The sequence below is a fragment of the Sinohyriopsis cumingii genome, chromosome 10 (genome assembly GCF_028554795.1).
Source record: "Sinohyriopsis cumingii isolate HCF-2022 chromosome 10, ASM2855479v2, whole genome shotgun sequence".
Classification (NCBI taxonomy): Eukaryota; Metazoa; Mollusca; class Bivalvia; order Unionida; family Unionidae; genus Sinohyriopsis; species Sinohyriopsis cumingii.
In genome coordinates, this window is record NC_142970.1 from 35105919 (window position 1) to 35250097 (window position 144179).

A 144179-nucleotide genomic window follows, 5' to 3' on the forward strand; every position below is an offset into this window, starting at 1 on the left:
CAGTAAGATAGTAATATATCAGACAAAGGAAATCCAGCCAAAGCAGCCCGCCACGCAGCCATTTTGGATCATACCACCTCGTATAAAAGCTAAGTACTTTAGTACAAGGTAGGAAAATTACTAAGCCTGCGGGCAATTAAAACTCTATGCTGTTTACATCTCACTATAATATATTTTACCTTACTTGTACTAAATTCCGTATCTACTCAATTTGCCGCCTATTCTCTTAAACAGTCTCTAAGAAACATACTAGAACCGACTGGATTGAACCCACACATGATACAAGCACCAAATATCATTGTGTGATTTTCAATCATAGAGAATAAATTCGACAAATTACACAACTAACCACTACCTTTTTCTTATAATAACAACTCTAGCTGTTAGCACTGTTCCCGAAAACAGGCACTAGGAAACACACTGATACCACGCCTGGTCAGAATCTCACAAATTACAAGCACAAGCTAACCGCTGTGAGATTTTCCGATTCACGGAACGTAACAGAATCTCATCTCTCATTGTTTCTTCATAACCACAACCACTATTAACAACAATAAGTAACCTAAACCTTATTCAAAACCAAAGTAGGAATGTCTCAATCAATCACAAACAAACTTAACTTTAACACTAGAAAACAAATTCTGAGAAACAATAGGCTTGAAAAGGAAATGAAATCACATAAACCTCCCACCCCTATGACACCAAACCCGCAAATAATCACGGGGAAATTGGATCTCAGTGAAAACTCCAAGCACCTTGAACTTTGCGAGAAGAATCTCAACTTCTCATCCACTCCTGAAAGGAAAGATTTAACAACACCGCATCTAACCACCCCTGAGAGAAATGAACTAATTAAAATATCAGCAGCCGACTTAAGTATCAACTCAACTGTAAGTTTCAAAAACTTACTAGATCCATCGGCAAACAAGGACCTGGATGATACAATACCTATAGAAACACCAATATCGCCACTCCAAAAACAAGACCAGCCACCCACCCCCAAATACATGGTCATTGCACAATCCCCGGAAAAAAAAACATATAGCCATGATAATAAGAAACCCACCGAAAATAGGGCCCAACTCGTGTAACAAAGGAAAAACTACACCCAAAATGGGGCCCATGGTAACGATAACTCCACCCATTCATATCAGTAACAACAAACCGAAATATCATAACAGTCAGACCCCTGGACCATCAAAACCCTTAACTGAAGAACAATTACTCAGCAGCCGAAACAAAACACAAGCTAACCCAACCACTAAATCAAAACCTAACAGTCAGACCCCTGGACCATCAAAACCCTTAACTGAAGAACAATTACTCAGCAGCCGAAACAAAACACAAGCTAACCCAACCACTAAATCAAAACCTAACGTGTGGGATGGCAAGGGTAAAGGGAAGGGACCCATGTTTACCAAGAACAAACCTGCCCCCCAAAATAATTCAAACTCACACCCCCACAAAGAACCAAAGAAACAGGCCAAATTTTCATACCACCCCATAGAACACACACTTTATATCAGTAGCAACTCCAATAAACTGATAAACTTAACTGTTAACAGTCTCACAAAGGCCCTCCTTAGGGTTCATCAAGGACAATTCAAAATATTTAGGCCAAACACAAGGTACATAATAGTACACTGCAGCACTCGCAGTCAAATGGCCAAATTCCTAGAAATTGAAATTATTAACAACATTAGGGTTAACGTCGAAAGACACAAACAAATAGGGACAAAGAACATAATAACCAAAACACACAATAGCAACCAGACCCTCATGGCAATAAACAATAACACACGAACAAATGCCTTAGCCACATACTCCCGCACGAACACCCCCACATTTAAAGCAGTTCTAAAACTCACAGGACAAAATAAAGGGATAAACAATGAAACCCTCACTGCCAAACTCAAAGACAGTGGTACCCCCATAAATAGGGCGTATAAACTCAAAAATCATTTAGGACAGGAAACCAATACAGCGATACTAGAATCAAATTCTCCACTCTCAACCATGATAAGACTAGATCACTCTGGGGCACGCCACCGCCTTGAGACATACATAAACAAACCCAGGTTCTGCAGCAACTGCCAACACTGGGGACATTTCTCTAACAGATGTAGATATACCCAACTATGCTACAAATGTGGGGGAAACCACAAAGATGTATGTTGTAGAACCACACCCAAATGTACCAACTGCAGGGGCCCGCACCTACCTAAATCCCACGAATGCCCCAACACTATCAAGGAATATCAAACCATAGATATCATGAACAACAAGCAAATCCCGTATCATGCGGCGAAAAAACTAACCCCCAGTAATAAAAATTACCACATCATGACCCCAAACAAACCAGCAACTGAAGCAACCACAGCCCAAACACCCAACCTACCAAGGTCAAACAAGGTCAAACAAGATCAAACAAGATTAAATAAACAAGATACATTCTTAATCAAATCCCACAAAGACTCACAACTCCACCCCGAAGAATCAGATAACACTAACACCAAAAACAAATCACTGTCAAACCCGACAATAGAAAAGTTACTCACAGAGATCAAAGCCGAACTTATCAACAACCACCACTACATCGTGGATAAAATAACACAGATAATAAGCATAATAAGCAAAATCGAATCAAATTTGAAGTTAACATAATAACCCTCAACACAAAAGAATCAATAAATGACCACCCCAGTAATGGATTATACAACAAACCGGAACATTATAATATGGCAATGGAATGCTAGAGGCTTAATAAGTAATATCAGTGAACTCAAAGCCAAATTACAAAGCTTAGAACACAAACCAGATATTATATGCATTCAAGAAACAAAAATAACAAGTAGAACCAAACAAATACCCAAACTCCCAGGATATGCCCCAGGTCACTTCAAAAATCGAACCACGGGACAAGGAGGTGGGGGTTTAGCCATCTATATAGCAGATAACATCCCGAATGTAACAACAATAACCATAACACCAACCCCAGGTAGCAACGAAGCATTCGAAATTCAGTCCCTCATAATTCATACAGGCAAGGGTCAAATACAAATATTCAATATTTATGACCCGGGGGAACATCAGGCACAGCTAACTTAATTACTTACAAACAAATAAATGATCACAAACGAGTAAATCAGATCGTCATCTGTGGAGATTTCAATGCCCATAACGAGCTATGGGGGGCGGTGTGACGGACAAAAGAGGCAAATTGATTGAAGAATGGACCGCAGAATCTAACTTAGCCATTTTAAATGACGGTACAAAAACACGCCTTAACCCAGAAAACGGTCTCATGTCCGCCATCGACCTCACCATTTGCTCGCCATCAATAACCCAGGTGGCGGACTGGAGAGTGGATCAAACTGACCCCTTGGGCAGTGACCACTTTCCAGTAATAGTCACCCTGCAGATGACGGTCCAATACAACTCGCTAAAAAGAACCCCTAGATGGATATATTCAAAAGCAGATTGGACCTCATTTAATGAAACACTAAACAAAATAGACACCAAAAACATAGAAAATGATAATATTAATAAATATTACGAAGACCTGATTGATACCATACTAAAGGCAGCCACCACCAACATACCCAAAACCAGTGGTAACCCACATAAACAAGGAGTCCCATGGTGGAATGATGAATGCAAACAAGCCATCACTGATAAGAAAAAAGCCCTCAATAAATTCAAACGCACTAAAAACTCTATTGATTTTACTATATATAAACAAAAGGAGAAAAACCTTAAAAACATAATTAAACAGGCAAAGGAATCAACTTGGCATAATTACTGCACGAATATCAATATCACAACTAGTACCAAACAAGTCTGGGATAAGATTAGATCAATTAGAGGAAAGACAACTAACACCACTCCAAAAATAGCTGGAGCCATTACTAATAAAGAAAAGGCTGACCGACTAGCTCAACATTTCTCAGATATGAGTAGCAACACCAACCACACCCCAGCATTTCAATTACATAGGGACAAAGTAGAAAGAACCCATAGTAATCTCTTTAAAGACCTCGGTCCCAAAGTCTCGAACCTAAATAAAGACATTACAACTTACGAATGGGACCTAGCATTGAAAACCAAAAACGAAACTAGCCCAGGGGAAGATCAAATAGGATACACAATATACAAAAATATCCCAAATAACATTAAACAAACAATTATTAAATTACTAAACCAAATATGGACCTCAGGCAAACTACCCGATAAATGGAAACGCGCAATAGTAATTCCAATACCCAAGCAAGGAAAAGACCCTAACGATATTAGCTCCTACAGACCCATTTCCCTAACAAACAACATTTGTAAGATCATGGAAACCATAGTCACCAACCGACTCAAACACCACCTAGAGAGCAATAATTTAATCTCCGATAATCAATGCGGATTTAGAAACAAAAGATCCACCACGGATCAACTAATACGATTAGAAACCGCAATTAAATTGGCGTTCAACTCCAAACGCAAAGCTGATAGGAATTTAATTGCAGTATTTATTGACCTCGAAAAGGCATTCGACCTTGTATGGACCAAAGGCTTATTAGCCAAACTCAACCACTACGCCATCACAGGTCGAATGTTTAAATTCATTGAAAACTTCCTCGCTGACCGTAAAATATCAACCAGAGTCGGCGACACCTACTCTGAACCACACACACTTGAAAACGGTACACCACAAGGGAGCGTACTCAGCCCAACCCTTTTCAACATCATGATTAATGACTTGGACACCAACTTAACATCAAAACTAATTGAACTCTCACAATTTGCTGATGATAGTGGATTATGGAGAGCAGGAAACCCTTCCAACCACAAAGTAATCAGCGATATTCAAACAAGTTTAAACAAAATAGGGAAATGGGCTGATAAATGGGGTTTCAAAATATCCCATGAAAAAACCATAGCAGTATTATTCACCACCAAACGTAAATTACAAAATCAGTTTCCCAAACTCACCATCCAAAATCAAGAAATTAAATTCGTAAATGTAGCACGATTTTTAGGAATGCATTATGACTCCAAGCTAAACTGGGGACACCACATAAACGAACTAGTCAAAAGGTGTAATAAAGACCTTAACCTCCTTACAACCCTTAAAGGAACCACCTGGGGATCCAATCAAGAAACCTTACTAGCTTTATATAAATCGTTAATTAGATCTAAACTAGATTACGGATGCCAAATTTACAACTCGGCACCGCAAAATAACCTCAAAAAACTAGATAGCATACAAAGAAAGGCCCTAATTATTTGCACTGGTGCACTACCATCCACATCACTAGTGGAACTTCAAATCTTAACTGGAGAACTGCCGCTCCACCTTAGAAGACAAGAACTCACCCTCAGATATGCAGCCAGGCTAACAACACACCCCGACACACACCCCACCCGGCTAGCTATAAATAAATGCAACATACCTTTTAGAACTAAATTATCACAAAACATACCAGCAGGGAAATTAGTCCATCAATTAGTTGAACAACTTCCTATAGACAAACTCCAAGCAGAAATTGCAAATCACTATGACAAAGAACCATGGATAAATATCAACCCCACAGTTAACACCCTCATTACGAAATATGGCAATAAAAATGAACAGGAACTCAAACTAAACACAATCTGTACAGAAGAAATCAACTCAAAATATTGCAACTACATTAAGATTTACACTGATGGATCCAAAATTACAGAACCACCCAGAACAGCAGCAGCTTACGTAATCCCCGAACTTAACATTAAAGTAGGAAGAAGACTACCTAACCTCTGCTCTATATACACAGCTGAATTCTGGGCCATACTTGAAGCACTCAAATGGATCAAAGAGAACAAAATACCCCAAGCGGTAATAATAAGTGACTCGCTAAGCGTCATAAACTCAATACTTAATAACAACACCAAATCAAGAGAAAACTATCTTAGGCAAACCAATTTATTGTTAAAAATACTGAACAATAATAACTTACAAGTAGAATTTATGTGGATACCATCCCATATTAACATACCAGGTAACGATATGGCAGATATAACAGCTAAACAAAAACTAAACGAAACCACTCACATCAACCTAGATTATAGCATATGCGAACTCAATAGCATATCTAAAACCCTCATTGATAATAAATGGCAGGAATTATGGAACACAAGCACTCAAGGCAGGAAACTAAAAACCATCATTAAAGAAGTATGTAGAAATAGGAAACCACCCAAAACAAAAGGCAGTGAACAAAAATTCATAAATAGAATACTCACGGGCAAAACCAAGCTGGCTAACAGCTTCGGACAGTACATAGGACCACAACCACATAACCCTAACTGCTACCACTGCAGGGTCCCAGAAGACATAGAGCATATTTTTAACAACTGCCATACACTTGAAAAAGAAAGGGCTAAGTTTAAAGTTAAACAGCATAAAATTGGATCCCCTACAACATACCCAGAATTCTTGATGAACACAAACCCCAATATTAATCTAACATTCAAAAATATCATAAGTTTTATACACGAATCCAATCTACTCAAAAAAATCTAAGAAAGTAAATCAAAGACCAGTTAAAAATATAACAAATCACTGTTTGGGAATTATGACGGCCGGCTCGGTCTCGTGGGTTCACAGACTGACACAGCCGTTCATAGCCCGAATAATAAAAACCAGTTAAGGACGAATATTACAAAATCACTGTTTGGGAATTATGACGGCCTGCTAGGTCTCGTAGGTTCACAAACTGACACAGCCGTTCATACCCCGAATAATAAAAACCAATTAAGGCCACAAAAAATTAAAATAGGAAAATAGGAATTAATTAAAACAGGACTCCATAATAACATACCAACAACCATAAAAACAAGTTTTCATTCCAAACCAATAAGATAGGGAATCAAAATAAATAAGGAATTGATGAATAAAAAAAAAAAAGAAAACAAAAAAAAAAAAAAAAAAAAATACTCCTAACCGTCTCTATGTCTCTTAAACAACATCTGGCTGAACTTTTAAATCAAGCTTCCACAGCTATTTCTACTAACATACTCAGCCAAATCCAGGCAATGTTGGCAGACGACACTGAAGAATTTGAAACTTCCACGCTGGCAGCGGCCCTGGAAGTATCATCATCCAGCGGCGATGAAGCTGATGAACCTGCACCACCTAAACAGAGTGGAAAAAAGGAAGGCTCTGTCTACCGGAATATCGGACTGGGAAAGGCAATTGATGATATCAAAAAAGCGGGCCACTTCGTCAATGCCACAAGACCGGGTGTCCTAATGTGACCTCATCGCTGCCGACCAATCCTGGCGGGAGTCACATACTGCTTGGTTTGACACCTGGGGCATTTCAATCCAACTAAGAAACACGAGTGTGTGGTGTGACTATTCCCACTCATGTCTATTAGCCTTTCAGTCAGGTTGTTAAGGACTAGTTAGTCCTACACCTGAGTGGCTAAATTAAAAAGTACTCTTTGAGTACATAAAAGCCTGGGGGATGAGGCTCCTTTTCCTTCCCCCAGGAGTAATTAAAAATCACGCAGTGCGTGAATAAAAAAGTGGTACATGTTCAAAAGAACGAAAACCACTATAATCCAACTAACTAACTAACGTTTTGGGTCTTAGGGGATGTTTTCCTTCACGTCCGCGCTTTAACTATATAACTAACAATGTTAGCCATTAGAACCCATTCCACGGAATAAAGACAAGGAAAATGGTGGTAGCAACAGAGTTACTGAATCATTTGATAGGTATTTATTATTGGATAGTAGATGTTACGTTTGTCATGGAAAAGATAGAGAAAGAATTTAAGTTAGAAAAGTGTCTTGACTGTGTTAATAGTCTGAAGGAAGCAAAAGAGATAGTAAAAGGAATGATGGAAGAAGAGGAAAAGAGATTGAGAGGATTGATTGACCTGTCTTATGTAAGAGTGGGAAGTTTGAAGGAAGCACTTGAAAATGTCATCGAAGTCAGGTGCTTCTTAGAAAAGATATTGAATTGGCCGGAGTGGCGATACGTAAAATAGCGGTTGGACCAGCTGACAAAAACGGAAGAAGTAATGAGGAAAGTGATGACGGAAGAGGTAAAGAACATCAAAGAAAAGTGGACTAAGGAAAGAAAAGAAGAAGAAAAAAGAAAGAGAAAAGAAAGCTTTGAGAAACTAAACAATAACTGGATAGGAATACAGGAGAAATTCCGAGCGATAGGTCATCTTGACTGGATGCCTGAGTCAGAAATAAAGAAGAAGACAGGAATACTGGCAAAAGTTAGAAGATGGCTAAAGAAGTGGAGGAAATAAAAGAAGATGATGATGATGATGAAACCAAAGGCCCTTTTCAGGGCCCCTTCATAGGCCTCGAAAAGACCTTGACTTTCATTGCCTACCCCATTTTAAAAAAAAATACAGACCCACCCTGTTAAATTTCCCTTGACGCTATACAGGCCCACCCTGTTCAATTTCCCTTGACGCTATACAGGCCCACAATTTATTCCCCGTGTTAAATTCCCCTTGACTCTCAACAGTCCCATTCCCATGTTAAATTTCCCTTGACTCTGAACAGTCCCATTCCCCATGTTAAATTCCCCTTGACCCTCAACAATCCTATTCCCCATGTTAAATTCCCATAGACCCTATATTCCATATCCTGTGCTCCCCATGTTAAATTTACATAGACCCCATATCGTCCCAGGGTGGTTTTTAATGGTAAGTCCCCTAGACCCTGAATCGTCCCTATTCACTACTGATATAGTCAGTGCACTGAAGGCATTCGGTTCTTCCCATCGAGAGCACTTCGCACGTGCGGCATAGGATGAACCGAACTCACTATTTCGAAATACAACACAATATACATAAATCACCCTCTGGTATCGTTTCACAACAGCAAAAAAAAAAAAAAAAAAAAACGAAACCCGAATACATGTATTTAATAAATAAAAGAATTTATACAGTTCCGTGACAAAATTGTTATCAAGAAAACATCTTAAAAAATTGATTAACATTTAAATACGATCAAAAGTGATATGGAACTATTTTAAATAACATACATACATACATACATACTACCATGCATGAATATATAAAACCCATATTATCCCAAGTATTAGTAAGGGTACGAGTGCTCACGCTTACATGCATAAACATAACATTGCTACAACTATACTATCACACACCAACGAAAGACATAATGGTGGTGATTTAAGTTTATGTTGAAGATTAACACAAAACGATATAAACAAAGGTGAACACGTTGTTTTGGTAATAATAAGTAGTACCTCTGTTTCTAGAAAGCTGCAAGATAAATAAGTTGCCTTTAGTTGCTGTTATGGGTCTTGAGTTATAGATATCCATAACAACTGCCTCTACAGCAAGGGCATAGCTTGAACTAAGTTAGGCTCATTTGCTCTAGACCGATAAATCAGCCCCAAACTGAGTATGATACTGTCAGTTTAGTATCATAACAAGTTTGGGTTGATTTATCGGCTTAATTTGTCTCTACTTCCCAGTCCTCACTTAGTGTGATTTCGGGTTTTCGGCTCTCTTCGCAGCAGTTTTATTGTTGACACAACTCTTGAATGTGATCCTCCTCTTGTCGTTGGGGCTCTGTCTTTATGTCTCAAGTAATTCTATTTATTTTCTACTTCATTTTTAAGACATCTATGATTTGCTTGGCCATCCAAAATGACAGCATGTCCCGCTTGATGTGTCGTCCAATAGGGATAGAGTTGCAACTTCTTAACCATGTCTGGGAGACACGTCTCCCTCTCTAGGTATATCAAGGCTTTAGTGAGTCTTCGACTTATGCTCCGGTCCATTTTTTCATGGACGAATCGACGATAAATGGCAACACTGACTGACTTGAATTTAGGTATATTTCGGCCATGTACGAACGATTAACGTTAGTGCTGCGTAATACTTAATTACTAGGTCAAATGGGCGACAAGTGCCCGTTGGACGCTTTAAAGTATGCAATGCATGGTATTTAATTGACATGTCTGGAAACAGGAAATTGAGAACTGCTCGAGTCCTCAAATTTATGTGGATTTATATCGAAACGTCACAGACGTACTATCGATCAATTCAAACCAAGTTATCCAATCAGAGCTATCCCAACATCCAACTGTGTTTAGGCCCAACGCCACATATTGTAATTGAGCTCTCGCTCACTAGCTATGAATATTCGAACTTCTTTTACTGTTAGAATATAGTGTACACAGTGCCCATGAACTTTTATGAAATTAGAATTAAAACACGACTTTGCAATGTCAACCGGATACACTGAAGATTCGATTAAGATAGCAGAATTGAGTGCAGGGTCATGTTCGTGTATATAAATTCTAGAATCGCGCTTGCTGGCCAATGCGATCTGCCGTACAAACTCGTACGCACCCATGGAATAGTCCAGGAATATTCCAAGTACCTGCTCCACCGCCCTCTGACGAAACCACTAACGAGTTATTTGCGGTGAAGCCCCCAGACGCTCGCAATCGAAAATAAACCGACTACGATAAACGCGCAACGACACCAGTGCGATCTCGAGTGGACTCAATTACCCTAAGTTGATTAGCAACGGAACGACTACATGCAATTCTGATTTTATTGAGGAGACTGTAATCGTCAAGATTGATTATCGGGATTGTATTTGCAACGCAGCATTGATTTCATGTTTAAACATGAAAAGTTTCAATCGCCCCAGAACTCATAATCCGGGTTATATACATCTTCAATGCATTTAATGAGCTCGTGCATTAACAAGCGAAACGTCCTTAGGTCCATGATGTTCCTGGGGAGCAATAGTTGGCAAATCGATACGATCTCTTTGATGCCTTCTAGTGCGTTGCAATCTGATTAAAATCAGATCTCCACTTTCTTGTGTGAATCTCTTCAGGTAGGACAGTGAAGAATTGATTTTAATCAGACTGGGTACGTTGTTGCCCGCACGAACTGATTTCCAACCTGTCCGCGAGTCCATGGCCTGCAGTCGCGCAGTACCCGATACCTTTACCGGCATAATATCTTTCCTTCTAAAAGAATTGTCTCTCGAAACGGATTTTTAAAATTTTAAATACGATAGTGAAATTCCTTCCACTTTTTCTCGAAAACCTTTAGTACTTATCCCGATATACCCATTTAAGCCAATTTTGCCAGCTGCTGCATCGTCAGTAATGTTGCAATATAGTTTCCTCACATAGACTCTCCAGTGGCGAGGAAAAACAACGTTACATTTTATAAAATACTCCATCTTATTGTGACCTAGACTGAACATCTTTTCGAATCGCTGTCTTCACAGCACCCCCCCCCACACACACACACCAATTTCAGAAAAGGTCTTTCAGAAAATGTGCCATCTTCCACGGATTCATCACCATCTTTGAAATGATGAAACCTCGTAAATGTTGTACGATATGTATGAATACGTAGATATATGAAAGAGAATTGATCCATAAACTTTATTAATGTCGGCCCTGTTGTCAGTGAAAGAGAATACCTTAAGAACGCTCGGATTTTACAGCTTGGTCCTTTCTCAATAGCAGAAATATTTATCCATGTGCGACATCATTACATCACTAATTGACCATTGTTAAGACACAATATATAGCACTTTATTAAACAATTAATCTTGAATTTATTTTATGGTAGTGCTTAAATAATCATGCAAAATGGCTGGCCAATGCACGCTTAAGCTAATTTCCCACCCAATCTGTGTTTAAAATACAATGCATAAATGTCAGTTTACATCAATATGATGTACAGTATTTACAATATATTAGTTTAATAATGTCTGGCCGACAAAATCCTAACCATATCGTTTGCATGAGTGCTGATTTTAAACATACAATGACAAAAGCAAACATTGTAAAACATACTATGCACACAATTACGGTATACAATATTCCTTCACCATGAGTAAGCAGCTCAAGCCAAGAAAAACAAAGTACATCTTAGCATTAGACATTATTATTTTGTGAGAAATAGAACTTGGGAAGTGTTTTTATAAGATGGTCCTAATATTTGGAGATCTTTATTTTTCCCTCACACTTTGATATATCACAGGTACGTAAGATTTAGCTAGCCTACGTTCTACTTCTCAAAATTAGCAACTGCAGAGTAGCCTTTCTTTTAAAATCTTCAACGGAGAAAGCACATTTCTTGTGTTTTTTAAAAAAATGGTTACTTCCGCATTGAATGCCCGGCAAGCATGTTGCAGTTTCTTGCAGATAAATCGGTATAAGCATGAAATTCGACCATCAGTATTGAATGAAACAAAGTTTTTTATGCTCCATAATGTACAAGTAGCAATTTTTGCGCACGTTGTATATGAAGTTGTGCACTGTTCGTGTATGTCATATGTTTTCGATGATCGTCTATCGGAAATTTTAAATACTTGATTAAGGTACATGATATAAATTTGGCTATTACGTCATATACTTTGACCCTGCTTAACATAAGCACATAAAAAGTTAAAGACTGTCAACCTAGACCACTTTATGCTAATTACAAATGGTAAACATACGTACTAAACTTGCATTAAAGTAAAAGTTACACGATCGGATAAGCATGCGGTACCGACTATTTTAGTCATACAGCGTAAGACATCGAACCTGATATTTATGTTTTGGGGTCCCAGTTTTACTGCCTAAATAACGGCGCTGTGTAGCTTGTTCCGAGGTCGACTAACATCGGAACGAGAAGTCAAATTTTCAGGAATATATCGCTCACTTCGCAGCGCATATCGACGCGTTATGTAAATTAAAGTCGTATTACTTTAGTCGGACTTTACTTACTCAGATTTCATTTTTCTAATAAATTCAAATTCTGGCAGAATAAAATGGACGTGTTGGAGTCAGGTTTTGTGAAATTTGAGTCGGGGCTTGTGATTTTTGTTGTTGTCATCAGCCCTGGGCCTGTGTCTAAAAAGAATTTTCTTTGAGCACTGGCTCACACACAGCAGAATCCATTTAAGCAAACTTAAAACAACGAAGCCAGCTAACTGTACTGACAGTATCAAAGGTTGAAATTAGCAACTACATTGTCTTGCTCTGCTTAAGTCAGTTCACTAATAATTTTGACAGTGGAAGAAATTTTAAAATGAGTGATGGGAGGGATGGGAGGCACATAAACTCAGGAGGAAAAACCCTCCCATGTGAGAGATTCACACATATGGGATAACCAGGACCAGTGATCTAGTATAAACCAGACTAAATGTTATACAGTATGATGTGAAAACAAAAGCAACAAAATATTGTGTAATTCCCAGTGCAGATAATAATTAGACTAAGATGAACCAGTTTTGTTTCTGACTGCCATTGTAAATCCTTAGTGATCAATAGTTTAAATCCAGAAGTTTAATGATGATGTAGCAGCTACATTGAGAGACATGAGGTTCAACCAACTCTGGGGTTTGGGTATGTAACTACGTTCTACAGTCATGTCAGTTTTATCACTGTTTTATAAATGTAATAAATAGACATGAAAAAGTATATTTTATATGTACATAGTGTCACAAATTGGGAACATCACACAGCACATTCAGAAATGGAAATGGCATAATTCAGTGCAGAAACCTATTTAACAGAGGCAAGAAGCCTTTTTGTACTGATAAAGAATTTCAACCTTAGAGGTAATAGCATTAGTATACAATGCTTTGTTTTTAAAAAATGTTGAATATTGGGAACAGTAAAATAAACCAAAGCATTAAAGAATTGTTTTTATTTTAAACTTAAGAAAATTAAAAATTTATGTAAATGTCATTCTTCATTCAGATCCTTGGATATCTCATGCAAATGACTCCAGATGTTAGTAGAATGCAGTTTTCTTATGTTGTTGTTTTTCATGGCAGCTTGCTTGAGTGTTTGAATCATTTTTGTAAATGTATCACATGTGTCTATACATAAGAACTTAATGTGTATACTTGTATTTGATGTTTACTCACTGAAAGTTCTGTTTTTGGTGGGGTTGGGGTGGGATGTTTATGTTCATTCTTGTAATCTATCCCAGGTAATCTACCAGTATATAAAAAGTAAATGATTATACTTGTATAATGACATCTACTCAATAAAAGTTGATAAACATGAGAGAGAGTTCATGTTCCTCTGAAAGACAAAATAAATCCCCAAATCTTGGTACTTTTTTTCAAAATATGGTTATGCTAACATGCAAGTGTGTGAAACATTGCATAAGGATTTGCAGTATGATGGATTAAGACTGCTGAGTAATATGTATCAAAGAGAGGACATGCAGTTAATATTTTGATCCAAATGATCATTAGGCACTGACAGTCAATTAAAAGGTGTCATAACCTCCTTGTTTATTAAGATCTAACTTATGTGACTTCACTTGAACTTTGAGAGCTCTCACACTACATGGTTGATGATCACTTTGTACAAATAGATAAAGAATAAGACAATTTGCCAACAAGATAGCTTGGACTCAGCTGCTGAAATTTTCATGTGTCCAAAAATGAGAAATATTCATACTTTTACATGGATTTCATCATTGCAGAAAATATTGTGACACATGAAATGACTGACACTAAATCTAGCATTTCTTTTTAGCTTAAGAAAATGTTTAAAATGTTGTAGTTTATTTTTGGATTTTAAGACCTTTTTGTCATAAGATACTAAAGAATATTGTCTTTTTGCCAGCTCCAGTACTGAATCTTTTTTACTTCCAAACTTTTCATTTCCTGCCAGTATTTGAACTCATTATACATATCAAGCAATGAATATCTTGTATTTGTATAACAAGCAATGGATATCTTGTATTTGTATAACAAGCAATGGATATCTTGTACAGTGTGACCCCACTATAGTATGCTCCGTTATAACGTGAATTCGGATATAACATGGTTGCTGCCTGGCTCCTGAAATTTTATATACATATATTTTTCTTGTACATGAAAAACATTTCTTTCTGAAAAGTCAAAAAAATTTTTTAAAAAGTTTAATATCATTTTGGGGAAGAGATTGGACATGAATAATACAAGATCTTAGAGTGGCTCTTGAAATTTAATATGTATTTTTTTTTGTACACGAAAAAAGTTCTTCTTAAAAGTACAAAAAATAAAGTGTTAAATGTTTATTCTAGGATCATGTAGGGCTTTGTCAATGTCGCAAACTGCGATTTTATTTTCCTTATTGGTGGCAAAATATACCATCTGGCAATTTTTTTATTGGCAACATTGTTGGCTGTTTAAGCTTGTATAAACAACCATTGGTTTGGAGTGGAGAAATTCAGAGGCCCCATGAAATGAAGCCACAAACCTGACATAAAATGCACTGAAATTTATATATTGTTACATAAACAGTTTCTTTGTCCATGTTGACAAACCATCTTAACAGTGCATTGTTATATCATAATCTGCTTATGTTGACATCGAGCATGAGTACTGTATGTTGTGAGATGTCTGCTTTTTTTGTTGTTGACATTTCTGGTAGCAGAGATCATCTGGATGAGGCATTATCTCGTAATCAATCTTTTGTCAAATTTTCAGTAGCTCACTAGTAATTAACATATTTACATTGACATTTGTGTGTGGATGGTAATTAAAATTCCTCTTCTTTTCACTCAGAATTAAATCCTTAAGAACACCCACATTTTCTGTAGTAATCCTTGTCATAAGACCAGAACACCTTTTTTTATATCGTCCGTTGACCCTTTGTTAAATTGAGTGGAAGGCAGCATCACTCCACAACCACATAAAAAAAATTCTTACTTGTTGGTTTATTCAATAGGCAGAGAAGAACTGTAACTGTGATCGACCAAACAACGGCCAATTCCTTTTTTAAAATTGTACCCAGGTAAAATAGTTTGCTGAAATTTCAAAGAAAACATTACCTTTGAAGCACTGACTGTTATGAAAACGTACTAAGCAAATGAGAAAAAAAATCACTCTCAATTATGCAATACAATTATCTGATATTGCCACCATAATAAGAAATGTTTGAGCTAGACACACAACCCACCCTGGAAGAGCTCGGAAAAGCCATCAATTGCCTTGCCTGTGGGAAGGCTCCTGGAAGCGACAGCATTCCGCCTGAAGTACTCAAGAGTGGGAAACCAGCACTGCTCCAGTACCCTACGCATACTCCTCTGCCTCTGTTGGGAACAGGGATACATCCCACAGGACATGCATGACGCCAACATTGTCACTTTGTACAAGAACAAAGGAGACCGTAGCGACTGCAACAACTACCAAGGCATCTCCCTCCTCAGCATCATCGGAAAGGCTTTCACCCGTGTTGCCTTGGTGCACTTGCAGACCCTAGCCTCCTGCGTCTACCCAGAGTCCCAGTGTGGATTTTGAGCTGGCAGGTCAACTGTAGACATGATCTTTTTTCTCACTATGCCAGCTGCAATAGAAGTGTCGTGAGCAGCATATGTCCCTCTACATTGCCTTCATAGTCCTGACGAAGGTGTTTGACCTGGTCAGTTGGAGTGGACTCTTCAGACTCCTGCAGAAGATCAGCTGCCCCCCACGTCTGCTTGCTGTCCTCATGACGTTCCACAAGAACATGCACAGCACAGTGTGCTTCAATGGCGCAACATCGGAAGCCTTCCCAGTCATCAGTGGAGTCAAACAAGGCTGTGTCCTTGCACCGACGCTCTTTGCCATCTTCTTCTGCATACTTCTCCAGTATGCCTTTAAGGACTGCAGCAAGGGAGTGTACATCCATACCAGGACTGACGGCAAACTGTTCAACATTGTCCATCTCTGTGCTAAGACTAAAGTCACAGAGGTATCATCCGTGAATTGCTCTTCGCCGACGATGCAGCCTTGACATCACACACGGAAGATGGACTTCAGCAGCTGGTATGCTGCCTCTCCCACGCTTGTAAGGAATTTGGACTGACCATCAGTTTGAAGAAAGCAAACGTCATGGTGCAGGACACAGACTCACCTCCCTCTATCACCATCGATGGGTACAACTTCAAAGTTGTTGAGAACTTCACATACCTCTGGCTCAACATCTCCAGCTCACTCTCCATGGATTCTGAGGTGAATGTCAGGATTGCCAAGGCAGCAGCAGTGGCAGACTTAATCAGAGGGTCTGGAACAAACCCAACCTCACTGAGAAGACCAAACTGCATGTCTACCAAGCCTGCATGCTGAGCTCACTCGTCTACAACAGTGAAACATGGACCACCTATGCAAGACACGAGAGGAAACTCAGCAGCTTCCACCTGAAATGTCTACAACGCATTCTGCACATCTAGTGGCAGGACAAAGTACCCAACACAGATGTTCTAGAACATGCCAACATGAACAGCATGTTCTCCATTCTCAGTGACAAGTGCCTTTGCTGGCTCGGCCATGTCAAGAGAATGGATCCAGGCCACATTCCCAAGGACCTGTTATATGGGGAGGTAGCAGAAGGTGCACGACTGACTGGATGACCACGTCTGTGCTACAAAGATGTTTGCAAGAAGGACATGAAGATGGCCAACATCACTGTCAATGACTGGGAGAGCTGTGCTAACAACTGTTCCACCTAGTGTCTAGCTGTCAGGCAGCGAGTTTAACGAGAAAGACAGAAAAATAAAACAAGCTGAAAAGAGAGCTAGAAAGAAGGATGCAGACTTAACTAGAGTGTGGAGCTACACCATCGCCTCCTGTAGATGGACGGAAGCCAAGTAATAAGAAATGAGCATTTGTTTGGTTCTCTAAAGCTGGCCTTTAGTGGTGACTTCAATAACGCATGTATATTTCTTCAAGGAAAGCCGACTACAATCTTCAATAAAAGCAAATAAGTCAGTACCAAACCTAAATAAAAGCAATGGAATATGATAGATTTTTTTCATTTTCCAACTTGACTGGAACACGTTTACTGTGCCGTGAAAGTTTCCTTTTTGCAGAAAAAAGTTTGTGGTTAGGAATAATACCAACGGTGTCTTAGAATACAAACTAACTTTTACCAACTTGGGACATGCTGAAAAGTAAATGTGCTTCATCATTCGTTACGTGATTGTGCTATGTTTATCCACTGAGCTCAGACCTATATGACCTGTGACAAAATTATTTAATATTTTAATTCTGTGGACTTTTTTCGATGGAATTATTTGTGGATTCAATGTATGTGATGAAATTCACCGGTGAGTACACGGTAGTGATTCATGCTATACATAAGACATGTATATAAAGCTGGAGATGAATGATGATAAAACTGAGGCCATTCTGATCACAACACAAAGACTTTCTCATTCACATCCTTTACCTCAAACAATAAATATCAGTAACACCAACATTAAATTCACACAGTCAATACAAAACCTAGATGTCACTCTGGACAGTAATCTCACATTGTACCAACATGTCATGCACATATGTAAGGCTGCATATCTTGAGCTGAGATGCATCAGGTCCATTCACAAATATCTTTCAGTTGATGCCACTAAAACACTTGTATGTTTATAAGTATTTTCAAGACTGGACTATTGTAATTCAGTTCTGTCTGGTTCATCTCAATATCTACTTCAAAAAGTTCAAAACAAAGCTGCTTGGATCATACTTAGAGTACCACGATCAGTGCATACCTCCATGCTGCTCTGTACCCTACACTGACTATCATTGTATATGTTTTTTTAAAAATGTTATAGGTGTTGTCTGATGTTGTAAAGTGCTTAGAGCTTCTAAAGATTAGGCACTATACAAAGTCCTCCTTATTAATATTATTATATAAACTATTATTATATAAACATATGCACATATATTGGTTCTCTGAATAAAGTAAAATATTATATATGCCTTATCTGTTTTCACTACATTTGTTATTTCCCATTTAATATGCATCGATTTAAGATAGTAGCTGTGCTAATGAAGCACATATTTTACCGCCTGCAATTATTACACCCCCCCCCTGCAATTTGTTGGGGTACATGCATCATTTTCTTCAGCTAACTGACCTGGTTGCTTGCAACATGGTTCAGTTTATAACACGGTTGGGTTCTATGGCTCCCAACTACCGTGTTGTAGCGGGTTCACACTGTATTTGTATAACAAGCAATGGATATCTTGTATTTGTATAACAAGCAATGGATATCTTGTATTTGTATAACAAGCAATGGATATCTTGTATTTGTATAACAAGCAATGGATATCTTGTATTTGTATAACAAGCAATGGATATCTTGTATTTGTATAACAAGCAATGGATATCTTGTATTTGTATAACAAGCAATGGATATCTTGTATTTGTGTAACAAGCAATGGATATCTTGTATTGTATAACAAGCAATGGATACCTTGTATTTGTATAACAAGCAATGGATATCTTGTATTTGTATAACAAGCAATGGATATCTTGTATTTGTATAACAAGCAATGGATATATTGTATTTGCTTTAAATATGTATTATTAATGCACTTAGAGATCAAACTTTCCTAGCAACTATTGCATTCTGAGATGTTGTCATATAGGTCTTCTAATGTTAAGTTTGTAATGGCACATATAATTGTCAGAGGTCTCTAATGTTAACTTTGTAATAGCACATATAATTGTCAGAGGTCTTCTAATGTTAAGTTTGTAATGGCACATATAATTGTCAGAGGTCTTGTAATGTTAAGTTTGTAATAGCACATATAATTGTCAGAAGTCTTCTAACGTTAACTTTGTAATAGCACATACAATTGTCATATAGGTCTTCTATTGTTAACTTTGTAATAGCACAGATAATTGTCATATAGGTCTTCTAATGTTAACTTTGTAATAGCACAGATAATTGTCAGAGGTCTTCTTGATCTAAATAAAAAAAAATTTCATCTGTAAAATCTATACAGCTCTAAAAGATTGAAGTGTGATATTATCATGTACATCAGTATTTTGACCCCCATTAGTCTTGTTAGAAGCTAGTGGTGTACTAACTGGTGGGTATAGTAGGTTTGAAACATCAGCTGAGAGCTACCAGTGTCTTTACAAACCTAAGTGAGCTCATTGATCTTGATTGGCAAATGGGGCTGAAATATACAAGACTGTTCTGAATCTCAAAGGTGCAATGTATCTTTCAGTACAAAAAAAATGTTGTGTATGTGGCAGATGATGAAACTTGCTAGCATGCTTAAGCTGCATTCATTGGGAACTTAATTTCTTTATTGAGGGGATGTCTGTGTTAAAACACCAGTATACTATCTATTAACCCACATGAAATTAATGTTGTATGCTCCTGCAGAAAATCAGTTATTCTTAGCTTTGTTGTAATCAACCTAATTTCTAGATAAGACTATCATTCATATGTATTGGGATCAACATCAACCATGTTTCCTTTTAGGAGAGACTTTACATCAGTTCCGTGGATGTGTTCCATATATTTATGGTAATTAAATATAGTTGTGGGTTCCATTTGACCGCATTTATACGGTTCCCTCATATAAAGCTAGTGACATGTGGCTTACATACAGCAGTACTGCATCTCACATTACAAGTATTCATGAAGGTCTAGAGTAAAGTAATGGGAATTAAAACTGACTGCCACACTACCGGTAATAATTAAGGTCTATTGTAAAGTAATGGGGAAAAACATGCATTTGGATGTAGACTTAACCATATATAAGGATGGGTCAGTAATTACAAATAGAGAGAGAGGTATGAGGTTGGAGCCGATGACTTGGGTGATCATACATGCAGACAGTTACTGTATAGAATTACTTGTCTACCATCAGTAACCTTTTTGTTTCAGTTGTTACTGCACCCACCCCAAGGACACTCTCAGTCCTCCAGGAAGACTGCGTCGTTACCTGATGGATAAACTAATGAACTATGTAGAGAGGTACGAAGGGTTCCTGGAACACAAGTCACCTAAAGTCTTCAGGGTGTACAAGACATTTACAGTTGGTGAGTTATGAGAAGTGTATAGACACTGTAAGGATAACATTCGTTTGGGACTCGTATTTATAACAACTTTAGAATGAAATCCAGAAATCAGACAAGATGGTCCATGCTGAGCTTTCATTGAAGCAACTAAATACCTATCCCTAATGTAGTCACTGGACAGGCAAAGTGTGTAATAAATCAGCATAAACTTAAGGCATTCTTACAAAATTTAATGGAAAAATTCTTGTCATATTATAATTCCCAGGACACGGAAATAGATTTGAAAAGGTTTTAAGTGGATTCTTTGGGAATTGTTTTAAGTGAATTCCTTGGAATAGTGTTTTAAGTGAGTTCTTTGCAAAATTGTTAAACATTCTACAGTAAAACTTACTGAAAGTGACTCCATTATATCCCAGTCCTCTTTGCAGACTGTGTCGCTGGTTCCAGTAAGGTTATTCTAATATCATTCAGATCTTGTACACTTATGTAATATGTCCAAAATGTTGATTCCATGCAGTTTAGGGAAGTTTTACTGCAGCATTAACTTGGCAAGTATGCATTTATTATTTTGTGTGAGTTAAGATTTTGATATTAGCCCAACTGTGCAAGATTTTGTTTGATGTTTTTCAACTTCTGCAAACACCTTGCACATAAAATGAACCTTACTGCATACACCTTACACATAATGAAAATCTACTGCATACACCTTGCATGTAATGGCATCTATTGCATACACCTTACACACAATGACATCTATTGCATACACCTTGCATGTAATGACTTCTACTGCAGACACCTTGCACACAATGACATCTACTGCGGACACCTTGCACACAATGACATTACTGCATACACCTTGCACATAATGGCATCTACTGCAGACATGCATGTAATGACATCTGTTGCATACACCTTGCACACAATGACATCTATTGCATACACCTTGCACATGATGGCATCTACTGCATACACCTTGCACACAATGACATCTACTGCATACACCTTGCACACAATGACTTCTACTGCATACACCTTGCATGTAATGACTTCTACTGCATACACCTTGCACATAATGGCATCTACTGCAGACATGCATGTAATGACATCTATTGCTTACATCTTGCACACAATGACATCTACTGCAGCTACATTGCACCCAATGACACCTACTGCTTACACCTTGCATGTAATGACATCTACTGCATACATCTTGCACACAATGACTTCTACTGCATACACCTTGCATATAATGACATCTACTACATACACCTTGTACACAATGACATCTACTGCAGACAGCTTGCACACATTGACAACTACTGCAGATACCTTGCACACAATGACATCTACTGCAGATACATTGCACACAATGACATTTACTGCATACATGCATGTAATGACACCTACTGCGTACACCTTGCACACAATGACATCTATTGCATACACCTTGCATGTAATGGCATCTATTGCATACACCTTGCACACAATGACATCTATTGCATACACCTTGCATGTAATGACTTCTACTGCATACACCTTGCACATGATGGCATCTACTGCAGACATGCATGTAACAACATCTGTTGCATAAACCTGCATATAATGGCATCTACTGCAGACAAGCATTTTATGACAATTATTGCATACACCTTGCACACAATGACATCTACTACATGCACCTTGCATGTAATGACTTCTACTGCATACACCTTGCACACAATGACATCTACTGCAGACACCTTGCACACAATGACATTACTTAATACACCTTGCACATAATTGCATCTACTGCAGACATGCATGTAATGACATCTATTGCATACATCTTGCACACAATGACATCTACTGCATAAATGCATGTAATGACATCTACTGCATACACCTTGCACATAATGGTATCTTCTGCATACACCTTGCACATAATGAATCTTATGGAATACACTTTGCACATAATAGCAGCTACTACATACACTTTGCATGTAATGATTTCTACTGCATACACCTTGCACACAATGACATCTACTGCATACATGCATGTAATGACATCTACTGCATACTCCTTGCACATAATGAATCTTATGGAATACACCTTGGTCATAATAGCATCTACTACATACACCTTGCATGTAACGACTTCTACTGCGTACACCTTGCATACAATGACATCTACTGCATACATCTTGCACACAATGACATCTACTGCAGATACCTTGCACACAATGACATCTCCTGCAGATACATTGCACACAATGACACCTACTGCATACACCTTGCATGTAATGACTTCTACTGCATACACCTTGCACATAATGGCATCTACTGCATACATCTTGCACACAATGACATCTACTGCAGACGCCTTGCACACAATGACATCTCCTGCAGATACATTGCACACAATGACATCTACTGCATACACCTTGCATGTAATGACACCTACTGCATACACCTTGCATGTAATGATACCTACTGCAGACACCTTGCACACAATGACATCTACTGCTTACACCTTGCACATAATGGCATCTACTGCATGCACCTTGCATGTATTGACTTCTATTGCATACACCTTGCACACAGTGACAGCTATTACATACACCTTGCATGTAATGACTTCTACTGCATACACGTTGCACTACACTACTAAGATCTTGGAAAGTTCCAGCTGCAAAGAGCTCTTTGAGATTACTAACAAGCTAATGTCAAGGAACAAATCTACACCACTTCCAACTACCTTCTCTCCAGTCGACCTTCCGGACATGTTTGCAGATTTCTTCCATGACAAAGTACAAACCATTAGAGATAAGCTTGACACCACAATTTCAATTGACTTGTCACCATACAATTGGGATACAGAATTTGAGCAGCAACCATTAGCAGCATTTGAACCTGTCTCTATGGATTTTGTATATACAATCCTGATGAAGAGTGCACCAAAGTCATGTGAACTTGATCCAATTCCAACATCACTGCTGCTTGAGTGCTTAGATCCAGTATTGCCTTCACTAACTGATGTTATTAATACCTCTTTCTCATCCAGGGAATTCCCATCATTTTTCAAAACTGCCATTGTAAAGCCTCTGCTGAAGAAACCAACACTAGACCATAATGATTTAAAGAACTACTGCCCAGGTTCTAATCTCCCATTCATATCAAAAATCTTAGAAAAGGTTGTTCTATCCCAGCTTGTATCTCATCTAAATTCGAACAGTCTTTTTAGCAATGTACAATCTTCATATCGCCCTTGCCACAGTACTGAAACTACTCTTCTAAAAGTAGTTAATGGCATTCTGTCTGCGTTGGATAGCAGAAAGATTACAGACCTCACCCTCCTTGATTTGTCTGCAGCATTTGACACAATAGACCATGATATATTACTTCACCATCTCCAGCATATTTGGCATTCATGATACAGCCTTACTGTGGTTCAAGTCCTACTTGGTCAACAGGACACAAATTGTATCTGCAAATGGAATACACTCCAGCCCAGTTGATCTATTTTGTGGTGTTCCACAGGGGTCTGTTCTTGGACCTGTTCTCTTCATTCTTTACACTCATTTGCTCTCAAGTGTCATAGATCATCATCCAGTGTCTCACCAATTGTACGCTGATGACACCCAAATACACAAATCTAGCCACCCAACTGAAGTTGATGCTACCATCCAGGGTGTAGAGAGGTGCATTTCTGATGTGAAATCATGGATGACATGTAACAAGCTGCAGATGAATGATAATAAAACTGAGGCCATTCTGATCACAACACAAAGACTTTCTCATTCACATCCTTTACCTCAAACAATAAATATCAGCAACACCAACATTAAATTCACACAATCAGTACAAAACCTAGGTGTTACTCTGGACGGTACTCTCACATTGCACCAACATATCATGAACATATGCAAGGCTGCATATCTTGAGCTGAGATGCATCAGCTCAGTTCACAAATATCTTTCAGTTGATGCCACTAAAACACTTGTGTGTTCATTAGTACTTTCAAGACTGGACTATTGTAACTCAATTCTGTCTGGTTCATCGCAATATCTGCTCCAGAAACTTCAAAAAGTTCAAAACACAGCTGCTCGGATCATACTTAGAGTACCACGATTAGAGCACTCCTTCCCGCTGCTCTGTACCCTACACTGGCTATCCATTCGATCCAGAATCAAACACAAAATTTGTTCTCTGTGCTGCGTTTCACTGTCGGACTCTAGTCCAACATACCTATCTGACCTCATGCATGTGTGCACACCAGCAAGATACTTACGCTCCTCTTCTGACAATCGTATACTCATTATTCCCACTATGAAAACAAAGTCATATGGACAGCATTCTTTTGCATACCAGGGCCCAGCAACGTGGAATGAATTGCCCACTGAACTTAGACACAAAGACACAGTGATTCCATTCAAGAGGGCTCTCAAAACTCACTTTTTTCAACTGCAAGAACAAACTTAAAGACCTAATAATGTTTCCTACCTTAAATATTCTCAGCATGTTTTTTTTATAATATTTTCTGATTTCATGGTGTTTGTTTTTGTAATCATATCATTGTATGTTTTTTATCTTATAGGTGTTGTCTAATGTTGTAAAGCGCTTTGAGCTTCTAAAGATTAGGCGCTATACAAAGTCCTCATTATTATTATTATTATTATTATTATTATTATAATGGCATCTACTGCATACCCCTTGCATGTAATGACGTCTACTGCATACACTTTGCACATAATGGCATCTGCTGGATACAAGAATGATGGTATTCCAATGCAAATTTATGCATGGTTTAGTCACATTTTGGATTGACCCACCCTGTTGGTTGTTTAAATTTTGAAATTATTTTCCCATGGGTTGTTTCAATTACAAAATTACTTCCCTGTTGGTTGTTTATGTTACAATTTATTTCCCCATTGGTTGTTTATATTACAAATTATTTCCTCATTGGTTGTTTAAATTACAAATTATTTCCATTTGTAAATTTGTATTGTGTCTTTTGAGCACTTTGATCATTTGAATGTAAGAAAAATAAAAACTGGGTTGACATACTTATGTCTTCTCCTAACAGGTGTAAAAGACCTCTTGATGGACATACACAGATATTCCAACATCAGCTCTGAGATATGGAGAGGCAAGGAACTGCGCAGTTTTTCTTGGAAGGATTTAGAACTCTATTTAATGGTAGTATATGTGACCTTTTAGGGTTAATTCATTTAAGATTATGAAAGCTGAAAATCTTTTTTTTACCCTTAAAATTAAACTTGCTACTGTAATTTTATTTCCAAGAATCAATTAGTCCCAAACTCCAGCTATGTGCAAAGAGCAGTCAGTTACTGTTTATTCCAGATTCCAGTGGGCTGTTGGCCAAAGTTAACCTGAGCAACATGTGAACCAGTATGTAACAACACATTATGCCTGGATTGTCCAAACTGATGCATGCTGCAATCCTGAGACACCTAGACAGTTTCTACTATACATTGTATATAAATTCAGTGGGTAAAAACTCAAAGGTGTTGTGTATCCAGTTTTTGTGAAATTTTTACTATCAATGAAAAAATGTATTTTAAATAGAGTATTCAAAGTTTCACATGAAATGCATCATTAATTTCATAGAAAATGCTGTTATGATGAACGGTTGTGGTTATTTCAGTTCATGTGATTCCTAAACTACAGCTATGATGTTTAGACTCCCATTTCACTATTGATTTTATTACAGTGACTTGAAACCTCCAGGACTTGCATATATATTGATTTCTGGCAGAGACTTGAAACCTCCAGGACTTGCATATATTTTGATATTTTTACAGTTGCTTGTAACCTCCCAAACTTGCATACATTTTGATTTTTTAACAGTGACTTGAAACCTCCCAGACTTGCATATATAGTGATTTTTGACAGTGACTTGAAACTTCAAGGACTTGCATTCATATTGATTTTTTTGACAGTGACTTGAAACCTCCTGGACTTGCATTCATATTGATTTTTTTACAGTGATTTGAAACCTACCAGGTTTACATATATATTGATTTTTGACAGTGACTTGAAACCTTCTGCACTTGCATTCATGTTGATTTTTTCACAGTGACTTGAAACCTCCCAGACTTGCATACATACTGGTTGCCTTTTTTTATAGTGACTTGAAACCTCCCAGACATACATTCATATTGAGAGACCCTGGAAATGTTACTGATTAGTTGCAGTGTATCTAAATTATTTCGTTCTGGAAAGAAATTATTCTTGTCGATAATGTTTTTTTTTTTCACTATAGAAGAAATATATTTGGCTTTAAAATACTTAGCATTTCACTCTCTCACACTTGTTTGTATTTTTTTATTATTCAGGGTATACAGTATTGCCTTCCCGCTCCAGTGGCCTAGTGGTTAGAGCATCTGCCACAGATGCGGGAGGTCATGGGTTTGATCACCCTGCTGAGTCATACTAAAGACTTATAAAAATGATACTAACAGCTGCCTTGCTAGGCGCTCAACATTAAGAGGTTAGTGTTAGGACTGGTCGGCCTTGTGTCATGTTAATGTGACTGGGTGGATATCATGTGCTACATGTCTGCGGCATGTTGCCCCAGTGCTAGACATCACTATTAACTGCCACACCACAGACATCGTAGTGATATGACTGAATTTATTTTAAAGCTATGTTAAAAATCCAAAACACACACACAGTATTTTCTTCAGGATGGATGATCTTGTAATCCCCACTAAGTTTAAATCCCAGTATTAGAAGTAATGATCATACAATCCCACTATCTTTAATTAATTCCCTTTAACACAAAATATGCTAATGCAATCCCCATTAAATTTAATTAATCCCCCTTTATCAGAAGTGAGTGTGTGAAAATTGTATACAGTCCAGATGCCATGAATATGATGAAATCTGTAATGTTCATTACTATTTATATAGCATTTCAATTCCCAATCAACCAGTCTGATCATGTAGCATTTCAATTCCCAATCAACCAGTCTGATCATGTAGCATTTCAATTCCCAATCAACCAGTCTGATCTTGTAGCATTTCAATTCTCAATCAACCAGTCTGATCATGTAGCATTTCAATTCCCAATCAACCAGTCTAATCATGTAACATTTCAATTCCCAATCAGCCAGTCTGATCATGTAGCATTTCAATTCCCAATCAACCAGCATAATCCGGCTGTTATGAAGTGACTTTTTATTATTGAACATAAAAACGCTTTCACTGAATATCTAGTCATTGAAAGTATTCTAACAACTATACCTGGCAAGCTTGTACTGTAATGGACATTCAGTTTCCAGGATTCAGTGTTTAATGCCTCTGTTATTACATGCAGTTCTAATGCATATAGTCAAGTGCCATTGTCATTACATACAATCACTGCTTCTCTGCCAGTAATAAGTTAACTGTAGATTGTATCTTTATTTATTGAAAGTTACGTATCACTTGTTTGTTGAAACATTTATAAGGGGTCTATTCCTTAGATACTGTTTTCATGTAAAAGTGTAAGATCTTACTCTCTCCTTGAAAATTATTTCTTACTAATATGCCTGCTTGGGAATTTTCCCAGTTTGAAAATCCTGGAGAAATCACTGGCATAGAATATCTTGGTGGCACAAATCCAATCAGATTCTGTCCCAGCACCCTATCAAGTCAAATCCTATATCATCCTTTCCCAGCACTCTGTCAAGTCAAATCCTATATCACCCTTTCCCAGCACTCTATCAAGTCAAATCCTATATCATCCTTTCCCAGCACTCTATCAAGTCAAATCCTATATCATCCTTTCCCAGCTCTTTATTCATTCATCTGCTTGAACTAGAATATTTTGTGGTAAATATTTGAAGAGAAAATTGGTATTCAATTATTCATTTGTTTACAAATTGAGGTTACAGCATTTTTGCAACTGAAACAAGAAACAAACTATTCAAAACAACACCTGCTAAATCACCTGAAATGTTACCTTGGACTCATAAAGTAATTTTCATGTCAAATATTTTCATAATATCTTCATTTCTTATCATTATAGTCTTGAAAAGATAGCATCTGATTCAGCAAGTTGATGAAGAATATGGTATAGAATAGGGTCATGTCAGTAGACAAAACTACATATTGCATTTTCTTCCAAACAGGTGGAAAGAACACATTTGATTTGGCATAGGAACGTCGAGTAAGTTAGGCTGATACTATGTTCCTATGCCATATCAAACAAGCTCTTTCCCCTGATTGTGAACTGGTTTTGTATTTATTACATATCCCCTTTCTTATTCAAATTTTCTTTTACAACAATTTTAAAATTAACAGAAATGAAGTAGGCATTTCGCATTTTTTTGAAAGATAGTGTACAACTCTCAACATGTTCATGTACTTAACTGTGAGTAAGCATATGTAAACTGTGCATCATTGGCCTGTTGGAATTTCTAATATGAATTAGCTCTTTAGCTTTGAAGTTTAAAAAGTGCTGCACAGAATAGTTGAATGGATTTAATCTGCAGTCACATGCAAATGAATATTTTCCTTACTACTCAGATAGAACATAGCTATTGGACCTTACACTCTACTTACTGTATACACACTCAAATTTAAGGGTAAATTTCTACAAACTAGCAGTAATAATCAAGTTTATTCAGAAAGTTCATTCATTTACAGTATATTCAAACTCTCTGTTATGTTTTCAGTGAATACAAGAAATTATTGATGCATTGAAATTAAAGTGATAATTTAAGTATAAAGTTAAGAAATCAAAGATTCAGCATCTTTCTGACTTGTGGACTAGATTTTTAATAATTCATTTGGACATATTTCAACAAAAAACTTTAAACAATATTGCAGTGTTTGTTCTCTCATGTTCTCTTAATAGCGGTCATATCAAAGACAACATTATGTAGAATAGAGGTCAGTAATATCAAAGACAAGATTACGTAGAATAGGGGTCATATCAAAGACAACATGGTATAGAACAGAGGTCATATCTAAGACAGCATGGTATAGAATAGGGGTCATACCAAAGACAACATGGAATATAATAGGGGTCACATCAAAGACAACATGGTATGGATTGCAGGTCATATCAAAGAAAATGTGGTATAGAAAAGAGGTCATATCAAAGTCATCATGTTTAGAATAGAGGTCATGTCAAAGACAAAATGGTATAGAATAGAGGTCATATCAAAGACAACATTATGTAGAATAGAGGTCAGTAATATCAAAGACAAGATTACGTAGAATGGAGGTCATATGGAAGATTACATGGTATAAAATAGACGTCAGATCTAAGACAGCAAAGCATTTTCATATCAATCAGCTGGAGCTCAAAAATTTTGTGACTGTTATACATTTATCCTGTTTGGAGCAAAGGTATTCAGTCATATAGATTGTTATCCCAGATCATCCTACCTCAGAAAGTTAACTCCAATATAGACCACATTTGGTCTTGTGTTAAACTCATTACACAGTTATGGAATTACCAGTCAGCTTAAGACCGCTCCAGTGGCCTAGTGGTTAGAGTGGTCCCCCTCCCCCCTCTGATTTCAAATCGAACTTTAAAATCACCCATTAGAAGTTAAAACAATGTAGTTGCACAGACCTTCCTGCACTCTAATACTCTCTCCTTTTGCCAAAGAAGGCATGTGGCAGGCTTTACACGCTAATCTTTGGAATTTATTGCATTTCGCATTGATAACATGCTCCAGCAGCTGTTAAAGGTCATGGTCATATCACAAGTTGGGGAACTCACTAAACTGGACACGTGTTTACTTTTGAAAGATTGAAATGTGCAGAAAGCAAGAACAATGGATGCTATAACAACACTGGCCATATGCAAGCATATTGTTCAAAATAGGAATAGCCTGGTTTAAATAGCATCAGCCATATTTTTTTAAATTAAAAAAATGGTCATGATAAGATCCTTAGATAACTGCCATGACCTGCTCTGACACTCTATCATATATTACTACATAAAAATCTACCACTCTTGCCAGACCTGCGCTGACACTCTATCATATATTACTACATAAAAATCTACCACTCTTGCCATGACCTGCTCTGACACTCTATCATATATTACTACATAAAAATCTACCACTCTTGCCATGATCTGCTCTGACACTCTATCATATATTACTACATAAAAATCTACCACTCTTACCAAGCTATGACACTCTATCATATATTACTACATAAAAATCTACCACTCTTGCCATGACCTGCTCTGACACTCTATCATATATTACTACGTAAAAATCTACCACTCTTGCCATGACCTGTTCTGACACTCTATCATATATTACTACATAAAATCTACCACTCGTGGCTAACGTAGATGGGTCTCTGTATTCAGTTGCAGTGAAGAGGCTAATGAAAGAAAACTTTGAGCTACCTAAAAGTGAATGCTTTGGTTAATGAAATCTGCTGATATGATGACAGAAAGAATATAAATTGGAATTATTAGGATTATATGATCATGGTTGGGTATTTATTGATCACTTAATACTATATTGTCTATAGAGTCCACAAGGTCATTGCACTCATATTGCAATGTACATTTTTTTTAATGAGATGGTGTCAGTATCTGTGTTTGGGTTTTTAAAAGATGATGTCAGTACCTATGTTCCAGTTTGAGTTATAAAAAATATTGTTTACCAAGTCTGGACATGAGAACCTTTATTTAGCCGAAAATTGCAGTATCAGTGTTGGACATATTATAGTTGGTCAAAGGTCAGTCCAATTGGACATTTCAGGCATTTATTAGTATAATGAATTCCAGAGAACTGTAACCAAAGTCTCAAACTTTAAAGCCTGTGTGATTTTGATTCAACAAATCATTTTCCAGAGCAGTTTTGCTATTTGTTCCGACATTTAACTAAACAGGTTGGTCAAGTTTTTGTCCTTTACTCACCCACTTCAGTGCTAAAGAAACATTTATCTTTGTACCATTTTTGAAGATAAACAGGGAAAATAACATCTACATACATTTGATTTTTATTTGAATCCTCAAAGAGTTATTCAAGACCGTTGCAGTTTTATTTGCTTAGATGATATTTTCTCAGTGATTCCATTGTGTTATGGCCCAGAGTATGTGTGTCAAGTAGATAAAGAAACAAGGATTTTTTTTATACCTTTCTTAACAGACCCTGTTTTAATAATTCAATGAATATTCAAGTAGGAAAATTTCGTTTCAGCTGTACTCCCTAGAACACTTGAGGATCGCCTCATTGTGCCCTGCCTCAACTTAAAGAGTTGAGCCATAGCAAGGAATCTCTTTGCCTCCTGGGTGTTCTCAATGCAGCAGTGAATCTTCTCACCTTATAGTATACCTCTGGTTCTTGAAACACATGTAGGTCAACTTCTAATCCCACTTGTAGCCAAAACTTTGTCTTCCAGACCCACTGAGCAATGTTTTGGACTCTATATAGTACCAAGTCAGCAAATGGGAGGTACTTCCACTGTTCTAAAGGATCAGTTGCCAGAAATCACAATCTGGATAGATGCCAGCACAGCTGGCTGTGGTGTCCACCTCCTGCTCTCTTCTCAAGTTGTGTTTGGCAACTATAGCAGTGTAATATGTTTAAGAAACCCCAGAAGAAGGCTGTTATGAATACCAATACCTTGTGATCATGGCAGGAGATGCTTTCAGGAAAAAGTTCTATCATTTTTACTATCACCTTGTCCGTCATCATTTACATAAAAGCAAGGGAGAACCAAGTCTCCAGTCCTGTGTCTTCTTAGTTGGGATTTTCTAAAGTGCTCTTCTTATCAATGCATCCATATGCAAGTCTGCCAGACTTCATGCAGCCTCAGTTCCTTGTGGGCTGATCAGTCTATCTGCATGGTGCTTTCACCCCTCGGTTTATCAGTTAAATATGTATCCACTATGTTTGACTCATTGCAGACTGTCTTGCAGTAAGTTTTAACACTAGGCTCTTGAACTTTTTCTTCCCAGCCAAAAATAAAAAATTTAGACAGCCTGAACCCTTTCCCCAAATTCAAGTCATCTCAGTAAAACCTGCCTTTCCATATACCCCTTTTGATTTTCGGTGTCTTGCAGAAATCAATGGAATGCAAGTGGCAACTAGTCCTACTATGGGTTTGAAAAATCATGGCTCAGCTAACTAACCATTCATGGGGTGGAGATTCCCAAGACTGTCTTGTCTTATCCTCATTGCCAAAATTGTTGCTGCAGGTTCTCTCTCCAGAGCTAAAATTGCTGAACCAGCATGTCTCTTCTTAAAAAACATCTGTTTCAAGGTTGAGTTTCTCTCATGATGCCCATGCTTTCCTTGCCAAGATCAGGATCCTGCTCATTAAAAATCACTGTTTTGCCTTGCAACTACTGTCATCAGGCACACTTCTCCCAGGAATATCTACAGGACCCTGTTAGAGTGGTATCTGAAGCATACTAAGCTTAGAAGAAGATCAAACTTGATTTTACCTTTCAGAATAAGAGAGGGCCAATATGTTGTCATGCCAGATCATTTGTGTTATTTGCTTAACCTACAAGGAACTTACCCAAGACTAGATGAATATTAGCTCATGAAGTCAGCGCAGACACCACTGTCATAGTATTCAGGTGAAACATCTCCCTGACTGATATCATTCAGACTGAAATGGAGATCAGAGACAACATTCCAGAGCTGTTACCTGAAAAATCTTGTAGTCCAAAGGGTCCAGTTTTGAGTCCTATGTCAGCATCACAAGAGGTTTCCTTCCCATATTGCTTAGCAGCTTCATCATAAAGATGGAAGTTATTCTACTTCCACTGAAATTACAAGATTCAAAATTGTTTCTCTGATCCACATCCATGTACTTACCATGAACTAATGCTAGCCAGTATCTCATGTGAGACTTGAAGCTGCTGCACAAATGTTAGGAGACCTTAGACATAGCTAACTCCAGGGAAAGGGAATGTAACTTCTCCTTCTCTTACCTACTCATATAACATTATGATGGGAGTAATCTACTGGAAGAAGAAACCAAATCTTGGAGTTAAATGTTTCTTATTATAATACTTACCTGATTATAATATGTGCACACCCTTCTAAGCCCTTCATGCCATTACAGTCGCTCCAGTTGTAAGGATTTGGCATCAGTCCAACTATTCAAAGAGACCACACTTGTGTGAATGCCATCAGGGTAAACAGACAATGTATAGCACTTTTGTTGCTGAAATAAGCTTAAAGTCATGGTAAACATAATTTGGGTTGGCTAGATTTGCATGAATATGGATATATTCTAAATACATTATGGCTAGGTTTGCTTGAATATGGATATATTCTAAATACATTATGGCTAGATTTGCATGAATATGGATATATTCTAAATACATTATGGCTAGATTTGCATGAATATGGATATATTCTAAATACATTATGGCTAGATTTGCATGAATATGGATATATTCTAAATACATTATGGCTAGATTTGCATGAATATGGATATATTCTAAATACATTATGGTTGGAGAGGTGTTATCCAAGAATATCTTTATACTCCAAAAACTAAGTTTTCCACATGACTAGGTTGATAATTTGTTCAGTACAATGAGTGGTTTTGGGATCTCTTTGTTTGGAATAATGTTGTATGTAAGTAGTGTCTGTAAGATACAAAATAGTCTGCATGCAGGAAGTGACAGCTAGTAATTCACATGTCACTTTAAATTTTACTATTTTGCACTGAATGTCAATTTTTGTAGATGTTGTTGTGAAAATAACAATTCAAGATTTAGCAAAGAAAAATCCTTGTAATGACAAATTTGTTTCATCTGAAGTGTCTTCATTGACCGAATATTTGGTTACTTAGCCCATTATGCAGTCAAGCAGTAACAGAACATATGACAGGTATCACTGACATTTACTGTAGTATCACGGGATTTGAATGAATGAACAAAGGTAGATTCAAGCATTGATTATGCACTGAAGGCATGAATGACCATATAAATGTAGATAAATCTATTGAAGTATGAAAATTATCACTTGCCTGGCTTGTTTAAAAATGGGATAATAGCACTTGTCAGGGGCTAGTGCATTGGAAAATGGTACTTTTCTAACTTTGAAAATGAATAGTCAGGCTTTCAGTCTTTAGAATTTGATCAGCCCTGCTATATTTTACGTGGAAATTTTATTTTCTTCAGAAGATGATATGTGAGTGCTGAATTTTTTGAGCTGAGAGGTGATATCCAAATGTCTTGAGAAAATTTTATTTACAGCTGTTGAAATTAAAATATAAACTTGTATGTATTTAAACATCAACTTCATATAAAATATAAAATTATATGTATTAAACATCAACTTCATATAAAATATAAACTTATATTTATTAAACATCAGCTTCATATCAAATATAAACTTATATTTATTAAACATCAACTTCATATCAAATATAAACTTATATTTATTAAACATCAGCTTCATATCAAATATAAACTTATATTTATTAAACATCAACTTCATATCAAATATAAACTTATATGTATTAAACATCAACTTCATAAAAAATATAAACTTATATTTATTAAACATCAGCTTCATAAAAAGTATAAACTTATATGTATTAAACATAAACTTTATAAAAAGTATAAACTCATATGTATTAAACATAAACTTTATAAAAAGTATAAACTTATATGTATTAAACATCAACTTCATATAAAGTATAAACTTATATTTATTAAACATCAGCTTCATAAAAAATATAAACATATATTTATTAAACATCAGCTGAGGTAAGTCTTCCAAACTATCATTTGGCTGTATGCTATTCATGTGACACAGAAACTAATCCTTGTTGTTAAACTGGTATAACTAAAATGATCCTTGTTGTTAAACTGGTATAACTAAAATGATCCCTGTTAAACTGGTATAGCTAAAATGATCCATGTTAAACTGGTATAACTAGAATAATCCCTCTTGTTAAGCTGGTATAACTAGAATAATCCCTGTTAAGCTGGTATAACTAGAATAATCCCTGTTAAGCTGGTATAGCTAAAATAATCTCTTGTTAAGCTGGTATAATTTGTCATTTCAGATGCCACAACAGATACTAAAAATTCCATTTCTGTTGGTACTGTCTGCTATGCCTGGAGGGGTTTTTGTCTTTCCGTTAGTGTAAGTGTAGCAACACTTTTCTTTAATCCTTTTTCATTATATTAGTTGACCTTGTCAGTGTTAATTTGTGCATAATACATTTTTTCTTACCTATGTGACAGTTAAATCTTGCTTGTTTGCTAACCTTACTTTTCTTATCTTGGTCCAGTTGTCTCAGTCATGGTGTCCATGTGGTAGGAACTACTTTATCAAGTGACACAACCATTGTTGTCTTCTGCTTGGCACGTTGGAGTTGTTTCCTTGTAATAAAGATTAATTATTTATTGTTAATTTCATATAACATCCATCTGTTAAATGTGGTAATACCTCAATACTATCAAACATTTTGTTATATTTTGATGCATAAAAATTGTATACTTTGGATGGACAGGTCATGTCACAGCCCTCATTAACACATTGTCTCGGTGCAAACCCCACCATAGATTCTGTTTACAGACCTACCCATATATCTTGATATCCACGGACTTCAGGTAATATTGTTGACATTGGTGGCCATTGGAATGGGTGTTGACTGCTGGGGTAAATTTCTCCTTGACCCGCATACAAAGGACATTTGTAAATGGTGACCAGTCAGATTGAGTAGGATTTAGACATTGAGAATATAAATAATGGAAATTTTGATGAAGACAAGACCAATGTGAAATACACTTGTATATTGACAGCTTTCATTTTTGTTATCTTTGTCTAATGCAATCCTTATTGCATTAAGTACATGTATGTGAAAAATCCATTATTTGAGTATAGGTCACATGTATGAAAAAACATGTATTGGTCATATTCTGTTAGACAACACATGTATAAACAAATGGTAGTTTTATTTTATCTATCTCACAGTGCCATCCAACATATGTGACTAAACAATTCACTTCAGTACTGGTAAGCAGAAGCATGAGGCTGCCTAATTATTTACATGCTAATTAAATTGATCTTGTTTTTGGTCTGACTGAGGCAAGAGTCATATTACTGAGGCTACCAAGGGAAAGAGGCTGTTCATATTGAAATGAAAAGAGGTTAACAAGTTATGAATTTTCTCCAAATTGCAGTAAAAATGTCAATTGCAAGTGATCGTATCACATTTAATTATATTCTTTTTTTTTAAATTCTTAATTAAGTACAGGCTGGACCTGTAAAACCCTCACAAATCCCAGGATGTGCATACAGAGTACTATAAATAATTAAGATTATCATCTTTAGCATAATTTGTTGCTTTTATTCAAGTTTGCTGTTGACTTCATTTGAGTGACCTTGAGTGGCCTAAAGCGCTCACTGTTGTGGATCATTGCCATCTCACCTCTGTCTGTGTGGGTTCAAGTCTCGATTTGGCCAATGTGGATATGTAAGAAAGCATGCCAGTATCTTCTCATTGGTTGGTGGTTCTTTCTGGGGTTTTCCCAGGTTCTTCCTGTACCATTTATATTGGCTGCCATGTATAGCCCATCTTGTGCTGAAGAATGACGTTAAACCCTACAACAACAACAACTTCCTTTGATGATGGGTGCATTGTCTTATTGAAGATTGTAGTGAGATTCTGTTCATGAAGGGTGCATGCATTATTGCTATCGCTACAAAAGGATAACTTTAGAGGACCAAACAAATGCATGTTTGTTAATGCAATGGCAACATTAAAGCCTGGTGGCAACATTAAATAATTCCATAAAGTTAGTAGGAACTAGCAGCTTGTTAACTTAAATGATTAGAAAACAAAGATCTTATTCAAGTTGGGACCCTAAGGTTTCTATAGATATTTACATTTACTTTTTTATCCTGACATCAACATAAACAGATTTGGTAATAGCAGCATATTTTGAGCCCCAGACTTTGTTTGTTGACATGGGCAATTTGTCAATATAAGTGGTATTGATGTAAGTGAGTAGGACTTTATTACAGCTATAGTTCTCAACTGTATGTATTGCTGCCTCACATTTGTGCCACCTTTATGCCTAATAGACTTTCGCCCATTGTTATGTATATTTAATTTGTATTGTTTTGTTGTTTTTTTCTCCATGATTATATGTTATGTATACTGGTAATTTTATTTTGTAAATGACCTTAGTCCAAATCAGATTCACTGTGTACTTGACTAGGGACATTGATTTTGTAAGCAACATAATACATAGCAGATATTTTTTTTTTAGTATAGATTTGGACATTGGTATTCCCCCATAGAAAACCTGTTATACCTGATGTTTGCCATGTTCTTTATTATTATTTTAGTAAGAGACCTTAACTTGTTGACAACTTAGAATGTTATAGAAATGAACTCTATACCCTCATCCTGGTTTTAATTGTGTATATTTGCTTTTTAGATGATCTTACTTGATAAATTGCTCCTTCTTACCTTAAGATCTTGAAGCAGGATCAGTCTTATTGTCATGTTAAAGAGTTTCATTTGGTTGAAATTATTTGTTCAAATTATTATTCACTGGAAATATAGGTGTTCGTCAGTAATATTCTTGGACAAAAACATTAATTTGGAATTAGAGTGAATTCTTGGATTATATCATTTCGATACATCAAAATATTGTTAGCACATAACAATTCAGGCCATTGGTAAATTACCACATTCCAGACTGCAGGCACATCTGCACATTCAGTGGTGGATTTTATTTAGAATACCACTGGAATTCATTTGGAACTTTTTACAGTTGGACTTATGATAAAACTTTGGACTATTTGGGATTAAACTCGTAATACCATTTGTTCTTTTTAAATTTTCACTTTGAGAAAAAAATTATTTGTTGAATTTTACAAAACTTTTTGTTTTTTGCTCTTTTATGTTACCTAGTTTAAGACCATAGAGATGTAACACCATGCACAGTAGATTTTATCTTTTGTTTTATTTTGATGTTTATATAACATGTTATTAGGTACTCGTTTATTTTCTCACAATTATTTTATAACAGTTATAGCACTGACATTTTGTCACTCAAAGTGCATTTTTTGTCACCCACATGTGCCTTTTTTATGGAAAAGATACAGCACTGATAATTTGGCAGAAAAGCAATTCCTTCTTTGTGGAAAAGAATCAACTTTATTTTGCAGATACTTTTTCCCCAGGCACATGCTAACCTCTCACTTCTGGACCGATTCTCAGAGACAAGAATTTAATCAGTATTATCAGCGTCGCAGAGTATCTCACTTCTCGCATGTGTTAGATCATATGCACAGACAGCTGAGGTACATAGACTCCCCTACAGATCATCAAACAGTGGACAAGATCCTGAACAAGGTGAGAGAGGGAGAAGGATCACCAGGAAGAGTGTGTTCTATTTGTTTGTCCATCTGAACATGGGATGAAAATTTCTTCATTTTAAGATCTATTATATATATATATATATATATATATATATATATATATATATATATATATATACAGTGGAACCCCGCTATAACGCGATGATCGGGGTCCATAAAATCGGATCACGTTAAAAGCGGGGTCGCGTTAATGCAGGGTTTTACAATATTTAACTTCTTTTCCGAGAACATATACGTGTATACATGTACAATGATCAAAAGTCGGCTTATCATCAGATGAATATTAACTGGAATGCATTAAGATATATTCAAAATAATCGAAGGCTATTATATTTATAGGTTATTACTGTGCATTAAAAACATTTACTAATTTTTATTTGTTTGAACGATAATACAGATTGACCGATAATACCAGACTATCGCTATATCATGAAAAGTGTATCAACACCGTATGCTACCGTGCCGTCGTGGCATGCAGTTCATCCATAATGGATGTAATTTCATTGAAAATCGTACAGATTTAAAATATTCAATAATTTTGTAATAGTCTGAATTCGTCGTGTAAAATATAGGATGAACAAAATATTGAAACCATTTACTTGCCGTCTGATATCGTACGGTCATTGCATGCAGCTATTCCCGGGTCTACATACGGTGTCCGTACAAATTTCATACCGCTAAAATTTTATCATATGCGACAACTGCAAGAATAATTAACAATCAACGCATGATTTCAGCGTGCAAATAACTTTTATTTCAGATTTTGTGAACATCAAAAGAAACATGTGAAAACTGCTAAATTAATACTTCTTTTAAGTTGAGTAATGCCAATGATGTGTCGACAGATGCGTTATTATCTGCTACCATTCCCTTTATCATTTCACGGCGATAATTTTGTTTAAATACGGAAATTATGCCTTGGTCAAGTGGCTGGATTTCTGACGTAGTGTTTTTCGGGAGGTACGAAACTTTGATCTTGCCATCACTGCTGACAAGATTTTCCGCTGGGGGGTGGGCAGGGCAATTATCCAGCAGGAGGAGAGCTTTTTCCTCCAGCTTGAGTTTTCGTAAATGAGCCCGAACATCTGGAACGAATGTTTTGTGAAACCAGTCGTCAAATATGGAGCTATTCATCCAAGCATTCTTGCTGTTAGTGTACTGGAATGGAAGTGCCTTCATATTTACATGATGAAAACATCTGGGAGCTTTCGATTTTCCAATCATCAGAGGTCTGACTTTGTGGCTGCCAGACTTGTTAACACAAAATAAGAGAGTCACTCTGTCCTTCCTCTTCTTGAAACCTTCTCGTTTGTGACTGTCAGTCTTGGTTGCAAGGGTGCGATCGGGTAACATTTTATAACATTAACCAGTCTCATCGCAGTTGTAAACTTGGTCGGCTGTGTAGCAACCGTCCTCCAGCAACTTTTTAAGCCCAGTCGGGTAGGAATTGGCAGCCTCTTTGTCAGCGGAGCGGATTTCCCCAGACACAAGAACTTGGCTGATAGCGTGCCTTTTCTTGAATCTGTCTAGCCAGCCATTACTCGCCTTAAATTTGGAATCATCTCCATTGATACGGCGATCAAATTTCTCTGCTTGGGCTTTCAGAATTGGGCCAGAAATTGGAACACCTTCTGAGCGAGCTTGTACAAAAAATTGGTACAAAGCTGAATCTAGGACACTGTCATTAGCTAACTTAACCCTTTTACGCTGTAAACCAGTTTCCTCTTCAAGAATGTTGGGTAGACTACGGAGCTTTCCTTCATCTGTTTTCCACCCTCGCAAAGTGGACTCGCTGATTCCTAGATCTCTGGCAAGCTGAGTTTGTTGTTTGCCCTTCTTTAGTTGATCTAGGGCATACAGTTTCTCTTTAGCAGAAAACGACTTGCGTTTTTGAACTTGCTTTTCCATAACAGTAAAATATTTTTTTATATAAGCAAACAACGTACACAGATAAAGCTCAATAACTAAGTAATGAAGGCCTGCAATGGTTACGAATCACTTTTTATATAAAACAAAATTAAGCTGAACGGATGTACAATTTCATACCCTTTTAATTTACAGATAATAAAGTGGATATTATTTACTTTCAACTGTTTGTTGTTTGATCACACCGCCAAGCACAGCATACATGTTGGTGGCTTTCGTCCTTTGATGTTTATTAAATTGTGCGACTCTTGTATCAACCACAACTTTGTCTGCTGCTTGGCTGTGATTGCAGTTAAATAAGAAGCCCATGTCGGCTATTGTTTGAGCAACGACTGTATACAGAATTCATGGAAGACAATCACAAAGACGATTTACTGGCTTTACTCATGGATCCGTAATAAGTAACACTTCCGATAATGTTTACTTCGGCTTAACAATTCAAAAACCTAATGAAACCAGTTTTCTCTTCTAGAGTAGAATACGGAGCTTCACCACAACCTGTTCAAATTGATAAATTTCAGAAGCCAAGCGTTGTACACACTATTTCTCGTACGTTATATATATCGTATTATTTTAGAATTCATACACGATCACTTCTCCAAAATCACTTAAAGAACCAGGATAAATTGTTAAGTTCCGATCGTTTATTATTAAAAGTCATACGCGAATTCTTCCACCAAATTATAATAAACGTTTTACACACTATTTCTCGTACGTTAAACAAATATTTTCACGGTCCGATAAAAATACACGTAAATGAATTTCAAATATCAGGAACCATGCCACGATCATATTATTTTAAAAGTCACAACTAATCTCATGCCCAAAATGAAGTTAATTTTTTGTTTTGTTTTTTTTTACTTTTCTCCAAAATTTTTTTCTCCATGTGTGAATGAATATACGAAATTTCGGGAGCCATGCTACGACCGCGTTATATCCGAATTCGCGTTATGGCGGGGCGCGTTATAGCGGGGTTCCACTGTATATATATATATATATATATATATATATATATATATATATATATATATATATATATATATATATATATATATATATATATATATATATATATACACATACATACATACATGCACAGTAAAACCCTGATTTACACATATACTTGTTCTTTTGAAAACTCATGTATATTGAATTCACATGCCTCAATGAGAAAATGAATCTTCATCCAGGTCAAACACATCAAAATATGATGGATCCTGCTTGGGGACCCATTCTGCACATTCACGTGTATATGCATGCACAAGTACACTTAACTGCAGATGGCACAGATTCTAACTTGCCATTGCATAAAGTAAAGTCAGATAATTGAGGTCCAGGTAGTACAGATTCTAACCTGCCATTGCATAAAGTAAAGGCAGATAATTGAGGTCCAGGTGGCACAGATTCTAACTTGCCATTGCATAAAGTAAAGGCAGATAATTGAGGTCCAGGTGGCACATATTCTAACTTGCCATTGTATAAAGTAAAGACAGATAATTGAGGTCCAGGTGGCACAGATTCTAACCTGCCATTGCATAAAGTAAAGACAGATAATTGAGGTCCAGGTAGTACAGATTCTAACTTGTCATTGCATAAAGTAAAGGCACATAAATGAGGTCCAGGTGGCACATATTCTAACTTGCCACTGCATAAAGTAAAGACAGATAATTGAGGTCCAGATGGCACAGATTCTACCCTGCCAGTGCATAAAGTAAAGACAGATAATTGAGGTCCAGATGGCACAGATTCTAACTTGCCATTGCATAAAGTAAAGGCAGATAATTGAGGTCCAGATGGTACAGATTCTAACTTGCCATTGCATAAAGTAAAGGCAGATAATTGAGGTCCAGATGGCACAGATTCTAACTTGCCATTGCATAAAGTAAAGGCAGATAATTGAGGTCCAGATGGCACAGATTCTAACTTGCCATTGTATAAAGTAAAGGCTGATAACTGAGGTCCAGAATATTTTTGTTCTATTTGTGATTTCATATGAATAACATAATCATTGGTCTGCAAGCTCATTATAAAGTGGTAAACCTGGATCTATGCTTTTCACAGTTGGGCATGCATTGGTCTGCAAGCTCATAATGTAATGGTCAATCTGGATCTGTTTTTCACAGTTGGGCATGCATTGGTCTGCAAGCTCATTATGTAATGGTCAATCTGGATCAGTTTTTCACAGTTGAGTATGCATTAGTTTGCATGCTCATGATGTAATGGTCATTCTGGATCTGTTTTTCACAGTTGAGTATGGATTGGTCTGCATGCTCATGATGTAATGGTCAATCTGGATCTGTTTTTCACAGTTGAGTATGCATTGGTCTGCAAGCTCATTATGTAGTGGTCAATCTGGATCTATGCTTTTCACAGTTGAGTATGCATTGGTCTGCAAGCTCATTCTGTTATGGTCAATCTGGATCTGTTTTTTACAGTTGAATATGAATTGGTCTGCAAGCTGATTATGTAATAGTCAGTCTGGATCTGTGCTTTTCACAGTTGAATATGTATTGGTCTGCAAGCTCATTATGCTAGGGTCAGTCTGGTTGTATGCTTTTCACAGTTGAGTATGTATTGATCTGCAAGTTCATTATGTAATGGTCAACGTGGATCTATGATTTTCACAGTTTAGTATGAATTGGTCTTCGAGTTCGTTATGTAATCTGGATCTGTTTTTCACAATTGAATATGTATTGGTCTGCAAGCTCATTATGCAATGGTCAAGCTGGATCTTTGTTTTTCAGAGTTGATTATGCATTAGTCTGCAAGCTCATGATGTAATGGTCTACTGGGATCTGTTTTTCACAGCTGAGTATCCATTGGTCTTTAAGCTCATTATGTTATGGTCAGTCTGGATCTATGCTTTTCACAGTTGAGTATGCATTGGTCGGCAAGCTCATTATGTAATGGTCAATCTGGATAATTTTTTCACTGTTGAATATGTATTGGTCTTCATGCTCATTATGTAATGGTCAATCTGGATCTGTTTTCCACAGTTACATATGCATTGGTCTGCATGCTCATTTTGTAATGGCCAACCTGGATCTGTTTTTCACAGTTGAGTATGCATTGGTCTGAAAGCTCATTTTGTAATGGTCAATCTGGATCTATGCTTTTCACAGTTGAGTATGCATTGGTCTGCAAGCTCATTATGTAATTGTCAATCTGGATCTGTTTTCCATAGTTGAGTATGTATTAGTCTGCAAGTTCATGATGTAATGGTCAACCTGGATCATGCTTTCCATAGTTGAGTATGCATTGGTCTGCAAGCTCATTATGTAATGGTCAGTCTGGCTTTATGCTTTTCACAGTTGAGTATGTATTGGACTGCAAGCTCATAATGTAATGGTCAATCTGGGTCTGGTTTTCACAATTGAGTATGCATTGGGCTGTAAGCTCGTTATATAGTGGCAAACCTGTATCTTTGGTTCTCACATTTGAGTATGCATTGGTCAATCTGGATCTTTTTTCACAATTGAGTATATATTGTATGCAAGCTCGTTATATAGTGGTAGACCTGGATCTGTTTTTCACAGTTGAATATGCATTGGTCTACAAACTCGTTATGTTTTGGTCAATCTGGATCTATGCTTTTCACAGTTAAGTATGAATTGGTCTGTGAGTTCATTATGTAATGGTCAAACCTGGATCTATGATTTCACAGTTGATTATGAATTTCATGTAAGTATGTTACAGCTAGTACTTCAAGGTAAAACAAAGGTCATGATCAAGGAAAAGACCAATGATCTGCTTGATTCTGTCTGTCTGTCTTGCCATTGATATTTTATGTCAGATCTTCCAAGATACTATTGTAATGATCATTTCATGCTACTGGTAGGTGGCTGTCCATATATATGACATTATTTAATTTAAGCTAGCAGTGTTTCCCTTCACACACATTTGTACATCAGGGACTCACACTGGAGAAAACTGAAGCACACATTTTGTTGCCCTGTGTTTTTTTTGACACAAAGGATTTGCATAATGCGATCAGGATTTATTTAACATCCAGTGCATTGGACGAGGGGTGGCATCGTGTATACTTCGAGCATAGGCATTGACTGGTTCCCCGCTTTGTGTACTCCCTGTGTTGCGCTCCTCTATTTATATAGTGGAGTGCAATGCAGGGAACAGATGAAATAAGGAACCAGACTAGCATAGGCAATGTTATGATGGAGTAGCTTCCCCTAATCTCGCGAGCTCTCACGTGATTTCCATCAAGCTCAGCAAGATGTCATCTTAATGTTTAATCTCAATGCTTGTTGCACTAGAAAGTGATCTCCAAGTTAAATTGTCGTGCACTCAGAATCATTAGCAAAAAAAGTGAAAAAAGCAGAACACAAAAGAGTAACTGTGGATCTAACTTTAATGAAAAATAGAGAAAATAATTCCCTTGACTGGAATACGGCACATCCATTGGGATTACTGGTGTGACTTCTGGTCGCGTGATTGCGAAGACTGCAAAAGTGAATAATCCTTTTGTGACAAGGTTTAAGAATTTTTAAAATATCTGCCCTCATTTGCCAAAAGATGTCTAGAGAACACATTATAACCCAAGACATTCTTTCACAACAAATAAATCAGTAAACTTGCCGAGACGAATGCTTTTATTTGGATTACACAGTCAGGGGGTCATTGCAGATTTTGTTGGTTTTTAACTTTACTGCATTAAAAGAAAGATCTTAAAGTTCAAGTGTAACTTATTAGAAACAAGACAAATCATTAGCCTTCTTGATTTTTGGATACATTTGTTCTAGGACGAAGTACAATGAAACCAATGATAGTACACATTTTATGACAGGCAGTAAATTAACTGCCATTTGGTTAAAAAGATTTATTAGGCTTTTTGGTTTGGCTTGTATGTAATGTGTTGGTCTATAATATTGCTTCAAAGAGAGTATAAGGAGACTGTTAAAAGTAAGACTTTAAAAGAAAAATGAACTAATAAAATTATTTTTTGAATGGACAATGCATGTGTTTGTTAATTGTGCCTGTTGGTTTATTTGTATGTTTAGAGAGAGAGAGAGAGAGAGCAAGTATGTTGTGCAAGTTGCAGTATCCTATTTCAAGCTGAAAAAGTCAAATGAAAATTTGTCAGTACATTTTTGACCCCCACATTTTTTATTTGGCCCCCAGTTCTGACACCAAGGGGTTTTATTTACCCGCAGTTTTACACCCCTGGGGGATACACTGAGCTTGACTGCAACATTTCATATTTCATTGCCAATAATCCACCTGCAAAGTCAGAATAGGACTATGATATTAGTATTACTTCAAGTATTAATAATTTATTTTTGGTTTTTCACCAGTAATTTTGCATGTTTTGGTCTGTTAAGGACTTTGCCTCTGACCGTGTCATCACATACGTTATCATCAATACACATTTTTGTAGCAGACAATACATTATAATCAATACACATTTTTGTAGCAGACAATACATTATAATCAATACACATTTTTGTAGCAGACAATACATTATAATCAAAACACATTTTTGTAGCAGACACTATTAAATTTTTGCATGTTTTATACATTAGTGCTTCACTTGATGTAGCCAGCACTTTTTTGTTTCATATTAATTAGTCATTGTTTCATTGTCATTTAAGGTACATAATCATACATGCCAGCCATTATGCTTTTGGCATTATCATTACACAGTCATTTAAGGTACATAATCATACATGCCAGCCATTATGCTTTTGGCATTATCATTACACAGTCATTTAAGGTACATAATCATACATGCCAGTCATTATGCTTTTGGCATTATCATTACACATTTTTTCACTAAATTATGCCTTATGTGTAAACATATATGGATTACGCTATTTCGGTATATCCACCTTCCCCAAAAAATCAATAATTTGTTTTCTCCTTTTCATTAACATCCCATTATTCCCTCAGACCGTATTCTAGAAAAGACGGCCTCTACATAACTATGACATAAGAGTACGCTTGCCCATGGACTTGCATGCACTTTCCTAACAGTATTATGTTCTATTTATAGCAGCTATCCTATTTCCAAGAAACATGCTGTTTCTACTTTCAAACTTTTGACTTCTGATTCTATTTATTGCAGCTGTATGGTTTAGTGAGGAGAGAACATACTGGTTTTCTAATATTTATTCTTTACTTGCAGATTCTTTGTTCTAATTCATATTTTGTACAGAACCAGTCTCTGCCATTGGCACTATTTATTTAGGACAGTTAGTACTTGAATAGAATTAATGGATGCAAGAGCAATACTTCCCTCTTATTTATTCACTGCTCAAGTTTCAGATGAGGTGGCTGTTATAGGAGACAGTGTCGTAGATGGGGACTTTCTCTGCCTGCTGTCTTCTTTCCTTTCTGTCATAAATGTTGACACAGCAGGAGAATTTGCTCCCAGTAGTCCCCCTCATACCTGAGCAGGGCTAGAGGTGCATGGGGTTTTGTCCTGACCATGCCTAGTTTAAGACCTACCACACAATTCATCCATGCTTTCTCCTGCGAATATGTTCCCAATCACATTATATTAGGAATATTATCCTGCTACCTCGTGAATCCAGTCCTACTAAAAGATGAAAATTCATCTTTACACACACACACACACACATACACACACACAGATATATATATATGTATATATATATATATATATATATATGTATATTGTTACATATATCTAATTTAATTCATATTTATTTTAATTTAATTGTTTGTCGGTTTTAAATTTTTTATTCTATTATATGCTATTATGATGTAAATTTATTCACTGGAGATGATATTTTTCCAGAAAATAAGTTGACCTGAATCATTCTTTCGTAAACACCAGGTGTTGATCTAAATCCTGACCATGTTTCAGAATTAGTAGCAACCTTCATAAACAAGTTCTATTTTATATTAAAATGATTGGTTTTCGTCAGGGTCATTTTCTGGTGTGCATGACATAAACACGATCATGTGCCCCCCTTTCGGTTTCGCAATTCCGGTTTTTCCATTGCTGTGCATTTGTTAGTTTTAATAGAGATGCATAGAGAGAGATTTCTCAGTTTTGGGCTTTTTACACTGACGTCAAGTTATTGTGTTGTAGCCAGATTTTGAGTTATAATTTTCTTCAGATCCGTTGGATTTCCGAAGGATTAATTCTTTTTTCTCTGGAAATATTTTAAGGAGTGCTCACACAGAAATTTTGGAAAGACATTGTTTACAAATTTAATTTGGATTTCTAACACTGGAGTGTCATTTGTATTTCTACCAGGAACTTTAGATAAGCACAGTATTGACTACAGCATATGTCATCATTATCCATCTTGGATTTTTCATCAGGATTCGAACTTGAAATTATTAAAACATTTATTACTAGGAAATTGCAATTTAATTCATGGATCATTCTTCGATTATTTTTGGATTTGATTCTTGAAACCATAAAAAATTTCACTTTTACAGAATTTTTCTAGGGAAATTTTAAAAGGCTTGTCATTTGCACTCTCTCTGTTATTGTTTATTCGAGCCTAAACATGTAACAATATATATATATATATGTATGTATGTATGTGTGTATGTATATATATATATATATATATATATATATATACACACACACACTCACACACACACACACACACACACACACACACACACACAGTTACCCAAAGGGCAATCACTCTTGCTCATTACCTCCCCTTGTTACCACCCATTGTCACCAATTTTTAGCTTTGCTGCTGTACAGACTACATGTGCATTTATTCACCAACAGTCCAGCCCTTTTTGTGTTCCTATGGGCCCATCCAACATTCGTTTTTTATTATTGTGCGATTGATCGATCTACTGCTTTATTTTGCGATTTCTGCCAATTTTTGAGTGATTTGTCACTTACCTGGATTACACCTTGTAAGACACCTGTCCCACCATGCAATCATTGACCTTATACAAGGTCATTACAAGTTAGTGAACCATTGACTTTATTCACTTACTCTTTATGGAGCTGATAGTAGCAAAATTCTGAAGTGCTGCTTGATAATTATGCTTAGTTTATCCATATTTCATGCTGTTTTGATAGAATTATGGTTTAATTATTTTGTGCATAAGTTTATAACAAGGCATATGACACTTTCACTGATCTGTTAGTTACTACAGAGTTTTAGCGACTAGTTATTTCAACACATTACTTGTTTCTTCTTTAGTTTGTGTTTTTGTGTCATTTAAGCAGAATGTCAATTTAAATGAACTAGTCTGTATGCAGCTTCAGAGCATGGAAGTCTGCCATGACTCCTGTTTTGTTTATACTATGCTTTATAGTATGTAGTCAGTGGAAGTCTCGGCTTCCATTTTAGGTAATTAGTGATATACTGACTGGCAATGTATGTTATTAGCTAGTTAGTCACATACTAATTTGCTTATCTATGCTTTGTTTTCTATTGTGTCATTTCAGGAGGAATGTTTTCTATACACATGAAATGCATGTTCACAGCTATCATCCATTTGGTGTTGAAGGGAAGGAAAGACGATAATTTAAGGAAGTCAATATATGGTTCATTGTTGGCGATACTAATTGGGGGTATATTACCCAATTTTAGACATCCCATGAGACATAAGTCCTCAAACATGGCCATCAGGCCTGTAGGTTGGGCACATGTTGTTCATGCTGGATTCATTGGATCCAGCTCTTAATACTGCATACTGTTTCTGGCTGTCTATCAGTCACTGACTGTCCCGACATTGCCAACCATCCAGCAGACACTGGCAGTCGAACCATCCCAGTATGGGGACTGGGGACCTTTTCGTTGAAATGGTACAACCAAATAGTTCATACAGGGATCTTGTTGGTAGATCTGTCCATCTAGTACATATTAATACTGCACCATCACCAGCCATCCAGCTGTTCTAGCATAGGATTTTAGTGAGAGATCTTTGTCCATCCCAACTGTCTTCTATACCACCAGCTTTCAGGCCAACCATTCTGCTGGCAAACCAGCCTGCCTTGCCAGCAGTGCCAGACTTCCATGTGTTCACTGCTTGTCCACAAGAGGAAGTTAGTGAAGTTTTATTGAGGATGGAATTGAGTCTTCATGCAACCTAATATGTCTTCTCAACTTGAGACACACAAAGACAAGTAGTGGCGTGCACAAATGCCTCTTCCTTCTGGTGAAGACCGGAAAACAATACATCACCCCTCAAGCCTTTGCTTAGCGGGTGCTCACCAGTTATTATGTACTTTTGAGAGAGTGACATATGTAAGATGAAGTTGTTTGCATTTAAAACATGCACAATGGAGAGAATGTAGGCATACCTCTAAGCTACATTAATGTAATGGGGATGATATTTCTTTGGATATTGTACTTTTGGAAATTGTACATGATCTAAGCACACTGCTAACTAAAATTACTGCTCCCTTGTGCTGAAAAATCAGCCTGAATTAGTCTAAAGTACACTATCCATAGCAGCTGTTAAAATAGGGAAAATGAATTTTGCCAGACTAGACAATACCAGCTTCTGAAAGTGCAATGAATGAATTACCAAATATATAAAATGTAAAAAAAAGTTATCAGCTCTTTTTTATACAATTTACCTCTGAAGTTCAGGAAGTGAAAATGACCAAGTGGAGTTAGTACATTTTTGAAAGGTGCACATCTGGAGTAATCCCAAGCTGTATGCTCTATAACCCATAGTACACCCATCAATCATACACCAAAATAAAGGGAATTAAAGGTTCTTTGAATTAAAGCTTATATATACAAGGTCTTTTTTAAATAGCCAGTATAATCAGTGAGGAAATCCAGGGAAATTCTTTTTCTTTAAAATTCTAACCCTTTGCAAAATATGAAACTGTAGAGCGCCACCTTAGTGACTGAAGTGGGTTATATGCTCGGAGTACTTTGAGATCTCTTAAGGGGGCCCCGAGTGGCCGAGTGGTCTAAAGCGTTCTCCGTTATGGATCACTGCCATCTCATCTCTGTCTGCGCCGGTTCGAGTCTCAGATTCAGCCAATGTAGGTATGTGAGAAAGCATGCCAGTAGCTTCTCGTGGGTCGGTGGTTCTTTCTGGGGTTTTCCCGGGTTCTTCCTCCACCATTAATACTGGCCGCCATATATAGCCTATCGTGTGCTGAAAAATGGTGTTAAACCCCACAACAACAAGAACAACAAGAACAACAAGATCTCTTAAGATGAGAGTTGCTTCATGAAGATCACAGCTCAAGAGATTAGAGCCATCTTTGTGGGCTTGCTTTTCAAACCCAATGTTTCAATCCAAGATATTATATAAGCTGTTGGCTGGCATGCAGAGTCAACCTTCTCAGGTTTTTATGTCAGAGATTTAGCATCACAGAGACAAACTTTGGATCTGGTAGGACTGGCGGCAGCACTACAGATGGCCACCAGGCCCAACTACATCAATCAACAGAACCTGTTAGCTTTGCTGGATTTGCCAGTGAAAATATTTGTTGGTGAAATCTCAACTTCATCTTCTCAACTATATATATGAGTCCCAGGTCAAGGGATCCCAGTCAGTGTTGCTTGTGCCATTAGGAGAATGGGTTTTCTTTCACATGGGGAATCATTCATGCCCAGAAGGATACGTGAGGTAGAGGTTGGATGCTCAGCATCCCCTCATCCTCCTACTTATTTTCCTATTGTATTGTGGTTGGGGAACATATTCAAAGGAGAAAGCTGAAGTTTTAAGAATATTATGTTTCACCAAGAATACTTACCCAATCATATTTTTTTAAACACCCTCCCAACCACCCTGTCAAGTGAGTATCCTTGTTAGTATCTCGCTCAGCTAACAACTGGCAATAGCTGGAGGTATCAGGAGTAGGTAATGGGCAAGAGTTTTTGCTCTTTTTCTATTAAACCATATGGAAAGGCAAATTTTCGTCTTTTAGTAGGGCTGGATTTGTAAGGTTGATGGCTAATATTCCTAATGTAATGTGATTGGGTAAGTATTCTTGGAGAAACATAATTTACTTTAAAAGTTACTTTATGTTGACTTCTGACCAGCCAATCCAGTTAGTCAACTGATCCTTTGGCAGGTAACAATATATACTCTTAGTTTTTTCCCCATCAGCTTGGTATGTATACACGGAGAAGGAAGGTTAACCAGGAGAGGACATTTTCTAGAGTAAGTTACAGTGGAAACCTCTGTGAGCTTATTCCCTCTGACTGTACATTGAAGTGAATGGAAATAGGTTTAAAATTGCAGTTAAGAAAATATATCAGTAAGCCTGACATAGCCTGACTCCAGTAAATATCTCATTAAGCCTGGCATAACCTGACTCCAGTAAATATCTCAGTAAGCCTGGCATAGCCTGACTCCAGTAAATATCTCAGTAAGCCTGGCATAGCCTGACTCCAGTAAATATCTCAGTAAGCCTGGCATAGCCTGACTCCAGTAAATATCTCAGTAAGCCTGGCATAGCCTGACTCCAGTAAATATCTCAGTAAGCCTGGCATAGACTGACTCCAGTAAATATCTCAGTGAGCCTGGCATAGACTGCAGGCTTTTGTGGACATTGAGGACAAGAAAAAACTTTTCACGTTCTAACAGCTCCCTCAGTCAGTTGAAATCAGATAAAATACCCATGATTAATCTGACAAGATCCAAGATCCACACAGTATATAGTATAGTAGTAACATCTTTGCTTGATATGGCATAAACAAGCAGACTTGTGCACCGTGGAGAGATGAGTAATGTTCATGCTTTCAAATGAACTTGTTGTTTCACTATGTGGTTAACAGAGCAATGCACAACACCATGGTTAGCACGCTGATAGTGTGATGTAATCTCAAGATAATGAGACAAGATGCCTTCTTATAATTGTCCCCACATAAGCCATGCCATTCCAGTGCTCTACAATCTGTACCATTCATTTTTATCTTGCTGCTATTCAGTCTTTTTGTGGAGTTACAGAGGCAGACCTTAATGCTTTTAAAGTTCTTTCTAATCAGTCCTCTGTTTTTTTATATCTATATTAGTCTCAGCCTTGGTGGAGAGACTCATTGGCAGATGGAGAAGAGGTCAAATCCATATCAGCAGCTGTCATTTCATCCACAGATGAACTTTACGAGTCAGCAGCCATCTCATTTTCTGAATCAACTACCTCCCATTTGCTGCTCAAATTTCAAATGCCAAATCATGGCAGAATACCTATTCAGACTGTGTACCGTTAGTGGACCTGATTTCAATGAGAATAAACAAGAAGCTTCCCTTTACATCTGCTAAGTCCCAGATAGAGGGCCAAGGCAGTGGACACATTCAGTCTGAGGTGAGATTGTCTGTTCACTATGCCTTCCCACCATTTAAAATAGTTCGGAAATTGCTGCACAAGTCAGAATTTCCACTGTTCACCTCATTTTGATAGCCTCTCTGAGTTTATTTTATGCTGTTTCCTCCTCCCCTAGAGAACTAATGACATCACTGAATATTTTTTTAAATCTCAGATTCACAGGTATATGCTTAAGATTACTCAAGTCTTGATACAAATGCAGAAAAATTTTGATAACTGATTTAGATTCTGCAAGTGTTGAACAAAGTAAGAATTTCCACTGTTCAGTTCATTTTGATAGCCCCGCTGTGGCATCAACAATTGTGGTTCACCAGTTTTATTGACCTATATAGATCAGCACAAGGCATTGATGCAAAGGACTCGTTGCCGAAACAGCCCACAGATTATACTACTTCATGCTTGGCTAATCTTGAGCAATCTCTCTGCCTGGACAATGTTTCAAGCATGATAGCCCATTGTATTAAGACTAGGAGATGGACCACATACGATGTCTTGATGCAAAATGGAGAATCTTGTGAGGTTGGTGCAGTAGGAAATGCTTTAATCCTAGCTCTCACTCTATGAGTGCAGTTGCTGGCTGTTATTCCTGCTTGAAGAGAGGCAGTGCTGGGTTTCCACTATTAAGAGCTGAAGGACAGCCCTTTCCAACATACTCAGTTTGTCAAAAGGCCAGTCCTATTTGGTATTTTGAGTGGTCCCATTCACTAAGCTCAGATGGAATCTTTCATGCAGGTTCTGGTCTTTGTCAAAACCCTACTATGAACATATTCACTAGCCATGGTTCTGATATGTTAACACTATCTACATCTTGGCAGATCGATCAGATATTTCAGTGCTTTGTCCTAGTTACATCTATTAAATTTCATAGTTGCCTTCCTTAGTATGAAATGCCAACTAACCAAAAACGTGTAACAGCAATACTTGGAACATGAGCTGAAAATGGTTGAGGCAATTGACTTCGAAAGGATACTTTGTATTTTTAACATTGATAGTAAGACTACATACCAAAGAGGAACCATTAAAGGTGTATTTGAGAGAAAGGATGTATTTTGGACAGACATGGACATGGGAGTGGAAAATTGCTTATTTATGGGTTCATTCCAGTTGTGTGCTCCACTTCTCTTGATCATGTAGGAACAATGTTAAAATTTTTACAGGTTGATTTTGATTGGATGTTTCAATGAAATTCACAGCCCCAAAGCACTGAAATATCTGACTGATCTGCCAGGATGTTGGTAGGGTTAATATGTCGGAACCTTGGCTAGTGAAGATGCAGTAGGATCTGTTGGTGAAACTTCTTCAGAGAAACCTGTCCATAAATTTATTGTTTTCCTGATGTCCTAAGTATCTGCCAGATAAAGGAGTGTGATTCATGCCCAGTCTATAGAAAAAAGTCATTTGCAGTTCAACAGCAAATATGAGTTGGTTTCTCCTTTATCAACCAGGTTCTTTGCCAGGAAATCTGGCTTCCTTTTGTAACTCCACTCCCAGCACAGATTACCAGTCACAGTCATATCTGTACTGGGGATGATCAAGATCAACTCTTATGCCTAGTTTGGTCTTAAGGTTTTATATGGCCACATTGAAAGGGAGAAGGAAATTACTTTTCCATCATTTTAATGGATCTGTTGACTTTTAAGCATTCACATTTTCTAGGTGGATTGTTCTTGCAATATTGGGGCTTATCATTTCTAAGATTAAAACCAATGTGGTCCAAGCTATTGCTAATTCATTTATCCTTACTAAGAGAGACCACTCATTCGTGAAGATTACAGATGATGTGGTCCAAGCTATTGCTAATTCATTTATCCTTACTAAGAGAGACCACTCATTCATGAAGATTACAGATGATGTGGTCCAAGCTATTGCTGATTAATTTATCCTTACTAAGAGGGACCACTCATTCATGAAGATTACAGATGATGTGGTCCAAGCTATTGCTGATTAATTTATCCTTACTAAGAGGGACCACTCATTCATGAAGATTACAGATGATGTGGTCCAAGCTATTGCTGATTAATTTATCCTTACTAAGAGGGACCACTCATTCATGAAGATTACAGATGATGTGGTCCAAGCTGTTGCTGATTAATTTATCCTTACTAAGAGACCACTCATTCATGAAGATTACAGATGATGTGGTCCAAGGTATTGCTGATTGATTTATCCTTACTAAGAGAGACCACTCATTCATGAAGATTACAGATGGTGTGGTCCGAGGTATTGCTGATTCATTCATTATATAGTACCTCTTGCTATTTACATATTTCTTCCTCGCACCCATTCCTAATATCCCTCAAGTATTATCTGTCTCAGAAAAAGATGATGACAGCCAGTTATGATGCATTTGCCTATAAGGTGGAGGACAGACTGTGTCTGTCTAAGGTGGGGCACAGACTGGTTCTGTCTAAGATGGGGGACAGACTGGGTCTGTCTTCTGTCCAGTTGTGAATTTCAGGAACTTTCCAACCAACAGGAGGATGGATTTTTATTACATGGACACAGGTAATTTCCATCCCGGAAAGTACAGTAGTGTACTAGTGATAGGTAAGTAGTGCACTATTAAAATTAGTTTTTCCCCCTCCCTAAAAAAAACTACCTACCTCAGAGAAATTCTGCATATGTCACTGACTATTTTGGCAATCTCAGATTCATGTGTATATGTTTAAGGTTACTCAGGCTTGCTACAAATGCAGAAAATGTAAGTTAGTCATTTACTTGGCTTATCTGTTCAGTCCCATAGCTTGCATAAATTCAGAACAGACCCACAGCACTTGAAGAGCTCAGAGTTCTCCTGTACACGGTATATCCATGTTTATTCCTAAGTTCATTTAAGTCACAGAAAGGTGAGATAATAGCCATGGGACAAAATGTACAACCTTCCAAACACTTGTCAGGGTTTGGACACAATCTGGGGTTCATATTTCTGTATGAACTTTGAACTGGAAGCAGAAGATAAAAAAATTCACATCCTTTTCTGTTTACAATCAGTTCATTTGATGAGTAAAGTACTGTTTGATGAAGATTCAGTTCATGTTGGGTTGGATGTACTACAGCACATGAGTTGCTTTTTTGTGTTTTGGTGTTTGCCTCCAAGTTGTTGTGTTTTGGTGTTGATTGCTTCCAAATTGTTATTGTGTTTTGGTGTTAATTGCTTGCTTCCAAGTTGTTATTGTGTTTTGGTGTTAATTGTTTGCCTCCAAGTTGTTATTGTGTTTTGGTGTTATTTGTTTGCTTCCAAGTTGTTATAGTGTTTTGGTGCTGATTGTTTGCTTTCAGACAATAGTGTTGATAGTACTGGACACCATATTTTCTAAAGCACAAACCTTTCTTGTTAATTTACCTATAGTTTGAGATAACCAAACAGTAATTAATGATCCTTCTTTTTTTCTTTCTTGCAGGTGGAACATGCAACACAACCATCTACTGAGGAAATTCTGCAGATAAAGCCATTGTTTGAATCTTTTCCATTTCATGTTGAAAGACTCTCTATTGCTTATGTTGTAAGTGTCAAATAGATTGTAAAAATGAGAAAATTGAAGTGCAAAAAAATAATAAAGCAATAGAAATGATTCATTCACTGGAATGCCAATTTCATGAATGTTATTTGTCTACCAGAATGTTTTCATGCCCTATAGCTGTGCTAAATCATTTGTTGAGTCAATGCACCATATGAACTACTATTTACCATACATATTTTGGGTTTGAAGCTAGCTAATTAGACTGTACATTAATTTCATGTCAAACTTCATTTTGTAAAATTGATACTTAAGACTTTGTGGATGTTTGTGTTTTTCTTGATCCCAGGATTTATTAAAAGTTTGTATTGCCTAATGAAGGCCATTTTTAAAGACAGACACCCTTTTCCTCAGTTTTGCCTATCAAAGTGAAAGTTTAAGGTCACACAGGAGAGTTGATCTGATAAAGCTTACTTCAAGTGAGATCATATAATCATTTGAAATTTTCTTGTATATTGTATTGATTGAAATGTTGCAATAGCATGTTATTTTGAATTAAGCTGAAATGGAGAACATAAAATGGGTAATTATATTATTAATCATTGTTTGTTAGTAGATATTCCATGACTCACTTTTAAGCATGTGACTGCATATTTTCAGCGTCATTTGGGGCAGTGTTTTGGTTTTTCCCTTCGACGGTCACGGTTACATCAAGATGGGCTGGTGCAACTTCACATTGACCTGGCACTATTACGATATGGATTGGACAATCTAAGTGACCAGGAACTACAGCAGGTGCTTTATATAAAGATCTTTACATTTTTTTTATGTGATTATTTTTTATATGTAGATTATACGTCCTGAAACTGTGTCATCTTATTCCTTTTAGCTCATCTGGCCAAAGGCCAAGTGAACTTACAGTATGGCCTTGCATCTGTCATCCCTCCATCTGTACATCCACCATTGTATGGGCCTGCATCTATCATTCATCTGTCAGCTATTATAGGTATGGCCCAGCATCTGTCATTTTTCCATCTGTCAGCCATTATAATATGGCCCTGCATCTGTCATTTTTCCATCTGTAAGCCATTATGGTATGGCCCTGCATCTGTCATTTTTCTATCTGTCAGGCATTATAGTATGGTCCTGTATCTGTCATTTTTCCATCTGTCAGCCATTATAGTACGGCCCTGCATCTGTCATTCTTCCATTCATCAGCAGTTGCTTTTGAACATATTCAAGGCTTCAGATCAGATTTCAGTCAGCCTTGATGTGCAATTTCTTACCATCAAGAACTTGTACAAGTTTGATCATGGGTGTGAACACCCCACAACCATATTTCTGATTAGATTTTGATGAGGTTTGTATCATCAAGATTTTACATGATTTTGATTATGAATGACAGCCATGCATAATAATGAGGTGATTTACCATCTGATTGGTTGTGCAGTTTACTTTTCTTCTGTTTTGTGATTATTCACACAGAAAATATGAACAGTAACATAATTTTTATTCCCAATTCAAAGTAAAATAGCACATTAAGAAAAAATAATGTGTGCGTTGTTGGATTTTAACTCGAGTGGACTTTAATGGAGGCAGCCAAATTAACTTCACAACAACGTACGCATCTAAGAATAACTTCAAATTACATGGCTATAATGTTATCCATGTCTATTGATGGTTAGTGGAAAATTATATTTTTTCTCTCCAGAGAAATATCAAGATTATTTCTCTCAGAGAATCCAGTAATTCACTGCCTAGCATAAAATAAAATTTTATTTTTAGAAGACTAGTTGGTAAAATGAATTTTACATTCTTGTGGCTGTAAGGAATTTAACAAGGAGAAATGATTTGTGGGAATTAAATAATAATCCACTGTAACTTCTACTTCTGGGACTTCACTAATGATGCAGTGTAGCATCTTTGTGTGGGAATTCAATAATAATGTAGTATAGCATCTATTTGTGGGAATTCATTAATAATGTAGTGTTTTATCTTCATGTGGGAATTTAATAATAATGCAGTGTAGCATCTATTTGTGGGAATTCATTAATAATGTAGTGTAGCATCTTTGTGTGGGAATTCAATAAGAATGCAGTGTAGCATCTATTTCTGGGAATTCAGTTATAATGTAGTGTAGCATCTTTGTGTGGGAATTCAATAATAATGCAGTGTAGCTTTAATGTGTGGGAATTCAGTAATGCAGTGTAGCATCTTTGTGTAGGAATTCAATAATAATGCAGTGTAGCATCTATTTCTGGGAATTCAGTTATAATGTAGTGTAGCATCTTTGTGTGGGAATTCAATAATAATGCAGTGTAGCTTTAATGTGTGGGAATTCAGTAATGCAGTGTAGCATCTTTGTGTAGGAATTCAATAATAATGCAGTGTAGCATCTATTTCTGGGAATTCAGTTATAATGTAGTGTAGCATCTTTGTGTGGGAATTCAATAATAATGCAGTGTAGCATCTATTTCTGGGAATTCAGTTATAATGTAGTGTAGCATCTTTGTGTGGGAATTCAATAATAACGCACTGTAGCATCTATGATGAACAGCTAAAAGCGTCTCTGATGCATACCATGGCATTATATATGAAAATTTTCTATACATATTTATGTGCAACAAAATTTTGTGTTAAAATAATTCCCAGGGGGAAGTTTGTTTGCAGAGAATTTTTGCTAATAATTTCACCAGATTTAAAATTCTGAAATATTTTTACCACAGTTATGCTTGGTTAAGCAGAGTTTGACAATTCTAGTTGTAAAATTGCCTACAGTGTTTGTCATCAGATGTCTGAGAGTTTTTCTGTTTTGATCATGGCCAACCAGGTGGAGGACACCATTACATAATGGAAGCAGGAGGAACAGACGAAGCTGTGACCTCTCCACCATGTACACCATCTCTGGAGTTACATATGCTTTATTTCGTACAATAACCAATGACAGAGTTGATTAGTTCTGGCAAATCTTTCCCCATCCTTCTGTCTTCCTCTGTTCTGTTCAAGAATTTCAACACTTTGGGGAGTTTCAACCCAATTCTAGGCAGCCCAGGTGGTCTAAATACCCCTGTATGTCCAAGCATTGCCTTAGGGCCTGTTAGTCTGAGTGCATGGGTTTATAAATGACTTCACTGAACTGTGCCATCACTTTTGCTCCATCTATACTGTCTAGCTGTACCTTAGTTTTGATGTCATTTTTTTACCAACCTTGCTGTCCAACTATCCAGATCTTGATCTGTACTGTTAAGTGACCACATGGCTTCCATTTCATATCTTCCTGTGCCTCATCAAGTTGAGCCATGGAACATTAACATTGCCAGGATGTTACTGTTAGATCCAACAATCTGCCATAATACATTACTGTTATCAACAAGCAATCTGATTCGAAAACTACATCCTGTGGATATGTTTTTGCCATTTCCTCATGCCATACTCTCTTGGACAGTGCCATGACAATCTTATGTGTCCAGAAATGTATTGTATAGATATTGATCTTGACCCCAAGCTGGATGACCCTCATACTGATTGTGGGAATAAACTTAATTATGGTTCATGCTAAAATCGCACCATAGAGTGGACTGAGTACAGTTTTACGGTGGAAAAAGAGGAATTTATGGGGTGTCACCAAACTAAGAATGTCGACCATAAACCCCCTTCTACAGTGTCCGCCACCAACCCCCTTCTACACCAGTATACAGGGTCAAAGCTTCAGTTGTTTTTGATGAAAAAGTCAGCCGTTCTGTCTGTCTTTCCCTACAGTTGGGAAATATTAAGAAAACTGCAGAGAGTCTCTTAGCATTGATCAGTGACACAGGCAATTCCAAAGCCTATATTTTTCTGAGAGTCAGGTTCGAGTGTCCTTTCCAAGCTTGCTGGTATAAGGCCCATTCTAGTGCCTTCTTCACAAAACTCCCTGCTTTACACCAGAACTATACTGTGGTCATTCTGGCTTTGTCTGCTTCAGTACAGTGGTTAAAGACATTTGGATCACCTCTACTGTTCAGTGGGAAGTTAACAGAATGGCAGAGGCAGGCACTTCAAGAACTGACCTTCCTTATCCCTTATACAACATCTCCAATTCACCATCAGTGACATGATGACTGGAGACAAGGGGATACAAGATCGAAAGCCACACATCCCAACAACCATCTGCAATTCCAGTCATGTAAATGAAAACAATCTGCTAATCAGTTTTGGAGGCAGTTGTATCGAAGGGATAGGAAACAAAGTTTCCCCATGCCTCCCCTTTTTTGCATTGATTCATGTCCCTGACTGATAAGTGCAAAACTCTTGTGTTTTCATCCAGAATTGATCTCTTTCTGCCTAGCTAATGTACAATCAATTGTCTTGGGGAAGCTTCATATCTCATTTAGCCAGTATCCTCCCCATTTGTCCTCTCATTTCCTGATGGCAGTACCATTGGACTTGGTAAAGGACAAATTTTTGCAGCAAGCTATTGGGACACTCATCAAGAAGCAGGTGGTGAGCATTGTTCAGAATCCATGCTCTCCAGAGTTTTCCTCCAAGCTTTTTCTGGTCAGGATGGCCATTGGCAAGCTCCAATCCATATTTGACCTCGGTCATCTAAATAGTTCATACATCATGAGAAATTCAAGATGCAAGGTCAGTCTGCCTTTCCATCCGTCCAGACAATCTATGCCATCTGTCTCAATCTGTCAGACGCATATTCTCACATTCCTGTCTATCCATACTTATGGAGATTCTTGTAGTTACTGAGGAAATTATCATTTTTGTACTCTCACCCAGCTTTGACACAAGTCCATTGGTCTTTATGCACTTACTCCACTATGTTGGGGGCCCCAACTGGCCAAGTGGTCTAAAGTGCTCACCGTTACCAATCATTGCCATCTCACCTCTTTCTGCATGGGTTCAAGTCTCGCAGTTTGGCCATTGTGAGTATGTGAGAAAGCTTGTCAGTAGCTTCCATTTATACTGGCCGCCATGTATAGCCTATCTCATGCCGATAAATGGCATTAAACCCTACAGCAACAACCACTATGTTGTATCCCTGTTCTATACAACTTTATTCCCTTCCACAGTGGTGTATTTGGATGAAATCCTCCAGAAACATGGTCAATTCCATTCTAGTCAAAGGAAAGAACGATCTCTTATCCCTTTTACATACTCTTGTTTTTTTCTGATCAGTTGGAAAGTCACCCATGTACACCATCAGTTCATCCATCGGGTACATCCATCTGGGTATGGACTTTCTCACCCACCTCATCCTGGTGTGTCTTCCATGCCTTTGGTGGTCCTTCTCGCAGAATCCATATCTGAAATGAAATGAATCACAGCCAGGTAGTTTCTGCAACTTCTTGGATGATTTTTATGCAGTAGATCTTATCTTGCTATATCACCTCCACATGCTCCCATTGCAGAAAACAGCTCAAGAGTGACCCTTTTCCATGCTACTCAATTACAGGATCAGTCTAACGAGTGAGATTGTATCATTCTTGGATCAGTGGTGCAGCCGAGGTTGGCTGATGACATTAATACCTCTCAAGCAGCCACAACCAGATGTGATCATGTATACAGATGAAAGCACCTGTGGTTGGGGAGCCCATCTCTTACCAGTATAGAAACCAGTTGGGTCCAGAGGCAACAGGTCTACACATCAAGCTCATGGAAATGAAAACTATCATCTTTCATTTTTGTAGCTACCATCTTCAGTGTCATGCTCATCATGTCAGACAACTCAGTGGTGGTGATGTTCTTCCTCAATCAGGGTGGTACCAAACGACCCCAACCTCATTCTGGTCTGGGCATTCCACCATTGGTGCACACAACACTGCATCAACATCCAGATCAGACATATTCCTGGCAGACTAAATGTCTTGGCCGATTGTCTGTTAAGGAGAGAACAGATTCTCAATACAAAATGGTCTCTCAATCCATCAGTCATGGGGACATCTGATGAATGATCTTTTTGCAACCAGGTGGAATCACAAACTGTTCACCATCATTTCCCCAGTACCAGATCACAAGGCTTGCTCTTTCTCTCAGTTAGTAGGGTCAGTGAGCCTCTGCCTGTCCCCTCTAGCAATCAAAGTTCCAAAGAAGGTTATACATAAATTGAATGGCCATAAGTACAAAATGATTCAGATTTGCCCCTTTCTGCTAGGACAGATCTAGTGATAGAAGATCTACCTAGGAAGATCCCAAATAAGCTGAATCTTCTCAATCAGCCTTGGATCCATGTGTTCCATCCTTGCCTGGATGTCTTCTCCTTCATGCCTAGCTATTGTTCAGGAAGCCTTGCAGCAGAAACAATTCAACCCTTCAATCATGGAAAGAACTGCACGAGCTAGACAGCCCTCCCATTTAAAGGCTTATGAAGGGAAGTGGCACGTTTTCAAGAACTAGTGCAAAGTCAGAAACATGATTCTTTTGAGTGCCTTTGTCTTACAAGTAGCTAACCTTTTTGTTTGCCTGTTCAAGGAGAAAAAGTTCGCTCTGATTACTATTAAGATCATATTCTGTCATCATGGTATGGAGGATCTTGGACCTCCCTGACTTGTTGTCCAGCTTTGACTTGCATAGGCCTAAATCACTCACATTGTGTCCTCAATGGAATCTTTCCTGGGTTCAGACATGGCTGAATCAAATTTTCTTCTTTAACCAGGACCTCATTGAAGCTCCTTTCATGTAAAATATGTTTCCTGATAGTGTTTGCTTTGGTATGCAGAGTCAGTGTGAATAACATGCTATTTCTTTTGACCCAGCCTACCTTCAATTTCAATTAAGCAATTTATGATGCAGCATAATTTTGTCACCAGTAACGACTGCTATCAGTGGGCTATCAAAAAAGTCATCATATATTGGACAACCCAAAAGGCTTCAAACAGGAGCTGGTGTGTGTGCTCAGACTTTATCTGAAATGGACTGAACCAGTTTGTGGACCTCAAAGATGCTTCTTTCTCCTAGATAAGCCTGGAAGAGAAGACATCACCCCTCAAGCCCTCTCATCATGGTTTAAGTGGATAATATGCATTGCATGATATATCACTACAACAGAGTTACCACGTGAAGATCTCTGCTCATGAGAAAAGAGCAGTCTCTGCAAGCCTTGCTTTTGACTGATAGCTGTATCAAAGGTATCGTCAAGGCTATCAGTTAACATGCAGTCAACCTTCTAGAGCTTTTATCTATGAGACTTGACTCCACAGCAACAGATTCTGGATCTGGTAGACCCAGTTTCAGTCACACATGCAGTTACCTGACCCATTTTGCACTGGCTCAACCTCCTGAGGGGTACCATGTGCAGTTTTATCCTGAAATCGCCCAAAATTGTGGTAAGAAAATCTCATTATTTCTTCTTCCCAAATTTAACTGCTTCACCAGGAGTTGTGCTACTCACAAGTTAGGAGTAGGTTAATCTTCATATGGGCAATCCAATCTTCTTCCCTCAGAGGTTAACTAAGGAATAGGTAGAATGATATAAATTCCCGCCACCTATTTCCTAATCTCCTAATGTTAATGTGATCAGGGAACATATTTGAAGAAGAAATCAATTTTTCAGTAAATTATGTTTCTTCTAGAATACTTACTGAATCACATTACTTAATACCTTCTAATCCTACCCACAATGCAAGCATCCTGTTACAGGATGTTATAGTCAGCATAAAACTAGTACCACCTGTAGGTTGCAAAGGGAGGTAATGGGTAAGAGTTAATTACCCTTTGTATCCATGAATCGAAACGTTGACTTTTTGTCATTGGGAGAGCTGGATTCAGGAGGTAGTAGAGCTTATATTCCAAACATTAATGTGATTGGGCAAGTATTATAGAAGAAACATAATTTATTGAAAAATTAGCTTTGTTTTTAAAAAAGGTCTCTTTGAAATTGAAGAGAAATACATTTACGGATTGGAAGTCTTTTTCGAATCCTTTCAGGAAATGCATTCATGTTTTGTTTTATTTTCAGTTAAACACTGACTTGTAAAATTTCATGTTTCCAGGTCTGTGTTATGTCATTTCTCATATCAAGATTACTAACTATTTGTTTTTTGCTTTTTCCAAATTCAACTCGGGAACGGAATCATTTTTTGGTGGGTTTAGCACCATTTTTCCGCACATCATAGACAATACATGGCAATGAGTATATGGTGGAGGAAGAACCTTGGAAGAACCACCAACCAATTGGAGGTTACTGGCAGCAAGCTTCTTCACATATCCACATTGGCCGAGGCCAAGATGTGAACTCTGAGGTGGGATGTCAGTGATTGGTAAAGGTGAACACTGTTGACCACTTGGCCACCTGGGGCCCACTACCTGGATCCATAATAAAGTTGGTTCAGCTCAGATGTCCCTTACAGCTGTCACATCTTGAAAATCTAATTATCTCTTCTGAATGGATGGTCATATCAACATGAGGTTTTAATTAAAAGACATTTTTGTCTATTTTGTATCCGTGACATCCAATATGGCAACCATAGCTACCTTGTTGAGAATCGTGTTATCAATACTAATCCTGAAGGAAAAGTCATATGGTCATATCGGCATGGGGTCTTCACTAGAATACTTTTTATTTTGTCTAGTAGGTGATGAATCAGAATGTAGCTAATCAGATATATTGGAGGTGGTTTTAACAGTCAGCAGTTAGAAAGAAGAATTGATTTTATCTTGAAGTCTCAGAAATTCATTTTATATGGTAGAGCATGAATCCCTTAAAGTGCATCTGGTTGAATATCTAATATTTTCATGTGAAAATCACATGTAAGTTATGAATTCAATGTGATTAAACTTTTATTAATGTTATTTTTTAAACAGTTATAATCATCAGTCATGGTGCAAAAACACCATGTTAATAAAATCAAGGTTTAAACATCTAGCTGTAACTATCACTCTCCATTCATTCTATTTTCCATTTCTACAGAATATCTAACTTCTCACTGTGATCAAAGAACTCTTCTTTTTGTTGATTCAGATTGCTTTAACAATTTCCTCCTAAACTGATAATGTTGGATGGTGTTTTGCAACAATTTATTCCTTCACTGACAACTATATAACTCTGAAACAAATTTGCAGTTATTGCTTGAATGCTTATTGTTTACAAAGGAAGTTTGCTTGTTTCATGATTGACTGATTTTAGTCGGGTAACCTTATAGGGTACAGTTCATACTCTGTGAGAGAGCGGCCACAATGTGGAATAGCAGCTAACATACAATTTTTACAGTATGGTGACTGAACATCATGCTGACCAGAGTGGTAATAATAGACAAAAATTATCAGCGTGACAAAACCTGGCATCTAAGGAACACAGCAATAAGGATAACTGGATTATTTACACTTGTTGTGCTAGAGGGGTACTTTTGAACACAAAATTTCAGTGCCATGGGATTTGGACCATATAAAGTGGTAGCCACTGGTCAAGAGGGGGGCCATTGTACAGCTTTACATATTGCAATAACCTTTCTGTGAAAGAAAATGCAGGGATTGTCCTGGGCTTCGCCAATGTTGCAGATTGCAAGAGAAAAAAGTCTTATTGGCAACAAAATATACCATTTGGCAATTTTTGGGCGACAACCTTTTTGGCTATTTAATTTGTACATACAGTCGTGGATTTGGAGTGGAGACATTCAAAGGGACCATGAAAGGAAGCCACAAACTTGGATGCACAGTGCACTGGAATCTGTTACATAACCAAACCCTTTGTTCATGTTGACAAACTCATCTTTACAGTGCATTGTTACATCATAATCCACTTATGTTGACATCTGGCCTGAGTACTGTTTGCTGTGATACACTCAGTTGTTCTGCCGGACTATACCTACAATCGACTGACCTCTGAAGACGAGAAAGAAAAAGCTACAGTTAATTGAATCATGGCTAATCCTTCTGTTTTTTTTTTTTTAATGGTAAACTCAAGGAGAGCACAATTGATCTTGGAAAGCACCTGCATTTTACAGTCCACCATGAATCGGCCTAACAGGAAACCAGTTTGACAATCCACCATGAATCAGCCATGCAGAAAATCAGTGTGACCTCAATAATTGTGTCATACTGAACAAAATTCACTTATTAGTTTACATTTAACTTTATTTGATAAGAAATCTGTGATCTTTACCTGTGAAAATATCATTCAGCTTTTATTTTATGGATATCTTGTAATGAGGTATTTTTTCTCATTCTTTTCTATGTAATGCATCTTTCTTAAAGCATACATTTTAACAAATCATTTTGAATTGCTTGCATATACACTGTGACCCTGCAGTAACACATGGTTGGGGTCTGTAGAACTTGACCATGTTATAGATTGAACTGTATTATAACCAACCAAGCCAGTTAGCTAAACATAATGATATATGTACCCCCAAAAAATGCTAGATTAATAAAAGTGGCAAAAATTATGCGCTTTTGATTAAATGATGACAAACTAGTCTGAAATATACTTGTACAATGACAACACACATTTGTTTAGTACAATCCATAATCAATTTAGTACTGTACTTGTCAATGAAAAACCCATGAATTCAAGAATAGTCAGGTTATAAATTTCATGTATCAGTCACATCCCATTAGAAAACTCAAAATAACACTTATAAAAAAACATGATTGTCCTCATCATGTCTGTATCCAATTTACACTAAACAGTTATCTACAATATTGTTACATGTAGCACATGGCTATAGTTGTTTACATGCTACTTGTACATTTACTTAAATTAGCCTAGATTTTGGTCAGCTGGAGACAGCTATCATCTTGCCAAGGCTACCCAGGAGATAAGGTTATTTATAGGGAAATGAAAACGTGAACAAATTAAAAAGTTTAACAAACATGTTTACCACATCTTCAACTAACTTGATGACAAGATTCATTGGTTTTTTAGACTGGAAAACTAATTTTGCATTTATGCTGCCATTGGTAACTTCATAGGCATATAAACTTTTTTACTGCAAAGAGGAAACTTTCACAGCACAATAAATGTATTCCAGTCATTTTGGAAAATGTAACATTCCTTCAGATTCCATTGATTGTATTAAAGTTTGTGCTGACTTTTTTGATGAAAGGTTCTTTGTTTTTGTTGAAGATTGTAATTGGCTTTCTTTGATGAAGGATGCATGTGTACTGAAGTCACCACTCAAGGACTGCTTTGGAGGATCAAACAAATGCCTGTTTCTTATTGTGGCGGCAATATCTAATAATTGTAGAACTTTGAGAATGATTTTTTTGATTTGCTTCATATTTTTACGGAATGATTGATGCTCAGAGGTAATTCATTTTCTTTGAAGTTTCAGCAGAACTATTTTTTCTGGGTACATTTAAAAGACATAAAAGGAATTGGCTGTCGTTTGGTTAATTGTATCAGTTACTGTTCCAGCCTGCAAAGGTTGGTCAATTGTAGCTAGTCCCAGTAGCTATTGGAGTCTAACACAGCAGACAGTACTCAGGTCAGATATCAGTATAAGTGGATTATGATACAACAGTGCACTATTAAGATGGTTTGTCAATACGAAAAGAGAATTTGTTTATGTAACAATAGATAGATTCTAGTGCATTTTATGTCAAGTTTATGGCTTCCTAAACTCCAAACCAAAGATACAAGTTTAAAACAATGTTACAAAAAGACTGATAAATTTTGTTGCCAGTAAGGACAAAAAATCGCAATTTGAGTCATTGGTGAATTACAGCTCAATCCCTGAATACATTTTTAAGGTGTTATTTTTCGTATTTTTAGAAGAAGAAAAAGTTATTTGTGTATGAGAAAAATACTTGTACATAAAATTTCAGGAGTATTGCCACAATTGTCTTATATTAAAATTCATACAGGATCTCTTTCCCAAAATTATAAGTTTTTACACATTATTTTTCATATTTGTTAGAAAGAAATTTGTTTTTCATGTATATGAAAATCGTGTTATATCCAAATTTGTGTTATAACTGATGGTTCTGTAGTGGAGTCACACTGTATATAGATCTGCAGGTCATAAACCAAAAGAGCTTGCATGATAGCTTGTTGTCCATCATCAATCCTTCTGTAAGCACAAATTTCTTATCATTACTTCTCCTAAACTAATTGGAGGAATGCCATGAAACTTGACACACACATTGACCCCAAGGTCTAGTGGGTCCTAATGATAAATGATGTTACTGAGACATACAACATAGCTGTCACAGTGAAAAAATTTCTTATAGCTACTTCTCCAGAAAGGACGGTCATATCATATTTTCACAACAGACTTTTTATGATCCCCACTTGGTTCTAAATGAAGATGGTGAAAATCTTATAACCAATATGGCCACCATAGTAGCCATATTGAAGATCATTTTATTAGCAATACAGTGTGACCCCGCTTTAACACGGTAGTTGGGAGCCATAAAACCCGACCACGTTATATACCGAACCGTGTTATATGCAGCCAAGTCAGTTAGCTGAGGAAAATGTACCCCCCCCCCCACAACAAAAATAAAATAATTGTCTGTGGGGGTGTGTGGGTAATAAATGCAGGCGGTAAAATACGTGCTTCGTCGGCACAGTTACCATCTTGAATTGATGCATATTAAATGAGAAATATACCTGTAGTGAAAACAGACAAGACATAATATAATATTTTACTTTATTTAGAGAACCATGAATTGGTACATATACATGAATCCTGTTTATATATAAATGTCTATAATGTATAGCATGAATAGAGTATCAACACCATGTACTCACCTGTGAACCTGATCATATACATTGAATCCATAATACAAGTGATTCCATCGAAAATATGCACACAGCTTTAAAATATTCATGAATTTTGTAACAGGTCATATTGGTCTGAATTCAGTGGAAAAACATAGCACAGTCACATAACGAATGACGAAGCACATCTACTTTAAAGTATGTTCCAAGTTGGTAAAAGTTAGTTTGCGTTTTAAGCCGCCATTTCTCCCTACAAAAAAGAAACTTTCACAGTGCAGTTAACATGTTCCAGTCACGTTGGAAAATGCAAGTTTGGTACTGACTTACTTTGAAGAAAAGTTCTTTGCTGTTATTGAAAGATTATAGTCAGCTTTCTTTGATGAAGGGTGCATGCGCTACTGAAGTCACCACTAAAGAACAGCTTTGGAGAACCAAATGAATGCCCATTTCTTATTGTGGCAGCAACATCAAATAATTGTATTGCATGATTCAGACATATTTTTCCGTTTGCTGAGTATGTTTTCATAACAGTCGGTGCTTCAAAGGTAATATGTTTCCTTTGAAATTTCAACAAACTATTTTATCTGGGTACATTTTTAAAAAGGAATTGGCTGTTGTTTAGACTATTCTAGTTACTGTCCCTCCATGCCTTTTGAGTAAACCAGTAAGTAAGATGTAATTTTTTTTATTTTAATTTTCTTTAATACATTTATGGTAGCAGCGTGATGCTGCCTTCTGCGCATGCATCTGAAAATTAACAAAGGGTCAACAGACGATAAAGATGCAGGTGTTGTGATGACAGGGATTATTACAGAAAATGTGAGCATTCTGAAGGATTTAATTCTGAGTGAAACGAAGAGGAATTTTACTTACCATCCACATACAGATGTCAGTCTTTGTAAATATATTAATAGCGAGTGGCCAAAAATTCGATGAAAGATAGATTACGAGACAATGCCTCGTCTGGTTGATCTCCGTTACCAGAAATGTCAACAACAAAAAAGCGGATATTTCACAACATACAGAACTCATGCTAGATGTCAGGATAAGCGGATTATGATATAACACGATGATTTGTCAGTATGGACGAAGAATTTGTTTATGTAACAGTAGATAAATTTCAGTGCATTTTATATCCAGTTTGCGGCTTCCTTTCATGGGGTCTCTGAATTTCTGCAATCCAAACCAATGGTTGTATATAAAAGTTTACACAGCCAACAACGTCACCAACAAATAAAAAAAGCCACATGGTATGTCTTTCAGCCAGTAAGGAAAAACAATCCAAGTTTGTGACATTGGCGAAGACCTATGCAATCCCAGAATAAACGTTTTATGCAGTTTTTCTTCTTCTTACTTTTAAGAAGAAAAAAAAATACTTTTTCGTGTACGAGAAAAATACATATAAAATTTCAGGAGTCAAGCCATGATCATCTTGTATTATTCATACACAATCACTTCCCCAAAATGATAAACATCTTTTTATGTATTTTTCATACTTTTTAAGATTTTTTCTTTTGTGCACAAGAAAAATACATGTACACGAAATTTCGGGAGCCACGCCACAACCGCGTTATATCCGAATTTGCGTTATAACTGAGCGCGCTATAGTGGGGTCACACTGTACTCCTGAATGAAAACAATAGACATGTAGTTTGCACCAAAAGATTTCCTATTATGTCCAGTTGGTCCAAATTGAAAAGTCAAATCAGCTTTGATTTTTAACAAGTCTTCTTATGGTGTATAGTTGTTCCTAAATAAAAATGATGCTAATCATCTTGAAAATGTTGTTATGGCTGCTGACTCAATTGTCCTATTGACATGGGGTTTTCAACAAAAGACTTTTTACAATATCTAGGTGGTCTGAATGAAAATAGTGTCAATCTTAATATAATATGGTTACCTTGGTGGCCATTTTGAAAATCTTGTTTTTGATAAGAAATATCAGAGATGGTTTCAGCACTTAGCAGTTAAAAAGTAGAAATGTTCCTATCTTGGATTCACGGACATACTTTTTGGCCAATAGAGGTTAAAGATTTTTTCGAGTGTTGGAATACAACATTTCACAAGCATTCTTCCTTGAGATAATTTAGATGTGTATTTAAACCACTGCATTGGCCTAGTGGTTAGAGTGTCCGCCTCAGATGTGGGAGGTTGTGTGTTCAGTCCTTGGCCGAGTCATACCAAAGACTCACAAAAATGGTACTAACATCTGCCTCGCTAGGCTTTCAGCATTATGAGGTTAGTGTTAGGACTGGTCAGCCTGGTATCAGGATAATGTAACTGGGTGGGTCATCATGCTACATGTCTGCGACATGATGCCTCAGTGCTAGGCATCACTATTGACTGCCACACTGCAGATATTGTAGCGATATGACTGAAATTTTTTCTGCATTAAAAATCCAAATCACACATACACACACACACACAGATGTGTATCCATTACTAGTATGAAATGTTCTTCAATTGTAACTTTCACTGTTATGGATTTGCATCTACATTTTAGCCTTGTTCACTAGGAATACCAGTAGTAACTCTAGAAATTAAATTCATGTTCAGGCTTGGTTATTTATTTCCACAGTTTCTTGTTCTCCTCTTTCAGGCATGTTTTAGGCGAGGACTGAACCCAATTGGCCTGGATAGAGCAGAGCAAATCATCTATCTAAAAAAATGGACAAATATTGCACAACACCTGAATGGTAACATCCTAATTAGTATATAATACTTGTTAACAAACTCCTTTTCTGTCAGAATAGTCAGTGGTAGTCTGTCTAAATTAACTAACACTTACTATTCCTTCACAGTTTAGGCATTAAAGATGTCAAAATATTAGAAAAAATCATCCGGGTTCCTGTCCAGGGTTCTCAATAGATTTCAAAACTGAAGAGTCAGTTGACCCTTGACACCAAAATCTTGAGAGGGAAAATGAAAATCTCAAGAGTCAAAACTGGAATCTTGAGAGACAATTCTTTTGGACAGTCATGAGCCCATAGCTGTGATTCCTCATTATTGTTGGAAACAAACGATATTTAAGATTTCTTGTCTCATGCTGAGTAATGAGAAATACTTGTACATCATTTTGTAAGAAATATACTTTCTGATTTTTGTTATAGTATTATATCTTTCTATGTTTTACTGTGTGTATATTTTGTATATGAAACAGAAAGAGGATTATTTTATACTTTATTATATTTTCAACTTCTCAGCATGCATGTATTCTGTTATTAACTGCTCAAATCATTTTATATGCAAAAATATACCCATGGATACAACTTTGAAGGTTATATATTGTTCAGATACCAAGTATGTACATCACAACTGGAATTTCATTTTCCAATTGCCCTTAAATTTTCTAACAAATTTTGGAGATTGACTCTCCTTCTTCACAGAGCTGACACTATCTTTCTCTTTCTTTAGAGTCTAAGAGTCAGAATATTCATCGCCACAGGTCGTTTCCAAGAATGAGACAGAAAAGAAAATATAATGTTTTGCACCATTGTGATTTTAAAGTTCTGATGTATGCACTTTTTGTGATAGCTGCTCAATTTTTTCTGAATGATTCATTAATTAAATCTCTCTAGGTTTTAAACATTTTTCCCATTTAAGCAAATTAATCGCCAGTAAAATAGAATCCCTCACTGAAAACTGGCTATGCAAGAAGCCATATATTTCCGTTTCATCTAACTGATTATAATTTAACCAGCAATCAAACAAGCACTGATATTTAATCAAAAATGATTCCAGTGACATCATAAATGATTAAGATTCTTTTAAAACATTCTGCAAAATGAAGCAAATTAGTTGTTAATAAAACAGTTAAAGTTGATCCACTAATCATGACAACTGGCTGCAGTATTCTCCAGTTCTGACCAGTTCATTTTAATTCGATGTCCTATCATGCCAATGCTGATATTTGATCAGGGCAGTTCATTCATAATTGTTTTCTCTTCGTCTATCATTAACTTAAAATGTAATATCAAAACAGTCCAACTTAATTCAAATGCACCTAAACTATAAGTGCGATATCAGTTAACTCTTAGCTCCACCCAGTTCATATACATATCTTCCATTGGTGCAGTGTTATTAGCCACCAAAGTGTAAAAGCAGATGTCATTCAGTGCCTTCTACAGTAAATTTGTTAAGGATAGTGCACTCTTAGTAAGAGACTAAGCCGGAGGAGAATCAGTAGTAAATAAGATTGATTCTCCAGTCCAAACCTACATGCGTCAAAAAGATGCACGAGTCAGAATTTCTGCACATCAAAAATGGGTCATATTCAAATTTCAAGTGTAACAACTGTAGAAAACCCATCTGCCGATCCTAATGATTGGTTACCTGGGTACCCAATCAAATGGAAGTTATATTAAATGTGAACCTGAACTGGTTTGTTTTAAGTTCATACATGTCAAGCCCCCAAGAGGTACAAGCATAATTATTACTAATATGAGTGGCAAAAAATAAAATAAAAAGTATTAAATCAATATTTTACACATTTAGTTTTACCAGGATATGTAGTTAGTTAAAATTCTTGTCACAAATCTGCTAACTGGATTTGTATGAGAATACAGTCGCAAACCAAAATAATAAATTATTTATACACAACATTCACTTTAACTGGTCTACATCAATTGTTTAACTTTCACTGAAAGGTCATAAAGTCAAGTCCACAAATTCTGAATGCTGTATTACATCATTGGAGAATACCTCTTTTAAAATTTGTAAAGCACTATTGATTTGTCCTTTTCCTGATGCAACATGTTCATCAATGGAACAAAATCCCTCTCTAACATTTTTAGTTAAATAACATCCTCAAGTCACATTGATAAAGCTCATTTCAATTAATATTTGGCACCTTGTTTTTTTTTTTTCTTCTTCAGTATTGACTGGTCTCCTACATAAGTGCGTATCAGACTATAATGAATCTCTGGCACTTTGTTTCAAATTCAAGAAACCCATCTGTTTTCTTAGAAACGTGTCATGTACAGTTACTATAAATAGAAAATAAGGAAACTTCTCAACATACATATCCAAATGGTCACACACAGAAAATATAAGATCATTTACGATGGATCATTGTCACATGACACAAGCCTCAAATTGTACTAGTTATTCTGTGTCTCACTCGCTCCTAAATTTGCCAGATAAAATCACAGATCTGAACTTGGAAATGTTTGTGTTTTTGTTTCTATAAGAACTAAACAAGTACCCTATAGCTAATTTTATTACCCAGGCAATTATGAATTGGCAGGTACCTGGGTATCAGTTGACACCTTTATTCAGCATTTGTTGACCAAGAATTACTGTGAAATCATTTATTTGCATTGAATAGCATAATGATAGGGTTTGGGGATTATTTTTATATTTGGTACTTGTCTGGGTCAGACCCTTCTGCACACCTGTAATTTGTCCCCATTAGGGAATTTTACATATGCAATCCACTTGCATAGGTACTTCTTAGTTACTTTATGTAAGCACTTGTCTGTGTTGTGAGGATAAAATCATGGGTGGGTACGTTATTCCAAACAATATATATGTCATCATACTACTTGATTATGAAACCATTTGAGTGATGGTTATTCTGAAGCCATATGAGTGTAGCCCCATAGGGAGATACACTGTCAAATCTTTACTTGATGTTTCACTGCCTGTAAATCAGGGGCTGGACCAGTCTTGTATTTGAGGTTGGTGTCACTGGAGGTTTATATTTCAGCCAACGCAGTGTGGAACTCAGCCATCTCATGTGTACAGCATGCTATCAGTGTTGTCTATTTCCATGTGTACAGCTTGCTATCAGTGTTGTCTATTTCCATGTGTACAGCATGCTATCAGTGTTGTCTATTTCCATGTGTACAGCATGCTATCATTGTTGTCTATTTCTATTGTACAGCATGCTATCAGTGTTGTCTATTTCCATGTGTACAGCATGCTATCAGTGTTGTCTATTTCCATGTGTACAGCATGCTATCAGTGTTGTCTATTTCCATGTGTACAGCATGCTATCATTGTTGTCTATTTCTATGTGTACAGCATGCTATCATTGTTGTCTATTTCCATGTGTACAGCATGCTATCAGTGTTTATTTCCATGTGTACAGCATGCTATCAGTGTTGATTTCCATGTGTACAGCATGCTATCAGTGTTGTCTATTTCCATGTGTACAGCATGCTGTCAGTGTTGTCACAGTTAAACATGATAATGACTATTTTTGCTTCCTCTTTTAGTAATGGGTGTTTTATTTGCAACTTCATAACATGTATTGTTAATTTATGCTATCTTTTCTCTACTTGTTCATTTCAATTAAGAATGTTGTCTATGTGTAAAAAATGCAATAAATTTAAGTTAGTCTTGTCTGTTATGTACAAAATGTATGTCATCTCTTCCATGTAGCATGTGTACTATGTGGTCTTCAGAAGTTTGCACTGTAGTTATACAAGAAGCAGCCAGAGGGAGAGACAAAAGAAAAAAGTCTCACAAATGTAACATTGATGTTCTAGGCATTCATCAAAAGTCATCATTTCTTGCGAGCCTTGTGGGGGCTCTCATCTAAAGGGTTTACAGCCATCAGCTACAATTACTTCAGCAGAAATTGGTGAAAGAAAACATTGACATTTTGAAAACTACTGTCTTTGAACAGATGTCTTTGGTTCAAGAGACACTGATGCATTTATCACAGTCAGACCAGATTTTACTCGTGTTTCCATCTCTTACTAATTCAGGTTAACCTGACTCATTGGGGGAGTGTTCCCCCAATTTTAGGGATCCTGGTGGGCATAAGCTCCCTTGTATGTCCAAGATGGCTTTCAGGCTTGTAAATGTGGACTCGTGTTTTAATGGATCTATTCAATCCATCTTGAAGATTTTGTTATTTATAACTGTCAGCTTTCCAGCCAGCCCAGCTATACCAGTTTGAGGCTTTTACTTATACAGTACATCCTTCCAGCCAGCCATCATTAACTTCAGGAATCTTAGTGATAGATCCATCACTCTCCTCATGCAAAAAAGCATATTCTCCTGGGTTTTATTCCAGGTTTTTTCTTATCTAGAAGGCAAAAGAGGAGGAAGAGACTTCATCCTTCAGGTTGCTTCCCCATTTTGCTAAAGTTAGAGAAATTAATGACCATTGGTTGGAAAGAATTTGTGAACCAGGGAGTGATAAATGCATTCTTTACAGAAAGCAAAATTCCAGTGACAGTTTCATCATGCTGGTACAAAATCCTTGCCAAATTCTTATATACTTGCCTTCCAGCTGTGGATAAAAATTTAGCAGTGGTTCACATGTCTTCACCCTGAGTTTTATAAAATTTACAAAGTATATTTTATGCCACTTCAAAATTGATTCGAAGCATTGTCACCATATCTTCAGTGCTTCATTTGGTTTCATTGGTGATTTTCTGACTTATGGAAAATTGGACACTGACCACATTTGGGAGGTGATGGCCCGTTTTGCTCAGGTTATGGATACATAACAGCAGAGCAGCTCACCATTCTATAGCTGACTGCCTCTGCTGATCTTGACCTCATATGACATGAAACATGTTTGTTCACCATGTTGCTTAAGCAATGACAGATGACCCTATTTAGCTTGCCTTTAATCTTTGTGGGCAAAGTTGAAGATGCTCAGAGGCAGGCAGCTCAGGAACTGCACCTCCAACTAGTTGTACAACCCACTCTAGTTTTTAGGACCAATTATCCTCCACCACAGTGTAAGGATTATTTGGCAGGCCTGGGACGCAGGATGTCTTCAGTTTAGATCCCAGTCTAATGTCAGGTTTCTCCACCTTTAAGCTTCCTGATGCTTGACATTGACATGCCATCCCCACCGTGCACAGACAACCTACCAGTAGGCACCTGACTCAAGAAATACTGGATCACCTTATTTCCTCAGAATATATGTATGATCCAAGTGATTTCATATGGGATTTGGATTTCATTTACCAACCTATGCCTGTTGTCTCCTCTTTCCATTTCATAAACTTAGCATCAGATCATAAGAAGGGCAAATTTTTACTGCAGAACACATCGTCACTCATAGACAAAAGGGCAATGTAGATTACTCCAGGGCTTTATTCTGGGTTTTCTTAACCAGAGGGCACACAGCAAGTTATTCCAATCGTCGACCCAAGTTGCCTTTAAGAATACATTATGCCATCAAACTTAAGGATGCAGACGGTGAGATCAGTATGTCTATCCATCAGAAGCGCCAAGTATGGCATCATCTCAGTTTGAAAGAAGCATATTTTCAAGTTCTTCTTAACTCCACATAACGTATGTTTTTCAATTTTGCTTAATGCAACATGGTTTATCAGTTTCAATTCCTACCATTAGGTCTTACTGCGACTCTTCAGATTATTCATTGTGGTGGTGGACTTATCCCACTCAGTCGTCTTTTTATGTTCCCTGTACAGATAATCATGCTGGCCTAATGGCATGCCTTTTTCCAGTCCCCTTTATCAGAAAGACATGATCCTGCATGAGGTACAATCATTCCTGTATCAGTGACACAACTTAGGTTAGCTCAGGACAGAAATTCCTCTGGAGCAGCCCCACATGGAAATTAAAGTAAATACTGATTCCAGTATATATGGTTGGGGTGCCTACCTGTTGCTGGACTTCTCTGTGGTCAGCAGCACATGGAAGCCAGGAAATCGACCTCTCACATCAGCCTTCTTGAAATGAAAGCTGTCATTAATGCCTTTCAGCTTTGGACGGATTGACTGAAAGGAAAACAGCCCTGATTGTCTCAGCCATCTCTGTAATGTTGATCTGCCTCCTCAAACAGCAGGGCACCAAATCACTGATTTGGCAGTTCATACCTTGGTGTGACTAGCTCCATATTAACAAACATATCAGGCATATTCCTGGCAGACTCAATGTCAAGGCTGACACTCTATCCAAAAAGGATCAGATCATTCATACAGAACGGAACGGTCTGTCCGTTAATTGGTCTTTTTATAGATCTGCTCATTTTCGGTATGACCAGTTATTGATCCTTTTTCAACAAAATGGAATCACTAGTTTCCCACCTTTGTTCATTTCTGAACCCAGTGACTTGGGCCGAGGACACCATTTCAATCAGTTATGAGGGGTTGTGGGCCTTTGCCTGCTCTCTCAGAGTCCTGGTACCAAAACGATACCAGAAGCTGCAGGGACAGACCTGCAAGAAAGATGATGCTGATAGCCCCTCTCAAATGGAACAAGTCCTGGGTGACCGATCTGCTCAGTCTAGCAATATATCTGCCCCAGAAGATTCTGGTCAAGTCAAATCTTTTCAACAGTTGTGGGTAGTCCATTTCTGCCCATATTGTCATCTTCTTCGTGTGTTGGCTCATATCTGGACAACCTTGTGAGAAAGAATTTAAACCTTCGATTGTGGAGAGAATCTCATGAGCAATAACGCCCTCCACACAAAAGGACTGAGAGGAGAAGTGGCAGGCTTTCAGGGACTGGTATAGAATCAGTAACATTGTCCCTTTGGGTGCCTCAATCCCTCAACTTGACAACTTTTTTCTTTGGCTTTACAAGGAGAAGTTGTCCTCAGTTACCATCAAAGACTACCACTCCACGATATCAGACACATTCAAGCATCATGGTGGATGCTATATCAGTCAAAAGAAAAATTCACCAGACCTTTTTGACAGTTTTGATCTGAATTGACCACAATCCTTCACCCTGTTTCCAAAAAGGAATCCATCCCAGGTTTTTACCAGCTCAGTTCAACTCAGTTTGAGTCTTTATCTCACACTTAGCTGAAGCTACTATCCTACAAAAAGGTTTCCTGATAGCATTAGTTTCTGCTTGCAGGGTGAGCGAGTTACATGTCCTTTCCATTGACCCAAACTATCTTCAGATTAGATTGGATGGTTCGGTGGTCCTCTTGATCAGAAAGGCTTTGTAGCACAAGAAAGCATCTCTCTCTACTGGTGAAAGCTGGGATGCTATGTTTCTGGTTGAAGTGCTTGGCATATTCTGAGGTCTCAAAAGATCAGATTTGCTTCTGCTCATGAAATCAAAGCATTTTCTGTGAGTCTTACTTTTGAACGCCTTGTTTCAGTCCTTTATAGAAACTATTTGCTGTAGAGTCTGCCTTCTCCAGCTCTTATTTAAGAGATTTAGCCTCACAGAGACAAACTTTGAATCTGGTGTATAAGGTGGTGGCAGCCAAAATGAACAACAGACCCAACTAAAAGTCAACACAACCTATTAAATTATGTTTGTAAGATGATTTCATCTTCATAGCCGAATATAGGAGTCACATATCACATGACCCTTGGCAGTTTCATCAGATTAGAAGAATTTGTTTCTAATTTGCTTGGGGAATCCAGCTGTTATTCCTTAGATGAATACCCAAGGTAGAGGTCGGATACTCAGCATTCCCTCCTCCTATTACATATTCTCCTAATGTTAATGTGATTGGAAAATGCATTTGAAGGAGAAAGCAAATTTTTCAGTAACTTTTGTTTCTGCAGGGATACTTAGCTGATCACATTACTTAAAAATATTCCCAAGTCCCCACAGTGCAAGCATCCTTGTTTGTATATCACTTAGCTTAAAAAAATTGTGATATCTAGTTGTGGCAAGGGGAGGTAATGATCAAGAGTTATTGATCTTTGTCTATATTAGAAAAGATATATTTTTCCTTTTTTGGTAGAGCTGAATTCAGGAGGTAGTAAACTTAAAACCTAAAATTAATGTAATCAGGTAAGTTTTTGTGTATAAGCATTAGTTACATAAAAATTTGACATCTTCTCATTATTTACAAAATAACTTGTTTTGGAGTGTGAGAAAGCATCATTTACAAGCATCCCATGTGTTTATGTTCCAGAGAACAGTATCTCACTGTTGCTGCACTGTCCAGTGTTGTTGGCCTGCAACCAGCCCTCCAACAGAGAAATGATGGGGAAACACTTATTTATTTGGCGAAGGAGGTCACCGCAGCAGGAATAATAATCAGCCAACATTTCATTTCACGTTGTTGATAATCATATGTTACTGCTGTGATTTCATTTAAATTTGTCTTTGTAACTAATTTAAATATTTTAAGTTGTTCTTTATGTGCAGAGAAGTAACTCTTTTATTAAATTGTCTTAGAGTTAAAATGGTGTTTTCTTTACATCAGTTTGTTTTTCTCATGACTGAAGCAAAGACATGGTCTAAGTGTCAGTGTTAATTTAGATTTTGCTCAGATTCTCTGACACCACTGCAGGGTTGGCACTGGCGTTAAAAAAATTGTCACGAAAAAATCACCAGCCAGTATTTTGTCATAAATTTTCAAAAAAAGTTCGCCATTTTCTAATACAGTACTATCTGTTTATCTCGACATGCTAGGGTCCTAGGTAAGATTGTTGACATGAGCGAATGTTTAGATAATTAAGTGGGGGGGGAGCTGAAAATAAATTGAAATGTAGCATACAAGTGAAATTTTTAAGAGGTGACCTGTCACACACACAAAACATAAAGCATTGGAAATTTCAATTAAATGAAGACATCTAGTTTGAAACACTTGTATATTGACAACTTACATTGTGTAGTACACTCCACAATATGTTAAATAATGTACACATCTATGAAATGACCATGAATTTGAGTATCATAGATCATACATTAGAAAATTCATGTATCAGTCAAATCCCATTAATGAACAGCTAACATGTGTCTATATGCAAAATTTTTAGTCCTTGTTTGATCCATATCCCATTGTCAACAAACATGTTTCACAAAACAGTTCACATTTATTATCCTAGTAGCAGGTGGCTGTATAGTTGTTTATATTCTACATGTACATGTACTTAAAATCGCAAAGAGACAAGTGCCATCATGCCCAGGCTGCCAAGGGTATGAGGTTTATTCATAGGGAATGAAAACATGAACAAATTAAAAAGTTTAACAAACATTCTTGCAAGATGTCCCACCTTCATTTAACTTGATGGCTTGATATCTATTTTGTTTCAAAATATTGGAAATTTAATTTGGGTTTTACTTTGCCATCTTAAACATTAACTTTTTTTGTTGTAAACAGGAAACTTTCATATGCTGCAATCACTATGAAAATGAAAGAGTTTATTTAAGTTTGTTACAGACTTTCTTTCATCAGAAGTCTTCAGCTGCTTTGATGCTTCAAAGGTAATCAGTTTTCTTTGAAGTTTCAGCAAAACTGTTTGGGGTTTTTAGGTACATTTTTCACAAAAGAAATATTGCTGTCTTCTGGTCAGTTGTAGTCATTCCCATCCCCACCTTCAGAGTTGTTCAATTATAGTTAGTAAGGTAGCATGATTAGTTGTTATATTACAGCACACAGTACTAAGGCCAGACATCAGCATAAGCAGATTATGATATAACAGTGCACTTTTTAGGGTGGTTTGTCAATATGAATAAAGGATATATTTTACGTAACAATAGATTCCAGTGCATTTTATATCCAAGTTTGTGGCATACTGTCATGATGCCTTTGAATTTCTCCACTGCAAGACAACGGTCTTTGATGAATTCATGTAAGAGAATGCTACGACAATTGTCTTTCATGAATTCATGTAAGAATGCTAAGACAATGGCCTATGATGAATTCATGTAAGAGAATGCTAAGACAATGGTCTTTGATGAATTCATGTAAGAGAATGCTATGACAATGGTCTTTGATGAATTCATGTAAGAGAATGCTATGACAATAGTCTTTGATGAATTCATATAAGAGAATGCTAAGACAGTGGTGATTGATGAATTCATGTAAGAGAATGCTAAGACAATGGTCTATGATGAATTCATGTAAGAGAATGCTGTGACAATGGTCTTTGATGAATTCATGCAAGAGAATGCTGTGACAATGGTCTATGAAGAATTCATGTGAGAGAATGCTGTGACAATGGTCTTTGATGAATTCATGTAAGAATGCAAAGACAATGGTCACTTGTTCTGGCTCAAATAAACAGTAACTCAAGAAAGAATGAAAACAAGAAGCTTTGAAAAATATACAATTTATTTCCCTGGAAAAATTCTGTAAAAATGAAAAAATATGAACTTACAGTATTATAGAATCAAATCCAAAAATAATCCAAGAATAATCCAGGAATAAAATTTTTGTTGTCCTAATAACAAAATGTTCTACTGATTTCACATTCAAATCCCGACAAAGAATCCAAGATGGAGGATGATGACGTATGCTGCAATCTGTAGTGTTGAAGTGTACAGTTCCTTGTAGAAGCAAGAATTATCACTCCATTTTCTGACAGCTGAATAAAATTTTATAAAAAAAACTCCTTGTTCCACAATATTACGTGAACACACATTTTCCAGAAATATAACGGAATTAATCCTTTTGAATTCAAGTAATTTGAAATAACTCCAAACCAAGTAATTTGAAATAACTCCAAACAGTACAACATACAACTAACAGTTTAACAGTCCAGCTTCTACTGAGATTAATTCTCCAAAACATGATGGATATATGGTCTTTCTAAAACGTAAACAAGGGGTCATGTGATCATCTTCTGGAAGGTTATAGAAGCAAGTACTTGTTATAGATCACGTTCACCCAGTGTGACCCTGACAAAATCCAATCATTTTTACTCTAAGAAATAAAAAAAATAAAAAATTGTTTACATCTTAAAGACAAAGTCCCTTCATGACCTTGGAAACAACCAATCATTTTAAAATAAAATAGAACTTGTTTACGAAGGTTGCTACAAATTCTTAAACAAGGTCAGGATTTAGATCAACACCTGGTGTTTATAAACTAAAAGTCAAGATCAAACTATTTTCTAAAATAAAAGTGTCATCTCTAGTGAATAAATTTACATTACAATATCATGTAATGAAAAATATTTTAAAAAATTAAACCTGACAATTAAATTTAAATATATTTTAAATCAGATATAATTAAATCAAATATACATAACACTTTCCCCCATAAAGAAAAAGAAAGATTTATATATAATAAATCGATGAAAGTAAGGGTGTTGTGGTCACTAAACACAATACTCAAAGAAGGAGCTGAACTTGGGTAAACTTTAAAATGTTGTAATGCCAATATCAAAACCAAACATTCCTTCTCAATTGTTGAATAATTCCTTTAGCGCTCATTAATTTCTTAGAATAATTGTACACTGGATGATCAATACCACTTTCATCTTCATGAATTCAAACTGCTCCAACCCCAGTATCACTTGCATCAACAGACAGTTTAAAAGATTGGCTGAAATTTGGAGCTGTAAGAACTGGCATGCTTTTAAGTATGGCTTTCAACTTGTTATAAGCCTCCTGACATTTTTCAGTCCAAAGGAACTTGTTTTTCTTAATAAATTTGTTAAGGGTTCAGCAATTATAGAAAAATTGGAACAAAATTTTCGGTAGTATCCGGCCATACCCCAAAATTGCTTCAGTTGCTTTCTATTAGCAGGCACGGGAAATTCAGAGATAGCCATGACCTTAGCATCTATAGGTTTAACTTGTCCATGTCCCATGATGTGTCCCAGAAATGTAAAACTAGCACGCCAGAACTCACTTTTACAAATTAATTGTCAAACATGCATCTGAGTCTGTCAAAATTTTTTTGAATTGATGCTAAATGTTCTTTCCAGGTGTCATTGTAGATGACGACATCATCGATATAAGCATCATAATTGTCTAGACCAGAGGTAATCATATTCATGAGGTGTTGAGATGTACTTGGCGACCCTTTCATCCCAAACAGCATTACTTTATATTGGTAAAGTCCATCTGGAGTCACGAATGCTGAAATTTCCTTTGCTCTTTCCGTTAGTGGAATCTGCCAAAATCCTTTCAGAAGGTCAAATTTGGTGACATACTTGACATTCCCAATCTTATCAATACAGACATCGATGATTGGTAATGGGAATGAACCTGTTTTTGTCACACTATTCACCTTCCTATAATCAGTACACATACAGAAAATGGGTGTTGCTGGACAGGTTTGGAATTTACAATTTCAGCATCATGGAAAATTTTGTTTGCCCTTGTAGGAACATCTGGAAAAAGGTGCTCACATTCAATTAATAACTGTTTAAATTCATTTCTTTCTTGCTCTTGCAAATGTGAAAGTTTCTGGTCCAGATTTTTCACAATTTCTGAATTCCGAAGATTTGTCACTCCAGTGTCAGCTTAATCTGATGATATTCCTTCACTTAAATCTTCAATGAGTGGGACAGATGCAACTAAATTAATTGCATGATTAACGTGGCTATATCTTTCAGTATAATGGTACTCCTATAATTTATTTAGATCCCAGGAGCACTAATATTATAATTTAACTCATTCATTTTCTTAACTTTGTAAGGGCCATAATATCTAAACTGAAGACGCTATAAAGAATGAGCAAGAGAGACAGAACTCCGTTATTACAAAACTCGAAAGTTCTCTCCATTTTAGTTCTGTCAAACCATAACTTCACTTCTGACTTGAACTGCTGAATGCCAAATTCAAGCAAGACCTAAATTTGACCTTTGACCCGATTGGAATGATTTGGGAAGGCCAAATTGAGTAAAAGACTTTACCAAAGCTTTTACTATTATTTCAAAATTTATATTCCTCAAGGGAATTGCCTCTGGAAACCTTGTTGACGCACACATAATGGTTAACAGGTTTTGGTTACCTGACTTGGTCTTAGGTAAGGGACCAACACAGTCTACCATAATTCTACTAAACAGTTCATCAAAGGCAGGAATAGGTTGTAGATGAGCCTTAAGAATTTTCTGATTTGGTTTTCCTACTATTTGACAGGTATGATAAGATCAACAGTTTTTACCAACATCACTTTTGATTTTTGGTCAAAAGAAGTGAGTTAAGATCTTGTGATAAGTTTTATTGATCCCTAAATGACCAGCCAAGTTTTATTGATCCCTAAATGACCAGCCAATGGAGTTTCATGGGCCAGACTAAGTATTTCCTGTCAGTAAGGTTTTGGAACTACACTTTGATAGTTCACTGACCATTCGTCATCAGCAGGTACCGCAGGAGGTCTCCATTGTCTCATAAGAATTTCATTTTCAATGAAAAAACAGACAGGAACTTCAGTAGCTTCAGTTTCACTAATGGCCAAACAGGAGATTTCAGGATCTTTCTCCTGTTCAATGCCAAGTGATTGTTGTTTATCACCCTGATTAGAATAAAGAGAATGAGTCATTAAACGAGGATCACTGTGATCAATACCTTCTGATTGATCCAAACAATGAGTGAAAGCGACCTTATCAAAAGCCTGACCAATACATGTGTCAGCTAAAGGAATACTTTCCTTATCAACATCATTCGCAAGAGCTTTCTTTGCCATAGCTCTGGTAACTACACAAGCTGGGAATAAATCAGAGAATTCTTTTTCAATTGATCAACTTTCTGATCCAAGCAAGGCTTGTCTGTTACAAGTGGATTAACCACAACATTGTCTCCAGCTAGGTTGTTGCCTAGTAATAAATTAATGCCATCAGTGGGTAAAACAGAGACCATTCCGACTATCACAGGTCCTGAGACTGTCTGATGAGAAATTTGCACAATGGAGAGGAACATTAACAAAGCTGCACTCTACTCCCTGAATAAGAACACTATTATTAGAAGAAGACTTCTCAGAAAAAAGGCAAAGTACCTGACAATAAAAGACTGAGAAGCTTGTGTGTCTGTCAAAATTTTAATAGGGATTATGGATTGGCTGAATCACCCAAGCGTGATATAAAACCCATCGATATAAATGGTTCATAATTCTTCATAATCAAATCAGACTGGGGTTTATTATACCCAACAAATGTATTGCTTTCAATACATGGCCATGACCCTGACCTCTTAGAAATAAGAACATTTGGAGTAGGGCTGTCTTGATTCTGATGCCTATTTTTCAATTTGTAGCAATCAGAAATAACGTGTCCTTTTTCTTGCAATAGGTACACGTAGGAAGAGACAAGGATCTTGAAACAAGCTTCTCTGAAGTTTGGTTTTTAGAACTTGTGCCAGTTTGAGTTTTAGAAGGGCTTGTATTAGGCTGAAATACTTTTCTGCCAAAAGACTGTTGAGTATGCTGAGTAGAAGTCTTATTTACAAAAAGAACTTTGTGAGTTAAAGAATACTCATCAGCAGCTCGAGCAGCATTTTCCAAGGTTTCAATCTGATGCTCATCAAGGTAAGACTTAATGTCACTATGGACACAGTTTTTGAAATCTTCAGGTAATACAAGTTGTTTGAGACTTTCATAATCTAGTTCAACTTTCTTGACTAAGCACGATCTATCAAATAATTGCTCTTTTTCTCTAGCAAATTTGACACGAGTTTGTCCAGCGTCTTTTCTATAGTTTCTGCATTTTTGCCAATAAGCTTCAGGGACCAACTCATAACCCCTTAAGATGCATTCTTTAACCACATCATAGTTATCACTTTGGTGAAATGACAGTGAATTGTAAATATCAATAGCCTTGCCAGTGAATACACATTGTAATAACCAAGTCCAATGCTCCCATGGCCATTTCAAATTTTCAGCAACTTTTTGAAAATGAGTAAAATATTTGACTACTTCTTTTTCCCTGAAAGGTTGCACTAATCTAATAGTCTTTGCAAGATCAAAACTTAAATTTGGATTTGATGTATGAATGTGCTTTTCAATTGCCAGTTCCATTTCTTTCATTTTACATTGATATTCCCTCTCTTTCTTCCATATCTATTTGTTTTTCTTGTAACTGTATTTGCATGTTTTTTCTTGTAACTGCATTTGCACGTTTTTCTTTCTCTTTCTTCTGCTTGTAAATGCATGTGTTCCCTTTGTAACTGCATTTGTCTTTCTCTTTTTCTTCTGCTTGCAAATGTATTTTCTCTCTTCCCCCTCTCTCTTTCCTTTCTCAAATTGTAACTTTATTTGTTCTTTTTGTAATAACATTTGTTCTTTTTCTTTCTCCAATTTCATTTGTTCTTTTTATTTTTCCAACTGTAACTGGATTTGCATTTGTTTTTCCTCTTTATCTTTCTGAAGTTCCAACTTCCTCAACTCCAATTCCATTTTGTATTTTAATTCTAATTCCTTCATTTTTGTGTCAGAGTCTGATACAGACTTACTGACTGAAATCAAAGCACTTTTATCCAAAACATTCTTTTCTACCAAATACTGAACCAAAATATTTCTTATTTCCTGCTTTGTTAAGGAAGCCTTTACTTCAGAAAGATCGTATTTTTGGGCATTTTGTTGTTGTTGTTGTTGTTGAAAAGATTTAATTGTTTCTGGGTAGGATTTGAAAGAAAGATTTCTACTTTTGAAAAAGCTTGCCTATTTCACTAAAAATATCAAAAAACATGGGGAATTAAAATTTTAAAAAAAAATGTTTTCTGAAATATTCTATCCAAAATTTAAAATAATCCCAGACAAGCCCCCAATTTCTTATGTTACTTGTTTAGGCTCGAATAAACAGTAACACATGAAAGAGTGAAAACAACCAGCTTTGAAAAACATACAATAATTTATCTCCCTGTAAAAATTATGTAGAAATGAACAAATATGAACTTACGGTTTTATGGAATCAAATCCAAATATAATCCACGAATAATCCAGGAATGAAATTTTAGTAGTCGTAATAACAAAATCTTCTACTGATTTCACGTTCGAATCCTGACAAAGAATCCAAGAAGGAAGACAATTGCGTATGCTGCAATCTGTAGTGTTGAAATCTACAGTTCCTTGTAGAAGAAGAATTTTCACTCCTGTTTCTGATAGCTGAATAAATTTTTATGAAAAACTGTCCATGTTCCACAATTTTACATGAACACACGTATTTTCCAGAAAAATAATGGAATTAATCCTTTTGAATCCAAGTAATTGGAAATAACTCCAAGTAATTTGAAACAACTCCAAGTAATGTGAAATAACTCCAAACAGTACAACATACAACTAACAGTTTAACAGTCCAGCTTCTACTGAGATTAATTCTCCAAAACATGGGTTATATGGTCTTTCTAAATCGTAAACAAGGGGGCATGTGATCATTTTCTGGAAGGTTATAGAAGCAAGTACCTGTTACAGATCACGTTTACCCAGTGTGACCCTTATGAAAGCTAATCATTTTTACTCTAAGAAATAAAAAATAAAATAACTGTTTACATCTTAAAGACAAAGTCCCATCAAGACCTTGGAAACAACCAATCATTTTAAAATAAAATAGAACTTGTTTACAAAGGTTGCTACAAATTCTGACGAATTCATGTAAGAGAATACTAAGACAATGGTCGTTGATGAAGAAAACAAATAGCATTTTGCTTCAAGCTTCAAATCCATTTATCACATTAGTGATAAAATACAGTTATGAAGAAAAAAAAATGTGTGACAATGACCACTTGACAATACATGTACTATATAGAGATCTTGCACATACAAAGTCATTTAAAGGTCATGGTATGATAAGGGCCAATTTTGGCTCCAAATCAGATTCCAATGAAACTCGAATAAGTAAAAGAGGTGTCCCTTTCATCCTATGGTATGTATTGAGTTTTTATCCAGGATCACTGTTAATAAAGAAATGTACTATTAAAAGCTGATGGATTTCTCTTCTCTCATGGAACTTATTTTCTGGATTTTAGAGAGTATGACTAACACGCCCCTATCAAGCTGACAGCAGAAAGGATACACCTAAACTTCTGTATGCCTGATAGACAGTAATAGTATGTAGAAATTTGTCTTTTTGCTTTTTAACTTTGTCAGAATTATATATAGTGTGTGTGTTTAAGATCAGTTGATTACGTCCATCACCTATTTTTGTTTTCATGAAAAGTTATGCAATGTTTATGTTTAACAATGACATGGCATATCAATGATCACAAAATTAAGATACTTTTTAAAATAATTGTTATGAGAGCACATTATTTGTAAGGGATACGGCATGCAACACTAGTGTTTCTGATTAGTACAGATTTGGTACAGATCGAGGATTTCAGTTTTGATGAAGACGATGAGCAGCCAGGCACTAGTTTCTTATACCCAGAATGAAGGGAAGGAAAATAAAAATAGAACAGTTGACAGATTCTTCCAAATGTATTTGTTCCAGTATGTACCCACCACCCCCATCCTACCATTACTTCATCAACATCATTAATGTCACTTAACCAGTTAGAAGTCATAAAAAAATATGGTTCTCAGATACTTGGGATACAGATATTCTTACTCTGATTTATAGAAGCAAATAGAACCTATTATATCTATTGTATTAGTTCCAAAACAATTCTTACGGTAAAAGAAAGAAAAATATACAGGCTTGAAAGAAAATACCAACATCCTCCCAATCTGAGACAAAATCGACTGATCACCAACTGATCAATGTTCATTTTAATGATGAAACAAGAAGATAAGTAAATTTTCATGTCTAATAAATGTCAAAAATGCTTTTCTTGCACACTGATTCCGTTCTGAAGAAGAATGTATAAACATGCATACATCATAACACACACTTAGACATGACACTGAGGTATTTGTTTTTTTGTTTTTAAAGAATCTGCATACTAGGCTGATCCCAGCTCAAGTAAAATCTGTGCAAAGCTAATCTCAGCATTCACGTGTATTCTGGGCTAATCCCAGCTTAAGCAGACTATGTGCAAGGCTGATCCCAGCATGCTAATGTATTCCGGGCTGATCCCATCTTAATGAAATATATGCTAGGCTGATCCCTGCATAAGAGTTTATTCTGGGTTGATCCCAGATTCATGGAATAGAGCTTGGCTAATCCCAGTACGAATAAAATATTCTTATATTTTTTCTATTTAAAACTGTAAAAGAAATGTATCTAACGGGCATGACCTTTAAGCTATTAGTATAGCTTATGAGCATATGATTGGAGAAAAATGCCAAATTGAATTTGATATTAAAATGTATCAAATGAGAGCCCCCAAGAGGATGACAGTTTGGAATGTGAACAACTATTTGGAAGGACCAGTGTCCAAAGCACATGATACTAAATGCATGTACACAACTATTCCTGAGCAGAAAGGAGTCGGTTAGGGCGAACTCTGATGTAGCGCGTATAACATGATGAAGACCATCATTCTCAAGTCCTAATTAGATGGTCCTCCATACCAATGCTGCTGCAGTTGTGGCTGCTCAAATACGAAACAAATGACCAGAAAAGTTGTGCTCATTATAGCCCATGCATCATATTAAGTTGAAAAATAAAAACATAAAATAAGTTGAAACTTTATATTTAAAAGAGAAGCAAAAGAAACAGAATGACAAATGGTCCCGAACAGCTACTCTTTGCTACACTAAATACTAACATCAACTCCATTTTACCTTTAAACCACACAAAGCATTGACAGTTTTACTATCTGTATAAAGAATGAAGTGGCCTGCCGAGGTTCCTTTGGGTAATAGATATCCAAAGCTTTATCTGCCTTTTGCTTTGTTTCTTTATTTAAAAGATCCAAAAGATTTCATGCACTAAAAGTTGTCAAGTTGCAAAATAATCTTTTTCTTCAATAAATATTTTGTTTGAAATATGCTGCGCCCAAAAGTTTTTTAATATGCTTTAGCCTACCCAATAGTTTTTTAACATGCTTTAGCCTACCCAATAGGTGTAATCTAAATCACATCAATGGACAATAATTAATAGCTAGGTACCAAAATAATGAAATTAAAACAAAAGAACAACATTATGATACTAATGAATACTGCATTTTGCAACTGGAGTTGGTGCCATTTTCATGACTTATGTATGGGTGTGATTCACATTTTTTGCATTCTGATCCTGTTTAAAAGTCAAAATAACATTATTTGAAACCATAGATGTGTAGAATATAAATAATAAATGCAACTTAATATGATCAGGTAATGAAAAAATATGTGAACCTATTTCTTGCCATCATTCAATTTTAACAGACCATTTTAGTCGAAATGCTTATTTGTTTTAATGCTGTGAACTTCATTTTTCACTTTGTTTCTACACAATATATTTTGCTGCTCTCATCCAAATATTCTATGATTTGCACTAAACAATTGCCTCAAAATACAATCAGAAACAGAAAGAAAAACTACAAATCCAAACAAATAGCAACATCATCTGAATGTAAATTTTGTTTAAAGAAACATAAAATGGCATTTTATTTACTGTGAAGTGATATCCCAAAAACTGTATGGTGTAAAAATTAGCCAGTGGTTTAAGCTACACAGCTGCCTTCATTTTTCTGCTCATTAGTAGTGAGTCGAAATTAAAATGTATAAAATTTGGATACACATTAGATGGTCATAAAAAGTATCTTCTGTCAAAAGAATCAAACACGTTCTTGAGGACTTCAAAGAGATGGAAATTGAGTAAAATTTTAGTTTTGATTGAACACTGGCCTATTTAAAAACAAACTTAACTGTTAATTTCACACAGTTTCATTACATCATGTGTACATATGTTGCAGTTGACACATAGTGGATATGGCAAAACCATAAAACTTACAAACACATTGTTGCAAAGATGGGGTCAAAATTGGGCTGTCCTTCGTTTAGAGTTTGGACTTCAAATCGGGACTTTCATCTAGATAGTTTTAAGCAAGGACAAAACTACTCAACTTTTTTCTATACTAAAATATGCAAGCCATCATGTCAGCCTTTCACAGTAACTTGTTGCCTTTTATATCATATTTTTTTATGCAGCAAATAGTAATTTAGCCAGTCTGGATTATATTTGGGACAGTTCTCACTGTAGATCTCACCACTTAGAAGATGATGTATAATTACTGGATCCAAGTTTCCTCTGGAGTCAGCCTGAATTTTCCTCAGAAAAGAAAATATTCTCTGCATGTCTGCACTAGCATGTGGAAGTGTTAGTACAACTTCACCAAATCAACCAAGAAGTTTAAGTGCTTCCTTCCTTGAGGGGAATCCAGGTAGCATATTTACATGAGGGGAATCCAGGTAGCATATTTACATGAGGGGAATTCAGGTAGCATATTTTTACATACAAAAACTAATAAGATTTGTTCTATCAACTGGGAAGTTCTTTTTCAAACTGAAGTTGCAGGAATGGCAGAATGCACAATCATGTTCCTTTGAATCTGATTCCAACCAATGAAATTCCTGTTTCCATCCATTATAGAATCTGAGTGAGATACTGGTTTTTGTTTTTCATGTTTTAGCATTGGAAGAAAGCACATACTTACTAGATATATTGGCAAACTTTAAGTACCAACTCAAACAGACCTGTTTTAAGCCACTTGAGCTCTTTAGTAATGAATAATCCTATCTACCATGATATATTGGTCTTTAATCCTTTCCAGATTACTTTTGTTCACACAATGTATTATCCATCTAAACACCAAAGCCAAACTGATCCTGCCAAAAGTAATGTTAATCAAGTCATGCTGCATGTATTCTTTAGCAATTCAACCATAATCCATCTGTCTTTCAATCTTTTCCAAAGTACTAATGATCACATATACATAAGTGAAAGTTGGGAAAAACCACAATACTGAAAAGTAAGCTGGTGGTCAATGTGGCTGCCTAGGTCCCCTTGTGGGTCCAGGTCAAAGCCTTGGGGTGGAGAGGGGGTTGGTCGCAGGGGGAGGGCAGCTAAAAAAGAATTAATTTTGACACTACATTTCTGCATAAAAATTGTAATTGAACAATCCAAAATTCTGATTCTTGAATATGATCCAAACATCCATGTTGTTATCAATACATACATTTCTTATTGTAAATTTTTGAAAGAAAAGATGCTTATTTTATCTCAATAGTTTTCCGTATTATTCTGTAAATGTAACAATTCAGGAGCTGAACATAAACTGCAAACAGAAATTTGTGATACCTTATAAATCATTCAGTTTTTTCCATCTATCCCCAAGTCTTTCAGTTAACCACTGCTGATGCAATAGACAATGCATTTTCCTCCAGCAGTCAGGAGATAAGTAGACTGTTATGTTTTGAAGTTTCAACTCAATAAAAAGGAGTGTGCATTTTTTGTAGCCATGTATACATTTGTAAATGTACTGAATTGGAGAGTGGAATATATATGGTTACTGTCTGCAAATTTAGCACGGGCAAAATTCCAATCATCCTGACTGACAACCACCAAGACAAGATAATGCAACAATTTTTTTTTATAAATAAAAAATCTTTTTAAGAAGCATGGGGTTGGGGAGGAATACAAAAATCAATGGTAGAATGATATCTATGGAGGTATAGAAATGATTGAGATGCCTCAATCAAATAATTCAGCACCCTCTACCCACTCTCGTTCCTATGAGGCAAATGCAGGAATTTTAACAGCAATGGAATATAGCGACTAAGTTATTCAGCTTTCCTTTAGAGAGCACTGAATTAGGGAATGAAGAATGAATTACATGATTCAGTAGAACACATCCAAGGAGCCACTAGTGAACTGAATACTACAAGAAAACTTCCATTTGCTCGCTCCACTTTAATCAACAGTTTAAAATTTAGTATCCCTAAGCATTGATTTTTTTCCCCTACTAAACAGTTTCCAGCCAAGATACCCAACCCTAAAAAACTCCTCAAAGGATTTGCATGATTTGGAAGATTGACCTCTGGGGACATTTTGAGGAGGAGTGTCCATGACATCATGGAAAAATTTCACCCATACACTTAGTATAATTGAATTATTCCCTTAAAGTTCTTGTCAGTAAAATGCTACATTAGAAATAAGGTGTAGAATAAAATGATTTTGTTAAAAAGAATATTTATGAGTACATAAGATATTTAAATAAGTGATAGGCGAGATGGGAGACACTCCTCAATTTAGGAGGAAAACCAGGCAGTTTACATGTATGCCACTGCATGATGTGATACTGGATAGTAACTACACCAGAACATCAAATCAATTTTTTAGATGCTGATAATGTAATGTTTAGAATTATATGCTGAAATATTTCTGCACATTTTCTTGAAGTTGAAATTTAGCATTTCTTGACACAAGACTGATGATTTTTTATGCCAAACCAAGATGTTTTACCAGATCCTCAACTGATTTTAGTTGCTGTTTCTAGATGGTGGTTTTCCACTGGTCTGAGAAAATTAGATGTTACACTAACCACCTTACTAAATTACTGGATACAAAGAATCAAGATTTCTTCTATTGAATTGCCTTCCTACCCCACCCTGATGAGCAGACATTTGCACATTACTGCAAGAATCCCATTGCATCCGTGATTTTGTGTTTAAACTGAACTGACAGCCAACCCTTTAATGTGGCAAACATGTTAGTACAAAAAATATATATCCATCATGGGCATATGCTTATTGTGTTTACAAATCTCATATTTTTCAGTTCTAAATTTTAAACTCTTTGTTCCTACATGCCGATAAAGTACATAACATTAATTTATATAAAATCTCATTATCCATGTTATGTGTTCCTTGATTGTCAGGTTTTGTCACAGTTACTATCTAATTTTGCTTCCAATAATTAACATGGTGAAAAAAACTAACACATCTGCATGAACGTGATTAACCTCAAAGTACAAATGGCATGGTGGATTACACAATGTATTTGAAAGAGAACCAGACATATGATGATTGATCTGTAACAGATCAAAAACCTGTCCAGACTTAGCCACTATGGCTTTGCCAAAGTTAGGACGTGTCAGAGACCCCGTCATCAAACATTATTTTGTGCCAGTAATTGGATTGCTCAGTTTCATTATGTGAAAATGAATGCAATGAAACAACACAGGCATACTAATGACATCAGTCTGATGCAGCCAACAGATGTCTCTTTTCATTTCCAGTCTCATCTAAAGCTTTAACATGCTCTGGGTATCATTAATTTTGACTGACATTCTGTCCTGTAGACAACTGTGGTTGTATGCAATACAACCTTTCAAGGACAATTTAAATTTAAGGTATTTAATGCATGACTTTTTATCTCTATGCCTCCTCCCCCACCCCAATATAGCAACAGTCTATTTTTAGATGCCTGTCTTGGACCAATCATATTGTTTTGAGGAAAAGATCATGATCTGTCTTTGTGTCTGAGACTGGGGACCATTCAGAGTTTCTAAACACAGCATTTTGTGTAAAACAAGCTAATTAGTTTGACAGTGGTATAGTTGCCAATTAAGAAAGAATTTGTTGCAACACAGATTTTTGTATAATAATTTTAGTAGTGTTTTAGAATGGTTTTGCATTCTAATAATCATTCACAATTATTTTCAAAGACATTAATTTTTACCATACTGATTCTGTAACTGTATATAATGTTGACGTGAAAACACTCAAATTAGTTATTCTTAACATATAATTACTACACAGTTCTGTTTTTGATACCCTCAATAATCTGTTTGATCCTTTTCTCTCATAAGGCCACATTTCTGCTGCTACTATTATTTATTTATATGATGTATGCATACCATACAAAATTTCCATGGTAAAAATATATTGAAAAAAGAGAGAAAACATTTTTCTTGTCTTAAAATAGTTTTCACTAGTCATTAACATAGTATTTACTAGTCCTAAAAAAACAATAATATTCACAGTAACAGAAGAGGTAGTATTCACGAGTCATAAACATTAGTATTCAACAGACATAAACAGTGGTGTTCACTTGACATAAACAGAGTAGTAATCACTAGTCACAGACAAGGTAGACATCCTGTTCACATGTAATAAAGAGATTATTTACTAGCCATAAACAGGGTGGTATTCAAGTCATAAACAGAGTAGTATTCACTAGTTTTAAGGTATAATTCAATAGTCATAAACTGAATAGTACTCACCAGTCATAAACAGAATAATATTCACCAGACAAACAATATAGTGTTCACTTGTCATAAACAGGGTAGTAGTCACTAGTCATAAACTGGGTTGTATCCACAAGTCATAAACACACAGATTCATTAGTCACGAATGCAAATTCTATTAAGGGAAATTGCTAACAAATACTGAATCATTCAATGTTATCCTTGCAAAAAGCAACAATTTTTATATACTATACTTAAGGGTCAAACAATCAAATAAACAAAATTCTAAATAAATAAATTCAGTAGGATGTTGTGCATATGGCTTTGATAGACTCTGTTCTATTACATAAAGCAAATCCCTTTAAAAATAATAGGGAAATGGAACACAGCTACTGCATGACCATGAAATAATAGCTGAATGGGTATGATACTCATCAAAACATAACTTTTAATGATTATCAATTCATCTTGTCCAATAATGTAGCTGGGTGAAATTTGACTATCCCACATTTATTGAGAATGCAGCAGAAATACCCCCCAAAAAATCGGAAATTTATGAGAAAAAATTACAGCAGGTAAATTTGCTTCTCAATCTGATTTTCTCCCTTAGATATGTATTTTCTCTTGACTACATTTTCTTTTTTCCATGGGATCATTTGTATGATTTCTATAGTATAAAAAAGTGGTGTCAACCTGTAAAATTTTTATATGATCTGATTTCAGCTTCCAGTAGACTTTATCTGACTACCTATGAACATGCTTAAAAAGTTTATCACAATTTGTATAATGTCTTTATGGCATTAACTTTTGCTACATTAACTTACACTTGACAACACTCTTCTGACAGCGATTTAATGGGTTTATATATCTATTAACTTACACCTGACAACACTTTTCTGACAGTAATTTGATGGGTTTATATATCTATTAACAGGTTTCTCTACTAATGCATCTCTTTAATGTTGATACAGCTCTTAGATATACATGTATGTGGATATACAAAGATTAATAATAAAGTTATTATTATTAAAATAAAAAAATAATTTTGGACAATATACCTGAAAGTTCTGAGCATTTGTATACATACCACCTTTATGGTGGGGCACTAAGAAATAAACACTTAAACAGGGTTTTCAATAGATGCGTACCCTCAGGATACGACATGTGGAATTTAAATATGACCAATTGTTGATGTGCGGAAATTTTGACACATGCATCTCCTGATGCACGTATATTTGGGCTGGAGCATAAATCTTAATTACCCTTGATTCACCTCAGCTTAGTTTCTTACTAGTCCATGACAAATTTACTGCAGGAGACACTGATTGACAACAGTTTACACCTTGACGGTTAAAAATATCACACCAGTTGAAGTTATATATCAACTGAAAAGAGCTAATTTTTCACTGATGTCAGGTCAGGCTTAGGTGCAATTGAATTAGGTTGGATTGTTTTGAGATTACATTTGAAGTTTATGAAAGAGGAAGAGGAAACAATTGACATAAATGGACTGCCATTTGATAAAATAGCTTTGGTATGTTTGGACATCAAATTATAATCAACTTTTCAGAAATGGAGCATATTATGGCAGCTCGCGAAGCCGGTTGTCAATTAAGTGGACTAAGTTGACAACTTGAATTGTTTTATTGGCAATTTGCTTCATTTGGTGGGATGTTTAAAAATTTGGAATCATTTATGACTTCACTGGATTCATTTCTGATAAAATATTGGCATTTATTTGCACTAATAATTAAAATCAGATTTAAAAAAAAACAATACAACCCCCCATAATGCGAATTTGGATATAACACGGTTGTGGTGTTGCTCCCAAAATTTTGTATATTCATTCGCACATGAAAAAAAATATTTTTCTTCTTCAAAGGACTTGAAATAGTGTATAAAAAAATTATTATCATTATGGGGAAGAGATCGCATATGAATTCAAATATAATATGATCATTGTGTGGTTCCAGACATTTGAAATACGTGTATTCTTCTCGTACTGGGGAAGAAAAAAAATTTTAAGCATGAGAAATAGTGTGTGAAACATTTATTATCATTTTGGGGAAGAGTTCATGTATGAATTTTAATATAATACTATTGTGGCATAGCTTCTGAAATTTAACAATATCACCAGGTTCTTGAAGTTTTATGCCAAAATAAACATTATCAGAAATGTTACTTATTACTGGTCCATGAGTAAAGCCAATAAGTCATCTTTGTGATTGTCTTCAATTAATTTTGTATACAATTGTTGTTCAAACAATAGCCAACATGTGTTTCTTCTTTAACTGAATAGACAACCAAGCAGCAGACAATGTGGTGGTTGATAAAAGATTCTCACAATTTAAGAAACATCAAAAAAGGAAAGCCACCAACATGTTTGCTGGGCTTGACAGTGTTATTAGACACAATCAGTTGACCAGTAAATAATGTCCGCTTTATTAGCTGGAAATTGAAAGGGTATGAAATTGTACTTGATTTCAGCTTAAATCAATTTATAAAAGTGACTCGTGACCATTGCAGGCATACTGCACTTAGTTCTGATTTTACATGGGTATAGTGTTTGTTTATGAACTTGTTATTAATTTCTTATTTTGTATAAAAATACTTTACCATTATGGAAAAGCAAGTTCACAAACGCAAATCGTTCTATGCACTTTGCGCAATGATTAGTATAGTAGTTTCTTTCGATATTCACAAAATCTGAAGTAAAAGTTATGTACAGGCTGAAAACATGTGTTGATTGTTAATTATTCTTGCTGTAGTCGTTTGAACAAATTGGGGTACAAGTGTTATCGGAAATTTGCAATGGATAAATGTACATGGAAATGCATTTGACAAAATTTTAGCAGTATGAAATTTGTATAGACACCTTTCATAGACCCTGGAACATAATGAACCGTACAATGGCTTCGTCTTTCTTAACCTAATTTTACTGTTAATTTTCCCATTGAATTCAGACACATAATGATGTGTGATAAAATTTTTGAGTAGTTTAAATATGTATGCAATTTTTGCAATGGAATTACATATATTATGGATTAATTGCAAGCCCCGATGGTACGATATCAGACAGCAAGTAAACAGTGTTGATACTCCGTTCATGCTGTATATTAGACGATGAATTCAAACAATGATTTGGGAAAAAAATTATTGAATATTGTAAATCTGTGTGCAATTTTTCAATGGAATTACATGCATTATAGACGAAATGCATACCATGGAGTTCCACCATATATGGTTTCTTGCAAAGCCAGTTTTCAGCGTGGGATTTTGTTTTACTGACGATTAATTTGCTTCAATTGGCAAAACATGTAAAACCTAGAACATCTTTATTAATGGATCATTAAGAAAAAATTGAAAAGAAATAACGGTGCATACATCTTAACTTTAAAATCACAATGGTGCCAAGAAGTGTATTTTCTTTTCTGTCTCTAACTGATCTGAGCTCTAACAAGGAATTTTTAAAAACTGGGTATTTTACTACCCAGTTTCAAATTAAATGTAATTTTTAAAAAAATTCAATGGGGATATTTTGTGAACATAGCAACGTAACAAAAACATATTACAGCAGACAGTCTTAATCATCAAGCTCTTAATTTTTAATGCTAATGTTAAGACAAACAACAAAAACAAATTCAGGGTGAATTCAATTACATGTCTCTGAAGACAATTGTTCTCACAGTGATCAAGTACTATCATGCATGGAACATCCAGAATATGTCCCCAATTGCAAAGTTATATCAACTGAATGTCCTGACATAAAAATTGGACTGTGCTTAATACTGAAACAATACACTGAAAATTTGGACTAACTGCTTCAAGTTAATTGCTTTTTGAAATTTTGATAACATTATAAAATAAAGCCTCGATGCACTTTCAGTCCTGTTGCATAATAAATGCTTTGTTTTCTTTATAAAAGACACTTGTCACAAAATCAGGGTTTAGTTTTACAATGATAAATTCAAATCAATGACAGGGCTAAGTTTTTACTCTGGCAAATTCATATTAAAGTACATGTACTCAGATGACAGAATATTCAGTTAATATAATACATTAAACAGAAGCAAAGGAACAAACATAAATTGATACTGACATATATTTCTTTTTATAATCAAAAGCAAATCCTAATATCCATTAGAAATGTAATTTGTGTGGTTTAAAATATTGCTTCTCACCCATCTCTTAAAAAAGAATAGCTTCAAAATATATAAACAAAATTGTAAAAAAAACTTTTTTGAAAAAAAATATTAGGCCATTACATTTCATGAACATTTTCTTTTAAAAATTTATTGCTGAAGTATTATACAAAAGCAGTAAAAATTTATCAAAGGAGGCAACCATTCTGCATTTAATAATTTCCCCTTAGGATACTAATATAAGTTATATCCCTTTAAAAAGCCATTTCACTTTTCCATGGCCAGTGTGCTAATAGAGCTAAGATATAAAAAAATTATGTTATAACAATGAAATTCCTCAAAACCAGATATTAAAAGCAAGTGCAGACTGTTAGCAATTACAGAAAAATCATGTGCTTCCCTCCAGTCAGTACTCTTGAGCTTGCTACACCTGCATAATGTACAATGGAAAAAATCTTAATCTCATATATGCACAAATATTGATACACAGGTTAAGGTTAAGTTAAAAAAATGTAAAGACACAAAACTACAAAAAATAAATTAGATAAACCTTACATATAAACATGAAGTTCATACAGATAAAAGTATAAGGTAAAGACATAAAAATGCTTTAAAAGGTATATAAAATCAACATTTAGGTAAAAAGTAAATATTCTTTAAATATAAAAAATTTGCTATAAACTGTATTAATTTGCTATATAAACTGTACTGATTAAGTTGCTATATAAAATGTACTGATTTTCACTATGATACATCATGAAGCTTCTTACCTGAGTCCACATTAAAATATTTATGACAGGGTTGAAAGTGAAACATGATTATAATCTACAAAAACTGAGTCACTGTAAAGGAAAAACAGCACCTACTGTAGTTACCATATATCTTGGGATACCAAACATGTTAGGATACCTTTGATATCATCCAAAAATTGTATGGCAAAAAATGTACTCAAATTTAATTTTAAAAATATTTTTTTTTTAATGTGAGTGTTCTTCGTTTATACTTTTCTTCATAACCAAAATTGTTTGAAGAACAAAAGTTAAGGTAAGAATGAATGACTGTGCACAAGAGTATGCGTTTAACTTTTTCTGTTCTAATTTATGCTGCAGCATAATTTCTTGTTGATGAAATGCCAAGGTTAATTTCCCATTCTTACTCATTACACTACTTAGTCTGCCCAAACGACTTTTGACGATTACAGTAGAAACTATATATTGTAATTATTTCTGATAGGAGTACCTAGATTACAGTATTGTAGTTATAACCAAACCATAAAGCCAATGAATAATGCTGTAACGACCAAAATGTGCACATAAACCTTCAACACTTGCATAAGATTGTCATGAGAGAGAAAGTGTATGGAAAGAGATTTATGGATGAAAGCTAGTGAAGGAACATAGTGATCAATACACATGCTAATTCTGAAACAAAACACTTTATATAGCACTGATCACCGACATAATTCAAGTACTGCTGATCAAACAAGCACACCAATACTATATTTAAATTTTTCAAACTGTCCAAGTTCTTATTTTCCTATTCAACCTACTCAGGCTCAAAACCCATCAAACTTGTCCTTTTCACTGTTGCTTCCATTTTTATCACAGTCAGTGCTCCTTATGATAACATCCACGCATCCATTCAAGTTACTGTTAACGCCACACACTTTAAACAATTTTCACATAAGATCTGCCTTGTTGTGAAGAGATTGAATCACAATCCAATATATAACTGTTTATTTACCTGCACTCTTAATACAAGTGTTGTCAGGTCTGCTGCTGCTTTACAAATAAAGTTTCCATTGCTTTTTATTCATGTCAGACTTGACTGGTTTATTACTACTGATGTCTAGTGGCTGCAGCTTGGAGGTACATCCAATCAAACTAAATGCAGGCATCGTGTTACCCCTTCTTGATTGCAATATTCATAAGTGCCCAGAATGAATCCATCACCAAAGAGATCATTCCTTTCCTGTCTACTTAAGATAAATCTCTTTAATCCACTACAGCATCATCTCAACCCTTCTACTGCACACGTATGATCAATCCTTTTGTTACCTTATTATCCTTTGCTCCCTAACACTGCAAAAATTATCAACAGAGACAATACATTTGCTGCAGAAATTTCAAGGACTAAATTTAGTTCTTTTTTTCTGTACCAGTCATGCAAATTCTGACACTTTTAACCCCCTTCTTATCAACAGTCCACATGGGAATGAGATCAAAGTACACTGGAGTTTCATCCATGTTAATGGTCATGTCAGCAAAATCATCTTCTCTTCTGGCCTTCACAAATTCATCGGAGGATTTTATTTTCTCCTGCAAGTCTTCTGGAAGGCACTGGGCAATCGACATCTGTGCTTGAAGACAAGATTATATCACTAGAAAACTCATGAAGCCCAGTACCTACTGGCTTCAAACTCAATATCTGGATGTTCACTTTGACACAAATTCCTTGGCACGAGCACAGATAGTGTCCACGCTGACAGGGATCTGCTTATCTCACTGGATGATAACCCTCTTTACTATTTTTCCATCTAAGTTATTGCCGTAGGATACTGGTCTTCTACACCTTGTTACATGTCCCCATTCATTCAGCTGGAATCTGTGACTATTGATTTAAGGATTTTACTTACTGCATTTGCTTTAATGTGAAATGTTGTAATGCTCTTACCTGACATCATTATTTTCACAGGCATCATCTCTCTCCTGGGTGGGGTCTATAGTTTCATGTGTTTTTGGATTGGTTCATTTATCTTTTACATCACACTCCTCCTCTAAGATGCATTCTTGGTCAACCTATGGGCCTCTTTGGTAAAGATTTAGGCAATGGATTTTCTCTCCATGAAAGCCTCTTCAATAAACATTGTACCATCACAGCTGTGATCTACAATGTGGTTTATTTTTATTCCCCTTTATATTTGCTAAAGTTACACATTAACAAGGAACATGAGGATTCACTTTATTGTAGTAGATATGTGAAGTTCTTCTCTTAAATTGTGAAGTTCTTCTCTTAAATTGTCTCAGTGTTTCAATTTATTTTCAAAATTTCCGTGAACACAGGTAAAAAGAAACCAAAGTTGACTTCCCAATGTCAGCCAACTTTGCATAAAAGAAAAATCTGCAAACTTAAAAGAATCCAAAGTTGGTTGCCAAGGTCAGCTTGCTTTGTAATAAAATAACCTTTTGGACTCTGATATCCTGCCAGCAAGTTCAAACAATGAGTTTATTGCTCACTGCCAGGTTTGTTTATTCACTACCCGGCCTTCTATTAGTTTGCAATCTGTAATCATAGTTGATACAAACGGGCATTGATGTCTGCAAGGTAAATAGTACAAACAGCATTAACTTGGTTTAATAATACATTTTGTAATTCATGCCAGCATGTCATTTGTACTCACAGAAAATGTATTTTTTAATGATTTTTATTTGCAAGAAAATCATATTGTTAACCGAAATATAATTCACTACTGTTGATTCTGCACTGTATACCATGTTATGCATGAATGGCTGGTGCCTATTTCTCTCTCTCTCTCTCGTGATTTTGTTGGACACATTTTTTGGTTTCTGAAGTTTTCGGACATATCATCTAGGTGAAAAGAGGTTTCTCCATAATGTTAGGAGACAGGATAAAATCGATTATTTTATCATATCTTAAGATATAAGGTCAATACATTATACTGAAGAACACAAATGTTGAAAATGATTCCAATTGAAAATACATGTTGAAAAATACAATATCACATCTATCATCCCAAGAAAAACTGCAAAGGTGACAGAATAAATAAAAAAAAAGAGAATAAATATATAATTTTTGTCAGTTTACAATATAAACAAGGATACATGAAATAGGAGCTCACACAAAAACATAATACAAAGACAATGTAGGTTCAGTATGATGACATAGAGGAAAACAAAAACTACTACTGGGATCAATAAATAATACCCAACCAATACAGCTCTCTAAGCCACCAGCCAGGCAAGCAAATGTCAAAACATATTACTACCCCAAAAAATAGAAAAAGTGCTAACTCAAGACTGTAATTTATATTTTTCAAAGACAATTTCACATACAGGAAACTTTAGTGTAATAATATCTAAGCAACATTTCAAATAATTTTATTTGTAAGTTTCCCCACAATAACAATAGGACATGCTGTATAATCCTTGTTCATCTGTCCATATCCATCCATCCATCCATCACATATTGGTTAGGTTTTGTGTTTGATTCTTTTCGGGCATTGTGACCAAACATCTGTGTACCCTGAACACGTTTCTAGTTATAACAGATCATCTCTACCACAAGAGGTGAATGTTTGATGTGCATGGAAATAACTGGTATGCTGCATGTAATATCATTAGATAAACTTTACTTGGTGCTTTCCATGACTCATAACATAAATGTGGTTTTCTATTTATTACCTAACATTTCTATTATGCTTTCAGAGTACTTTAATTTATACATTGAGAATAAATTTGAAAAAGAATTTGGAATTTATCGTATTTCATCTTGATGAACCTGAATGTCCTAACGCAATGACATTAGTGAAAACATTAACATTGATTCTGCCTTGTTGACTAAACATCAAATAACATATTAACAGTGCATGATAAAATGGGTAAGAAATAAATGAGATGTCACAGCATGACAATTGTCAATCATACTGTGTGTGTGCATGTGTGTGTACAGAGTTTTATGATGCAGTGTAAGAAGATTTCGCCGGACTGTCCAGGCCAATGTAAACAGGATTCTTGGCAGAAGCAATGACACGAGTCCCAAGGTAGGAGATAAACCCTTCCACTGTGAATCCAAGTCCTGTAGCACTGAGAATGTTGCTGTATGCCTCAGCTTCCTTTGCGTACTGGGCAATGATAGCTTCTGCCTCTGTCTTAGCCCTGTCCACAGAAGTTACATACATTAGACACCTCAAAAAAGCTGATACTTGTTTTAAAGGACACTTCTATACTGGGTATCTGAACAAAAATGGGTCAGTTTCAGAAATTCCTTTGAGATTTTTATTTACTTTCTTTTGTTCGTTATATACAGTCTAACCCTGTCACACTGATTTTGGGCTGCTGTATTGCAATACACTGCTATTTTATCACATATGACAATATAAAGTCCAAAATTTGCATAAAATAACATTAAAACTCATCAGTCCACTTGACCATACAGAGTGAAAATGAGAAAAAAAGAATTTGTGGTATTGCACATTAAACCCCCCAAAAATCCTAGAATAAATTATTCCTAGTAAAATATGTTTCTTTGAAAATTCTTACCCAATCATAACACCTTAGAAGAACTACCTCTATCTCGCAAATGAAGCCCTAACAGCTATTTCTAGCTAAAAGGGAGCCAAAAATTGTCTTCCAACCTATTTGGTAGTCAGACAAGAGTGATCTCCCTTTAAATATAAGACTTGGCAGCACAGGGTAAGAATATCCCAGTTATTACTTTCACAAGAAGCATGCTCTCGTCACAAGAGACAGAAGCTACATGGAAGATATATCACTACAAGTTGGAGGAGTTTTTCATTTCTATATTTCCAACTTTTTCTCTCTTTCTATCATGACAAAGTTCTGCCTTTACAAGTTGCCACACTTTGTCATTGTCACACATTTAGGTATTTGCACATGGAACCTAAGCGACCTAAGTCAGTTCGTGCTATACTTATTTTATACCTGCAAGTCTCTAGTGATCATGTAACTCCAACTCCTTTACAAACAGGTACATATTGGTGAGTTTCTATCCAAGGCATTCATAGCACCCAGGCACCAACTTTAATGTATTTACTTGTACGAGCAGTCTCTGGGCCTTTTTTCCTACAAATATTGCCTCATAATGGATTTTGTTGCACCTACTCTGCACGCATTGATAATGGTGTATCAGTTTCCTCTGACAAGATGTTTTTTGTGTGTAATGTTGGCAATGGTACATTTCTGTATTGCTTCCATTCTGGTTGGACAAGTACAGGTCAGTGCTCTATACATGGTTTATTCAGTCCCATCCTGCATGTTTCTATAGGTGACCCTTGAGTCATGTATATATACATAAACTATAAATCATATTTAGTGAGCACTTAGTCACTCGCACGTGTAGCCTATGCTACTTCATAAGTTACATTCGGGCTACATTATTTACATGTGTGCATGTCTTTGTGCTCTGAATAACTCCTTAAATGTGCATATAAAGGTGAGTTCTTTTACCACTGTATTTATTGCCTTGGAACACCATGCTTCAATTATTCTACCTGTACGAACCATCCTTGACCTTCCATACAAGTAAGCATTGTCACTGAAATCATCTATCACTTTTTCCAGGTAACCATCATTTGGTATAGCTGTGTGCTCACATGGTATTCAAATGTCACATGTTCAGGCACACAGGTTTATAAACAGGTGGTAATACACATTATAGTTTACCTGTATGCTTCCTTGCCTTATCAGACTTATCAATTTCTGGGTCACCCTATTCAGGATTTAGCTCTGCACGGACATTGCATTCTCAGACAGTTGCAGGGCTACAGCTTCATTTGTTTTGCTCTATTTTGTCTTATAGATTAGAACTATGGGCAAAGCGCAAATAATATACAGCTCAGACCGAAGATGTCACCAGTCTGCATGCTGATTTGTTTTCCTCAGTGTGAATCTTTATGGGAACAAGGGAGATTATTCAACTTACCCTTTAGCCACAGAGCACTGGACATTGACACGCTCGGAAACAGTTCCAGCACCCAAGTCACCACCACAGGACTTTACATTTTTGGAACTTCCCCTACCTTGCCTCCTCGGAGTCTAACTTGATTCTTCCTACAGAATGGGACAGAGCTAACAAACAGCCAAGTTCAATTTCATTCAGCAGACACATGGACAGGTTACATGGATCAAATATACCCTAAACCATCCCCACTGATGATCCGATTGATTTTCACTTCACACTTCCATTGCAACCAGCCTAGGCGACATAATAGGGATCACGAAGGGCCAAACATCAATATTATGGGCTCAATAACAGCCCAGGATTCCAGTAAGTTGAACCTGACTTTGCATACATGTGCAGGGACAAGTCTAACTCTTACCACCTCATGATACTCATTTGGCATGATACCACAAGTAGATCCTCACACCTCAATAGATGTCACTTCACAATTTTTATACACTCTGCCGCAAGAAGAGCCTCTTTACTTAGTGAATGTTTTGAAGTCAAGGTTCCTAATTCAGGGCATTTCTGCAAGTTTAGCAAGCGACAAACCTCATCACTCTTCACCAGGTAAGTTATGCATCACATGGGACCGTAGCCTCGCTCAACTCAACAAAGATGATCTTGCTTGTTCTACCAGTACCATCATCTATTCTACCTTACATGAGGGCATGGGAAGATTCTACCTTTAAAGCCATCACTGAATATGTTTTTCTGCTGCCAAAGCTCTGTCCTCCTTCTCCGACTCCATCAACAACATACACCAGCGCTCTAGCATCTTACGTCAAATAGAAGGTTCTGACTTTAGTTACATTCACAGTCTAAAGGTCAGCAGAAAATTTTAAACTCCCTTTAGCTGAAAGTAGTATATGGGAGGGCTGGATCTGCGATGTAGTGGTAGTTCTTCTAAGGTGTTATGATTGGGTAACATATTCTAAGAATAAACAAGTTCTAATAATAAAAGTTCTGAATAAATTTTGGTTGAAATCCAAATTAAGTCCAATGCTAAAAGTGTTGATGTGCCTGTGATGGCTCATAAAGTGTTCATGTGCCACCAGTCTTTAGTTGAAACACAGCAATATAATTCCAGGTTTGAATTCACTATAAATCCCAGTGAATGTCTGTCCAAGCATGCTATTTTTTACGAACACTGTATTTCCAGACAAAAATCACTTGAATTTACATAATTTGAAGAAATATATTCCATCCCAAATGAACTGCAGGACTCAACAATAATACAAATTGATTCTACAAGATCTTAAAGCATGAATAACAGACTTTCAGAAAAACATAAGTTACATGATAAACTAAGATGCCAAACAAAACCTGTGTGAGGATCAAAAATTAATTGTTCTAGTTATAATTAGAAAGTCTGTTACTAAAATTACAATATATAACCTGGATTATGTCAGGTATGCCTGGGGAATCCCAATAACCTAGACCCAGACCCAAATAAATATGTTTACTTCTATTAATAATAATCCTAATATTAAACCCATACACATAGGGAATATTTTAGCTATGTAGTAGTCGTTTACAGAATATAAAAATATTAATAATTCAGGTCAAGTAGAAAATAAACTTAATTTTGGAGAAGGTTAAGTCTAACAGGCAATCTTTGCATGAAATACAAAGAAATATCCAATTTAGATCTATCTGACTATGTGACACCTGATGGTCAGACAAACTTGGGTGCACATTACAGCCTTGTTGTTTTAAATCTATCCACTTACTAACATCTTACAAACCTGTTTTCCAGGATACGTGCATCAGAGTATGCCTTGTCTATAATGATCTGAGCTTGAGTCTCAGCTTCTCTTTTTGCTGTCTCTGCTTCTGTCAGCAGTCGGGGTCGTTCACTCAAAGCCACCTACAGGATACAGCACAAATATCTGACAAGCTTCAGCAGATGCAAAAACTTTGTTTCAAGTATAACGTCCCTATTTTATAACACTGATCATGGGAATGACCCATGGTATCAGTCCTCCTTAATATAAGATTTGCTGAAAAAAGGCTGCATCACAATATGGCAAAAATGTTCTGCAAAACCAAGAATTTAAACAAATTAAATAGGATTATTAAATCAAAATTAAACTAACTGAATGAAATGTATGAATATATTCAGAGGGGCTTTATAGTGAGCACGTATATGCCATTCAAGCTGACAATAGGAAACAAAAGGGAGTATTGTCAGGCACACATGTATTACCTGAATATCTTCCCTTGCTCTCTCTTTGCTGCGAATAGCACTTTCATACTCTGATGGACGGGCAATGTTGTTAACCTGACATCATAAAGAGGCACAATTCAATACAGCATTCTTCAGAAAATTCAGTTGCATCAAATATACCACATAATCATAAAACATTGTCAGCATTCAGGACAAATTCAACATCATTTATTTCTGTAATTTATTGCTAAAATGTTGGAAATTCTCAACCAAAGTATTTTAACTTTAGATGAATCAGGTATGGCAAATGTTAAGACTCCATTTTAAATTTAGAATAAAATTGAGAAAACCCCAAGTTGCTCAAAGAGACTGATGCTCTACTGGCTGAAAAGAATTTTTTGAAATCATTATAAGTCTAATCCATTATAAGTCTAATCCATTATAAGTCTAATCCATATAAGTCTAATCCATATAAGTTCAATTTTATGTCCATTTTCTTGTCTTAAATTTGCCACACTGGACAATCATCGATAACCTTAACAAAGTCCAATACATCAAGTCTGGTAACAAAGCATTTGTCTTACATATGTGAGTTAACATATTCATAAAATACAAAATTCTTTGTTATGGCCTTTGACTCTTAACCTAATATCATAGATAGAAAATATCCTGCATGGCAAGCTGGGTTAAATAGATAATAAATAATCTTGGAGGAAAACAAAAATGAAGTGAATGATGCAGCATCATTTCAGGTAATCGTTGGGAATATACACTGACTGATACCTACATGTATTATCATCCTTACAAGCTAGTACAACTAAAAACCCTGGTTCAAGACCACTGACCTTAAAATCAAGTCAGAGTGTAGATTATCACTTTGTTCATCAGAATGCATAGTCACTTACTTACCAGGTCAAGTGAATAATGTTCATATGCTTTGTTTAAACATGACTATCCAAAAAGTAGGGGCCTTTTTAATCATTTTCTATATCTGGCATGTGACAATAAATTTGTGCATAAAAGTCATTTAGTGTTAAGCTCATGTCAATATGACGAACCAATCTTGAGTAGATACAGTAAGATATATTTATACATTATATGACAACCAATGTGGCAACTTTATCAAATTTCTGAGAGGCACCATAATTATTTACAACTAGACCTTGGGACGACCCCATGAACTGGCACACAGTGATAACCAATCTTGGGATGATCCCATGACATGGCACACAGTAATGACCAATCTACAAGATATGAGCGAATCCTAGGATGAAACAAAGATGGCAGTACAGGACTAGGCAGGGTGGATAAGGTGCAGTATGGCTATATGTTATTATGGGGGTGAAGTGTAGATTAGGTGTGTGTGTGTGAAATTTTTCATGGCAATCCTACAAGTAGTTTATGAGGAACATCAATAAAAAAATTGTGCTAACAGTTGACAGACACAAGTCATTTTGTAAGCTCTTATGATCAATGACCAGTGAAGCCAAATAGGTCTGTCATTTGTAGTTTTAAAATCATAACAAATATATAACTGCATCTTACAGAATATAACAAAAGGGACAACAATTGCTCATTTCAGTTCTGATATTCAACAATTTGGACAACAAATTTGGTTTAAAACAAATAGCAGTCCATTTTGTAATCCAGGTTTCCTCCAAATATTCCCACCCCATTTTTCATATTTGGACATTTGGTTGGGGTGTGGGTTCGTTGCAAGTAGTCGCTTACCAGCAGGCCTAGACAATTTAAACTTATATTGACTTATACCTGCATGAAATCGATAGGAAAACGATTTATTGTCTCAAAAATGGCAAGTATTATAATCGTTATGTCTTTATTCTGCTGACATACTAGATGAAACAACGGCATTGATGAAACCTGACCCAGTACTCGCCATTTGCATTACTAGTCACTTCACAAATCTCAAATGACAGCATCGGAAGTCCATTAGTTACGTGAAATCAAAAACAAACTCCTTTTAATGTTGTTGTAGGGTATAATAAATGTAAGTCAGATACATTTTGTAATAACCAGCAATCTGGCCGATCTGATTTATCAATCAGAAAGCACGTGTCAACATAGTCCAAGTTTCCTCTGAACCTTGCCACCCCATTTTTGATATTTGTTACCTTTATGTCGAGTCAGAGTTTATGTTGGATATATTATATAGAAGTCACTTAATGTTTATAAATAAATATAATTCACACTTAATTCTCAACATATTTATTCTGAGAACAACGACCAGAAACCAATCAGTATTGCAGCAGGGTGGAGAAAAACCACTTCCAAAAGCACGTGTCAGCAATGTATTTGTTGGTGTCAAATAACTACCATATTGACATGTGCTCTCTGCGTAGTGAATCTGGTTTTCTTCAAATTGCTGCAACATGTCCAGATTTGTGGTCGTTCTTTTCACAATAAATATTTTGAGAAGTTAATGTTTTTTCTTTTTTTATAAACATTATGTGACTTTCATTTATATGTTCGATTTGTTTTCCTACAGCACCCTAGAAATGGTTTACTATTGATATCATGTGACTGCATAACCTCTGAAGTCATTGACATGTAGGTTGCGAGAGTAGTATAGTCACATGACTAGGAATGCAAATGACCAGATCCAGGTCAAATTTCTGCAACGATGAACTTTTGCCTGTCAGCAGATTTATTACATAATGAAAACTATGATCTTTCATTTTTGTATTTTATTACAAGCAGTATATGACTTTCAATTAATATTTATTTTTTCTTTAAAACATTTGAAAATGTGGGTTGTCAGATTTATGTACTCATGCGATTAGCAATGCAAATCGCAAGTACCAGGTCACATTTCATCACTTGATCTAACAATGTTTAAAGACTGCTAGGCCATCCGGTAAGCGGCTAAGCTTTGACACGACGATTTTTTCCTCTTGTGATGCTAGAGTGGTTTTCATAGCTTCAACATAAGGAAAGATAACAGATATCAAGCTGACTTTGAAAATAAAAGTCTACTAAATGAATCTAATCCACTGAACATTTGGATCAACTCAGCTTATATGTTTATTTCAAGCACCCAAATGATACATACTGCACTCTCTGAATATTCTGGTTAGAACTCGATAAATTTAACTCACGTTCAATTTAGTTACAACTCAATTACATGTTTCAAGCATCATGTGGTGGCAGAAAATTCCTGATTTCCTGGTAGTATGGGAACCCTGAACAAAGTAACACCACTGAATTCAATTTTAAAATATTAAGAGCATGCTTTTCTTTCTTCAGAATTTCAAAAGATCCTTTAATATCCTTTATTTTTTGTAGTGAAAAATCCTCCCAAGTCAAAAGACTAGTACTAGAATGGAAATATATTCTTGTTACAAGTTTAATAAGAAATTTAAACTACTGTGAATCAGTTTAAATTAGCAGGTATCAAAATCTGCAGTTGGGTTAAATATATAAATGGATTTGTCATTTGAAAAGAAGAAGAGATGAAATAATAAGGAACAGTGCAGATATATATATATATATATATATATATATATATATATATATATATATATATATATATATATATATATAAAAAAGATTATACAGAAATTCGCTTCCATGCAAGTAAGAGCAAACCCCAGCTGCCATAATTAAGCTAGTCATGCCTAACACCTAGTATAAAGATCTGATCTTAAATGAAAATGCGGAATTTCTTTTCCACACAAACAAACAAGGTCATACTAATTCTATTGCTATAATTAAGACTGCAATAAGGTTTCTCACTATTCTTGAAGACCACTATCAAGAAAGTGGGAGTCATCTGTTGATTGTTTATTCAAAACTTACTTATACCGAAAATACCTTTATTCAAAACTTACTTATACCAAATATAATGTGTGAAATTATCTTACTAATATAAATATGCCCTTGTTTTCCATTTTTGCTCAATGGAATAATGAATAAAACTTGTGATGAAAGAAATAAAAATGCAGTGAAAGCCATTTACTATGCTGAATTGCACAAGGTAACTGCTCTTCCACACACACACACACACAGATATATATATATATATATATATATATATATATATATATATATATATATATATATATATATATACATATATATAGTGTTTTAGTGAATCTATACAGTATGATAGATATCTTCATGGATAAATAGTGACCAACGTTATTCAAAGACATTTGTGACCCTAAAAAATGTGCCAAGTGTGACTCAAGTTTTATTTCCTATAACTATATGAAATCAGGTTTCTCAAATGTTTCCTAATTTCACTCAACTGAATCACTTACCATAAATTACATTTTGGTAAGCATTGATTATAATAGCAGACCTGCCAACCCTGACAAGTCCGACTCAGTAAGGCAGTTGATAATTTTTCTTACGATTGACCAGTTTCCAGTAAGGTGTAACAAAATATCAGCAACTGCTAATGTAAAGCTGGAAAATATAATAAAAAGTTTGACACATCGACGATAAACATTATGTTCAAATGAAAAGTTTGTACAGTACATGTAGACTTTATTTACCACTAGTACAGTTGCACAAACTCTCTGCAGCTCAATGGCTTGTTGCTATCTCTCTCCTTGACATAATTATTGTAAATTCTTTTCCACTTCACATGACGACGGCAATCTTATCTCCTGACACAAGATATACTCAAATTGGCATGTGATGTCCAATATTCGTAATTGTGTCCTTTCCAGCTTTTATTCACAAGAATCTGAACACTCCTTTATATTCTTCTGTGTTGAATATTAACACTTTTCAAGGAGCTTATTTTCCCTTTTGTCTTAAACATGCATCACTTTCTGGATGCCATTTTTAAATATTCTATAATCAACAGTTTGATCACGCAGATGTTTATCATGAACAAATAGGTGCAGTTTAAAGCAGCTGGGGTTCTGCTGTAAAGTTAGCCTGGTTCCCTGACTAATTTCACTAATTCTAAGATGAAACCCAGATCAACAAAAAAAAACCACGGATCAACCAATTATCCAGATTTTTCGGCAACCATAATTTTTCCATAGATTTTGCTAATATGCTGTAAGTTCGTATTTTATGGGTAATTTTTGTAAGAATTAGGGCAAAATCATAAGAGTTGGCAGGTCTGTAATAGATACATTTGCTTTAGGAAGTAAAGACTGACCCAAATGTGGGTAAATATGGGATGTAACAAAGGACTCAAATGTGAGCAATTTTGGGAAGTAAAGAAGGACCAAAATGTAGTAATCATGCATTTATTACTACAGCATCTGAAAGAGTTCTTATACTGATAAAGAATTTTCATGTTCCAGACATCTTACATTTGAATTAAATTATAATCACTCAATTTTCCTCATGTTTCAAATACATATCCTAATACAGATTTGTCAGCAAATGTAACTGTTGTTCATCCATCGAGTTGACAAGGACCACTCTAGTCATCCAAGGGTTGGATAGGCTGGTTCTGTTCTGTGCATGCGCAGGTGGCTGATGAGGCCAATCCTTGCATGGAATGTTTGTTTGCATAAGAGACAAGGGATGAGTGGGACATTTCCAGGAGGGTTCATGGCATGTGCTTTTCTGGCTTGCCTCTTCAGCTCTGCAAGATTCACACAATTTGAAGCCTTTGTGCATGGAGGAACACCAAGTGACTCGATCGCTTGCTGTTTGCTCCCAGGAATCAGGGTTTATGTTGAACACTTTAAATGCCGCTTTCAGATTGTCCAGGAGGGTTCATGGCATGCACTTTTCTGGCTTGCCTCTTCAGCTCTGCAGCTGCTGTTCTGCTAGATTCACACAACTTGAAGCCTTTTCACACAGAGGAATGCCAAGTGACTTAATCGCTTGCTGTTTGCTCCCAGGAATCAGGGTTTTTGTTGAACACTTTCAATACAGCTTTCAGATTGTCTTTCAAGCATCTCTTCTGACCTCTGTAGGATTGCTGTCCTTGCTGTAGCTCACCACAGAAGAGTTTCTTAGGCAGCCAGTGGTTTGGCTTGTGTACAACATGTCCTGCCCAGCATAGCTAGGACTGCATCAGGATGGTGTGGATGCTGGGGAGACCTGCTTGGGCAAATACCTCAGTGACTGGAACCTTGTCCCACCATTCGATGTTGAGGATTTTCCTGAGACTTGTGGTGTGAAAGTGGTTCAGCTTCCTGGCGTGGCGTTGATACACCATCCACGTTTTGCATGCATAAAACAGTGTAGGTAGCACAATTGCCCTGTAGACCTTTAGTCTGGTCTGGTACTGATGCCTCTTCTATTCCAGATGTTGGCATACAGTCTGCCAAAAGTTGTGCTGGCTCTGGCAGTGACGGTGTGCTGCCAAGGTAGGTGAAGCGGTTCACTATGTTGAGTTTCTGGCCATTGACAATGATGCTGAGCTCAACATAGGGCTTTCCAGAGGCCAGCTGATGCAGGACTTCAGTCTTCTTGGCTTGGTATTAAAACACATACAAACAATCAAGTGATGCATTATATTGCATGCAGTGGGGTGTGGGGAGTGATTTTAATGTCAATTTGGTTCATTCTTTACTGAGACTTTAAATTTCAAAGGTCAAGCTTACCAATAAAATAAATCACACAGTACATTTTTCTTAAGCCATTTAATAATTAAAATATGTGCAAAGTCTGATAGCTGGGGATGCAAGTGTAATGATGATTTTCATGTTTACTGTTAATACCAAATAACCTGAGACTTTATGTACCTGGAGGTCAGTTATTTCACACTGGAGAGACTCGTACTTATCGATGATTCTCTGCCGTACTCGCTCCTGGAAGGCACCCCTCTCTGACTGGAATTGGGATGTATTAAATTCACTGCACACTTCATGGAGAGCTGACTCACCTTGATAACACAAAATATTTTTGGTGTTGTAACAGAATTAGACCAATGTGTGGTGTTTCATGGCAGAGTAACACAAGCATATTATTTGGTGCATGGAATAAAGTGTCTTGCCCTAGGACACACCACAATAGTGGACCAGGGCTAGTCTGATTGTATGATTCAAACAGACATCCTTTCAGTCACAAGTCTGGCATGCCAACAACTTAAGCCACCATGCTACTTGCCTCTTACAATATACAGCAAGGTTCCATCAGATCTTTTCTACATCCCTGTGAGTGCATCAGTGTAAATATCAAGACACTCTCTACGGAACTTAAAATTTGTCCTGGATCTGGATCTTAATTAGTTCCTTTTTAAAGAGAAAGGAATAGTTGCTTGGTGTCAGAGCTATTAAAGTATAAGTTTTCAGATCAAAGATGTTTTGTGCGAAGGATGTGCAACATCATGAAATTCCATTTAGTTTGAGCTCTAAATTACTTCCTCTAAGCCATATACATTTAGATTAAATAAAATGGTCTTTGCTTTAAGACTCATTTAAATTTTTCGAAATAAATAACAGCTGGCTAGAATAACTGAATCCATCAATGTACAGGTGAATAAAAGTCTCATCTAAATTTAATATGTGAGTGAGATTCAGATGAGGATGGGATTTCCTAATCACACATGATAAGTTATTTTTCTGATACTCTTTTTGTCATCAAATAAGAAAACGTAAGTGTACCATGGTTCTTCACAGAATCTCAAACTTCTAAAATATTAAACAGTCTCAAAAGCAAACATGAAATACATCCCTGCAACCTTGACCTTGAATATGGGACACCAAATGCTGAATGCAACACAAGTATATAAAATTTAATTAGTTTATCTTCAACAGCTCACGAGATAAAGTTTGGGAGGGAAAATGCTATTAAAACCTAAAATATTGGTCTGTAGACATAACCTTGAAGATAGGAACTCCAATGTGGTATCTGACAAATATAGCAAATTTCATCCCTAAATGGCTCTAATGTTATCAAATGTAAAGTAAAGTTACAAGGAAAGCTTAAAATAATGACACATGACCTTGACCTTAAAATTAGGATGCCCAATGTGGTATGTGACACATCTGCTAATGATTATGCATAAATATGCAAATTATATTACAAATGGCTCATAAATCAAATTGAGAAAGAAAAGTGTGATGGAAAACTTAAAATACTTAAGACCATGACCATGAAGACTGGACTCCAATATTGTACATGAAACACTTTCTAATACTTACTATACAAGTGTACTATGATCTATTTCTAAGGCTTAAAGGGTTCTAAAGCTTTAGTGTGGAAAGGAAAGTATGACTGAAAGCTTACAAAATAATGACCTGAGACTGAAAATATTACCTCTAATGTAACATACAACATACCTAATGATGATAACAAGTTATGTGCCTTAACCTCAAACAGCTTTAAACTTGCAGTCTAAGAGTGGAATGGAAACTGATGGAAAACTTAAAATACTGAGCTATGACCATGACCATGAAGACAGGACCACCAATGTCATATATAAGACACTTTCTAATGTTAATGTATAAGTTTCATTTGCAAAGCTGAAAGGGCTCTGAAGGTATAGAGTACAAAGGAAAGTGTGATGGAAAACTGAAACATTACACAATGTTATTGACCCCGAAGATAGGAACCCAAATATGTTCACAAAACATTCTAATGAAGATGTATAAATATGACAAGTTTTATCCCTTAACCTCACATGGCTTGAAAATTGCAGAGTGGAAAGGAAAATGTGAGGGAAAACACAGAGACAAGATCCTGACCTTGAAGATAGGACTTCACACTGACAGTGATGTCTCAGGATACCAAGTCTAATTTCTTATTTCAAACAGCCTGAAAGTTATAGAGCAGAGAAGAAAATGAGATGGAAAAATAAATATTCTGCCATGACCCTGACCTAGAAAAAGAACCAACAAACAGGACCTACTTATCTGCTGACTGACATATATTCATGACTGTATTTGTTGCTTAACACTGTCAAATAGCAAGTGAAATCACATCCCCTAGTTTTCAAGACATGTTTTCTTCAGTAATAAATGCACGTGTGAACTTACTTCCTTCATCTGTGAATATGAAGTACTGGTAATCATCAAACATATGTATCCAAATTAATCTTTTTTGAAAGGGGAAGAAGGTCAGGCAGTATATAAGTGAAGGTAGAAACACTCTAATCACATGATACTGGCAGTATGATGGGCTCACCAGTGTAGGTCAGAACTTTCTTGTAGCCATCATAGTCCTTGTAACTGAGGATGATATCTCTTAAATTGTTTGGCCGAGCCTTAAACTGGTATGTGACATGCAGCCGAATCACCACTCCATCCTTGTTCAGGCACTGCAACAGACACAATGACAGAAATCAACAGTTGATTAATGCAGATTAGCCCATCATTCCTGCCATGATAAGGAACAAAAGTTTAGGTCAGATTGGACAGTATCAAAAATGTTTAAAGATGAAAAGTTCAAAGACACAGAAATGACACATCACATCCAAAGATGAACAGTTCAGAGACACAGTTATGACACATAACATTCCAAGATCAGCAGCTCAAAGACACAGATATTTCACATCACATTCAAATATGAACAGTTCAAAGACACAGTTATGACACATCACATTCAAGACGAACAGCTCAAAGACATATATTTCACATTACATTCAAAGATGAACAGTTTAAAGACAGTTATGACACATCACATTAAAGATGAACAGTTCAAAGACAAAGGTATGACACATCACATTCAAAGATGAACAGCTCAAAGACACATATATGACACAAAACATTCAAAGATGAACAGTTCAAAGACACAGTTATGACACATCACATTCAAAGATGGATGAACAGTTTAAAGACACAGTTATGACATATCAAATTCAAAAATGAACAGTTCAAAGACACAGATATGACACATCACAAAGATCAACAGTTTAAAGACACAGTAATGACACATCACATTCAAAGACAAACAGTTCAAAGACAGTTATGACACATTACATTTAAAGATGAAAAGTTCAAAGACACAGAAATGACACATCACATTCAAAGATGAACAGTTCAAAGACACAGCTATGACACATAAGATTCAAAGATGAACGGCTCAAAGACAGATATTTCACATCACATTTAAATATGAACAGTTCAAAGACAGTTATGACACATCACATTCAAAGATGAACAGTTCAAAGACAGTTGTGACACATCACATTCAAAGATGAACAGCTCAAAGACACAGTTATGACACCTCAGATTCAAAGATGAACAGTTCAAAGAAACAGTTATGACACCTCAGATTCAAAGATGAACAGCTCAAAGACGGTTATGACACCTCAGATTCAAAGATGAACAGTTCAAAGACACAGGTATGACACATCACATTCAAAGATGAACAGTTCAAAGACATAGTTATGACACATTACATTCAAAGCCTCTGACAAACTAATGACATCAGTAAAAGTAACATTGTTCTTTGGATTTTAATAAGCTGGATAAAATAGTGATGTGCTTTACGGATTTCAATTTTAAAAGAAACATAATAATCAGAAGTACAAATCTAACCTTTATGCAGAAATTTCATTCAGACACTGAGGTTACAAATGGGAGAAAATCTCACATCAGAAAGAACTGCAGAGAATAAAGTGCAATTCATTCATAAAAGTATGTTCAACAGCACTTTTACCTGTACAAACTCTTAAAGTAAATGAACATTAAGCTGAATGTTCCTATATCATTTTATTATCTTTTTCTTCATTTTCAATAAATCTAGTTCTAAAATACATATTGCTTTCTTTTTGATCTAATACATTAATTTAAGGTAGTGAATGGAATCAGTAGCTTCCAGATACTAAATACACTGAAACCAAATAAATACTTTATGGCTATTTTGTCAAAAATGGTTAAAATAAAATACGTCTAAGACAACTTTATACTACAGTAATAAAGATGAATCATAAGTAACTGAGCTTTGCTGACTACACAATGTATCAGAAAGAACTCCGGAAAGGGAATGGGGGGGGGGTGCATTATATAAATTTTGTTTTTTTTTATTGGGTCTTCAAATTCTTTGTTCAGAGGAACCAAAAATTCCACAGAAGTTGCCACCACCCCCAAAAGTAAAACCACAATATAGATGGCTATATATGTGTGCTATTTATGACACACTGCCAATGTTTATGTCCACCCTTTCAAATTTTACTGTGAAAAATGACACTGGTGCAGCCAGGTGAAACCTATTTATCCTAGTAAAATGTTTCTCAGTGAATATATACTTGAATACTTATGCAATCATCATAAACATACACCCTCCCAGCCTCCCCACAGTTACATCCATAGACAGCGTGCATTCTGCTCCAGTAGTAACTCAGGTATTTTTTTAAGCTTTGCCAACAAGTCTTATAACTAAGGGGAGATCATTCTGCCTGACCACCACATACGTTTGCAGGCAACTTTTAGCTCCCTTTAGCTATGAGTAGTACAGTAAAACCTGTTATGAGCAACCTCTGCCATGAGCTACCACCTGTCATTTATAATCACAATCATAATGCATGGATCGATTTTATCATACAAATGCTCTCTCATGAGTGACCACCTGCAGAATGTGACCAGCAACCATGATATTTTGGCAAAATATGCATTTTGACACTGCTATGAATGACCACATCGCAAAAACAGAGATCAACAGTGACCTTGTTGTTTTTGTTGTTGCAGGGTTTAACGCCATTTTTCAGCACAGGATAGGACATGGCGGCCAGTATTACTGGTGCAGGAAGAACCCTGGGAAACCCCAGGAAGAACCACCGATCCATGAAAAGCTACTGGCAAGCTTTCTCACATACCCATGTTAGCCAAGCCTGCGACTCGAACCCACGCAGACAGAGGTGAGATGGCAGTGATCCGAAACGGTGAGTGCTTTAGACCACTCAGCCACTCGGGACCCTCCACTGACCCTGACTTAATCCTTTGTAAACATGACAGCTTATGATACATGTAGTATGCAAAAAAGATATACACCACTAACCATTATTTAATCCTTTGTAACAATGACTGCATAAAGAGTAAAGATTGTTCTAATAATGTATTTTTTTTTTAAATTAAAAAGTGCTTGCTACTAGTATTGTGAAGTCAGGCATATGGTGTCAACTGTAAACTGCTGTAAAACAGACTAAAGAACCTGTCATTAATTGCCAATGTAGTACCGAGGTGATGTGAATACCCAGCAAGATTAGACATTTTTTCATCAATGGGAGTAATCGTGGACATATGTAGTCAATTTAGAGGTTTGTATTTGTTTTTTATCTTTTGTGAAAACCCACACAACACCAGTAATGTCCTAGTGAGAAATATTTTGAACAGGCTTCAGTGTAGAGTTGAGTACATCATAACAAGTTTTACTGTATCTGGGAGGGCTGGATCTGCGACCCTGTTTTAATTCTCTCACAAGTGCTCTTAAAACTCACTTATTTCGACTGCAAGAACAAACTTAAAGACCTAATAATGTTTCCTACCTTAAATATTTTCTGCATGTTTTTTATGATTTCTAATTTCATGGTATTTGTTTTTGTAATCATATCATTATATGTCTTTTTTATGTTATATGTGTTGTCTAATGTTGTAAAGCGCTTAGAGCTTCTAAAGATTAGGCGCTAAACAAAGTCCTCATTATTATTATTATTATTATTATTGGGTAACGTATTTGAAGAATAAAACAATGTACAAAAGAACTCTATACCATTTGTATCACCAACATGCATCTAATGCTAAAGATACTGTGGAAGTCAAGGGGACCTTATTAACAAGGAGTTTTTTTATAGGCACATAAAGTTTGATTTTCAATGGATAAGAATTATAAAGATAAGTTTAATAATAAGAATAATCAACTTGAAGGTCTTTGTTATGTGGGCTATGCTACTCACTTCCAAATCTGTAAATTCCAGTGACTTGAAGACACTTGGGAAAATGATGAACTCGAACCCTGGTGGGCCGTTGTGTAGCCCCTCTCTCTTTGTATCTGTTCCGAGAACCTTGTTTACTGTATCATATGCAATACCCACTGTAAAATGTAAAACCATGGTGTTATCTTAAATTTCTGAACACAGAGATTGAAGCTACATGTATCTCATTGGCAAATACAAGAACCATGCTCTCTACCAAGCAAGAAATGTTTTAACTGTCAGATGTATAATGTGCATTATTTGGCTATTGACAATTATAATAACATTTAGAATTAACAACAAAATACTAAAGTGCTATGGTATAAATTAAAACTCTTGTCTATTCAACCTTGTGTAAAATACTAAAATACAGTAATCAACAGTTTGGCTGTTTGAACACAGAAGTAACCAGCTCAAGATGGGACCAACATTAACCATCTTCCATTTGTACTGACACAAGATGGGACCAACATTAAACATTTTCCATTTGTATTGACACAAGATGGGACCAACATTAATCATCTTCCATTTGCATTGACACAAGATGGGACCAACATTAATCATCTTCCATTTGTATTGACACAAGATGGGGCCAGCATTAACCATCTTCCATTTGTACTGACACAAGATGGGACCAAGATTAAACCTCTTCCATTTGTATTGACACAAGATGGGATCAACATTAAACATCTTCCATTTGACTGCTGATGTTCAAATTAACATACAGGAATACTTTAAAATATATTTCTATATTCATACATGAATGCTTTAAAATATATTTCTATATTCAGGATGGGCTCATTTCCGATTTGCTGTGGATAATGAATATCCAAATTCAATCCAAAACAAAAATTTTTTTTGACCCTGTTGCCACAAATCATCTTGAAATAATGTATTTATATTTCAACTAATCATGTATGTATGTATGTATGAATGTATGTATGCCTGTTGATACCTCACTTGATAAACTAATAAAAACGAATTCTGTAATATCATGTTTAATCAGATGTTATAAGCAATAAAAAGATCCAAGTTGCTCTATGCTGACTTTTGAGTCTTTGAATAAAAATCAGCTGACCATAAGCAGATGGGAAATGAAAAGGAGAAACTGGCCACAATATGATTTTGGTAGAAAAACTCAGTTTAGCATTTGGAGTTTTGGTATTGTTTAATTGTTACTGCAGTTTTCAACATGTTTTTACAGGAATATTTAAGGCAAACTATGTTTATTTATTTATAACAAAATGCCAAAACATACTTCTCTCATTGCTAAATAATCACCAGCTGAGAAACATGAGGTTCAGGAATACATCTTAAGTGCAATGCAGGAACTTCCTCCTCTGAATGAACTAGCTTGGAGAAGTATTGGAAAGTGGTCTTAAAAAATATAGGCAGTGGAAAACTGAAGTTTGAACTTCTCTGTAGACTGAGTGGCTGTTTTGTCATTACCGTTTCTAATGCTGATACAGTGAGATCATTCTCCACTCATTACAATATACAAGTGATTAAAGAGAAATCATGTCCACAAAACTAATGACAGCCTGTTAAGTGTGAAACACAATGAATATCATTTGGGTCATTCTTATAAAGGAAACTAAAAATACAGTGACTGGTATTCATTCATTATTATTGTAACATTTTCCATTAGAATCTGATTCACATTCAAAAGTGACTGCTTTATTATAAAATGAAGAGAATACATATTAAACTATGTGTCAAAAATATCAGTCCTCTTACAGAAAATTTATATCAATAAAAGAATCTACTGGTTTGGAAGATAATGTAATGATCCAAATTTTGTAAATCTACTTGTGTCACATGTACATGGATAAAGCATTGCATTAGTACTGGAAATGGTATGAAGTTTGTCACTTTCATAAATAAGAAAGCAGTAACATGATTGGTGCATCTAAAGTTTAACATAACATGACCTTATGAGTTGTTTTGTTTCTATAATTGCTTTTTTTTTACCTTTGTGAGACAAATTTAAAACTTTAAGTGTAATGTGCCACCAGTAATTTGTTCCAAAACATTAGAATATTTAAGTTCATTTCAGTTTTGGAAAGATTAAGACAAGCTTATGCACTGTTAATGGTATTATTATTATTAGAGTTTTGACCAAGATGGGTGTGAGCACGTATTAAGCCATATGCAGCTATAATTCAAACTTGGTATCTGAAAACAATTTTGGAACTCCACATCATGCTAAATCACCGTATAAAATGAAAGCAGTTGTTTTGCTCATTTTGTGTTCTTTTCTTCTCTATGATAAGATAACTATTTAACAGAATTCATAGCAATCTACACCTGTATCAATTTGTGCACACACATTCAGAAACTCTGACCAGAAAATATGGGATAAGCTAAGAAAGTCTGATATTGTGTGAATGGCTTTAAAACAAACCATAACAGATCTGCCTATAAAAAATTTCAAAACTGATCAATCTGCCTATACAAAATTTCAAAAGAGATGAAGGGGCCCATTTATAATTTCAAAGTATGAACAGAGTTCAAAAGTATATAAGCTTCATAAAAGCTTTTAATGGATGGATAAAAGGTCAATCAAACTGACAAGGATTCCAACACATTCCCACCTCAACAATTGTGGGTATATACAGAACATTGATCCACATTGTAAGCTCAGTTTCTTTCTGTCCCTAAATTGTACATTTTTATTATCATCATGATCTTGTGACTTGAGAAAGAAGCCCCTTTTAACAAAAAGGTTCTTATGGAAAGAAGTACTCTTTAAATGCATCCCCACCCATTTCAACTGTTAAGAAAATTTCTTGCTAGAGCTCTGTAACCTAAATAATATTAACAGAAGCTATTGGAAAGACAGATTCATGCTTAAAATCTTAACATATTAACCTTCATCTGAATTTAGTTTCTTGAGGGAAACAGCAATCATCACAGCAACAAAAATGACAAGGACTATAATGATGAATATGACAGTGATACATTTACACTTGTTTCCTCCACCAGACTTGTCACAACATGCCATGGTCTGTCTGCAGATTCTGAAACAAAATTATTACATTTATCAGCATTAAACACCATCAACTGCAAAAACATGTTTAGACAGATCTGACATCATAAAATTGTGATGTATTCTCCTAAATAAAGCAAAATAATATTTAACAGGAAAATTAAGCCCAAATATAGTCAGCACAAAAATTTCTGTCTTGTCATGCTGACTCATGTACATGAAAACTTGGGGATGTTTTAAAATGTGACAAGTACACATTCTTGTAGTTCATGCCAAACAAAGGCTCCTCAAAGTTACTGATGCTCTACTATCCAAAGAGAATTACCAGGAAATGGAGTTAATTAAAGTATAGTGTATATTTCAATGTATGAGCATTTACTAAGACTAAATTACTTCTTCTTGTACATATTAATACACCTTAATCAAATCAATTCAATCCTGATTGTTGAATGCTCAGCACCTTAAATGCTATCAACAAACTTCCGGACGAAAACCATTCATCCTATGGATGTTTTACTAAACTGGGTCATGAAAAGAGGATGTCAGACATTTGCTGCTGATAAATAAAATATTTAATTACAGTTAGTATTGAGAGAAGGAATAAGGCAAGGCAAAGATGGACAAATATACAAAATTTTACTCTAAAAAAATAAATACATAGGATCTGAAATGATTGCTTGGTCTCTGTGCTTAACTTTGTTAAAAATATAGCTATTTAACTCAAATAACATTGGGATGTTACAAGGACAGACACATTTTAAACTTAGAATACTGGAAAATATTACTGCTGATAAAAATGTTATTGTATACTGATGGGAAGTAAGACTAATCAGATTCCACGTGTCAATACATTTACAGTCACAAGTGGCCGAGTAGACATGTGCACCCTTCAACTCAATTAACAGACATGTGCACCCTTCAACTCAATTAACAATTAACAGCAGCAGAACAAATAGTTTCAAAGTGCTGATCATGCAGTAATTTAATTAATCTGGGATTATTATTTTTCTTCCATTTTATTTCTATTTCAAAATGAATGACCACTGAAAAGAGACATAAAAAGAATAAAATATGAAATGACAGTTGAACAAGGAACATTACATCCACGTTACAATTATATAAATCATGGACCAACAATCTCAGTATACAATGGATAGAGTACATTATGTAGATGTGTATTAGAGGCCGATATGCTATGGATTAGTTTGGGTCGGCTGAGTTCATTATGTGCCGATACCATTATCAGGTAAACTTTATTATGGGTCGATTAATCCTGGAATCCTTATGAGCTTAGTGACCATTACAGGAAAAGTTTAATGCATGGTGTTGACATTAACAGATAAAAGAATGGCATCAGATAACTGAAGCACATGTAAAAGAAAGCAAGCCTCCATCCATTTTCAGGGTTCTTGCATTAATACATTTATTGATACAGGAATGGATACAATTCAAGATGCCATTGGAAATCAACTTAAGTAAATAGTAAACAGTACATACATGGGTTTTGCAACTGTAGCAAAGAAAATTGATTACTATGTAGAAGTGTCCATTACAGGCCCTGTAACCATTGCTTCTTTCTGTATATTAATGTGTCCATTAGAGGCCCCGTAAAAATCCCTTCCTTGTGTGTATCAATGTGTCCATTACAGGCCCAGTAAAAATCCCTTCCTTGTGTGTATCAATGTGACCATTACAGGCCCAGTAACCATCCCTTCCTTGTATGTATCAATGTGTCCATTACAGGCCCAGTAACCATCCCTTCCTTGTGTGTATCAATGTGTCCATTACAGGCCCAGTAACCATCCCTGCCTTGTGTGTATCAATGTGTCCATTACAGGCCTGGTAACCATCCCTTCTTTCTGTATATCAATGTGTCCATTACAAGCCCCGTAAAAATCCCTTCCTTGTGTGTATCAATGTGTCCTTAACAGGCCCAGTAACCATCCCTTCCTTGTGTGTATCAATGTGTCCATTACAGGCCCAGTAACCATCCCTTCTTTCTGTATATCAATGTGCCCATTGCAGGCCCAGTAACCATCCCTTCCCTGTGTGTATCAATGTGTCCATTACAGGCCCGGTAACCATCCCTTCTTTCTGTATATCAGTGTGTCCATTACATTCCCAGTAACCATCCCTTCCTTGTGTGTATCAATGTGTCCATTACAGGCCCGGTAACCATCCCTTTTTTCTGTATATCAATTTGCCCATTGCAGGCCCAGTAACCATCCCTGCCTTGCGTGTATCAATGTGTCCATTACAGGCCTGGTAACCATCCCTTCTTTCTGTATATCAATTTGTCTATTACAAGCCCCGTAAAAATCCCTTCCTTGTGTGTATCAATGTGTCCTTACAGGCCCAGTAACCATCCCTTCCTTGTGTGTATCAATGTGTCCATTACAGGCCCAGTAACCATCCCTTCTTTCTGCATATCAATGTGTACATTACAGGCCCGGTAACCATCCCTTCCTTGTGTGTATCAATGTGTCCATTACAGGCCCGGTAACCATCCCTTCCTTGTGTGTATCAATGTGTACATTACAGGCCCGGTAACCATCCCTTCTTTCTGTATATCAATGTGTAAATTACAGGCCCTGTAAAAATCCTTTCCTTGTGTGTATCAATGTGTCTTTACAGGCCCAGTAACCATCCCTTCCTTGTGTGTATCAATGTGTCCATTACACACCCAGTAACTATCCCTTCTTTCTGTATATCGATGTGTCCATTACAGCCCCAGTAACCATCCCTTCCTTGTGTGTATCAATGTGTCCATTACAGGCCACAGTAACCATCCCTTCCTTGTTTGTATCAATGTGTCCATTACAGCCCCAGTAACCATCCCTTCCTTGTGTGTATCAATGTGTCCATTACACGACCAGTAACTATCCCTTCTTTCTGTATATCAATGTGTCCATTACAGGCCCAGTAACCATCCCTTCCTTGTGAGAATTTCACCATATCTACCTCTCATCCATATTCATAGTCATTATTTCACCTGATCAAATTTTAAGAGCTTTTGGTCAGAAGATGCAAATCACTGTCCAACACCACTCTTCAAGTTTATTGGACAGCAGCCTCCACCTAGAACCAGTTACAAAATGTCTTACATATAAGAAAATGTAATATGGTAATTTAGACCAAGACTGCTTATGTTTTGGGGTCAATATGGGTGAAAGCCAACTTACTGAAGCACATGAAACTATCACTATGGACATTCTGAACAAAAATTTATCCAAAAGAACACAAAATTAATGGGGCCAATGAGTGGCCAAGTGGTCTAAAGCGCTCACCATTCCAGATCACTGCCATCTCACCTCCGTCTGCATGAGTTCGAGTCTCAAGCTCGGCTAAGGTGGGTATGTGAGAAAGCTTGCCAGTAGCTTCTCATGGATCGGTGGTTCTTCCTGGGGTTTTCCAAGGTTCTTCCTCCACCAGTTATACTGGCTGTGATGTATAGCCTTATTCTGCTGAAAAATGGCATTAAACCCTCCTACTAAAACAACAACAAAATTACTGCTGTGTGCTGCTCTGAAAAAAATGTAAATAATTATTTGTGTAACCTGAAATTTAGTCATTTCCTTCAATTATTTAAAACCTGGCATTTATCTTATAGTTTAAATATTCTTGACCCTGTGGCATAAACTGACATGTACAATATCATTATGTTATTACATACAGTATCTACATTCAATTCTCAGCCTTACATATACACTCAATAAAAAATTTGTTTCTTTCAAGTCAACACATCAGAGGATTAATTGTTAATCAGTCACACAAACTTCATGCTTGTTTATCCAAGTCTAGCCAGGTACTATTCTGCAGATCAGTATTGACAGATAAAAATACAAAAAGGTGAGCATCATGCAGAAAATGAAACATGTCACAGGAATGTATTACACAGAATGGATGCCTCTAAGAATTTTATGCACATTTGACCCAGAATCTTGGTTCCCTGAAAGTCTTGACACCGACAAAATTCATGAATATTGGGCACATGCAGTAATATTTTTTGGTGATCCATATATACTGGTCTGAGTAGGATAATGCTTTTATTAGATTTATGTAATTTTTATCTTTATCCTGTATATCGTACTATATAATAGTTGTGCTATATGACACTATATATTAAAAAGCGAAACTGGGTTCTGGTCAAATTTATGATTTACTTAAATATCATACATCTATACTCTGCTATCTTGTTGATTTTGTATTAATTATAATAAAGAAAATGATAACACAAGGAAACAGTGGCGTTACCTATATTGAAAGATGAAATACACTTAACTAATTTTTGTTTAAAGAACTGTTTTAATTTTTTGTCTCTGAATTCATAATGTATCATTTTATGCAAACTACTATCAATGGACAAACTGAGGCTGCTATAATTGAACATATTATCCCCAGCTCTTTAATAATTTGTTTGATCAGTATACCCGTAATTATTTAATTTCAAACAATAATAGTGAACTCATCTAATAATCAGTTTGCCAAGCCTATATTGAGTCCAATAGTCATGTGATAGCAACAAAAAACTCCTTTTTAATGTTGCTGTACAGAAATTTAATTATATTAAATGAAAGTCTGATACTTTTTGTAAAAACCAGAAATCTGGCCAGTCTGATTTATCAAGCAGAGAGCTTGATACAACAAAACTTCAGAAGTTGTTCTCAGAATATAAATGTATAAATTTGAAGAATGTTGTGCTCTTTCGTTTTTGTATTTTTATTACAACCAGTATACGACTTTCATGTAAAAAAAAAAAAAATTCTCTACAACATGTGAAAATTTGGGTTGTTAGATTTGTGTACTCATGTGACTAGCAATTCAAATTGGGCTTACTAGGTCATATTTCATCAATGCCATTGTTTTATATTGTCTTTCAGCAGATTAAAAACATAATGATTATAATACAGTAGTCACAATTTCTGAGAAAATGGGTAATTTTCATATCGATTGCATGCATGTATTACTCGATCTAACAACATTTAAAGTGCTAGGACATCCGGTAAGCGGCTACACTTTGCCACCACCATGTTGACCTCTTGTGATGCTAGACTGGTTTTCATGCCTTCCATGTAAGGAAAGATACTGATATGAAAATCTACTTGACAAATCTAATCCACTGAACATTTAGATTTACTCAGAATATGTGTTTATTACAAGCACCCAAATGATCCATACTGCACCCTCCAAATATTCTGGTTAGAACTCAATAAATTTAACTCAAGATCAGTTTAGTTATGACTCAATTACATGACTGTTTCGTGCGTCAAGTGCTGGCGGAAAAATCCCAGGTTTTTCTTGACTTTCATCAATATTTGCAAGATTCAAGGACTTTTCACAGTCACGAAAAAATTATCATTTCTCCCAACTTTTTCCCGACTTCCCGGTAGCGTGGGAACCCTGTGTATGACTTTTACTATAGTATTGTCAGGCTCTTTATTCTTTATGTGTAGGAGCATTTCCTAAAAGCATTCCTGTAGCAGCAGAAAGAAAATCTGATTCGGATTGGATCCAAGCTATGGAGGGGTAATACCACCATAATTCTATGCATGTATTTTCTATTCATCCTTAATGCATTATTGTAATTGGCTGCTTGCAAGTGCTACTTTTATAATTCTGTCTATATTCATTGATGCAAACTGTACATGGCAGTTTACAAGTACCACTTTCCTTTTGCATTATTGCAAACGGCTGCTTGCAAGGGATACATTCCTAATTCTAGTCATGAATTTTCTATTCTTCATTGATGCAAGCTGTAAATGGCATGCACAAGTTCCTTTGATCTACTTTCCTTCTGCATCATTGTATCTTGCAGTCTGCCAGCAGTTGAATTCATTCTGAAGTTTGTTGTATGGCAAATGATATGTCAGTTATTACAAATTTTAATATTATATTTATAAACTTGCTATAACACAAGTTACATCGTTCCAACTGTTAATTTTATTCTGCATTGCACAGATTTTGCCTTTGCAACACCATAACTTCAAAATGTTCTCATAGTCCATTCTTTAATACAGACTGCACCTTCTAAAATCATGATTATAATGTAGCATCAATCATATTGCAAGTTAGCATCAGGGAAGTTAGCATAAAATAATGTGTCATTATGACAACAGATGGTGCTTGACACATCAATTTCTCACAATAGGACTACTCCCCTGACCCTATCAACTAGAGGCTATACCACTTTACGGCATCTTTGGGTGTTTTATTTTAAAATATCATTCGAGTTATATTGCTGTATTACAGTCAGCTGCTTTCCCAGGGTATTAACATTCAGAAGGGAGGTGGCCTGCAAGAAGCATAAAATAAATGTATCAAACTATATACAATTAGAAGTATACACACTGTTACGTTTCTGCTGACCCTTCCCACCACATTTTTATTTGGACATTTTGTGGGTGTAAATTACCTTTACCACACGATGGCAGAATATGGGTAGCCACTTACAAGTAAGGTTTAAGGTCCTACTTTGTTTATATGTTCCCATTCACAACTTTATCAATTTAAAGCATGTTTATTATTTTATAATACTGCTGTACAATTCTGCATTTTGTATCAGTAATGACCTCATAAGGTCTGAGCAAATTGCAGATAACTGCACCTCAAAGCCGTGCTTTCTCTTTCTTGTCTATTCACATGAGAGAGAAAGAAAGATTCATAAGAAAGTTTCTTCACAGAATAATAGAAACCAGTAGCAAATTTCTGACTGCAGTTGTAAGATATCTGAGCAGAAAGAAACAGCTACTTTATAAGCATGCAATACAGTTTAATGTGAGTTACAGGCCTTTATGTACTATATTACTCAGAGAAGACACAAGACTAGGTTTCAAAAATTGAAGCCACACAAGTACCAGTTTGTTACTTTGTGAAAAATGGGGTCATTATGAGCATATGGAAACCACCTGATGTACTTGCAAGTGATGAGTGGTCAGTGAGCAATCAAACTGCTGTTCCTAAGTTGTAAAGCCAGAAAATTCATAGTCTAGTCCATAAAACTTCTTAAGCTGGTCAATTAGTTGTATCACAAGATCATGATTCTTTTTTAATGGACAAAAATTAAAAGTGATGTTTATAAGTACTGTATATCTTGTCAAACTTGCCAAATGGTAGGAAATCCCAATCAGATGATAGCTAAGGCACATCAGTCATCTGCAACATATCCCTGCATTTGACCATTTCATAAGCCAATTAGCCAAAAAATGGAAGACTGTCAGTTTCTTACCTAATACCAAGTCAGGCAAATAATAATTGTTGACCTTAATGTGTGCGTCCACAAAATTTCCATTGGCTATTTCATTGAAGAATATTAAAAATTTAAAGGAAAAGCTATTCTAAATGATTTTGCAGTGTTTTTAATGCTTGTTTGCTTCCCCAAATCTGTCCAGTTTGATCTATGGTCAAATTTTGTGTTTGAATATTTCCAACAAATTTAAGGCATGAATTAGATATCCAAAAGTTTGATTTTTCTGCCTATCACCCAGAAAGTCATTGGGCTACCACAAGACTGTCCAAAAACACTCTCACCTACACAGGATACATGTGTACAATTGTATTGAATGAAACATGAAAAAAGACAGTGATCAGTAAAATTCTGCATTGTATACATATAGAGTAATATCAGTAGAGTTTGTTCCCTTGTTGATACCTGCTGAAGGAAAGACCCTCAGACTGTCACACAACACATTCAATGACCCAGGATACATGTATACAATTGCAATAACTTATTGATATATAAAGCTGTACTGATTAATTGGCCACACTCATAATCAGGCCGATTATTGGAACAATCGGTATAATCGGTATCGGCTGAAATAATCACTGCCGATATAAACAAATTTCCAAAATATAAATTTAATCATTGTTGTTGTTGTTGTTGTAGGGTTTAACGCCATTTTTCAGCACATGATAGGCTATACATGGCGGTCAGTATTAATGGTGGGGGAAGAACCCGGGGAAAACCCCGGAAAGAACCACCGACCCATAAGAAGCTACTGGCAAGCTTTCTCACACACCCACATTGGCTGAATCCGAGACTCGAACCCACGCAGAGGTGAGATGGCAGTGATCCGTAACGGTGAGCGCTTTAGACCACTCATCCACTCGAAATTTAATCATAACAGTCATCTTAACATGGCTTGAATTTTAAATCAGAATTAAACAGTGGAAATTAAGGAATAAACATTTGATTTGGGGGTTAATTGAAAGATTTTTGTTGTTGTTGTTCTAGGGTTTAACGCCATTTTTCAGCACAAGATAGGCTATACATGGCGGACTGTATAACTAGTGGAGGAAGAACACTGGAAAACCCACTGACCCACCAGAAATTACTTTAATTGAAAGACAGTATATTCTTAAAAGTAAATACTTTTTAACACGCTTGCTGTCAACTACTGCTGATTGTCTGCTCACAACAAATTATCAATACCATGCATGCACTCTCATCCCAATGACAGCAGCCAACCAGCCAATGAGGCCTCGTGTGGCTGTTGAACTTCCAGCATACACATTACAGGGATGGTCCTAGCTTTTAAAAAGTTGTCGCCAAGCAAAATCACCAATCTCAATCTTTTGTTGCCAATTTTCAAAAAATGTCACCAAAATAAGTAGTGAATATTTTTCCAAGACTATTAATGTAATAGGCAATGAAAATTGAAAAAGATGGGATAGTTATTACTTTATTGACAACAAGCAATACAGCCATAATATTACAAAATAAATCATTACATGACTGTTTTGCACTTCCATGGTCTTTGCATTGCACATCACCGTTAGTGCATAAGTATAACTGTTGTCACCTGAAATAAATGCATTATCAAATATATATACTTTCCTTCAGCGACGTATAATGCGAACGTTGATTTCATGCATTGAGGAATTCAATGCCCTCCCCACCCCTTTTATGGCTAGCTTCACAAAGTACATCTCTATCAACCAGGAGTTCAGAAACATATTTTTGCCGCGCTTTACATGCTTTGCTTGTTAGTGAACTGCTTCCTAAATCCCAGGAATGATCACTGAATGCTGTAGATTTTATCTCGACAAGCAAATTATGATCTCCATTCCCACCAATGAAACTTACACAAGTCAACTTGACCTAACATTACTGTACCATATAAATAAGCATTAAATTAAAATCATTAAATTAAAAGGAATGAAAAAACATATCAGAAAGTATATGTGCCCAAAAAAAACTAATTCGGAATAAATATTTTATTTAGTAAAGAGTTTTATTTGCATATATGAGTTAACAATAAGAAATAAGGGGGATATAAAATGTGGGAAATAGTTATCACATGTATGGTAGCTTGAGACCAAATCTGAGCTGTTAACATAAATACACACTCATTTTAGGCATTGTTAGTTTTAACAAAAATAGGGCATGGTTTACTTGTCAGTCAAATGCTAGTGCTTTCACTAACTGTAGAACAGGTGGTTTCTTGAAATAATTGGTCTCATAATCGGTATCGGCAATTTTAATAATCGGCTATACGTGGTATCGGCATAATTGGCAAAAAGTGACATCAGTACAGCTTTATTGATAGATGCAAGTTTTAGTGCATTCTCTCTCTCTCTCTGATCATAGATATTTCTAACAAAACTACTTTTATATGACAAAGTGCTGCACACTTAGTAAGTTGGAATCATGCGTAATTACATTAATATTTCAAAAATGCTCTAAAAGTTTTATTAAAAATCTTTAATGACAAAGAGCTGCAGATTGATTAGAACCCAAGGGTGCTATATTTATATTTTTAAAATTCTTAAACCAATTTATTATTTTAATTGGTTTGATAATGGTTAAGAATTGCAGATAAATAAAAGCCAAATCTCCCGTAACATTAGGTCTTTTGTCTCTGATTACTGACACTATTAGAGACACGAGTATTAAAGTATGCAAACCAGTTTTAATGTTGTAAAAAAAAAACTACATTCAAAGGTTGAGATTCTGTACATTAACAATGCAAATTAAGTATTGGACTACAATCATGCACTAAATCTAATACTTCTAATCATAAGTAAACATTGTTATCATGATATGAACATGAATTTCCACAATTTGATTATTTCAGCTTTTGCGACAAAATGTGTTCCACTATGAAGACAATGATAAAAATAAGAAAACCTTTAGGAATGCTCAATTCTTTTAAATGTCATTTTACCTATAAACGTTTTTTTTATGTGTTATTAACTTTTTTTATGTGTTATTGATGTTGTTCTGAAATATATTATTTTCATCAGAGCTTAGGTACAATAGTATCACAGAAAAAGATAGGCATCAGTGAGATTTGCTGAAATTGGTGGCGTACTGTACTACTATCTTTATAACCAGGGGTCGTCGATGAAAGCTTGTTAAAAAGAGTACAAGGGAATATATCATTGTCATTCTAATCTGTACTTTGTTAAATTAACTAATATTTCCAAAGTAATGAGAGATATCACAAAGAAGTAGATTTCTTAAAAGATGAAAGTAATTTACTTAAAGTGCAGCAATACTGGGGTTAAAGAACAGGAACCACCCTGCTGTGGTGTATGTTTTTGTTTTCGTAAGGTGCTATATAAATCACTTAGATCTTCAAGAAAGCACATGGTTTTGTATCAATTTTGTAGCTGGCAAACTGTAAGATACAATGGCACAGCAGGAAAGTAGATCTAAGCACCTGTAAGCATGACTAGAGTTAAGAATGTAGCACTTGCAACTTGCAAGTAGCCATTTACAATAATGCAGAAGGAAAGCAGCACTTGCAAACTGCCAATGTACAGTTTGCATCAGTGAAGAATACAATATACATGGAAAGGATTTTGAACGTAGCACCTGAAAGAAAAGCAGACATTTACAATAATGCATCAAGGAAGACTAAAAAATACTAGTCCCACAATGTAAGACATAGTCACATAGCACTAGTTGTTTTTGTTTTAGTAACATCCCCCCCACCCACCCAACAAAAATATCTGGTAATGTGTCTTACGTTGTTAGTCCTACAATGTAAGACAGCACATGCTGGTTTTGTTTTAGTGCTGACGCCCAAAACATAAATATCAGCATGAAGGTCTTACATGTAGTCCTGACTATTACGTTGTATGACGAAGAAAAATACATGCATAGAATTATGGTGGTATTACCCCTCCATACCAAGCTGGTATCTGCAAAACTAAACTATAGTCTTAACGTTTACCTTTACAATTTGATAGTCACAGTAATATTGTAGCAATGACAACGTGGTATATAGTCAAATCACTGGTGGAAAAGAAATAGAAATAACGTTGATTAACCTTCTTCCTTGAAGTTGGGCGACAATATGGATAATATCATTTTTTGGAGAACTTTAATGCACAAACTTGAGTTTCAAATTGCAGTATTCTTTCTTAAGAAGACGCATTGTGTAAAGTAGTATCAAGTTAAATTTCATGCTGTCTTTTTTGTTGTCTCTTTCTTTCTTTCTCTCTTTTGAAATTTTAAAATTGTTTGTATGCTTCTCATTGATATACGGTTGTTTCTGCCTCACACCATAAATTAAGATATAAAACATTCTAATTTGAATTTTGTCGGCACTGATGGGGGGGGGGGGGGCGGGCGGAAAGATCGTTAAAATTTGTTATCTTAAACGATACAAGTAATATTGCATTGTTCCAGATTTCATACTGTACGTGTTTTACATTTTGCGTACAAAGGGGATCGAGGAAAGCAATATATATACATTAACCTTACATCTAAAGCCTATAACAATATTACTTGCTAAAGAACACGCACCAGCCAGCCTATGTCCTTATCAGATCGTTCCTCCATTTTACGGCGCCATTAGACAAACACACTGACCTAGTATGATCTCTATCACTTAACAGGCTAGCTTTGGGAACTATTTACAAAGTCAGCAAAGATACTTTGCTACAATATTTACAAATTTACAAAACTTGACATGACTATTTCAACATGAATAAAAGCTTGAAATGTTGGTTTTTTATGTGAACTTGTTGTTGATGCAGACAAATATATTTTTTATTGACCCAGAAATAGATGAGCCATTCTGCCATCTGTCATTTTATGTGACCGCAAGTTATATATCCCAGATAGTTCATTGTTATAGTAGTAATTATAGGTTATTCGGTGATTTGTTACGTGTTTAGGCTCTCATAAACAGTAACAAAGAAAAACTGAAAACAACAAGCTTAGTAAAATTTAACAAATAATTGATTTTCCTGGAAAATCAAGGTAACAATGAAAAACAAAACTTACGGTTTTAAAAATTAAATCCAAAAATAATCCAAGAATACTCCAAGAAGAATGAAAATTATTAGTCCTAGTAATATAATGTTCTAATGAATCTGAGTTTGAATCCAGACGAAAATTCAAAATGGAAGGCGATGATGTATGATATAGCCTTTATATTACGGATGTGTCTACAGTTCTTTGTGAATCACAGAAGATAATATTCCAGTCTTTCATTCAAATAAAATTTCAAGAAATGTCTTTATCCAAGAATTTTGTATGATCACTCAAATATTTCCAGGAAAAAGAATAAATAATTACATAAAATAAAATTTCGACTCAACTGGTCAAAACAAACACCTTTCAGTGTTGAAGGTAAAACGCACAACTAAATTCTCTATAGACAAAGGTTATACTGTCTACCTAAGACGCAAAATAGATACCAGTATGAGGGTCACGTGATCACTTTCCAGACCAAGGTAGAAGCTATTTACATGTCTAAGGTCACGTATTCCAGTACAGCCTCGATCTCACTCTATGTATCCCACAATTTAAAAAAAAAAAAGTTATTTACTCAACTGTAACTAATTTTGAATCAAGGTCAGAAACTACGTCAGCATTAGGATTTTACGACTAAACGGTCAGGTCAAACTAATTTCTGGAAAATATAAAATTCCAGTAAACAAAATTACATTACTTTAACATATAATGAAATGAAGAAAGAAAAACTTACAAACAGACAATTAAATTTAATCAAATATAAATTAAATCAAATATACATAACACTTTCCCTCATAACGAAAAAGAAAGATTTATATTATAAAGCTTTCTTTTTACCATCGATTAATTATGCATGAGGTTTAAAAGAACTCTTATAAATTATACAAAGTGTACATAAAATAATATATTTCTATACACAGGAAAGTGCATCAGTAGTAAGTAGGGATACTAGACGTACAATGGGAATTAGCATTACAGACCCCCCTGGGTCAATATACGTACAAGGGAAATTTAACATGGCGAAAAATCGTGGGTCAATATACGTACAAAGGGAATTTAACATGGCGAAAAATCGTGGGTCAATATACGTACAAGGGGAATTTAACATGGGATTTTTTTTGTTAAATATGGGATTTTTTTTTTAAATTTAATAAGGGGTAGGCAATTGAAATGTCATTCTCTTTTCGAGAAATATGGCTGGCCCTGAAAAGGGCCTTTGGGTTTATGTTAATGTATCCATTAACATAAAGGGCACTGCATTGGTCTTCTTCTTGTCCTTAGGCTGCGTCTCACTGTTGGCTCGTAAATCAGCACTCTTTTGAGGCATCCTTGTCTTTCTACGTAGATCCTACGTATCCACAGACTTGTGTTTGTCCTGTGGACAACGGTCCACTTGGATCGGACATACATGAGCATGTCCGTCCTAAACATCATGGAAGACACAAGCGTAGAAGATTGCACATCGGTCCACATCTTGAAGCGACGAGAACAGGTGAATCAATGCAGTGAACTGCGCTTATTTATAGGTAGAGGAAGGATTGAAACGGATTGAGTTCATTCACCAATCCGAACACGCATTACAAAATTCAGTCAGCCCTCATCCAATCCGAAGAGAGTAGTCTGTGACGTCACGTGGTCTATATAGATTCGCTAGCGCTTGTGTACAGTCAATCTATGCGACAGTGATTCAACATGACGGAAACTCAGAAAACGATCCATTGGGGTGCACCAGCAGGGGAGACCGCCCAAGGGAACCCGGACTTACTTTCAGAAGAGGTGAATTGGGATTTTGTGGATTTTCTCTCCTCGCAAGAATTTGTTCCGGAACCTTCGTTACCTTCTTCATTACCGCAAGTGGAGAATTTTAGACAGAGACAGAAAGAAGAATTGGAGAAATTTATACAACGACAAAAGGAAGCGGAACAAGCTTTTCTCCTACAGCAGCAAGAAGAAGAGGTAAGAAAAAAACAACAACAACAACAAGAAGTAGCAGCAAAGAAACAAGAGGGTGAAAATCAAACGGTCACGTTAGTAGTTAAGTGGGCCACTTTACCGTCAATGGGAATTAGCATTACAAGACCCCTTGGGCACCTCTAGCGTCAAGGGAAATTTAACATGGAGAAAAATCGTGGGCAACTCTAGGGACAATGGGAATTTAAAATAGAGTTTGGGTCTGTCTAGGGACAAGGGAAATTAACATGGGGAATAGAGTTTGTGCTTTTGGGATTTTTTTTTTTTTTAAAAAGTTTTTTTTAAATTTAAATTTAAATTTAAAAAAAGGGGTAGGCAATGGAAAGGCTATCTCTTTTCGAGAAATATGGCTGGCCCCTGAAAAGGGCCTCTGGGTTTTCTTCTGCTTCTAGTTTCTTCTTTTTCTCCACCAAGTTCTTATTTTATCTCCAACACTCTTTCTCTTCTTTTCTTTCTTTTTTTTCTCCTGCTCTTCTTTCTTCTTCTCTTCCTCCTCTTCTTTCTTCCTCTTCTCATTTTCTTCTTCTTTTTCAATCTTTTCGTTCCATTTGCTTATTCTTATTCTTTCCTCTTCATCCTCCTTCTCCTCCTTTATCTCTTTCATGACACCACTAATCTTGTCCTTTACCTTTTTTAAGTTATTAATTTCCATCTTTACACGATGGGGACTATAGGAATAATGGTCTTCAACCAGTCTTATCAACATCTGCTCCATCATTCCTAAGTTGTCTAAAACGTCTTGTAATGTTTGTATTTTGTCTATCTGGTTAGAAGCCATCTTCTTTTTTTATTCTTTGCAGAATGGTTTGAACGACGAATACTGTGGGTTCTTATACTTAAAGCGCGTACGTGAAGGAAAACATCCCCATAAAACGTAAAATTGATCTTACCTAGATCATGACCAAACAAAGCGGGGACGTGAAGGAAAACATCCCCTACTTTTTCATTTCATATAATAAAACCCAAACTATACTCTCCACATACGCTAAGAAACAATAAACAAATCCATAATCTACTATCCACGCAATCGTACGTGAGCGGGTACAAACACAAACACACAAACACAAACACACAAACAAATACGCTAAGAAACAATAAACAAAATCCATAATCTACTATCCTCACAATCGTACGTGAGCGCTTACAAAACCCAAACTATACTCTTCACATACGCTAAGAAACAATAAGCAAATCCATAATCTACTATCCACACAATCGTACGTGAGCGGGTACAAACACAAACACACAAACACAAACACACAAACAAATACGCTAAGAAACAATAAACAAATCCATAATCTACTATCCACACAATCGTACGTGAGCGGTTACAAAACCCAAACTATACTCTCCACATACGCTAAGAAACAATAAACAAAATCCATAATCTACTATCCACACAATCGTACGTGAGCGCTTACAGAACCCTAACTATACTCTTCACCTACGCTAAGAAACAATAAAGAAACCCATAATCTACTATTCCCACAAACATACCTTAGCTCTTACAAGCACCAACACACAAACACATACCCTCACACTATCTTAAAAAAGAGTTAGTGTTTATATTCACACTACTCTACCTACACACATTGGCAAATCGATCGTTATTTCTTTTCTAGAGTATTGGGTAGCCCTGAAAAGGGCTGTTTTTTTGGAACTTCATGGACACCTGGTTAATGGTGGCATCTTCCAGGCCTGGCGCCACATACACATCTTATCCCCCAGTTACTTTTTACTTTTTTGGGGGAGAGAGCAGAGGCAGGATATGTCGCTTCAGAATCCCAATTTTCGCTCTCTGGGATTCTGAAATTTATTCTTCTTCTCTTCTTTTCCTTCTCCTCCTCTTCTTTGTTTCTTCTCTCCTCCTCTTTGTATCTTCTTTCCTCTTCTTCTTTATATCTTCTCTCCTCCTCTTCTTTTGTTCTTCTTTCCTCCTCCTCTCTTATCCTTCCCTCCTCCACAATGGCTTCCGCGGCCAGTTCATTCAACAGGCGCCTGGCATATTCCAGATGCACATGAAGTTCCAACAGTTTAGACAGTCTCGTGTTCATTTTTGGTGTTTATCAATCAACAAGGGTAGCTAGACTGCCCAGCGAGTTTCAATTTATAGTGAAAGCGCGGACGTGAAGGAAAACATCCCCCTAAAAAACATAAAATTGATGTTACCTACATCATGACCAAAAACATCAACGCGCGGACCTAAAAGAAACACTCACTCACTTTTTTATGCTACCCATCACTATTTTAATTTTTTTTATAAATCACTTCATTAGACTATCCACATACGCAAAGCAATCCAATCTAACTCCAAATATACACCTCAAACACCAAAAAAAAAAACATGATTTTAATCTACTATTCATACCAACTTACTTAAGCACTTACTAACACACAAACACATACCCTCACATTTTTTAAAAAAGAGTTAGTGTTTATTTTCACACTACTCTACCTACACACATTGGCAAATCGATCGTTATTTCTTTTCTAGAGTATTGGGGTAGCCCTGAAAAGGGCTGTTTTTTTTTTGTTTGCTATGGCATTCTTTTTTTAGTTTCTAAGAATGCAATGTCCTCTGAGGATAGACTTTCTGGCAATAGGTCTGCTTCTTCGGAAAGAAAAGAAGAACTCTTTGGTGTCGATACGGCAATCGACAAAGCCTCTGTCAGGTTCAGGTTGCTGCTGCTGCTCTTGTTGTTGTTGTTGCTGCTGTCTCTGAAGTCTGTACTTCTCTGTCCATTCTTCTTTTTCCCTGTTCATTTCTTCTCTGAAGAGCTCTTCTATCAGGTCTTCAGTGATTTTTAACATTCTCACATTCTCTATTTCTTCTGGCTTCGGTATCAGACTGTGTCTGACCCTATGCAAATTCACGTAGGCTTCGTTGAGTTTAGCTAGTTTGGAGCACATCTTCTTAGGAGGATGAGTCGACAATGGATGGTTAGACTGGAAACAACCCGGTTCTTAAAGTCAAAGCGCGGACGTGAAGGAAAACATCCCCCACACGGTTTTTGAGTCGCAACGTTTAGTGAGTGTCATGAGAGGGATAGTAAGAAATGAAAGAGCATCAATCCAACATTCTTATAGCTAAACAAAAGACAAAGGCATTTTTTTCAAAACAACATTTTTTATTCAGAAATCACTTAACACTAAACAACAACTCTAACATTTTTAACAATAATCCAACAATATAACATCAAACAATTTTTTTCAAAACACAACAGTTTTTATTCAAAAATCACTTAACACTAAACAACAAGAACTCTAACATTTTTTAACAACAATGCAACACTAAAAGTTTCTCCATTAGGTAAAGAGGGATAACAGTCTTCCATGGTTTCTAGTAATCTAGGATGACTTCTCTCAAACTGTTGATTTCTATGGTATTATCGAATTCTGCATACAGCATGACGTTCACCGTTTCATCAGGGTCTCGGTCTTTAAACTGAATTTCCACACGAATCTGGCCGGATTTTGTAGCGTGGAAATGTCCCTCGTCGCTGCTTGGTCTGGAGTGAAATCGAAAGCCCACAAAGCGTAGCCTCCTGCATAATCCTCGTACGTAATACCGTGACTGGTATTGGTTCCTAACTGTCCGGTGGCTTCGTACAGGGACAAGTACGATCTCAAGTAATTCTTCTTGGTAAAGTCAGGTTCGAAAGGTCGGGTACACAAGGTCTTGCCATCGCGACTGACTTCGATTTTGGACACGCCAAAGTGTTGAAAGTAGAAAGGATTTTTTTCGGCAGCTCCGTTGAAGGCTGTATTCTCGACGATACCAACGATCAAACGTTTGGGTAACTGTCCTTGGAACAGATGATCTTCGATCATGGATCGCTGTCCCTTGGGAATGGTGAAGGTTTTCACTTCCACGCGTCGTATGGGATGCTTGGCAGTCGTTCTACTCAACGTCTGACTGATGTCGTTTCCCACTTTAGGTAACACTTCCACACGGCGTACGTAGAGTCTGGCTTCTAGGATTTTGGTTTTGTAACCGTCACTGTCAGCCATCAAATGGAAAGCGGCACTGCTACGATTCAGTCTCAGACGGACATCCACCCCGTTCAGCAAATACTTTTCTTGCAACCACATGTCCAAATGCAAACGATCCATCAGTTCTAAACTTGTGTCGGCTCCCGTGATTCTCTTTCTTCGTTCTACAAATCCATCATTGTTGTCTTTCTTTTCATCAGTTTCCAATATTTCAAACTTGGTAGGTTCGTCAGCTTCCCATACCACCCAGGCATTGAGATGAGTGTTCTTGGCATCTATTCCGTACGTCAAGAGATTTTCCAGGTAGGCACGATAAGGGTAAGTATCCATGCTGCTACTGACCAGTTTGTTATTCAAGTACAAGTCCACTCCACTGAACAAGGAATGCATGAAATTGTTGACGGGAGCTACTGCTTCATCGTCTATAGCACCTCCAGTCTTATCTAGAATTTTGACTTTCAGGTACAAGTAACTGCTATTCAGATCGATGTAATCTTCGGGCTGTCCTTTGATTTCAAACTCGATGGGAGCGGAATCGGTCAGTGAGGAGACGGGGTGAAATTCCACCCACTGGGATTCTTGCATCGTCATCATCGTGGGGGGCATGGCAAACAGATCCAGTTCCGTCTTGGAACAAGCGCAAGATTCTCGGTGCATCATTTTTTTGTCTCTTTTTTCTCAATAATCGAAAACGTCTAAGTCTCGAACGGTTCTTCTTTTCTTGGCCTTTCTCGCTTGAAGTCTGGTGAAAGGGTGTTTTCTTCGTCGTCTCTTTCTGCCTTGTCCTTGCTGAATGCCTGACTCGGTAGCGTGCAGGGCATTTATAGGTGTGTCTCGGCGGCCTAAAATGTCTTTGCCCGTTTGCAGCAAGACATTTTTGCCTGCCCTCATGAAGGCTTCTTTAGGGTTTTGTTTGTCGATGATGACATTTTGGAGAAATTCTTTGCCTTGCGTCAGTGCCGCATCTTTCAAGGCGTGCAATCCGCGTGTCACCATCGGTTTCAACAACGGGGCCACCGAACGAAAGGCCGATTTTAACATGTCTCCTAAACCGTGTCCTCGCTGTCGAGCAACCCCTCGGTACACTGGATACATGACTTAAGAGTCGTGAGAGAACCGTTTTCGAAAATGGAGTTTCA

The 144179-nt window shown here is 36.1% G+C and overlaps 2 protein-coding genes across 4 annotated transcripts; one reads left to right on the forward strand and one right to left on the reverse strand.

Annotated features, from left to right (window-relative positions):
• The first annotated feature begins 12145 nt into the window (after positions 1-12145).
• On the forward strand, positions 12146-81831 carry LOC149789866 (LETM1 domain-containing protein 1-like). 3 transcript variants are annotated; one of them, XM_089971858.1, is made up of 9 exons: positions 12146-12224; positions 20672-20826; positions 25868-25980; positions 35809-35888; positions 38931-39117; positions 56736-56837; positions 57453-57587; positions 72041-72137; positions 80261-81831. In XM_089971858.1, exons 1-9 carry the CDS (start codon positions 12166-12168, stop codon positions 80380-80382), a joined length of 1050 nt encoding a protein of 349 aa, XP_089827984.1. In that variant the 5' UTR covers positions 12146-12165; the 3' UTR covers positions 80383-81831. The 3 variants fall into 3 exon arrangements, with proteins under 3 accessions (XP_089827984.1, XP_089827986.1, XP_089827985.1); XM_089971859.1 differs by lacking the exon at positions 12146-12224 and adding an exon at positions 13293-13404; XM_089971860.1 differs by lacking the exon at positions 72041-72137.
• Positions 81832-90578: 8747 nt separating this feature from the next.
• Positions 90579-136167, reverse strand: LOC149789867 (uncharacterized). The gene is made up of 8 exons (XM_089971861.1): positions 136046-136167; positions 124751-124899; positions 121862-121998; positions 118153-118285; positions 115770-115909; positions 109126-109200; positions 108665-108786; positions 90579-105112 (listed from the first exon to the last, which is right to left on the reverse strand). The coding sequence occupies exons 2-8, from the start codon at positions 124881-124883 to the stop codon at positions 104911-104913; spliced, it is 942 nt and encodes a 313-aa protein (XP_089827987.1). The 5' UTR covers positions 124884-124899; positions 136046-136167; the 3' UTR covers positions 90579-104910.
• Between the last annotated feature and the right edge of the window lie 8012 nt (positions 136168-144179).

Excerpts from the sequence above, each read along its gene's own strand:
- LOC149789866 (XM_089971858.1), top strand. The coding sequence starts at position 12,166 with ATGGTTACTTCCGCATTGAATGCCCGGCAAGCATGTTGCAGTTTCTTG. Across the intron at positions 56,838-57,452 it reads GACTCTCTATTGCTTATGTT|CGTCATTTGGGGCAGTGTTT; the intron begins GTAAGTGTCAAA and ends GCATATTTTCAG. Across the intron at positions 57,588-72,040 it reads GTGACCAGGAACTACAGCAG|GCATGTTTTAGGCGAGGACT; the intron begins GTGCTTTATATA and ends CTCCTCTTTCAG.
- LOC149789867 (XM_089971861.1), bottom strand. The coding sequence starts at position 124,883 with ATGGCATGTTGTGACAAGTCTGGTGGAGGAAACAAGTGTAAATGTATC. Across the intron at positions 118,286-121,861 it reads TGGAATTTACAGATTTGGAA|TGCCTGAACAAGGATGGAGT; the intron begins GTGAGTAGCATA and ends TGTCTGTTGCAG. Across the intron at positions 115,910-118,152 it reads GAAAGTTCTGACCTACACTG|GTGAGTCAGCTCTCCATGAA; the intron begins GTGAGCCCATCA and ends TGTGTTATCAAG.